Raw genomic sequence first — 130,228 nt, 5'->3', positions numbered from 1 at the left:
AGAATCAACCAATAAAAACATTAAAATCTGCAGAGCACAGGATCTCAGTCAGAATCTCATAGTTAGTGGTAAAACTTCTCAATTCAATACAAACATTACAATGACTGCCAAAAAAACTGGTAGCAACAGTATTGTACAAAAGTCATCAAGTAAATGCTAAAGTAAAGAGCTTAGCACAACATATTTACATACAATAGCATCTCCATTTAAAAATATATTTTTCAAAATTCACAACAGGAATAATAGCATCTCTAATTTAAACACCATTTCAATAAAATTCTTAGTTCCATGAGCGAGAAAAAATAACACATTCTAGAATGATCACTCAAGAGCTAGCCCAGCAATACAGCAATACAAGTAGCTAGACATAACTAACACTTCATATGAGCTAAAAACTACACTCATTTACATATTTAACTCCAATTGGTTTTTAGTTACAAAACTCAAAATGAACATGACAGTAATATACTTATTCTACAAAACTCTGCTAAAGACATGCTAGTGCAATGGCTTTTCTCAGTTAGCATGTTAGTAGAAAACAAGCTAAGTAACTCACCGGAGTACATGATTTTGACAATATTAATACATCTTCAAACTGTTCTTGATAAGCACACACTGTCTTGAAACAAAACAAACTTGAAAAGTAATATCACTCAAAACACTATAGAATTCAGTTTTCGCTCTGGTTAACTCGATGGTATATCACTCTTGCTAGCTTGTGATGGCATCTGACTGGCGCGGTTTCTCACTCACCGCCTGATTGAGCATTCTATGATCTACAATACTATAACGCCCCCAAGGGGAATTACAATATTTTGACTAAAGAAAAACCCAAATTTAACACCAGTGTAAATTGTGGGTTTTCGACACAGTAAAACTTTTGTATGGACAAACACAATTATTATTACTACTATGTTCAAATTAGTTTATTGATAAGAGTTGGAAAAAAGGTGTTCATGCATTGATAAGCACACCAAAGATCGCATTAACGATAATAAAATAGAGAGGGTACGTCTAAACGCCTATTTCACACCATAGCCTGCTTTATTAGCAATAGAACTTTTCCTTCATTTTGATTTCGGCACAAATGAAAAAAATGTGGCACTGACTTGCCCATTGATTGATGTTTCAGCATTGTATACAGTGAGGGAAAAAAGTATTTGATCCCCTGCTGATTTTGTACGTTTGCCCACTGACAAAGAAATGATCAGTCTATAATTTTAATGGTAGGTTTATTTGAACAGTGAGAGACAGAATAACAAAAAAATCCAGAAAAACACATGTCAAAAATGTTATAAATTGATTTGCTTAATGAGGGAAATACATATTTGACCCCCTCTCGAACAGTAAGATTTCTGGCTCCCAGGTGTCTTTTATACAGATAACGAGCTGATATTAGGAGCACACTTTTAAAGTGCTCCTAATCTCAGTTTGTTACCGGTCCACAGAAGCAATCAATCAATCAGATTCCAAACTCTCCACCATGGCCAAGACCAAAGAGCTCTCCAAGGATGTCAGGGACAAGATTGTAGACCTACACAAGGCTGGAATGGGCTACAAGACCATCGTCAAGCAGCTTTGTGAGAAGGTGACAACAGTTGGTGCGATTATTCACAAATGGAAGAAACACAAAAGAACTGTCAATCTCCCTCTGCCTGGGGCTCCATGCAAAATCTCACCTCGTGGAGTTGCAATGATCATGAGAACGGTGACAAATCTGTCCAGAACTACATGGGAGGATCTTGTCAATGATCTCAAGGCAGCTGGGACCATAGTCACCAAGAAAACAATTGGTAACACACTACGCCGTGAAGGACTGAAATCCTGCAGCGCCTGCAAGGTCCCCCTGCTCAAGAAAGCACGTATACATGCCCGTTTGAAGTTTGCCAATGAACATCTGAATGATTCAGAGGACAACTAGGTGAAAGTGTTGTGGTCAGATGAGACCAAAATGGAGCTATTTGGCATCAACTAAACTCGCCGTGTTTGGAGGAGGAATGCTGCCAATGACCTCAAGAATACCATCCCCACCGTCAAACATGGAGGTGGAAACATTATGATTTGGGGGTGTTTTTCTGCTAAGGGGACAGGACAACTTCACCGCATCAAAGGGACGATGGACGGGGCCATGCACCGTCAAATCTTGGGTGAGAATCTCCTTCCCTCAGCCAAGGCATTGAAAATGGGTCGTGGATGGGTATTCCAGCATGACAATGACCCAAAACACACGGCCAAGACAACAAAGGAGTGGCTCAAGAAGAAGCACATTAAGGACCTGGAGAGGCCTAGCCAGTCTCCAGACCTTAATCCCATAGAAAATCTGTAGGAGCTGAAGGTTTAAGTTGCCAAACGTCAGCCTCGAAACTTTAATGACTTGGAGGAGTGGGACAAAATCCCTCCTGAGATGTGTGCAAACCAGGTGGCCAACTACAAGAAACATCTGACCTATGATTGCCAACAAGGGTTTTGCCACCAAGTACTAAGTAATGTTTTGCAGAGGGGTCAAATACTTATTTCCCTCATTAAAATGCAAATCAATTTATAACATTTTTGACATGCATTTTTCTGGATGTTTGTGTTGTTATTCTGTCTCTCACTGTTCAAATAAACCTATCATTAAAATTATAGACGGATCATTTCTTTGTCAGTGGGCAAACGTGCAAAATCAGCAGGGGATCAAATACTTTTCCACCTCACTGTAAATGAAGAGTTCAGTGTTCGTCTAGCCACGTGCGACATATGTATGCACAGTTATCCACCGTCTTACTACGGATGAAGACTGAGCTGGAACGTGAAGCTAAATGAAGCTGGTAAACTTTAGAAAACCCTGAGTAGATCAAGCGGTCTTCATAATAAAAATGTTAAATGTTCTGGTTAATATATTATTTTAAAAGCTAAACAGATGTGTTTTTCTTGGTTGAATCAATTAGACCAGGGCAATTTCAAACTCACAAAAAAAACAAGTTATCAAAATATTTAGGCAAGTTAGCTGTCCAAATTAGTCTTGCTTTGTCGTAGACAAAAAGTGAAACAATGGTTTGAGAAATATTTCAAACAATTCCCTACATTCTGCATGACAATTACTTGTTCTACATATAAATTATCGTTTTAACTGTGGCACAATGCAAACTATGACATCTGTTTATTGTTGATTAATGACAATGGTGTATCGCAGTTTCGTGGCCCACCACAAGGTCCGAGCAAAGCGCCACCCAACCGCTCAAAATTATAAGTCTATCAACAAATGTTGTGCCATGGGGCAGTTTTAAAGCTAATCTCATGCTATGTTACACATTTTGCCATGAACCAGAGAGAAAATTTGCCGTTTTAGAGTTCATGGATACATTGATAGACAACCTCAACTTTTCCGCCCACTAATTTGTCTTAAAATTTACATTTGAACTATATATTTTGATAGACCAAAGTATCCCCAATCACACTGTGTAAAGGAAAAATCGAATTAATTTGTTTAGCATAAAAAGCATTTCATTTTAAACTGTTGAACAATTGTAAAAAGGCCTTTGTTTAATTCTAACATTTGGTTATTCAAATATGTAATACAAATCTCCAAACATATTATTTTGTTTTATAACACACTCCAGGGCTAATTTATTTAGCATTTTGGCATGTTTTTCTAGATTTAGAACATTAAACATTTATAAAGCATACAATCCATCAGCACAGCAAATACTTATTGTTTAAGAGTATGTTGCAGAACAGGGATGAAAATACTTTTTCAGAATAAAAAGATCTTAAGGGGGTTAGAGTTCAGTGACGGAGTTGAGACATTTTTGCCTCAATGTCAAATAAACATTTGTAAAACATGAATTTGAATATCCCCAATAAAAAAAAACACCCAGATCTTTCAGCACTGACAGAGTTAATGTTTTACAGAGTTGACCATTTGAATTTTTCTTCATTCAAGCTGTATACACAGAAGCAATGTTGTTTTTCGACTCTAAAATCTAATTAAATAGAATATGAATGTTGGTTAAAATATTACATCCTGGTGCCTTCTTTGCAAGGCAGTGGAAAACCTCCCTGCCTTTTGTGGTTCTGTGTTTGAAGGGGGGGGTGTACAGAGATGAGTCAGTCACTATTACTACAGAGTGAGGGCATGCAACCTATGAGACTTGAGTAGATTTTTACTTCTGAATTTAATTAGGCTTGCCATAAGTGTTGAATTCTTAATTTGATGTATTTGTAATACAATTACAGACATTATGGGGTTGTGTGTAGGCCAATTAATATCCATGATTACCTGTTTTTTGAATTTAACACTTTTTGGAGAGCTTCAAATTGGGATCCTTTGCTCAGTACAATGGCATTTCCAGGCATACAATGCTTTTGGAAAGTATTCAGACTTTCACTTGTTCCACATTTTTTAGACTTATTCTCGAATGGATTAAAATATTGTTTTTCCTCAATCTACAAACAATACACCATAATGACAAATCAAAATCAGGGGTTTAGAAATGTTTGCAAAAGTATTAAATAAAAAACAGTAATACATTATTTACATAAGTAGTCAGACCCTTTGCTATGAGACTCTGAAATTGAGTTCAGACGCATCCTGTTTCCATTGATCATCCTTGATGTTTCTACAACTTCATTGGAGTCCACCTTGGGTAAATTGAATTGATTGGACATGATTTGGAAAGGCACACACGTCTATATAAAAAAGGTCCCACAGTTGACAGTGCATCTCAGAGGCAAAACCAAGCCATGAGGTCAAAGGAAATGTCCATAGAGCTCCGAGACAGGATTGTCTCGAGGCACAGATCTGGGGAAGGGTACCAAAACATTTCTGCAGCCTTGAAGGTCTCCAAAAACACAGTGACCTCCATCATTCTTAACTGGAAGAAGTTTGGAACCACCAAGACTCTTCCTAGAGCTGGCCGCCTGTCCAAACTGAGCAATCAGGAGAAGGGCCTTGGTCAGGGAGGTGACCAAGAACCCAATGGTCACTGACAGAGCTCCAGAGTTCCTCTGTGTAGAGGGGAGAACCTTCCATTAGTACAACCATCTCTGCAACACTACACCAAATCAGGCCTTTATGGTAGAGTGGTCAGACGGAAGTCATTCCTCAGGAAAAGGCCCATTACAGCCCACTTGGAGTTTGCCAAAAGGCACCTAAAGACTCTCAGACCATGAGAAACAAGATTCTCTGGTCTGTTGAAACAAAGATTAGACTCCTTGGCTTGAATGCCAAGCGTCACATCTGGAAGAAACCTGGCACAATCCCTATGGTGAAGCGTGGTTGTGGGAGCATCATGCTGTGGGGATGTTTTTCAGCAGCAGACAGACTAGTCAGGATTAACAGAAAGCTGTACAGAGAGATCCTTGATGAAAACCTGCTCTAGAGCGCTCAAGACCTCAGACTGGGGCAAAGGTTCACCTTCCAACAGGAACGACCCTAAGCACACAGCCAAGACAATGCAGGAGTGGCTTGAGGACAAGTCTCTGCATGCCCTTAAGTGCCCCAGCCAGAGCCCTGACTTGAACCCGATCAAACATCTCTGGAGAGACCTGAAAATAGCTGTGCAGCAACACTCCCCATCCAACCTGACAGAGCTTTAGAGAATGGGAGAAACTCCCCAAATACAGGTGTGGTAAGCTTGTAGTATCATACCCAAGAAGACTCGAGGGTACATTCGCTGCCAAAAGGTGCTTCAACAAAAGTACAGAGTAAAGGGTCTGAATTATACAACCATTTGTAAATGTGTTTTTGCTTTGTCATTATGTGGTATTGTGTGTAGATTTGTTTTCCCCCAAAATCACTTATCAATTTTAGAATAAGGCTGTAACGTAGTCAAGGGGTCTGAATACTTTCTGAATGCACTGTAGACCCAAAAATAGAATATTATTATTGAAAATATTTTAGAAAATTCCAAAAACAAAATTTCTCTGAAAGTAAATGTTAATCTCAAATAACACAACTATATAAAGTTTCCCTGCAAGACAAGGATTGTCCCGACTATCAAGAATCCCGAGCTAGTTTCCTGCTAGAAAATGTGCAGTTTTAAAGCTAATTTCATGTAATAAAAAACCAAACACCCCCAATGTACATGTCAACACAATTAAGTATTCAAGTATTTTAAGTATCAATTAAGTACATCCACCAGATGTACTGTAAATACATGACCACATATGTACTGTCATGCACAGGCCCAATTAATCAGTCACTTCAAAATGAGAAAATGTAATCTCAGAGTAATCCTTAAATCCTGTCTTGAGCAACAGCTGGACGAAATGTGTTTAACTTGATGGCTTTTAAATTGATGTCATTATTGCATCACTGTGTTGAAAAACAAACATCTGCACTGTGATAGGGGATAACGGTGACGAGATTTAGTTCGGTTTAGTGAGTCATTGTTGCTGTTGGCTGCCAAATTCTTTCAGGATTAAGACCCACCTAAAGATCCCTGTTGAATAAGTGATGTGCAAGCATCTTCACAGCTTTGAGTTACATGGAAACTTATCAAAATATGGGAGAAATATTCATTTATCTGATTAAATTGGGAATTAGGATGCAGTTTATATGAAAACCTTCACACCACATCAACTCTGGTATAAGCAAAAGCTCATAACATTTTCAGCCAATTTATTATTCCAAGTAGTTAAGTTAAAAAGGCTCAAAGATTGCAAGTTAAGGTTTCCATTACACTGCGAAGACAATTCATTGTCATTCCTCATGGACAGTCAGTATGGGCCCTTTTCCAAAGGGATTAAACAAGTATTCTCCCCAAAGCCTATGCATACAACCTCAGAAATCAAAACCCCTTTATGACTAAGAATTATAAAAGCTACTTCTCAAAAACACTACCATGGAAACACCTTCCCAATACATCAACAGATCAGTAGCATTGCATGCTAGCTAAAGTTAGCTATGCTACACTTGTAGTAGCATCCTTGGACATCACATTTCCCCATAGCAATGCTAGATTTTCATTGGGGGGCGCTTGTTTTGCGGGGGGGACCTGGTTATTGGCCGGGTGGGCGGAGTTCGCACTCGATTTACAATTTAGGAGCCCAGTGGCAAACGGCGAACGCCCCACTCCAAACAGATGGGTCAAAAACAAAATTGCAGGTGGTGGAGAACTTCTGATAATTGATCAACAATGAGGAAAATGGCAGTGTCATGGTGCCGTCTGAAAAACTATTCTTCATATTTTGATCAGTCTGAATTTCTCCTCTGTCACGCTTTACTTAGTGATGACATTCACAGCTCCTAGGCTCTACAGTACTCAAATACAACAGCAAACTCCTCCTTTGCCGCTTTCGTGGTTCACCATGAGCTAGCTGTGCAAAACAGGCACACCCATTGAGAACCCTGTCATCGTTAGTGTTGGCTGGACCAATGAGGGTACTCTGTGACAATATATACAGTGTAATCAGGAAGTACTCAGAGCTAGATTTTCCCCCCACATTGTTAAATTACAGTTTATTCTAAAATGTATTAAATTGCCCCCCCCCCCTCTCAATCTACACATACCCCATAATGACAAAGAAAAACAGTTTTAGAAATGTTTGCAAATGTATTACAAATAAAAAAACAAGTATTCAATTGACATAAATATTCTGATCTTTTCCCAGTACTTTGTTGAAGCACCTTTGGCAGCGATTACAGCCTTGAAGTCTTCCTGGATATGACGCTACAAGTCAAGTCCATGCTCTGGTTGGGCTTCTCAATGACATTGAGACTTGTCCTGAAGCCACTCCTGCGTTGTCTTGGCTGTGTGCTTAGGGTCGTTGTTCTGTTGGAAGGTGAACCTTCGCCCCAGTCTGATAACCTGCTCCAGAGCGCTCAGGACTTCATCAAGGATCTCTGTACTTTGCTCTGTTCATCTTTCCCTCCATCTTCACTAGCCTCCCGGTCCCTACCGCTGAAAAACATCCCCACAGCCACCACGCTTCACCGTAGGGATGGTGCCAGGTTTCCTCCAGACGTGACACTTGGCATTCAGGCAAAACAGTTCAATCTTGGTTTCATCAGACCAGAGAAACTTGTTTTTAGGTGCCTTTTGGCAAACTCCAAGAAGGCTGTCATGTGCCTTTTATTGAGTGGCTTTTGGCTGGCCACTAACATAAAGGCCTGATTGGTAGAGTGCTGCAGAGATGGTTGGCCTCATGGAAGGTTCTCCCATCTCCACAGAGGAACTCTGGAGCTCTGTCAAGAGTGACCATCAGGTTCTTGGTCACCTCTCTGGCCAAGGCTACTCAATTTGGCCAGGTAGCCTGCTCTAGGAAGTCTCGGTGATTCCAAATGTCTTCCATTTAAGAATGATGGAGGCCACTGTGTTCTTGGGGACCATCAATGCTGCAGATATTTTTTGTTACCCTTCCCCAGATCTGTTCCTTGAAACAATCCTGTCTGAGCTCTATGGACAATTCCTTTGACCTCATGGCTTGGTTTTTGTTCTGACATGCACTGTCCACTGTGGGAGCTTTATATATACAGGTGTGTGCCTTTCCAAATCATGTCCAATCATTAGAATTTTTCCACAGGTGAACTCTAAATCAAGTTGTATAAACATGAAGGATGATCAATGGAAACAGGATGCACCGGAGCTCAATTTCAAGTCTCACAGCAAAGGGTCTGAATACTTATGTAAATAAGGTATGGTTTTTATTTTTAATAAATACAAATACGCAAAGATTCCTAAAAACCTGTTTTTGAATTGTCATTGTGGGCTAGTGTAGATAGCTGAGGACTTTTTATTTATTTAATCAATTTTAGAATAAGGCTACAACGTAACAAAATGTGGAAAAAGTGAAGGGGTCTGAATACTTTCTGAAGGCACTGTACTGTACCTTTATCCTATTCTGTCAGTTAAATAAATACTGGCTTTTTTACCGCACACAAGGTCAGGTAGGTCAGCCTGGAAAGTCAGGATCCAGTAACAAACTTCTTCCTATTCCGCTGGGGAGAGGGATGGAACCCAACGAATACCATAAACATAAGCAATCATTTTTACACCACTTTATTTATTTATTACAATTAATTAAATTCTCTTTTCTTGAGTGTCGACTACTCCCCTTACCTTTTCCATTTAAAACAAGTCCAGTATGTGACTACTCTTTTTAGAAACTGAAAAGTCCTGAAGAGAGGGGGTAGGGAAGGGGTCTGGGGTGGGTTTTGAGTAAAGAAGGAAGGAGTGATGACTTTCCCAGATGCCTCTACTCCAGGTGAGGAGATGTTCATATTTAATGTGATATTCTGGATTTCCTCTTCTTTCTCCCCTTCTGGTTTTATTCCACACCATTCTCTGCGTCATCTCCTTGCTCTCTGTCCATTAGCAGAGCAGCGTATTTACTGGCTGAGCTGAATTTCTGAAACAAAAAACAAAATAGAGCAGGAGAGATCCTAACATTGCTCACTTGGTCCCACTTTACAATAAAAGTTCTAAATACTTATGCATTTACATGGTACAGTGCAACTACAGGTAACGGATATAACAGTTGTCGTAACATGCTGACCACACAACTCACGTCGCAAAATACATTTAAACATATATGCTATTCAATTATTGCACCCACTGCTCGCGAGCACCAACAAGCGTCTGTGTTGCTAAATTGGAAGTCAGTTCTATTTGTGAAGCTGAACGCTGTACAAGTCCTGCCTCTCCCATCTCCTCATTGGTTTATAGAAGCAGATACCCACATGCCATCTCCTCATTGGTTATACCCACATGGGTGATTGAAAGATGAACCGAGTTCAGTCAGTCGTGGTAATTATGAAAGTTAGATGCCAATCGCAATATAAAGTACAAAGAAGAAAAAGTGTGGGAGGAGAGATGACTAGAAACTATTCTGTTGACCGTTTTATGTGTGGATTTATTGTCGGAGTAGAGGACCTTGTGCATTTCAGGTAAAATAAAAACTCAATGTTTATATCCCAGGACAAATTAGCTTGAAACAGTAAGCTAGCTAAACAGGACAAATTAGCTAGCTAAATTGCAATAAATGTTTAATGCTTTTCAACCTGTCCCCAAATTGATGTAATTGCTTCAGAGTTTGTTTTGATATTTCAACCTATGTTTCGTGATTGCATTTGGTGTGGGGGGGACAAAATCAATTTGCACACAATGGCGCGCGGACGGTTTGGGTACAGTCTTAGAACTTTATCACACTGTGCACCTAAACTGTAATTACACTGTACCTGCCTATGCATTATATGTATGCATAACTCTTTTGTATATAGATATTAGAAAACGTGTCAAAATGTGACCCATGTTTTTCCTGTTATTTGACTTTGCAATAAAAGCCAAGACAGAAGAACAAAAAAGGAAACTGAGGAAAAAGGCTGGCGACGATGAGGGATACTGAAAGGGCGGTTACACGGGCAGTTTCAGTAGAGGACTGAAGCCAATGTGAAGGGATAAATGCGGTAAAGCACTGAAGACTTTCAGTGGAAGATTGATTATTCAGAAACTGAAACTACCCCTGTATCATCCAAACTTTACATGGGAGGTGGGAAGTGTGTGTGGGGGTTTGGGGAAAATACACTATGGGGTGTGTCAAGACCACTTTATGTGGCACCAGAACTCACAAGGGTGGGGGACTCTTCGTATTTCTTTGGCTCTGGTGCAGGTCTTGAGTCTCGGCCTCTTCTTTTAGACTTTCTACAAACAGAATAAAGACCAAGATAAACTTCACTGTCCAGGTCAGGTCAGAGCCTGTGAGTGCACAAACTGGCACTAGCACACTGCTCAACAGTAGGACACCAAATAATTCCAATTGATCCAATATAATCCACTCACAAGTGGATATGCAGGAGAAAACTAATAATATTCACCCTCAATCTCTAGAATAACCTATAAAGGCTGGTTAACAGTTAACACTCCTGTTGGTGACTTAGACTTATGTCCTCAACATGACACATTTCTGTTTAAGGCCCAAACAAGCAATCCTGATTTAACTACTCAACTGTGCTTGTGTGGGGCTAGAACACAAATGTTATAAGTTGGGAATAATGACCAACATCTCTGTGAAAACACCATGAGAACGTATGCAATCTTAACCAGTTCGATCCAGTTTAAAGAAGTGGACAAAAAAACATTTCCACTTGCAACGACACATGCAAGAAAACACCCACATGAACGCACACCTCCAAGTCACAAACCTCTATTTCAGTGGGATTTTTTTTTCATGAGGAAAACCAAGGCGAAATCAGCCAGTACTATTACCAAAGATATTTTGGATCGCCAAGTTAGGCACCTTGCAAGGAAATACTAGAATACTAGTGAAATATTTCTAATCATATGTATTCTTTGCATGGCTAGCCAACAAGCTAGCAAGAATGCTGACTGTTGCTGGCAAGGTAACAAGTGAGCTAGCTGCTCCGAGTGGCGCAATGGTCTAAGCCACTGCATTGCAGAGTGCAAGCTGTACCAGCCACTAGATTCTGGATTCGTGTCCAGGCTCTGTCGCAGCCGGCCGCGACCGGGAGACCCATGGGGAGGCGCACAATTGGGCCAGCATCGTCCGGGTTAGGCCGGCAGGGATGTCCTTGTCCCATCACGCACTAGCGACTCCTGTGGCGGCCCGGGCGCAGTGCACGCTGACAAGGGCGCCAGGTGTACGGTGTTTCCTCCGACACATTGGTGCGGCTGGTTTCCGGGTTAAGTGGGCATTGTGCCAAAAAGCAGTGCGGCTTGGTTGGGTTTCGGAGGACGCACGGCTCTCCACCTTCGCCTCTCCCGAGTCCTACCAATTGGATACCACAAAATTGGGGAGAGAAAAAAAAGGGATAAAAAATAATAATAATTCTCACTAATTAGTCAAAAGCACACAAGGTCCTGGAACAAAACTAGTTTGCTAGCTTGCGATCACAGTCAGCATTTTTATGTTTTCTTACATTTACACTGACATCGCTAACTACTGTTCTGGAGTGTAAGATGGATACAGTGCATAAAATGCCCTCACAGTTCGTGGAGTCCCACACTGGAATTAGCTATCTAAACAAAGTCTAAAAGTGTGAATTTTACTCCCCACAACCATTCACTACAACCCTTACGCGGTTGTTATTTTATCATTAATATTTACATAATACAGTCATGGTAACTTAATGTTCAAAACTTCCAAATGATCATGTTGTGCTTTTGTACTGAAGGCAAGCTAGCCCTTGCTTCTTGTCTCATGCTGTGCAGTCACCTTTGGGAAAGCCATGAGTCGAGGAATAGGCGGTTGCATCCACATTCTCCTCACTGAGAACAGTATTGGGCCCTGGTGAAGGCGCTTCCACTTAGCTAGCAAGCATTTGAGGACCTTTGTTTTGAAGGATAAGGGTAGCAATTGCATTTCTTTTAACTTTCTTCTTTCCCAACAACGGTTGACACACCAACCACAAACCAACCTTTAGAGGTGCCCTGGCTGCAATACCCTGCCTATTCCACTAATGCCACTCATTTTGGGCTGACCTGTCTTCCTCCCTTTGTCGGTCTCTGTTGGCCCCCTCTCCTCGGCCCCGCCCTGCGGCCCGACCTCTCCCCCATGGGGGGCCCCGGTCCAGATGCACACCGTCCACTTTATTCTCGTCTGGAAGGGAGAGCCCAAACAGTGAGGATTGAGGGAGGGGTTTGGGTGACGGGAACTCCACTAAAGGCTACAACTGCATTCCACACAGCCAACAGCCCAGGTTGCGTTCAAGATCATTACATTTGCGCAGTTATACAAAACATCTAGTGTCGATTGGGAGGTTCACAGGTCAAACTTTTGTAATCTTGAATACAACCTGGGCCTGGGGAACCTATTTTCCTTAATAGCCGCAGGGTCTGCTGTTTTTGCTGAATGACAACCGTCACCTGATTAAGAAACTAGAGCCATTAAATACTGCTCTTTACTGCTCTTAATTTCCCATGAGTTACTGTCATATTCATGACAAAATCTGTCAACAGCTTGATAACACCAGGGGTGTGTACACAAGGAACAAACAAGAGAGAACACGTTTTATGGAAAATAGTGTTATTTCTACTGGATTCAGGTCCTTTGGTGCCTTTTAAATACTACCCTGGGAAAGTAGCAGACACTGCACCCGTACAGGACCAAGCGTTCCCCACTTTGCGTTACAACAGGGCTGCCCAGTTTTGTTCCTGCCATCTCCTCTTTCCTGGGTTTTGTTTCAACTGACAATTCAGTAAATTAGAGTGATTCCAAATTATTCAAAGTTACTTCCGTTGTCCCATCTCATCATCCACATTAATTTGAATTTTATTGTGTGTGAGTGAAGTACTGGTGGGCGAGCTTCCACATTGCTTGTCGTCAAACCTCCAGACCAGCTAGCCAATGAAACAAGACAAGAGAACCAACAGGAGAGATTATCCAGGACCAGAATTGGGCAGTGCTACTCTTCAATTCATTTCAGTCAAGACGTGGCCTCCTCGTCCAAATCCACCCAATCGCTCCCATATCCTCTGCTTTAGCTAATCATTAAACACTAGAAGGGTAGAGGAGCTAGAAGGGGAAACAATCACCAATTTATACGGAACAAAAAACTCAAACGCAACATGTAAAGTATTTCATGAGCTGAAATAAGATCCCAGAAATGTTCAATACGCACAAAAAGCTTATTGCGCTCAAATTTTGTGAACACATTTATTTTACATCCCTGTTAGTGAGCATTTCTTTATTGCCAAGTTAATCCATCGACCTGACAGGTGTGGCATATCAAGAAACTGATTAAACCGCATGGCAGCTAGCCTGGTGGTTGGAGTGTTGGACTAGTCAGCGAAAGGTTGCAAGATCGAATCCCCGAGCTGACAAGGTACAAATCTGTCGTTCTGCCCCTGAACGACAGATTCAACTTCTTGGTGACAGGGGGGCAGTATTGAGTAGCTTGGATGAATAAGGTGCCCAGAGTAAACTGTTCGCTATTCTGTCCCAGATTCTAATATATGCATATGATTAGTAGTATTGGATATAAAACACTCTGAAGTTTCTAAAACTGTTTGAATGATGTCTGAGTATAACAGAACTCATATGGCAGGCGAAAACCTGAGAAATCCAACCAGGAAGTGGGAAATCTGAGGTTTGTAGTTTCATTTAAGTGATTGCTTATCCAATATGCTGTGTCTATGGGGGCAGATTGCACTTCCCAAGGCTTCCAGCAGATGTCAACAGTCTTTAGAAAGCTGTTTGAGGCTTCTATTGTGGAAGGGTGTCGAATAAGAGCGGTTTCAACAAGTGGACTAGGCTGAGGCCAATCAGTTGTTTACTGAGCGGTCACGGGGGCGCGCCGTTCCTTCCATTTCCTCTGTAATGAATACGCTATTGTCCGGTTGGAATATTATTGAAGATTTATTATAAAAAGACCCTAAGGATTGATTGTAAACATCATTTGACAGGTTTCTACAAACTAATGGAACTCTTGACGTCTCGTCTGGATTTTGCGCTCGCGCATTGTGCCTTTGGAATAGTGAACTAAACGTGAACAAAACTGAGGTATTTCGACATAAATATGGACGTAATCGAACATTTCTTGTGGAAGTCCTGGGAGTGCATTACGATGAAGATCAGCAAAGGGAAGTCAAGATTTATAATGCTATTTATGACTTTTGTTGACTCCACAATTTGGCGGATAACTGTATGGCTTGCTTTTGTGGCTGAACGCTGTTCTCAGATTATTGAATATTGTGCTTTTGCCATAAAGCTTTTTTGAAATCTGACACAGCAGTTGCATTAAGAACACGTGTATCTTTAATTCTATGTAAAACATGTATCTTTCATCAAAATTTATGATGAGTATTTCTGTTATTTGCAATTTCTCCGGATGTTTGAGGCATTTCTGAACATGGCGCCAATGTAAACTGAGGTTTTTGGATATAAATATGAACTTGATCAAACAAAACATACATGTATTGTGTAACATTGAGTCCTGGGAGTGTCATCTGATGAAGATTTCAAAGGTTAGTGATTCATTTTATCTATATTTCTGCTTTTTGTGACACCTCTCTTTGGTTGGAAAATGGCTGAATGCTTTCTGTGACTAGTTGCAGACCTAACATAATAATATGTTCTGCTTTCGCCAAAAATACTTTTTCAAATCGGACATTGTGGTTGGATTAACGAGAAGTGTATCTTTAAAATGGTGTAAAATACTTGTATGGTTGAGGAATTTTAGTTCTGAGATTTCTGTTTTGAATTTGGCGCCCTGCAATTTCACTGGCTGTTGGTGAGGTGGGACACTAGCGTCCCGAACGATCCCAGAGGTTAACCCACTGTTCCTAGGCCGTCATTGAAAATAGGAATTTGTGACTTGCCTTGTTAAATAAAAATATATAATACACAGGTGCACCTTGAGTTGGGGACAATAAAATACCACTAAAATGTACTGTTTTGTCACAACAGAATCCCACAGATGTTTCAAGTTGAGGGAGAGTGCAATTGTCATGCTGACTGCAGGAATGTCCACCAGAGCTGTTACGAGAATTGAATGTTAATTTCTCTACCATAAGCCTCTTCCATTTGCAAGAATTTGCCAGTACGTCCAACCGGCCTCAACCATGCCAGCCCAAGACTTCCAAATGCGGCTTCTTTCACCTGAGGGATCGTCTGAGGAGAGGGATTTTGATTTGAAATATTACGTTCCCCATTAGCGACAGCTAGTCTTACTGGGGTCTGAAGGGAACGTTGCTGAGGAGTATTTCTGTCTGTAATAAAGCCATTTTTGTGGCTGGGTCTGACTCCCAAGTAGTTGACTTAAGTGGGTGTGCCTCTGCACCTACCCAGTCATATGTTCCTTATATGAACTGTAAGTCAGAGAAAAGGTGCAATTGTTGCATGGTGCGTTTATATTTTTGTTCAGTATATTTTAGAATTGGAACGTGATCAGGGCTCGACATTAACGCTTGTCCCGGACAAGGGTTAAAACTATTTCTTGACAAGAAGTATATAGATTTAAGTTGTTCAAATGGACAATTAAAGAACATCTAAATCAAACAATTGCCCAGATCAGAAATGGATCATCAGAGGCCAACATTGGAATAAAACTCAAATCTATTGTTCATGTATATAAATAAAAAAGCCTACAGAGTGTAGGTGATATGCATATTGGCTACTTTAATGAGACTTAACATAACTATAGGCATGTTTGACAAATATAATATAGGACAATTAACATTAATGTCTAAAGGCTTGATTCTGTCAACATAGCCATTTACTACATTTTGTTACAGCCTTATTTTAAAATGGATTAAAGTTTTTCCCCCTCATCACTACACACAATAACAAAGCATAAACAGGTTTTTAGAAATATTTGCAAATGTTTGCTTTGGCAGCAATTAAAGCCTCAAGTCTTCTTGGGTATGATGCTACAAGTTTGGCACAACTGTATTTGGGGAGTTACTCCCATTCTCCTCTGCAGATCCTCTCAAGCGCTGTCAGGTTAGATGGGGAGCATTGCTGCACAAATTTTCTCAGGTCTCTCCAGAGATGTTCGATCGGTCTTCAAGTCCGGGCTCTGGCTGGGCCACTCAAGGTCATTGAGACTTGTCCCCAAGCCACTCCTGGGTTGTCTTGGCTGTGTGCTTAGGATGGTTGTCCTGTTGGAAGGTGAATATTTGCCCCAGTCTGAGGTCCTGAGCGCTCTGGAGCAGGTTTTCATCAAGGATCTCTGTACTTTGCTCAGTTCATCTTTCCCTCAATCCTGACTAGTCTCCCAGTCCATGCCGCTGAAAAACACACACAAAATGATGCTGCCACCATTATGCGTCACCGTAGGGATGGTGCCAGGTTTCCAGATGTGACGCTTGGCATTCGGGCCAAAGAGTTCAATCTTGGTTTCATCAGAACAGAGAATCTTGTTTCTCATAGTCAGATTCCTTCAGGAAAACTCTAAGCGGGCTGACGTGATTTTTACTGAGGAATGGCGTCCATCTGGCCACTCTACTATAAAGGCCTGATTGGAGAGATGGTTGTCCTTCTGGAATGTTCTCCCATCTCCACAGAGGAACTCTGGAGCGTGCCCCGATTGCTAAGCTTAGCCAGACTGCCAGCTCTAGGAAGTCTTGATGGTTCCAAACTTCTTTGGAAGTGGGTCTGAGCTCTACGGAAAATTCCCTTGACCTTATAGCTTGGTTTTTGCTCTGACAGGCAATGCTTATGTAAATAAGGTGTTTTCTATTTTTAATACATTTGCAAAAATGTTTACACCTGTTTTTGCTTCATCATTATTGGGTGTTGTGTAGATGGAGGAAAAACATGTATTCAATCAATTTTAGAATAAGACTGACATAACAAAATGTGGAAAAAGTGAAGGGGTCTGAATACTTTCCGAATGCACCGTATAACGCACATTTCTATGAGAATTTTGTTGGATCACCAAAAAAAGTTATATTTCAGCTTTAATTTTTTAAAACCTGGAGGTTTATGTAATTTTTATTAAGCATGTCTTAGCTTGCTTTAATCAAAGTAGCCTAGCCTAAGCAAAACAACCACAGAAAGAGGGAATTATTTTAACACTTAATGACATTGTAATGAGCATTTTTCAAAAATCAACGTTTATTTGTCCAGCAGCCAAAGGCATAATCCTAAACGGTGTTTGAATACTCATACTAACCGGGCTAACCGTACTATTTGTGACGTGAATTGCGTATATAGTATGCTTGTTGGTCATAGTGTGGATATAGTTAGTATGCCATAATTTCCCAGATGTCGTACAACTTTTCCCCCAAAAATGAATTATACATGTAGTGGACACTATTTCTGTGCTTTTAGGGTCCATAATGCAATTCTTCAGAAAATGGTGGAAAATATGCAGCTGAAGTCTGACGAGATCAAATACAAATTGCTTTAACTAATTATGACAAATGTTAAGAAAATGTTGAGCAATGTAATTAAGTAATGACATCAAATAAGTTACATGTTATGTTGGCTGACAATTTGTTCGCTACGCTATCCTTACGAACCGTATAGAATTACAGCAGTATGTACCGTTAGGGAACTAGCTAACATACAAACTAGCTAACGTTAGTCGGCTACTACAACATTGAACTTGCTAGGCAGTATATTAACTAACCCAACGTTTATTGACTTAATTATTCACAGCTAAGTGGTATAGTCATCCTGCGTGTCAATGGATATTGTTCATTTTGGCTATCCACTCCGATTTCAGAGCACTCTCGCGCAGAATACCTGATGAATTTACCAATGCTCAACACCCATTGAATACAGCCGGTGTCAGTAAAAGTTGGACTTTTTACATTTTTTAAAATTAAATTGATGCCAGCAGCACAGTTAGTCACCTATGATCTGTATAACATGAACACAGCCTAATCAGCTCTGCTAGGGCGAGTAAAACTGTCAGTGAGGTGTTCTCTCATTTGTGTCTGGAAGTAGCTAGCTAACGTTAGACAGTTCGCTTGGGTGCTTTACTGCCATTGAATGCTTTACTCCAAAGTGTCCAGTGTGAACACCCCGAGAGCGAATCACTGAATTTACAGACAATCTGACAACGCTCTGGATTTACGAACGCCCAGAGCGTACTCCGGCACTCCAGATTGAATTTATGAACACACCCAAAATCGTAACATTTTTAGCTTGTCATTTGTTATGCTAACAAGCTAGCAAGAGCTTGCAGAGCAAAAGCATCCATTTCCAGTAGACAGGCGAAGCACTAGTACACAACTGAAAAGATACCGTTTATTTACAGTATACTAACATGTACTAATAGTATATAGTATGTAGTATATACTCATTAAGTATGCAGTATGTTAGTAAGGGTATTCGAACACAGCTCGTCATTGTCGCAATGCATGCTAGTTGATGCATCTTTAGATCTCCCTTCTAATTTCTAACAGGTATTTTCATCTGTCACCTGAAACCGCTAGGGCATGCAGTGGGCTTTTGATTAGTGTTTTCCCGTTAATAGCATTTTGGAACATTCGTGCATAGACTAAAGCCATGTGCGTATTGTTGAGCTTATAATATGAAGAAATAAAACTAACATTTTAGTGTTAAATCAGCCTCATTGCTTTTTAAATGTTTTAATGTGCTCCCAGAACTGTCCCAGAGAGTTATGAACCGTAGACATATTTATAGAGACGACCTTAATTCTGAGCCGTGGAAGGAATTATTTTATAAAGACAAAAACAATCTGGTTGTGCTTATGTTACAATATTTTATAGGCCACCAAGGCTACGTTTTACTTAGGTAGTCCAATTCTGATATTTTTTCCACCAATTGGTCTTTGGCTAATAAGATCAGCTCTGAAAAATAGATGTTAAAAGATCTGATATGAATGGTAAAAATATCAGAATTGGGCTGCCTGTGTAAACGCAACCCATGAGTGGCGAACAATTGCCTGGCTACCCAGACTCCTTGCTCTGTCTAGATCTGAGAACATCCAACCAGTCACCGAATGTGAATATATTCGTGGCTGTCTGATTGGTCCAGTAACCAATGGGTTGGGCCAGACCCAGAACACACTTGGGCAAAGCGGCGGTTTGAAAATTCGGCATTGATACTGATTGGTTACAGCAGATCCAATAGCTGACACCCCTCGTTAGCGTCACCAGAAACAGCTTCCATGATGGCAGTCTCAGACCAAAGTATGTAGCGAACGACAGAGCAGCAGAATAATTTAATGTACGTTGTCAGGCTATGCCAACCATTCTCCAGGAGAGCCTTAGAGGCAGTGTTGTATTTTGAGACAGGCTTGAATATGCAAAGAAGCCAATTGGTAGTGTAGCCTACATTTTTGTCTGATTCTGTGTTAAATCTTATTGTTGTTGAAACAAGTGACTAGGGCTTTTGGACAAGAAAAATAAATAAATAAATAATAAATAAATATAAATTAATAATTCCTACTTGTCCAAAGGACAAGTGCATATAAAAGTCAATGTCAAGTCCTGGTGATGTTGTAAAATATAATTATCCAGCAGTGATTGAACAGTGAGGGGGTGAATAGAACCCAAAAGTGTCAATCACACTCAGAATCTCTTAGAGTAGGACCGAAAGGCCTAGTCGGTCCCCTCTGGGATTAGATTAGGACAAAGTCTCCATTACTCCTTTGGAAGGAACTACTAATACAACACACAAGCACAAGGTCTTTGCGGTCTCCAAGAGTCTTACCCTTATTCGATCCTCTTTCATTTGTAGAACTCAAGCTGAAAAGAGATGGGACATTCAGACGTTTAACTAACTAGCTTGCAACAAAACCATTCTAAACTACTCTTAGCCACACCTCTAGCGACTAGCAATCCCGTATCCGGGAGCGTAATCATAGCCTCAAGTGCATTACCATAACGCAACTTTTCCTATTCATGAAAATCGCAAATGAAATTAAATAAATATATTCAAACACAAGCTTAGCCTTTTGTTAACAACACTGTCATCTCAGATTTTCAAAATATGCGTTACAGCCAACGCTAGACAAGCATTTGTGTAAGTTTATCATGGCATAATGTTATGCTAGGCTCTGCTGGCATTTTCACGAAAATAAGAAAAGCAACCAAATTAAATAATTTACCTTTGAAGAACTTCAGATGCTTTCACTCAGGAGACTCCCAGTTAGATAGCAAATGTTCCTTTTTTCCAAAAATAATATTTTTGTAGGTGAAACGCCTAACTGTTCATCAGTTTTGGCTGAGAAATCGACCCAAAAAAATACTTCAACTATAAGCCAAACTTTTTTCAAAATTTGCTCCATAATATCGACAGAAACACGGCAAACATTGTTTTAGGATCCATCCTCAAGGTGTTTTTAACATATGTATTCGATAATATATCCGTCGAGGCAGTTGGTTTCTCATAAGAAGCGATTGGAAAAACGGCTACCTTAGTATTTTACGCAAGGTTTTCTAAGGGAGACAACATATATGGTCCCTTACAGCCATTGTTCAAGGGAAATGCCTAAAAAGACATCACAATGCTGTAGACACCTTGGGGAATGCGTGGAATACAGAAGCGCATTCGTAGCTCATTCACAGACATATAAGGAGTCACTGGCATGAGGCGGTTTCAAAAAATGTGGCACTTCCTGATTGGATTTTTATCTGGGTTTCGCCTGTAACATCAGTTCTGTGGCACTCACAGACAATATCTTTGCTGTTTTGGAAACGTCAGAGTGTTTTCTTTCCAAAGCTGTCAATTATATGCATAGTCGAGCATCTTTTCGTGACAAAATATCTTGTTTAAAACGGGAACGTTTTTCATCCAAAAATTAAAATAGCACCCCCTATATCAAAGAGGTTAAAATAGACAGGCTTTTGGTAATGGATGTGACATCAATACGAGACATAATTAGCCACTTCATTATCTAGAGATGCTATACAATATAGAAGACGTATAAGAACATGTTCTGACCTCAGTTTGGGAGGTGCCGTGTCACTGGTAGAGATAGGGGCGCATCCCTTGCCGGACCCGGTACTCAATGCAGGCCGCTTGGCCCAGGCATTATCCTTAGGTGGCGGTGCAGGCATCACCTTGAGGGGCTCCTTGGAGGAGAAGGTGGAAGAGTTGGCAGAAGAGGGGCGAGCCACAGGAGAGGGAGGGTCGTCCTCCTTACCGCTGAATACTTCGTTCTCCACTGAGCGCTCGCTCTCTCTGCGCCGTGAGGCTGTGGTAAAGATGGGATGCTGTGATTTTAGTTTGGTGAAGAGACATACAAAGCAAGACCATACACAGTATTCAAATACAGTTGAAGTTTACATGCACTTAGGTTAGAGTCATTTCAACCACTCCACAAATTTGTTAAACGATAGTTTTGGCAAGTCGGTTAGGACATCTACTTTGTGCATGACAAGTAATTTTTCCAACAATTGTTTTGACAGATTTTTACAAGTGAAATACTCACTGTATCACAATTCCAGTGGGTCAGAAGTTTACATACACTAAGTTGACTGTGCCTTTAAACAGCTTTTAGAAGCTTCTGATAGGCTAATTGACATTATTTGAGTCAATTGGAGGTGTACCTGTGGATGTACTTAAAGAGCCTACCTTCAAACTCTGTGCCTCTTTTGCTTGACATCATGGGAAAATAAAAATAAATCAGCCAAGACCTCAGAAAACAAATTGTAGACCTCTACAAGTCTGGTTCATCCTTGGGAGCAATTTCCTAACGCCTGAAGGTACCACGTTCATCTGTATAGACAATAGTACGCAAGTATAAACACCATGGGACCACGCAGTCATACACTGCTCAGGAAGGAGAAGCGTTCTGTCTCCTAGAGATGAACGTGCTTCGGTGCAAATCAATCCCAGAACAGCAGCAAAGGCCTTTGTGAAGATGCTGGAGTTAAGACACAAAAGTATCTATATCGACAGTAAAACGAGCCCTATATCGACATAACCTGAAAGACCGCTTAGCAAGAAGCCACTGATCCTAAACCGCCATAAAAAAGCTAGACTACAGGTTGCAACTGCACACGGGGACAAAGATGGTACTTTTCCTCTGGTCTGATGAAACGAAAATAGATCCGTTTGGCCATAATGACCATCGTTATGTTTGTAGGAAAAAGGGGGTGGCTTGCAAGCTGAAGAACACCATTCCAACCGTGAAGCACGGGGGTGGCAGCATCATGTTGTGGGGGTGCTTTGCTGCAGGAGGGACTGGTGCACTTCACAAAATAGATAGCATCATGAGGAAAATTATGTGGATATATTGAAGCAACATCTCAAGACATCAGTCAGGAAGTTAAAGCTTGGTCGCAAATGGGTCTTCCAAATGAACAATGACCCCAAGCATACTTTCAAAGTTGTGGCAAAATGGCTTAAGGACAACAAAGTGAAGGTATTGGAGTGGCCATCACAAAGCCCTGACTTCAATCCCATAGAACATTTGTGGGCAGAAGTGAAAAAGCGTGTGCGAGCAAGGAGGCCCTACAGTTACCCGATTCAGTTACACCAGCTCTGTCAGGAGGAAATGGGCCAAAATCCCCCAACTTATTGTGGGAAGCATGTGGAAGGCTACCCAAAATGTTTGACCCAAGTTAAACAATTTAAAGGCAATGCTACCAAATACTTATTGAGTGTACGTAAACTTCTGACCCACTGGGAATATGATGAAAGAAATAAAAGCTCAAATAAATCATTTTCTCTACAATTATTCTGACATTTCCCATTGTTAAAATAAAAGTGGTGATCTAACAAACCTAAGACAGGGAATTTTTACTAGGATTAAATGTTAGGAATTGTGAAAAACTGAGTTTAAATGTATTTGGCTAAGGTGTATGTAAACTTCTGACTTCAACTGTATAGGTGTATACACAGTATGCATATATATGGGTATACACACACACACACAATACACACAGCATATTCACACACACAACCATTCAAAAGTTTGGGTTCACTTAGAAATGTCCTTGTTTTTGAAAGGAAAACACATCTTTTTGTCCATTAAAATAACATCAAATTGCTCAGAAATACAGTGTAGACATTGTTATTGTAGCTGGAAACGGCAGATTTTTTAATGGAATATCAACATTTGCGTACAGAGGACCATTATCAGCAACCATCACTCCTGTGTTCCAATGGCACATTGTGTTAGCTAATCCAAGTTGATCATTTTAAAAAGGCTAATTGATCATTACAAAGCCCTTTTGCAATTATGTTAGCACAGCTGAAAATCTGTTGTAACAAAGCAACAAAACTGGTCTTCTTTAGAATAGTTGAGTATCTGGAGCATCAGCATGTGTGGGTTCGATTACAGGCTCAAAATGGCCAGAAACAAAGACCTTTCTTCTGAAACTCATCAGTCTATCCTTGTTCTGAGAAATGAAGGGTATTCCATGCGAGAAATTGCCAATAAACATAACATCTCGTACAATGCTGTGTACTACTCCCTTCACAGTGCAAACTGGCTCTTATTCAGACATTTGGAACACAAATCATAACATTTAAAACTATATAAATATAATATATACAAAAATACCCAAAATATCAAAAAGTAGTAACAAAGCCAAATAGAAACAAATTGTATATAAATACAAATAAAGAGAATCAAATTACCCTATTGCTAACACAAATAAAACTAAATTGTACAAATCCTATATCACACAAATAGAATAACACACTTAAGAGAACCTGATTATTACACTATTGCACTTCAAACAAGAAAAACTAAAATTGCACAACTAATTGCATTAGTACTATACAAAGTTAGAGGTGCTCTATTTGATAGATTCCCCCGCTCCCCCTACCTCGGGCTTCCAGTGGGGAGACCTTAGGTTAACCTACCCCACCCCCTCCCCATCTCGTACTTCTGAGTGGGAGACCTTCCCAGGCAGTAGCTTGCCTAGCTCACAAACTAGAATCAGGGCGCCCACTCCGACAAGGTTAATTGACCCACATGGTGACATGATATCATTAACGCGACATGCAAATGAGCGATAGAAAATCGTGCAAATATCGCCATTCTGAATAAAAAATAATAATAATTGTGAGGGTGCCCCATGCCGCCTATGCCTAAATCCGCCACTGGTATGTGTAACTTTAACTGACTTATCCAGAAGGGCCCGTACAGATCCAAACGAGACAACGGCAGTTGAGCCATTTGATCATTTTCACCAGAGTTGAGCGTGTCGTTCAGCTTGGTGTTGGCCAATCAGAAGTCATCAAAGCGGCTAATAGGCTAGTCATGGAAATAAAATGACACAAATAAAAATTTGTGAAGGATAGGCAACGAACAAGAGCCAACAGGTAGGCTGCTACTTACAGTGGATTCAGAAAGTACTCAAACCTAGACTTTTTGCACATTTTTTGTGTTAAAGCATGAATTGCAAATGGATACAATTTTGATTTTTGGTCACTGACCTACACACAATACCGCATACCGCATTGTCAAAGTGGAATTAATTAAAAATGAAAAGCTGAAATGTCTTGAGTCAATTAGTATTCAACTCCTTTTATGACAAGCCTAAATAAGTTCAGGAGTAAAAATGTGCTTAACAAATCAAATACGCAATAATAGTATTTAACATGATTTGAATGACTACCTCATCTATGTACCCAACACATACAGATAATTGTAAGGTACCTCAGCCGAGCAGTGAATTTCAAACCCATATTCAACCACAAAGACCAGTGAGGTTTTCCAATGCCTCGCAAAGGGCACCTATTGGAAAATTTAAAAAGCAGACATTGAAAAATATATATTTAATTCCTTTTGAATTCAAGCTGTAACAACAAAATGTGGAATAAGTGAAGGGGTATGAATACTTTCTGAAGGCACTAATATTCTGAATAGAGTTATTTATAACTGTAGGATGAGAAAGCACATGCACTACAGCCTCAATTAGCCTAGCTAGCTAACTAATATTAGCTAGTTTAACTAGCGACTCCCGGTTTGAAGCCGTTAAGACAAGTACTACGTAATCATATTTATTGATAAATAACCAAGCTATGGCAGCTATTAGTCTTCTAAAGTGCAAGTCTACTTGCCGTTTCTCTTCTCCCCCTCCCAATGTCACTCGCTCACAGTACGTCCATTCCCCCTCCTTCTAAAGAGGCTCATCTTCTGTTGCGCTTTATCAGCTCCGGTTAATAAAGTAGCTTTTTTTTTAAAATTTACTTTAGGGTTCTGGATCCAAACAGGTCTATACGGGTTTAGTTGTTCTCAGGTCCAATCGGAAAAGGTTTCTATATTTAAAAATGCTCAATTATGCATATCAGGTCCGGGTGGGAAAGCCCCAGGTCCATTTCGGGACGGGTCCAACTTTTTGGACCAGTGTAGACCTCTATTACCAGTATGCCAATATTTTGCAAAATGGCAAAAATGCCAAAAAGCAGACCAAACTCCCAAACTGCTTTATGTAATATATTGTGCGTTATAGCTTGGGGGAAAAAATAAATATGACTGGATGACAAGACAGTTGTTTGTTTCCAACATTACGGCCATTTTCTTAAATCAGTTAAATCCGCTTCATGTTTTGTTACCTTGCCACAAGGGTTGGGCGAAATTTGTGGAGACCTCTTCTACGATATACTACTCCAAATATGGTGATATCCGATAATCATTTTGTGCCGTTAATGGCAAAATTATTTGAGACTGCCATTTTTGTGCTATTTAACTAAGCAACACAGTTAAGAACAAATTCATATTTACAATGACTGCCCACCAAAAAGGCCTCCTGCGAGGAAGGTGGCTGGGACCCAAAAAATATTAACAATATTATAGTCACATTCTCATTAAATAAATTATTGGTGGCAAAAAAATAAGGCTTAGTTAATTAATTTTGGCTGTATCAATATGTTGAAAATTCTAACTGATAAAACCACAGTTTTGATTTGTAAAATTCAAATAGAGTAATCTTGCACATCACAATATATCATCTTGCATTTTAATTTAGTCACATCAGACCAACCCTACTTGCCACGATACTATTGAGCATTGCGATACTATAACTCAGTATTTGAATTATTCAAGGCTGTCAATAATTTCATACCCCAATGTATCACAGGAGGCTGGTGGCACCTTAGTTGGGGTGGATAGGCTCGTGGTAATGGCTGGAGCGGAATAAGACTAATGGTATTAAATACATGGTTTCCATGTGTTTGGTGCCATTCCATTTGCGCCGTTCTAGCCATTATTATGAGCCGTCCACCGCTCAGCAACCTCCACTGGACTGTATATACTATAGATATGCATTTCCTGAAATACTGCTGAAAAAGAGTGGCTGTTTAAAGGGACCACTAGTCTGAAAACAAATATATACAGTGACAATACATTGAATATTGTGGGTAAAACTTAAACCTGATCATCTAAGAGTGCTTACACCACAAGCGAAGAGACTACAAAGAGAACCGGATTGAACTCAGAAGAAGCTAAATAAGGTTGACTCTCACCTCTCCCTCCAGAGGTACTTCCGGGATGTGATGACTCACTTCCTGTGCGGGACCGCTCAGAAGGTGGCTCCTCATTCCTCCAGCTTGGGTCCCTGAGGACAGAAGAGAAAAGGTTTTGAGTAAATACTTTAAGACGATATGAATAATATCAATAACATGCTGACTAGACCAGGCACGTCCTTGTATGGATCGACAAAAATCAACATGCTCACCAAACGCGATCTGGACACGCATGTTGAAATATCAAAACTAAATCTAAACCAACAATATTAATTTGGGGACAGGTATAAAACACATGAAACATTCATGGACATTTAACGAGCTAGCTTTCTGTTGCTAGCTAATTTGTCCTGGGATATAAACATTGGGTTGTTATTGTACCTGAACAAGGTCATTTTTATCTGGATCTTTGCTAAATTTGAACCCATTTTTGGGTCACACAAAATCATGTGTTCTTTTTTCCAACAACTAATCCACAGATAAAGTTGGTTTCTAGGTTTCCCCTTAAGGTGCATTACCGGCACCAACTGGACGTTAATCTTTCATTCACTCAAGTGGGTATATGCTCCTAAAAACCAATGAGGAGATGGGAGAGGTGGGACTTGAATCACACCAAGCATCAAAAAAAGAACCAAGTTCTATTTTAGCACCTGGCTACGCAGACAGTTGATGCACACAAGAAGTTTGGATGAAATGATTGACGTTATAATGTATGTGTCAATTTATTTTGCAATGCTCACGCAATGCGGCTGGTGTGGTCAGCATGTTAGTTTTAGGAATGACCCACACAAACATGAAAATACACAGTACCAGTCAGAAGTTGACACCAACTCATTCCATGTTTTTTTTACTACTTCCTATATTGTAGAATAATAGCGAAGACATCAAAACTATGAAATAACACATATGGAATCATGTAGTAACCAAAAACGTGTTAAACAAATAAAAATACTTTATATTTGAGATACTTCAAAGTAGCCACCCGTTGCCTTGACAGCTATGCACAATCTTGGCATTCTCTCAACCAGCTTCAAGAAGTAGCCACTTGAAATGCATTTCAATTAACACGTGTGCCTTGCTAAAAGTTCATTTGTGGAATTTCTTTCCTTCTTAATCCGTTTGAGCCAATCAGTTGTGTTGTGACAAGGTAGGGGTGGTATACAGAAGATGGCCTTTGACCAAATAAGGCTAAGTCCATATTATGGCAAGAACAGCTCAAATAAGCAAAGAGAAACAGCAGTCCATCATTACATAAAGGTCAGTCAAAGTGAAACATTTAAATTACTTTGAAAGTTTCTTCAAGTGCAGTTGCAAAAACCATCAAGCGCTATGATGAAACTGGCTATCATGAGGACCGCCACAGGAAAGAAAGACCCAGAGGGACCTCTGCTGCAGAGGATAAGTTCATTAGAGTTAACTGTACATCAGATTGCAGCCCAAATAAATGCTTCACAGAGTTCCAGTAACAGACATCAACATAAACTATTCAGAGGAGACTGCAGCAATTCGACCATGAAGGCCTGATTCACATAAAGAAACGACTACTAAAGGACACCAATAAGAGGAAGACACTTGCTTGGGCCAAGAAACATGAACAATGGACATTAGACCGATAGAAATCTGTCATTTGGTCTGATTAGTAGGAAAACGGATGATCTCCGCATGTGTGGTTCCCACCGTGAAGCATTGAGGTGTGATGGTGCTTTGCTGGTGGCACTGTTAGTGATTTATTTCGAATTCAAGGCACACTTACATAGCACAGCTAAAACAGCATTCTGCAGCGATATGCCATCCCATCTGGTATGCTCTTACATAAATAGATTTGGATTTTTTTTAACACTTTTTGGGTTACTACATGATTCCATGTGTTATTTCATAGTGTTGATGTCTTCACTATTATTCTACAATGTAGAACCCTTGAATAAGTAGGTGCCCAAACTTGACTGATACTGTGTGTGACACACACACACACACACACACACAACAAAAAGAAACGTCCCTTTTTCAGGACCCTGTCTTTCAAAGATAATTTGTAAAAAATTCACAGATCTTCATTGTAAAGGGTTTAAACACTTTACCATGCTTGTTCAATGAACCATAAAGAATTAATGAACATGCACCTGTGGAACGGTCGTTAAGACACTAACAGCTTACAGACGGTAGGCAATTAAGGTCACAGTTATGAAAACATAGGACACTAAAGAGGCCTTTCTACTGACTCTGAAAAACACCAAAAGAAAGATGCCCAGGGTCCCTACTCATCTGCGTGAACGTGCCTTAGGCATGCTGTAAGGAGGCATGAGTACTGCAGATGTGACCAGGGCAATAAATTGCAATGTCCGAACTGAGATGCCTAAGACAGCGATACAGGGAGACAGGATGGACAGCTGATCGTCCTCGCAGTGGCAGACCACGTGTAACACCTACACAGGATCGGTACATCCGAACATCACTCCTGCGGGACAGGTACAGGATGGCATCAACTGCCTGAGTTACACCAGGAACACACAATCCCTCCATCAGTGCTCACACTGTCCGCAATAGGCTGAGAGAGGCTGGACTGAGGGCTTGTAGGCCTGTTGTAAGGCAGGTTCTCACCAGACATCACCGGGCAAACCGTCACTGGACCAGACAAGACTGACAAAAAAGTGCTCTTCACTGATGAATCGCGGTCTTGTATCACCAGGGGTGATGGTCTGATTCGCGTTTATCGGAATGAGCGTTACACAGAAGCCTGTACTCTGTGGAGGGCCTGTCAGGGTCTGGAGCAGTGTGTCAGCATCATCGGACTGAGCTTGTTGTCATTGCAGGCAATCTCAACGCTATGCGTTACAGGGAAGACATCCTCCTTCCTCATGTGGTACCCTTCCTGCAGGCTCATCCTGACATGACCCTCTAGCATGACAATGCCACCAGCAATACTGCTCGTTCTGTGCGTGATTTCCTGTAAGACAGGAATGTCAGTGCTCTGCTATGGCCTGCAAAGAGCCCGGTTCTCAATCCCATTGAGCACGTCTGGGACCTGTTGGATCTGAGGGTGAGGGCTAGGGCCATTCCCCCCAGAAATGTCCAGGAACTTGCAGGTGCCTTGGTGGAAGAGTGGGGTGACATCTCACAGCAAGAACTGGTGCAGTCCATGAGGAGGAGATGCACTGCAGTACTTAATGCAACTGGTGGCCACACCAGACACTGACGGTTACTTTTGATTTTGACCCCCCCCCCCATTCAGGGACACATTATTCCATTTGTTAGTCACATGTCTGTAGAACTTGTTCAGTTTATGTCTCGGTTGATGAATCTTATGTTCATACAAAAATTAAGTTTGCTGAAAATAAACACAGTTGACAGTGAGAGGACGTTTCTTTTTTTGCTGAGTTTATAACACACACAATTCAGGGAAAGGTTGTTTCCAGAGGGCCCATGACCAAATTACCAATAAACAGCTGCTGTAGCTATTACAAAATGTGTAATAATTTAGAGCTGAAAACATTAAATACGGGCACAAAATCTGAGTTATAGTGCTGTTTATGTTGCACCAGATTGCTCTTGCATAGTGTTTTGCTTACCATAAAAATCACTCAAGAACTCTACCAGACTCACGCTCAATTCAGCTCTGCCGCTTCCTGCTATACCCACAACCCCTTACCTGTCTCTGTCGCGAGGTTTCCTATCGAAGCCCTTGGACTGGTCCTCTTCCAGCTGCCTCTGGAGCTTCTCCTCTACCTCCCGCTCCTTAGCCGCTGTGTCCACGGGCTTGGCCGCTCCAAAGATGGAGGCTCGACCAGAGATGCGGGCGGCTGCTGGAGCAGCTGGGGGAGCCCCACCGCTGCCGGCCTGCTGCTCCTCCTTGGCCATGCTGCGCGGCTTCAGGATCAGCTTGGGCCTCTCGGTGGGACCACCTGGTTGTGCGGGGTGGGGAGATACATGGGTTACATTGTCTATATTTAACCTTAATTTGAACCTTGGCATAATCTCCAAGGGAGTCCTGTTCATAGTGAGATGTAATATAGCACTGCTAATTATTTAAAGGGGATCTAGGCAGGGAACCTGAGGGAAGGGTGGTGTCAGTGGAGGTAGCAGGATGGACATGTGGTTACAGGGTTGAATAACACACAGAATAATAAACTGTAATAAATAAAATAGAGAACAATGAGGGTAGTTTACCCTCACCTCTCTCCTCGCGCCCTTCGTCCTGCCTCTCGTACCGGCCCTCCCGGTCTCCGCCGTAGCGATCCCGGGCCCCATAGCGGCTACCACCACCTCCGCCACTCTGATCGTCATCGTCACGGCGGTACCCACTGCCGAAGGCACGTCGCCCTCCGTCATCCCTATCCCTGCGGGAGCCAAAGGCTGTGGTAGAGTAGAGGGAGTACAAGCGCCAAGACTTAGTCGCTTTATCCATACCGCTGTCTAACTGAAATATGAGGGCAACACAGGGAAGCACTTATTCTGTTTAGTTATGGGGTTATATACACAGTACAGTCAAAAGTTTGGACCCTTACTCATTCTACGGATTCTTTATTTTTACTATTTTTTTTTTTTTTATAAAGAACTTCCAGAAAGGAACTTTTAACAAGGCACACCTGTTAATTGAAATGCATTTCAGGTGACTACCTCATGAAGCTGGTTGAGAGAATGCCAAGAGTGTGCAAAGCTGTCATCAAGGCAAAGGGTGGCTACTTTGAAGAATCTCAAATATAATTGGATTTGTTTAACACTTTTTTGGTTACTACATGATTCCATGTCTGTTATTTCATAGTTTTGATGTCTTCACTTTCATTCTACAATGCAGCAAATACAAAATATAGAAAAACCCAGGAATGAGTAGGTGTCCCAACTTTTGACTGGTACTGTACATCTCATGAAGGCACACAAATACACACGTGATGGCTGCTTAAAAAGCTGTTCACAGAAGGAAAAAAAATGGAGCTGCCGTATTTAAGAAACGGCTTGATTTTAGCACAAGCAACCGCAGACAGATTAATGCAACTGCTGGATCTAAAAACTCTGCCACTCCGCAAGTGTCAGGTTGAAAAAAAGGACTCGACTAACGCCAAGCACTCACATTGCAAGTTTGGGGAATAATACTGGAACAATTCACGTGATGTACTATTTTTCATTATCTTTAGGTCGAAAAACGGGAGCTCATGAATCGCACATTATGGCAGGGTCAAAGACATCTGATTTACTGCAAAAAAAATTGACAAAGCGTTGCACTTCAAATCAAATGTTATTTGTCACATGCACATGTGGCACACTGGCACCATGTCACATTTAACCTTTGTTAAAACCTTTGTAAAGGTTAAACCTTACCGTGAAATGCTTACTTTCAAGCCCTTAACCAATAATGCAGTTAAGAAAAATAAGAGTTAGGAGAATATTTACAAAATAAACTAAAGTTTCATTTTTTTTTTAGTAACAATAAAATAATAATGAGGCTATATACAGGGCACACCGGTACCCAGTCAATGTGCAGGAGTACAGGTTTGTCGAGGTAATTTAGTTAATATGTACATGTAGGTAGGGGTAAAGTGACTACGCATAGATAGACAGTGAGTAGCAGTAGCCTATAAAATGCGAATAGTCCAGGAGCCATTTGATTAGCTGTTCAGCTGTCTTATGGCTTGGGGGTTTAAGAAGCCTTTTGGACCTAGACTTTGTGCTCCAGAACTGCTTGCCGTGCGGTAGTAGAGAGAACAGTCTACGATTAGGTTGTTGGAGTCCTTGGAAAATTGTAGGGCCTTCCTCTGACACCACCTGGTATAGAGGTCCTGGATGGCAGGAAGCTTGGCACAGTGATGTACTGGGCTGTACGCACTACCCTGTTTTTGCACCTCGTGGAGTTTGAGAAAGTCTGATTTAACCATTGGGAGTTAGCCAGCTAACTAGCAATTAGCATTAGCGGCTAATACGATCCATTGTAGGCACAACTTTTCCAGAATATTCATGACAAACAAGCGGTTTGCAGACAGTAAGACGCAAACTAATAGACGATCAACGGAAAACAGAAAAACTGACATTACACACGCGAGAGTGGTGTATCACATTTAACAAACCAAAACAGTGAAATAGCATTATAGATGGTAAAGTAAAAAACAAAACCGGTCCTTGCACAGATACCGATACATACAGGGTTCATATAGATTGACTTTTAATTAAGTTTCCATGGCCAACAATTGGCAGTGTCAATGTACGTATAAAAAAAGTAAGCGCAATGTGGTAGACACTGGGAGGCTGCTCTCTGATAACATGTAACATCTCCCGTTTCTTGTTGAGCAAGGCACTTAACCCCGCCCCCAAAAGTAAAATACCTGTTAGGCAACTGTATAAAACATGTGGTCAACCCTGAGCCTGGAGACCTGCTGGGTGCACAGGCTTTTGAATAAGCCCTGCTCGAACACAGAGACAGTTTATCAAGGTCCGATTGAGAAGCTAATTTCTAAAAAATATTTTTGTTAAGAGGGGGACTGGAATAAAAGCCTGTACAGGTGACACACATTAGCTTTCCTGGAGGATGGCTGACCACCCTTGATGTAAAACATTACAACCAAATACGTTTGATGACAAATGAAATAATTCGCTCAATCAATATAGCAAAAGCTCAAATGGCTATAGTAGGTTACAAATATTTTTATTCAGCCCACAAAATATTCAGCCCAAATCAAATGGAAGTATCAAGAAAGTTAAGACACATAATCCAAAAACAAGGCTAGATTTAATATTTTTTTCCTAATGTTTACAAATCTCAAATTATTATTTTGATTAACATGATTCGATTCACAGCGATTGAATCGAATCCCAACTAATACAATGGCAAAGTGAATTGTCAAGAAGAACCATTTAAATGAATCAAAATGGATCGTTCACAAAAGTTAAATCAACCTTGTATGGCCTTATTTGCTAGTGTCAGTAGAATGTTTTTGGGGACAGGACGAAAACATTCATACATGCAAATAATATCTAAACAGTTAACTAGAGGGTACAAAATCGGTTTTGAATTGGCTACCTAGTTAATCTGTTCTCTATTTAAGTGATAATGCCTGAGAAGCCGGTGTCTGGAGGATATATTGGTACGGCTGTTCGGCCCTAGACGAAGTTGTGCCGAAAATCTCCCCCGACAGACTTCTCCCTCCCCTTCACGTGAACGCACTCAATTCTTCAATGCTGCGTCTTGCTTGCTAGTTGAGATTTCTACTCTTCACTCCGTTGTCAGTTTAGCCTACATTTCACTGATCTGAGCAGAAAGCATTTTTTATGTGTGTCCTTCAAGGCAGCTGTCAATGATCGTGTTAGGCTGCGTTTCATTAGACTTTTTATGGTGGTTTGATCGCGGGGGAGGTACTAGTAATGTCTGCAGTTTGGTTATTTGTTTCAAGTGTATTAGTCTATAAATAAATCTTTCCCAAAATTCGTCATCTCTCCCATGTCTTATTCAACTAGTAGCTGTTCTGAAATGTTTATTGCTTGCCTACATTTTACTCCCTCTGCTTAATATAACACACACACATTAATTATTTGTTTTGGTTGCCTATCCTGATGTGAAGTTTGTTCTATAGAAAGTATTTTGCTGGTGGTAACTTGTGGAAAAGACACCGACTGGAATGCAGCTTTAACCAGTCAGTATTCAGGATTAGCCACACCCGCTGTATAACATTTTATAGGCTAGACCTGCTGCTGCAATGTCCAACTGTCTCTCTACTTGAGCAACAGTCCACTCGTCTCGCACTATGCAGGTGATGCGTGAAAACATTGTCATTCCGATCCTGGCTGATAAGTTGATTTTTATTTGATTGATAAATATTTAAAAACTGTGCCTAAATAAATTAACTGAAATTACAATTTCCATTACTTTTTCAAAACCTTTTGGATTGGATGATTTTCCAAAACTTGTCCAGGCCTGGAAAACACCATTTTAAAAGTACATTACTTTTTCTAGGATTTTCATGACTGTACAAACCCTGTATATAGAAAAGTATGGTACAGCACCCAGCCCTAGATTTCACACTATTTTGTGAAATCAGCCAAATATATCCAAATCATATTTTATTAACCATACTTAATAAAAATATAAAAACGCATGAATGGGCTCTGGCAGTGCTCCTCCTGCTCCTCCTTGCACAAAGGTGGAGGGAGTGGTCCTGCTGCTGGGTTGTTGCCCTCCTACGGCCTCCTCCACGTCTCCTGATGTACTGGCCTGTCTTCTGGTAGCGCCTCCATGCTCTGGACACTACGCTGACATAGCAAACCTTCTTGCCACAGCTCGCATTAATGTCCCATCCTGGATGAGCTGCACTACCTGAGCCACTTGTGTGGGTTGTAGACTCCGTCTCATGCTACCACTAGAGTGAAAGCACCGCCAGCATTCAAAAGTGACCAAAACATCTGCCAGGAAGCATAGGAACTGAGAAGTTGTCTGTGGTCACCACCTGCAGAACCACTCCTTTATTGGGGGTGTCTTGCTAATTGCCTATAATTTCCACCTGTTGTCTATTCCATTTGCACAACAGCATGTGAGATTTATTGTCAATCAATCAGTGTTGCTTCCTAAGTGGACAGTTTGATTTCACAGAAGTGTGATTGACTTGGAATTACATTGTGTTGTTTAAGTGTTCCCTTTATTTTTTTGAGCAGTGTATGTAAAGAAAAAAGTATTTAATAATATTTCATTCATTCAGATCTAGGATGTGTTTATTTTTGTGTTCCCTTTATTTTTTTGAGGAGTGTATAATAATCAATAATTTTGCTCTTTATTTAGCCATCTTACATATAAAACCTTATTTGTTAATCAAAAATTGTGAATAACTCACCACAGGTAAATGAGAAGGGTGTGCTTGAAAGGATGCACATAACTCTGCAATGTTGGGTTGTATTGGGGAGAGCATTTTAAATAATTTTCCACACACAGTCTGTGCCTGTATTTCGTTTTCATGCTAGTGAGGGCTGAGAATCCACTCACATGGGTACGTGGTTGCAAAGGGAATCAGTGTCTTAGCAGTGTGACTTGCCAAGGAAAGAAACTGATCGCAGCCCTATCCAGAAATATTTTAGTGGCTTCTGATTAAATGACATTTTCACTAAACCGCTTGTTGCAATTTCGATGAGGCACTCTTGTTCAGATATCAGCAAGTGGACTGGAGGGCGGGCATGAAAGGGATAACGAATCCAGTTGTTTGTGTCGTCTGTTTTGGGAAAGTACCTGCGTAATTGCGCAAAGATGGAAAGACCTGTGTGTTGTCCTTGATAATGCAGACAAAAAAAGAGCTCCAACTTCTTAATCAGTCTCAATTTTGTCCCGCACATTGAATATAGCTGCAGAGAGTCCCTGTAATCCTACATTCAGATGATTCAGGCGAGAAAAAACATCACCCAGACAGGCCAGTCTTGTGAGAAACTAGTCATCATGCAAGCGGTCAGACAAGTGAAAATGACAGCCAGTAAACTAAGCTCATCTCTCAATATTTTTTTTATTTTTTTTTTAAGTGTCAATACTTTGCCTCTTGGTAACCAGCGCACCTCTGTATGTTGTAAAAGCGTTACATGGTCGCTGCCCATATCATTGCATAATGCAGAAAATCCACGAGAGCTCAGGGGCCTTGCTTTAACTTCTTGGTGACAGGGGGCAGTGTTTTCACGTCCGGATGAAATGCATGCCCAAATTCAACTGCCTGCTACTCACCCCCAGAAGACAAGATATGCATATTATTAGTAGATTTGGATAGAAACAATCTGAAGTTTCTTAAAACTGTTTGAATCATGTCTGAGTATAACAGAACTTATTTAGCAGGCGAAACTCCGAGGACAAACATTCAGATTTATTTTGGTTTTTGAGGTCACTCTTTTCAATGGGTTTTCATTGGGAATCCAAATTTCAAAGGGACCTTCTAGCAGTTCCTATCACTTCCACTGGATGTCAGTCTTTAGAAATTGGTTGAGGTTATTCCTTTATGTAATTTAGAAGTACGCCATCTTGAACGAAGGTCACTTGAAGTGTCTTGTTAGATAGAGGCGCGATAGAAAGCTAGCTAGTTTGTTTTCCTCCTGTATTGAACACAGATCATCCAGTCTTCAATTTTATTGATTATTTACGTTAAAAAATACCTAAAGTTGTATTACAAATGTAGTTTGAAATGTTTTGGCAAAGTTTACAGGTAACTTGAGATATTTTGTAGTCACATTGCGCAAGTTGGAACCGGTGCTTCTCTGGCTCAAACGCTCCAAATAAAAGGACATTTTGGATATACATTGACGGAATTAATCGAACAAAAGGACCATTTGTGATGTTTATGGGAGATATTGGAGTGCCAACAAAAGAAGCTCGTCAAAGGTAAGGCATGAATTATATTTTTATTTCTGCGTTGTGTGTCGCGCCTGCTGGGTTGAAATATGCTTCCTCTCTTTGATTACGGAGGTACTATCCTCAGATAATAGCATCGTTTGCTTTCGCGGAAAATACTTTTTGAAATCTGACATGTTGCATCTGTGATTTAATGAAAGTTTGATTTTTATAGTAATTTTAAAAATTTGGCTCTCTGCATTTTCCCTGGCTTTTGGCCAGGTGGGACACTAGCATCCCACATATCCCAGAGAGGTTAACTTCTTGGATATAGGGGGCGCTCTTTTAATTTATGGATAAAAAAACGTGCCCGTTTTAAGCGCAATATTTTGTCACGAAAAGATGCTCGACTATGCATATAATTGGCAGCTTTGGAAAGAAAACACTCTAAGGTTTCCAAAACTGCAAAGATATTATCTGTGAGTGCCACAGAACTCATGCTACAGGCGAAACCAAGATGAAACTTCAACCAGGAAATGGGCAGAATTTTTGAAGCTCTGTTTCCCATTGTCTCCTTATATGGCTGTGAATGCGCCGGGAATGAGCCTACCCTTTCTATCGTTTCTCTAAGGTGTCTGCAGCATTGTGACGTATTTGTAGGCATATCATTGGAAGATTGGCCATAAGAGACTACATTTACCAGGGGTCCGCCCGGTGTCCTTTGTCTAAATTGGTGCGTAATCTACAAGCTGCACGCAGTCATCCAGTGATTAAGAGGAGAGAGGAGGCTTTCAACGAACGATATATCATGAAGAGATATGTGAAAAACACCTTGAGGATTGATTCTAAACAACGTTTACCATGTTTCAGTCGATATTATGGAGTTAATTTGGAAAAAAGTTCGGCGTTTTGAAGACTGAATTTTCGTTTTTTTTGGTAGCCAAACGTGACGCACCAAACGGAGCAATTTCTCCTAAACAAATAATCTTTCAGGAAAAACTGAGCATTTTCTATCTAACTGAGAGTCTCCTCATTGAAAACATCTGAAGTTCTTCAAAGGTAATGATTTTATTTGAATGATTTTCTGGTTTTTGTGAAAATGTTGCCTGCTAATGCTAAATGCTACGCTAGCTGCGCTAGCTGTTACACAAATGCTTGTTTTGCTATGGTTGAGAAGCATATTTTGAAAATCTGAGATGACAGTGTTGTTAACAAAAGGCTAAGCTTGAGAGCTAGCATATTAATTTCATTTCATTTGCGATTTTCATGAATAGTTAACGTTGCGTTATGGTAATGAGCTTGAGGCTGTATTCACGATCCCGGATCCAGGATGGCTCGACGCAAGAAGTTAATGTGATTGGATGTTAATTATTTGACTAGGCTACCTGTATTTGACATTGTGTTGTTATTTTGCTCAACACTAGATGGTTTAATTGTATTTTTGGCAGTAAAACGAGGCTACTCCGGTGAGAGAGAGAAAAACATAACCAAATGTATAGCCCTGTTGGAAAATCTAAATGTGAAGATTTTTTTGAATTTTATATTTTGAAAGGTGAATCACATTTTTATATGGCATACCCCCGAAGGCATTGCACGTATCCCCAGTTTGGGAATACCTGGTCTAGATTGATGACGATCCGTTAATTTTTGAGCAATGGTTTCACCTCCGTTCTCACCTCCCCGGTCGTCATAGCGGTCTCTGCCGCCAAAGCCGCGGTCCCGGTCGCCGAAGCCGCGGTCGTTGTCCCTTCGCAGCCCGTCACGGTCTCCGTAGCGGTCGCGTGACCCTGAGAGGAAACGAAGGAGTTAATGGGACTATGAAAGGGATGCAAATCAAGTAACACAAATGCAAATCAAATCTCTTGAGATCAAGAAACATTAAGAAAAAATGTCAAAAGGATGCAGTTCTTTTCACACAGTGCAAGATAAGAACTGGAACTATGTGGACGGCATAAAACATACCCATGCGTGCTTGACATTTCAAATAAAAAGTGTAGCATGAAAAAAAAAAAAAGTATGAGGTAGCATGACGCTTTGAGACAATGGTAGCAACATTTGAAATGGCAGGGTAGCCTAGTGGTTAGAGCGTTGGACTAGTAACCGGAAGGTTGCAAGTTCAAACCCCCTAGCTGACAAGGTACAAATATGTCGTTCTGCCCCTGAACAGGCAGTTAACCCACTGTTCCTAGGCCGTCATTGAAAATAAGAATTTGTTCTTAACTGACTTGCCTAGTTAAATAAAGGTAAAATAAAATAAAATACTGCTTTGAAAGTTGATAAACTTGTAATTTCACTTCTGAGAAAATTGCCTTTGAATATTTTGGTATCTACACCCATTCAGCATCGTTCACATCCTCTTAAGCTTTAGCCCCACCCACCCCGTTTCGCTCTCGGAGCGTTCATAACGCACACCTGATGCTCTGGCTGATGATTTGTTTACCTCTGGATAACATGGAACAGCCTAACCAGCTCTGCTGGCAACAATTTCATTACGCTTTTTTGCTGACACCGGCCATATTCAATGGGTGTTGTACACTTTTCGGCGTTGTCGAGACCGCAATTTCAGGTGAATTTCTCAACAAAACGTGAACAAGAAAAGGAGGTATTTCGGCTATAAAAATAATCTTTATTGAACAAAATGAACATTTGTTGTTTAACTGGGAGTCTCGTGAGTGAAAACATCCGAAGCTCAAAGGTAAACGATTTAATTTGATTGCTTTTCTGATTTTCGTGACCAAGCTTCCTGCTGCTAGCTGGACATAATGCCATGCTAGGCTATCGATAAACTTACAAATGCTTGTCTTGCTTTGGCTGTAAAGCATAATTTCAAAATCTTAGATAACAGGGTGATTAACAAAAAAGCTGTGTTTCACTATATTTCACTTGTGATTTCATGAATATGAACATTTTCTAGTAAGATTTTTGTTGTCCGTTGTGTTACGCTAATTAGTGTAGTTGATGACAATTCTCCTGGATCCGGGAGGGGTAGTTCTAAGTTAAGACATGAACCTAGCAAGCTAAACAACGTGTAAGATTACACATGTCACGTAATGTTAGCTAATGAGCCAGCCAGCTAACGTTAGCTTGTTAAAACAACAATGAACATAGTGGCACATAAATAATGCCACGTTTGCCCTTAGTTTAAAGATGTAATCTGGAGACAGGTGTTTCTGCCATCTCTTTAGCTATCATACTTTAATTCCACCGATTTCAAAACTCAACCCTCCAGAAAGTGGACACATGTAGCTCCACTACACAATTTTTTTTTAAACCCGCATTCGACAGGATTACCAACACAGACTGTAATAGAAGCCCTCTATATGGCAGACCAATCCAAATTTCTCTCTCGGCATGTCCAGCCCACTCATCTCAGCCAATCATGGCTAGTGGGAAGGTTGCTGGCTTTTTCTGTGGCTTTACCAGAATCGTAATTAACACATTTTATTCATATTTAAAGATGGAATACAAGTTTGTTAAGGCACATGAAAGTTGCCATGTTCCAGAATGTATATCTGCCAAAATAACGCATTTTGATGAAAAAAAATGTTGGTTTTACTCAAATGTCTCTCCTGTGAAGTCGTGACTTGCAACATATGCTTAGTTTCCTGAAACGGGTCACAAAGGACATTAGAAGGTCTGCCCCAGCATCTTTAGCGACACTGTGCCTTCTCTGTCCTTCCTTGGTGAACCCGTCCTTACATGCTTGCAAAAGCTAAGCTGTGAGGTGTTGCCCTCAGAATTTCAGCAGGCTGCTTTAAAAGAAGCTTGCTGAGTGCATTCATATAGTCTATAGATATGTGGCTCTTTTAGCTTAGAGGGAAACGCTTACCAAATGCGGATTCCTCTCTCTTTGGGGGTCCATCGTCGGTGTTTGCAGTGGGCCGGGCCCTCCAGTCATCACTGTCTGTCTTGTCGGGGCCTGCCATGTCTCCCATGCGGCCCATCCGGTCTCGTCCACCCATCTGACCATTGTCTCTCCCCTCTGGCCATTCAAGGTTAGGGATCAAATGATAAAAGCCCACACAGTAAATGCTCCACCCAAATGCTTTATTCGTACACCACAACAGATGAAGTTTGGGCTACAATGGACTTCAGCAGTGTTTTTTAGCCGGGCACTGGTAGGGAAATGTGGAATGTGCATGAATTGACCTCCTGACACATATGGTTTGCAAGATAGATTAAGATTAAGCCAAGTCCTGGACCGAAAAGCATTTTCTATATTTAATTGAAAATACTAAATCGGTGCATCATTAATTCAGAAGGAAGGTCATGGGTTGTGTGTAACTTACCCTTGTCATTGGACTGATCTGCAATATCCACCCGGATCCTGCGGTTTCCCAAGTTCTATTAGGTCAGAGGCAGGAAACAAACTCAGACATGCAAGTCATTACCAGTAATGTGGCCTAAGTGACCAACTAATCTCCTTTCAATAATAGCATGTTCCAGCATCATAGATTGAATACTATTTACCAGTCACTAACAGTTAAATTCCATATATTTGTCTTGAGCACTCAAAGTAATTTCACTAATGATTCATGGAAAGCTCAAAGTAATAAATCAACAGCACATTGTTTATTTTTATCTACAGTTATAGTTGGAAGTTCACATACACCTTAGCCAAATACATTTAAACTCAAGTTTCACAACTCCTGACATTGAATCCTAGTCAAAATTCCCTGTCTTAGGTCAGTTAGGATCACCACTTTAATTTTAAGAATGTGAACATGTCAGAATAATAGTATAGAGAATTATTTATTTCAGCTTTTATTTCTTTCACCACATTCCCAGTGAATCAGAAGTTTACATACACTCAATTAGTATTTGGTAGCGTTGCCTTTAAATTGTTTAACTTGGGTCAAACGTTTTGGGTAGCCTTCCACAAGCTTCCCACAATAAGTCGGGTGACACACACTTTTTCAATTCTGCACAGAACTTTACTATGAGATTGAGGTCAGGGCTTTGTGATGGCCACTCCAATACCATGACTTCATTTTGCCACAACTTTGGAAGTATGCTTGGGGTCATCGTCCATTTGGAAGACCCATTTGCGACCAAGCTTTAAATTCCTGACTGATGTCTTGAGATGTTGCTTCAATATATCCACATCATTTTCCTCCCTCATGATGCCATCTATTTTGTGAAGTGCACCAGTCCCTCCTGCAGCAAAGCACCCCCACAACAAGATGCTGCACCCCTGTGCTTCACGGTTGGGATGGTGTTCTTCAGCTTGCAAGCCTCCCCCTTTTCCTCCAAACATAACGATGGTCATTATGGCCAAACAGTTCTATTTTTGTTTCATCAGACCAGAGGACAAAAAGTACAATATCCCCATGTGCAGTTGCAAACTGTAGTCTGGCTTGTTTTAAATGGAGGTTTTGGAGCAGTGGCTTCTTCCTTGCCGAGTGGCCTTTCACGTTATGTCGATATAGGACTTGTTTGACTGTGGATATAGATACTTTTGTACCCGTTTCCTCCAGCATCTTCACAAGGTCCTTTGCTGTTGTTCTGGGATTGATTTGCACAGTCAACTTAGTGTATGTAAACGTCTGACCCACTGGAATTGTGATACCGTGAATTATAAGTGAAATAATCTGTCTGTAAACAATTATTGGAAAAATTACTTAGGACATCTACTTTGTACATGACACAACTGACTTGCCAAAACTATAGTTTGTTAACAAGACATTTGAGTGGTTGAAAAACAAGTTAATGACGCCAACCTAAGTGTATGTAAACTTTCGACTTCAACTGTATGTCCCTTGAAGTAAACTATAGACAAGTTTGGTTGTTAAGCAACAAAACCTGAGCAACTATGGGGCAAAACAGACGAGCTGGCTTAGATTGTTGACAACATGTAAACTATATTTTGTCTCTTACTGAAAACAAATACATTTGAACAATGAGCACTTTTGTCTCAAATACATCACAGTTGTTGGTTAGTATTGACATGAAATCTGCCATAACAAGACATGGTATCAAGAACAAGATTAAACGAGTCACTTACAATTCCCCACATGGCAGTTTGTCATTGTTGTGGCTATCCAGAATCACAACCCAGAATTCTGCCCCATTGAAGTGTGTGTATGATTTGTGACATTGTCAACTAACCCAAACTATTACCAAAACTGAATGGATGTTGTGATTGATATAATCAAATGTACAGTGGGGCAAAAAAAGTATTTAGTCAGCCACCAATTGGGCAAGTTCTCCCACTTAAAAAGATGAGGCCTGTAATTTTCATCATAGGTACACTTAAACTATGACAGACAAAATGAGAAAAAAAATCCAGAAAATCACATTGTAGGATTTTTTATGAATTTATTTGCAAATTATGGTGGAAAAGTGTTTGATCACCTACAAATAAGCAAGATTTCTGGCTCTCACAGACCTGTAACTTCTACTTTAAGAGGCTCCTCTGTCCTCCATTCGTTACCTGCATTAATGGCACCTGTTTGAACTTGTTATCAGTATAAAAGACACCTGTCCACAACCTAAAACAGTCACACTCCAAACTCCACTATAGCCAAGACCAAAGAGCTGTCAAAGGACACCAGAAACAAAATTGTAGATCTGCACCAGGCTGGGAAGACTGAATCTGCAATAGGTAAGCGGCTTGGTTTGAAGAAATCAACTGTGGGAGCAATTATTAGGAAATGGAAGACATACAAGACCACTGATAATCTCCCTCGATCTGGGGCTCCACAAAAGATCTCACCCCGTGGGGTCAAAATGATAACAAGAACGGTGAGCAAAAATCCCAGAACCACACGGGGGGACCTAGTGAATGACCTGCAGAGAGCTGGGACCAAAGTAACAAAGCCTACCATCAGTAACACACTACGCCGCCAGGGACTCAAATCCTGCAGTGCCAGACGTGTCCCCCTGCTTAAGCCAGTACATGTCCAGGCCCATCTTAAATTTGCTAGAGAGCATTTGGATGATCCAGAAGAAGATTGGGAGAATGCTGAGTTGCATCCAAAGAACACCATACCTACTGTGAAGCATGGGGGTGGAAACATCATGCTTTGGGGCTGTTTTTCTGCAAAGGGACCAGGAGGACTGATCCGTGTAAAGGAAAGAATGAATGGGGCCATGTATCTAGCCAGTCTCCAGATCTCAACCCCATAGAAAATCTTTGGAGGGAGTTGAAAGTCCGTGTTGCCCAGCAACAGCCCCAAAACTTCACTGCTCTAGAGGAGATCTGCATGGAGGAATGGGCCAAAATACCAGCAAGTTCGTGTGAAAACCTTGCGAAGACTTACAGAAAACGTTTGACCTCTGTCATTGCCAACAAAGGGTACTTTTGTTATTGACCAAATACTTATTTTCCACCATAATTTGCAAATAAATTCATTAAAAATCCTACAATGTGATTTTCTGGATTTTTTTTCTCATTTTGTCTGTCATAGTTGAAGTGTACCTATGATGAAAATTACAGGCCTCTCTCATCTTTTTAAGTGGGAGAACTTGCACAATTGGTGGCTGACTAAATACTTTTTTGCCCCACTGTATATGTGATGAATCCTAATTAGAGACAGACATTTGGTTCATCATGCTCATCATTGATCTCATTGTTCCTAGATCAGGGACCTCGAATTAAGACCCTCAATCCTTTCTCTCCTCAGTGTGTTGTTTCTTACCTCCTCGTTGAGAGTCAGCGCCCTCAAGAGGGAGTCCACGTCGTCAAACTCTGCGTAGCCAAAGCCCTTCAGCCTCTCTGGGTTACTGGGCTCCCGTGGCAAGCGCACCGCACTGATCTGAGAACAGAGGGGAGACGTGGACCAGTGAGAAGGTGAGAGAGTGCTGATGGAGAACTGCACTGGTCTGAGGTCAGAAATAAGACAGACGAGTGAATGCGAGAGGAACTCCACGACATAGTCTCAGAAGAGGGGAAATACTGCAGTGACATAAAATGAATGGGTATATTGTTGGTATGGTACAGGTAGAGTCAACGTGCGGGGGCAACGGTGTTCGAGGTAATATGTACCTTGTAGAGTTAGTAAAGTGACTATGCACAGATAACAGAGAAGCAACAGTAGGGGGGGCAAAACAAATAGTGAGGGCAGACATTTGATTAGATGTCCAGGAATCTTATGGCTTGGGTGTAGAAGCTGTTTAGAAACCTCTTCGACCTAGACTTGGTGTTTCAGTACCTGCTTGATGTCTGGTAGCAGAGAGAACAGTCTATGACTAGGATGGCTGGAGTCTGAATTTTAAGGGCCTTCCTCTGACATCGCCTGGTACAGAGGTCCAGGATGGCCGGAAGCCATCACTAACCCCAATGACGTACTGGGCCGCACGCACTACCCTCTGTAGTGCCTTGCGGTCGGAGGCAGAGCAGTTGCCATAACATGAAGTGATTCAACCCTCGATGGCACAGCTGTCAAACTTTTTGAAGATCTGAGGACCATGCCAAATCTTTTCAGTCTCCTGAGGGGAAATAGGTTTTGTCGTGCACACTTCACGACTGTCCTGGTGTGCTTGGACCACGTTAGTTTGTTGGTGATGTGGACGCCAAGGAACATGAAGCTCTCAACCTGCTCTCCTACAGCCCCGTCGATGAGAACGGGGGAATGCTAGGTCCTCTTTTTCCTGTAGTCCACAATCATCTCCTTTGTCTTGATCACATTGAGGGAGAGGTTGTTATCCTTGCACGGCAGTCAGGTCTCTGACCTCCTCCCCATAGGCTGTATCATCGTTGTCTGTGATCACTGTTGTGTCATCGGCAAACTTAATGGAGTTGGAGTCATGCCTGGCTGTGCAGTCATAATAACGATTAAGTCGAATTACACAATTACAGATTCATAAGCTTCCTATTCAATCTGCAGCCTATGGCTGCCTGAATAAATAATTAACTTAGTTTAAAGAACTTATAAGCTTAATGTTAAGTGCTAAGCTTATATCACACGACAATTTATGTTTGTTAATATGTACAGTAGGTGTAATAATCCAATCTATTATCATATGTAGCCTATAACAATGTTGGGAAAATATTTAAATTGGTTCTATATTCAGTTAGCACAGCATGTATGCATTCATATGTTCTCATTTTAGAAGGGATGTTCTCGTGACAGTTTTAACAAAGTTTTTGAAAATCGCAATTCATTATCGCAAGTAAAATATCGGGCCCAATAAATTCACAATTAGATATTTTGTCCAAATCGTGCAGCCCTAGGTATGACCAACATTTTTGCGCCACTTTGTGCATACTGAGCATGACACATATTTTGTCCCCATTTGATAACAGCTGAGAACATACCGCTAGGCCCCGGAAGAAGTCCTTGATAGATTCCTCTGAGACGTCGTAGGGCAGGTTGCCCAGGAAGGCTGTGTAGGGGGGGCTGCGTGGGAGGCGTGAGCGGTCCACATTGGGCTCACGGGCCGACCGTGGCGCTGTGGGCAGGATGTTACGGTCTATTGCGGGGGCCCGGTAACTGTCCTCCCCTGTGTGCCAGGAGGTGGACACTGAGGGAGAGAATGAGGGATTTGTTTTTCCAGAGACAAATGGATTTCAATGGATAGCTGAGACATTACAGAAAAATTGTGTGAAACAACAAGACATGACTCCCAATGGAACATGACAGAGAAGCATGTTAGCTCTTTACAAGACATTTCACAGATCTGAGACATCCTGTACATTGCATTTTGAAACCCTGGAAAGTTTGTTCCTTTGGATGAGCCCCCATATGAATCTTCATCAAGAATCAAGTTGTCCCTCACCATCTCCTTCCAGGTCATCGGTCTCATCAGCCCAGCTGGTGGACTTGGCGTAGCTGGGTTGCGGTGGTGGAGCGTTGCCCCCACTCCCACTGTCCTCTGCGAGGAAGTCAGTGAGGGTCAGAGTCTTCCCCTTCTTATTCCCCTTTTTCTTAGCTGGAAAGGGATAGAGTTGAGACATAAGTGGACTGCATTGAAGTGAAATGAACACAGGTGAACTCTCCAAAAACAAACCCTAATCACTGCCTGCCTTCTGCGTTTTCTCGTCTGAATGGTCTGGATTAGTGTGGTTGTCAGTCCGTTTCTGCTTTTTGAGAACTCCTTGTTGAACCGTCATGTCAAACATTGGCAAGAGGGCAAACAGATCTGGGATCAGGCCAGGTCTGGATGGGTGTAACCAATATGGCTCCAACTGGTGTATTTCTTAAACCTATCCAGAGTATATCCACGTATTTGAAAACCGAAGGGGTAAGGGGACAGGTTTAAGGGTTGTATTGGGACCAGGCATGGGAATAATTGTAATGATTGGGAGTCCCATAAGGTGGCGCACAATTGGTTGGGGTAAGCAGTTATTGTAATAAGAATTTGTTCTTAATTGACTTGCCTAGTTAAAAATGTTGAAAAATTATAATAATAAATTATAATATTTGTAGGATATGGCTTCAAGTCATTACATCAGCCAGTGTCCTCAAAATTGAAGACACACAGCAGGTGGATGGAGAGCTCTTACATAAGATAAAGAGTGTACATTTTGAAGACACTCACTGATGTAATGACATGAAGCCATAGCCCACTACACGCGGTCCATTAAACTTGATGTGTGCCTCCCGAGTGGCGCAGTGGTTTAAGGCGCTAGCTGTGCCACTAGAGATTCTGGGTTCGGGTCCAGGCTCTGTCGCAGCCGGCCACGACGGGGGGCATGGGGCGGCGCACAATTGGCCCAGCATCGTCCGAGTTAGGGGAGGGTTTGACCGGCAGGGATGTCCTTGTCCCCGCACACTAGCAACTCCTGTGGCAGGCTGAGCGCAGTGCACGCCAACACGGCGGCCAGGTGTACGGTGTGTTCCTACAACACATTGGTGAGGCTGGCTTGCGGGTTAAGTGGGCATTGTGTTAAGAAGCATTGCAGCTTGGTTGGGTTGTGTTTCGCCTCTCCCAAGTCCGTACGGGACTTCCAGCGATGAGCCAAGAATATAACTACCAATTGGATACCACAGAATAAATAAAAAAACTACTAGCAGCCCATCCCCTTGTTTCACAAACCACAAAGACACAGTATCCATATGGAGCTAATGGAAATGCTGGATAAACTAAAGTGCATCGTTTTCACATACTGCCATTGACATTCTCTGAAAAAAGGAAAATAGCCAATTGGTTGAGAAAAGGGCTCAAACCGCCCTTCTTGCTGACAGCGGCACACAAACAATTGCTGAATTTGAACCGCTGTTGTGGATCGCTCTGGTCCAGCAGCATTTCAGATAAGGGAGCAACATTGCGCTGACCATGATAAGGAAACAGTGTGTGTCTAATGGGCCTTGATAGTGTGTGTGTGTGGGGCCAGATGAGCCTTGGCACGACTCACCCATTCTAAAACCGGGAGTGGTCTCTATCGCTGAATATTAACCGCCACTAAGTTGCAAAGTTCCAAAACAAACTGGGCATCACAGACAAGTGCTTTTACAACTCAAATTACAAGTAGGTATTAGAGAAGGGCACAACGCAAAATGTCAGTTTCTCCTGTTTGCAGAAACTGAGTTTGATTGTTTTTCAAGGGAAAGGTCACTTCAGAAAGTATTCAGACCCCTTGACTTTTTCCACATGTTGCTGTGTTACAGCCTGATTTTGAAATGGATTAAATTGAGATTTTGTCACTGGCCTAGTACACACAACATCCCATAATGTCAAAGTGGAATTGTTTTTGAAATTATTTACAAATTGAAAATGAAAATCTGAAATGTTTTGAGTCAATAAGTATTCAACCCCTTTGCTATGGCCAGTCTAAATAAGTACAGGAGTAAAACATTGCTTAATTATTCACATAATAAGTTTCAATAATCATGTTTTTTTTTTTTTTTTAAATGACTACGGTCCCTCAGTCGAGCAGTGAATTTCAAACAGATTTAACCACAAAGACCAGGGAAGTTTTCCAACTCTTCACAAAGATGGGTAAAAAAAAAAGCACACATTGATATCCATTTGAGCATGGTGAAGTTATTAATTACACTTTGGATAGTGTACCAATACACCCAGTCACTACAAAGACACAGGCATCCTTCTGAAGGATTTCACCATGAGGCCAATGGTGACTTTAAAAACAGCTAATGAATGTAATTGCAGTGCTAAGAGAAGACTGAGGATGGATCAACAACAATGTAGTTACTCCACAATACTAACCTAATTGACAGAGTGAAAATGAAGCCTGTACAGCTAAAAAAATATATTCCAAAACATGTATCCTGTTTGCAACAAAAAAAGTAATACTGCAGTACCTTACTATGTCCCACTCTCCATATTTTCAAGCATAGTAGTGGCTGCAGCATGTTATGAGTAAGCTTGTAATCATTAAGGACTGGGGTGTTTTTCAGGATGAAAAAAGAAACAGAATTAAGGTAAGCACAGGCAAAATCCTAGACAAACCCCTGGTTCAGTCTGCTTTACCCCAGACACTGGGAGATGAATTCACCTTTCAGCGGGACAATAACCGAAAACACAATGCCAAATATACACTGGAGTTGCTTGCCAAGACGACATTGGATGTTTCTGAGTGGCCGTGTTACAGTTTTGAATAAAATCAATGGCACGACTTGAACATAGCTGTCCAGCTATGATCAACAACCAACTTGACAGCGCTTGAAGAAATTTGAAAATAATAAAATGTGCAAATATTGTACAATTTTGTTGTGCAAAGCTCTTAGACTAACCCAGAAAGACTCACAGCTGTAAATCGCTGCCAAAGGTGATTCTAACATGTATTGACTCAGTGGGAATACTTAGTAAATTAGATATCTGTATTTCATTTTCAATACATTTGCAAAACATGTCCCACTATTATTATGGGGTTTTGTACATAGATGGGCGAGGGAAAAAATATATTTAATACATTTTTAATTCAGGGTGTAACAACAAAATGTGGAATAAGTTCAGGGGTATGACTACTTTCTGAAGGTACATTAGGCATGTGTGAGACGCACTCATCAAAATTTGTTTTTGTGGCCCAGAAATGGTTGACTACTGGTTCTAGGGGTGTCAATGGACCCAGCTCTTCTGATGGAGCAGGTTTGGGCTGTTTATTTTGGTTTGAAGCAGACTGAGAAAAACTTAGGGCTGGCAGCTTAATTGTGAAAATCCCAGCTGTCAGGAAATTCTTTTCACACACTACAGAGCATCACAGCCCATTTATAATTGGCATCTAGTCAGTGGGTCACACACTGTTTACAATGGATGATGGCACCAGTGCAATGAGTAGCAACAAATACAATAAATGCACACTTGAATTGTATTAGTTAGTTATGAGCTTTATCCATCCTGGCAACTAGCTACTGTAGCTTTATTAAATCCTAGCAAACAGCCTACAGGCCTATGTGCAAGGTATTGTATCATTATTATGAATTATCTGAAACCAACTTAAGGATAGTCCCGGTCAGTATTAAATAGAACGTTGCGGCCCCGCCCACCTGTGCAGATAACTTGGTTACCCCATTGGCTCACAGCAAACACTTGACATTTTTCAAATACACTTATCTTGTCTGCTTGTTTTAGTCAATTACAAAAACTACATTTAAATAAAACATTACGTTTCAACACTCCCAAGTGTTCTCACTAATTAGAAAAACATAATATTGTAGGGCTTCCATCATGTCCCTTATCATGATGGCGCTAATGTTAGCAACGAGAGTGCTAACTAGCTACCAACCAGAAAATGAAGCTGACCAACACAGACAGACTGTAAAACTACAAGTAGTGAGTCGACTTACAAACAGACTATACTAAACAAGTCAAACGTCTTACCTGTGATTAAATGTTTTCCACACACACAACCATGTGTAGCCTACTTGGACACCGGATCACCACAATTACCCACCCTTCTACATACACTGAATAGCCTGAAGCAACAGGGCTCTTCACACAGCCTCCATTTCCCAAGTGGGAGCATTGCAAACCGTAGGTCGGGATTTTTGACCTGGTTACACCACAGCAGCTTTTCCCATGTCTTATAATTGTTAAATAAAAATCTACAACAAAGTTTGCTCTTTTACAATGGGGGTTAATGGGGAAAAAATGTCCCCAATTTGTGAGCGTGGTCGAGGGGAATTCCTTCTTATGACATGAATACAGACTCAGTGTATAGCCAGTGAGTCATTCTTGCCAATCAATGTAGTAAGCTAGCTAGCCCCCTTGCCAATGTAGCCATCATGCCAAAGCTAGCTAACTAGTTATACAAATCAATTTAGAACTAGATGGTTCGTAGCTATTTATCAACACAAATTCAGCTCACTAGCTAGTTACTAACCAATATGTAGACCCTTACTGGTTTTAGCGCATATTGATGATAGTATCTTTTGGACGGGGCAGTATTATTAACAGACCCAACGTTCATCCTGAAAGTTCAAACTGTTTTGGAAATGAGGAATGTAGCGATCTATCAGCGATACAAAAAAAAAGTTAAATTACTACACACATCTATAGGGTTAGTGATCCCACACAACCATATCTCCATGTTACAGCGAATTTTTACGGAAAACAGAAGAAAGACAGTCGACTACCTCTGCTAACTAGGTATCTGCGCCAATTCACCTTTAAACAGAACATGTAAGGTCCATGGACTATAAGGAGTAACGTTAGGCTCCTTTAGTCCAATATTGGGCCAGCTACCTACCTATTGTCATTACACCCACTTGCTTATGGCGTCCGCATGCTTCAGTTTGGCTGGCGCCTAGCCAGTGTGCTTGCATACTCCCTTTCTCTTGAAAAACTAGAAAAGTGCCAATAGTACTGTTTGTCCATTTTGAGATGCCGTGGCCAGTATACATTCCTCGAAATATCATTTATCTAAAATAACTCAAGAAAACTGTCAAATCATACGTTTTTGCAGAGGATATCTTAGTCGCACAATTTTACATATAACTAAGATGTTTGGGGCAGTATTTCTCAGTGGAAAAATGTGCATGAAAGCAAGTCGTCTCGTTGAATGACACGAGACACTTCATTGACCAATCACCGAAGGGGCTTAACCTCTTGAATGTAGGGGGCAGTATTTTGATGTTTGGATGAAAAACATACCCAAATGAAACTGCCTATTTCTCAGGCCCAGAATCTAGAATATGCATATAATTGTCAGAATAGGATAGAAAACACTAAAGTTTCCAAAACTGTCAAAATATTGTCTGTGAGTATAACAGAACTGATATCGCAAGCAAAAACCTGAGGAAAATCCAACCAGGAAGTGCTGTTTTTCCTGAAACATCTGTTCCATTGCATGCCTTCCCTCCATTTAAAGGGATATTAACCAGATTCCTTTTCCTATGGCTTCCACGTGGTGTGAACAGTCTTTAGACATAGTTTCAGGCTTTTATTCTGAAAAATGAGCGAGAAAGATCACATTGCGTAATTGAATGGCTGGATGCCAGCAGAGTTTTGCATGCGTGAGCAGCTTGGAGCAGACATTTTCTCTCTCACTCCTATTGAAAAAGCAACGGTCCGGTTGAAATATTAGCGATTATGTTAAAACAACCTGAGGATTGATTATAAAAAACGTTTGACATGTTTTTACGAACTTTACGGATACTATTTGGAATTTTTGTCTTCCCCGTCGTGACCGCTCGAGCCTGTGGATTTCTGAACATAGCGCGCCAACCAAATGGAGGTTTTTGGATAAAAATACATCTTTATGGAACAAAAGGAACATTTATTGTGTAACTGGGAGTCTCGTGAGTGCAAACATCCGAAGATCAAAGGTAAGCGATTCATTTTATTGCTTTTGTGACCAATCTACTTTGCTGCTATCTGTTTGTAATGTTTTGTCTGCTGAGATGTCCTAACATAAACGCTTGGATAGCTTTCGCCGAGAAGCTTTTTTGGAATCTGACACGCCAGGTGGATTAACAACAAGCTACGCTGTGTTTTGCTATATTGCACTTGTGATTTCATGAAAATTTTATATGTTTAGTAATTTAATTTGAATTTGGCAGTCTGCAAAATGATCCCGCTAACGGGATGGGTGTGCCAAGAAGTTAAGACTTCTACTGCCAACTTCGTCTTGTCTCGAGAAAAACATGTTGTGCCCGAACAACTGGAAGAACCTTTGTTTGAACACCAAAACATCACAAAATGTCAAACTGGTCCAAACTGTTTTGGCTGGGAAGCATGCAGGCACCTTTCGTCAGAAAAAGACTGCTGATGGGGAAAACTGCTCGAGTTAAAGTGGAACTGACAGAATTTTAGCAACATTAAATCTTAATCAAATCTGTTTTATATAGACCGCCCAGGAAGACTATGACACCTTTTTTGTAAGCACTTAGATATGGTCATTTTCATAAATTTATAGAATGTTTGGGAATGCGTGTAGTAAGGCATTTCTGAAAACTCGATAGCAATAGAGTTGGAAAACAGCCATGCGTTTGGACAATTAATTGACACTGCAGTAAATAAAAACCAAATTTTTTAAAATCAGTCTTGTCCAGGACCGAAGACTATGCAGACCTGTGCGCCATATCCAATCAGAGCTACAGTAGGCCTATAGGCAAATAAGTCATATGGGCCTGCCATAATTCACTTTGAACTGGACTGTGTGTTTACAGGCAGTAGCAACATCGTGACTTTAGATCATTAGAACACATTTGCCAAAAAATACACCTGAATAGATTTCTGCAAATATGTAAACACCACAGGAGTCCTCTTACATTTGGCAACTTCACAGTCCTATTGAGTAAACAACCATGAAAAAGGTAGGCCCTCTCTCCCTCAGTTGCATATAGCACATCAACAAGAACAACAACTAATGCTAGCCTGAGCGAGATAAGCCAAAATCTAATGAGGGAACATTAGATAAACCCTCTCAAACTTTTTCAGCTAGTTGGCCATCAAAATTGCACTGATAAACGATGGGGAACAGTAGCCTGCTTGTCCTTCTGCAACTTGCCTGCCAATGCCGGAACCCAGCAAGAGCTTGACAGCAGCTAATGGGGATCCATAATAAATACAAATGCATACTTGTCCCAACCCATGTTTTGACAACTGAATGAGAACTTGCCTGCCCGCCCATGTGATCGACGCCAAATACATTTGACAACTAAGAGATATGCTAACTGTGGATAAGTCGCTTCGCTAGATTCAAATGTCTTGCTAGCTAACCAAATGACATCCGCATCTCTAGCTGTAGCCAACGAAAAACGATATGAAGGGGGAAAAGGTTAGTCGTTCTCCCACTCCTCCAATGACATGACATCCTCCCGGCAGCTAAATAGCAAACATTAGGCTCCGCGTTTTTAGCTTGCTAAATAAACAGCTAGCCACATAAATACGCTAGCCCAGGGGTGTCAAACTCAAGCACACGGGCAATATTGAAAAATATATATATATTTGCGGGCCAGACATACTACTTTATTTTACAAAAACTTGCAACCCTAATTGGCCATTGCTTTATTCGAAAAGTGTGGCCATTTATAATGTCCACTTTCAGGATGCTGTATATAGTATTAACATTAAAACAAAAGATAAAGAATATTTGTCCAGCCTCGTCCATGTTAGGCGAAGGTTTGGCTCGTGTAGGCCTTCATTGTAAAATAAGAATGTGTTCTTAACTGACTTGCTTAGTTAAATAAAGGTTAAGGCCTAGTGGCTATGATATAATCAAATATGAAAAAGTTGGAGACGCCACTGATGGTTAGTACGAAAATCTCCCACTGCCAGAATCCCCCCCAATTTCCTTAATTTTTGTGGCTAGAGTCAAATATTTTCTATAGAACAAACTTCCCGTTAGAATAGGTAACCGAAATGAATAATGTGTCTCATATTAAACATAGTGAGAGTACAATGTTGGTCTGCAATAAACATTTCAGAACAACTATGGCTGAATTATTATCCTTACACTTTCAAAAATACTTGTCGAATAAGACATGGGAGAGATGATGCATTTTGGCAAAGAGATTTATTTATAGACTAATACAAATCAGTAGCGGATTTATGTACGGGCGAAATGTGCAGCTTCTTGCCAAGCCCTGGTGCGGGCGGGGACTGGCTGCACCGGGCGCCATACAAACTAGAACCGCCACATACACTTGAAACAAATAGCCAACCCAAAAACTGCAGACAAAAATGCTTTCTGCTACTAAGATCAGTGACATGTAGGCTAAACTAACAACGGAGTTTAGAGCAGAAATCTCAACTAGCAAGCAATCCGCAACAATGAAATACGCGAAATGGGGGGAGAATTCTGGCACAACACCGGAAACTGTCGTACTTCACCCATCGGTTACCAAAAATCATCTCTAATCCGGGGACCCAAATGCACACGTGGGGAATTTATTGGGAATCCCATGCCATTCAACCCAAACCCTACTCCAAGAAATTCGCTTGCGCCTCGAGCAATAGCGTAGATTGTCTGAGAGCACAGTAAATCGTCCACTATCTAACGTTAGACACAGTGTGACCGTTCTTTCAGTAACGTTAGTTGTTTATGTATAACAACGTAACGACCTGCTTTACAATATATAATAAAAGCAAAAGACGACCTCAAAAGTCAACTTGCGACACGTTACATAAAATTTAAAAAACACCGGTGGGACAAAATTATTCAACTTGCAAATCGCTGCCTCCCGTAACCATAGCTAGCTTTAACGTTACGTCCCTTGGCCGGCCAGAGGGTCTTTATCCCTCAGAAACAGTCATTTGATACCATTATACACATAGGACATTGACACGACAAGGTGTAAACACCGGTCAAACAATATGTGCTAGTTGTGCGGAGCTGATACACTCTGAAATTTTCCAACTCGTTCACCCACATAAACCTCACCTGCCGCCGCCATGTTGGAGAGCGAGTTCGTACCAGATTCCCGGATGAAGGCGTCAGAAGTTTATTAACGAGAACGCGCATCTTTGGTTTCGAGCCTCAAATCCCTCCCGCCTTGCCCATGTAATTTATTTTCTATAATAAACTGGGTGGTTCGAGCCCTGAATGCTTATTGACTGACAGCCGTGGTATAACAGACCGTATACCACGAGTATGACAAAACATTTATTTGTACTGCTCTAATTACGTTGGTAACCAGTTTATAATAGCAATAAGGCACCTCGGGGGTTCGTGGTATATGGCCAATATACCATGGCTAAGGGCTGTGTCCAGGCACGCCGCGATGCTTCATGCATAAGAACAGCCCTTAACCGTGGTATATTATACATATATCACACCCCCTCATGCCTTATTGCTTAATTATGAACTGTGTGGTTCAATCCATAAATGCTGATTGGCTGACAGCCGTGGTATATCAGACCATATACCACGGGTATGACAAAACATTTATTTTTACTGCTCTAATTACATTGGTAACCAGTTTATAACAGCAATAACGCACCTCAGGGGTTTGTGGTATGTGGCCAATATACCACGGCTAACGGCTGTATCCAGGCACTCCGCAATGTGTCGTGCTTAAGAACAGCCCTTAGCCATGGTTTATTGGCCATATACCACACTCCCTCATGCCTTATTGCTTAATTAGGCCTATTTTATATTAGAATATTATGTTATAGTTTGTATGCCCACATGGCCAATTATAGGCATCTCAAAGCGGTTTCATACCATTTGGATTTTTTGTTGTTGTTTATAGATAGGCAGGATATGTGTTTTACGTGTTGTTGCATAGGCCTACTATGTCTATTTTTCATTCATTATTAGATCATTTATCCTTCAACCCATTCATTCATTTACTCATTCATTCATTTGATTAATTCATTATAGTACCAACCTGACCAATAAAAACAGTCGCACCTAATGTCAATATTGTGTCTTCTCGTCTCATGATCTCATCTTGTGCTATTGAACTGAAAGTTTGCTGCACTCAAGGATAATTCACTGCAAGCAAAAAATAAGATGATTCACATCTTTATTTTTATAAACTAACCTCAAATAGATCAATATTCTATTGATCTATGGATAACATGGATAACCTAAGGTGGACGTACAGTCATTTCTTCTTAGGTTATCCATGTTGTAGGCTATTGATTCAGTATTTGAGTGACAGCTTGTAGATATATCGATAACGTAACCTACTGACCTTCATAATAGGTAGCATGAACTATGCATTGCACTCTAGTCTTCCTTATGTATTGCCTAATAAAAACTGGATGGGTCGAGCCCTGAATGCTGATTGGCTGACAGCCGTGGTATATCAGGGGCTGTCGTGGCTAAGAACAGCCCTTAGCCGTGGTATATTGGCCATATACCACACCCCCTCGGGCCTTATTGATTAAATATAGCCTAACAGAGTAGCCTACCTATATTCAAGAAATGCACTAGCCTCAATTGCTTCCTAAAGCATTCTGTTCCATAGTAGCCTATTCACAATGAGTCATAATTAATTAATGATTTTCTGTATGTGTTGGGATTAAGTACTTTATTCATACATTTCTTCCCTCATTACTAAACCACACCGTCCTTTGTTTTATGGTGATACGTTTTGCAATAGCCCCTTTCTGTGCACTGAGGTAATTTCTGGACATGTAGTCGTGCACCCCTAGAGACAATGTGTAATACTTGCCAATCAGTTCATCATGGTGCAGTGGAACAAAAAAAAAAAATATGAGAAACAACATGTTAAATGGTAACCATTGTATTTATTGAAGCTTTATGTTTGTTTGAAATGATAACACGATGCTATGCCTATTTGATGGGTTTGACTCCTCCGCGTCTGTGCGTATATCTCTCTCTCTCCATGAAGTTGATAATTGGTCGTCACTTTTTTCCGCCCTCATTCCCTTATGGTTTCAGTTCATCCATAGCGTCTTGAAGCCTGGAATAGAATTAATAGGTATTAAAACACAGTGCATTAATTAATTGACAGGACAGATGATACTGCCATACCTAGTTTTTACTGTAGATGGCAGTAAACCTCCTCACTTCACCCATACTAATTGCTACTCACGTGACCAAAATAATTTTGTGTTTCTCCCATTTCACTTTGTCACAATTTCCAATTTCCAAGTATTTGAATCATGATATGTGTCACCACCACCTTCCCATCATTATTTCCTGTTTCAACTCCTTAGATTTTATTTAAAGTATGCTCTGTGGCCGTTTGGGGTACATGAACTTGAAGCATATCTGACATAAGCATTGAGATGCTAAAATAATAAGCATTTTAATTACTATCAATCCTCAAACCTAAGAAAAGAGTGTGCATCTCAATAATCAAAAGTTTCTTCCTCTCCTTCTCACGTCCTTTCCTTCACCTTCACTAATGTGTAAGGAACTGGATTGGTGGACGAAGCCCCCACCCTATAACAGTCACCTATCCATTTGTCTTTAGATCAGTACAGATGATGGAAACAAACCGAGGAGAGTTAAGACTATTGAGACACACCCCTAGTCATTCAGCCACTCACCTTCATCCACTTGCTTGAAGTCTCTTGAAAGGAAGTGACTTTAGACTATTGAGACATAGCCCTAGTCAACCACTAGCCCCTATTCCCTCATACACTCGCTTGTAGTTTCTTGAAAGGAATCCACTTTAGACTATAGAGACACACCCCTAGTCAGCCTTTAGTCCCTTGTCCACTTACTTGAAGTCTCCCCCATCAAGCAAGCTCCTGTATGTTGCGATCTCGGCCTCCAGCTTCATCTTCATATTGAGCAGTGCCTCATACTCCTGGCCCTGCTGCTGGATGTTGCCCCGCAGGTTTGTCAGCTCGCCCTCCAGACGGATGAGGATAGCATTGTACTTCTCCACCTCCATGTTGGAACGCATCTCTGTGTTACGCAAGGTGTCTTCCAAGGAGGATTTCTGCTGGGAATTACAGGGGAATGTTGGGAATGGTCTTCTAAATTTTGTTGAATGATACTGTGATTATTAGAATGTTGGAATTTGGAGATATGGATGGTATGGCTAAGGTATGGCAGCGGACTTTAAAAGGAGGTCGTACATAGAGGACATGCATGGGTTACTATCAGTTCCATTTCTACTCAGAGGAATTAAGGAATTTAACGGAAATATGTTATCATATTGAAATAATTTTCCTTGCCAAGCTCTGTTGGGATGCCAGCTCGATCTCGAGGGTCTGTAGCTGTCTCTGTAGGTCGCTCATCTCCATCTGGGCCCCCTGCAGGGCCTCTGTGTTCTGGGATACCTGCACCTGTACGTCTGAGATCTATACCACAGCACAGAGGAAGAAATGAAGGTAAGGAGATAGGGATGTAGGGAATAAGGGAAGGAGATAGGGAGGGATGGAAGAAGGTAAGGAGATAGGGAGGGAGGGAAGAAGGGAAGGAGCGAAGCTTAGGGCTCTATTCAATCTGTAATGCTGAAGCGTTACAGATTCCACAATATAAATTGAATGGTAATTTCCGATTGAGTTGACATATGCAGCGTTTACCGTGAATGAAGTCTCCGCTATAAAGTGGGAACATTGCCTTTAAATTTCAATCACGCTTTAAAGCTGAACTTCCGCGATGCGGATTGAATAGAGCCTTTAGTCATCTTGAAAGTTGAATTCATGTTTTGGATTTCAGGATTTTTTGTGTGACTAGACTACCCATACAACAAAACATGTTTTCAATGGAAGGTAAACTTTCAGTGGATAAAACAATGTTATCTTGGCCAGTGGGTGTGGGTTACTCCATTTTAGTTTTAATTGCAGAACAAAAAACAGTAATTATAGGTTTGATGTGGTGTGTAATGATAGTATGATACAAAGATCTTACAAATATGATGGGCTACCTGGTTTTCGTGCCACACTTTGAGGTCCTTTGCGTTATTCAGAGCCATCTTCTCATAGTTGGCCCTCATCTCCTCCATGACCAGACTCAGGTCCTGACCTTTAGGGGCGTCCACGTCCACCTGCACCCCCGACTGGGAGATCTGGGTCCTCATTTCCATCACCTCCTGTTGGAGAGAGGGAAGGGGGAAGGGGAGAGAGAGCAAGAGAGAGGGAGAGATAAACAGAGAAAAAAGGATATAGGCATTCCAATATTAGCTAACTGTGAAACTTGAAATGTTCATAGCTAGTGATAAGGTTAATCTGATATTATCACATTATCATTGTTCTTCATGGAATTGTATTGTTCTTCATTCTATTTCTATTCTCCATAATGAAAATGTTCTATTTCAAATTATTATTTGACATTGACATTCAGTCTCGGTGCTATAATAGCTCACGTTGCTATGGTTCTTCCTAGAATAATTCTTATCTTCAATATTTTCTAATGTAAGGAAAATGTTCTATTTCAAATGATTATTTGATATGGACATTCAATCTCAATGTTATAGCTCACATTGTCATGGTTCTTCCTGAGGAAGATGAGCTCCTCCCTCACGGCCTCGATCTCACTCTCCACATTCATCCTGCCCATGTTGGTGTTATCGATGACCTTCTTCAGCCCGGCGATGTCCGCCTCCACTGACTGACGAATGCTGAACTCAGATTCAAATCTGTGGGCACATGGACACTGTCACTAAACTCTACATTGACATGAAATACCCTGACATTTTGGGTTAAAGGCACAAAATGGCTGCCATGTTTCAGTTTACTAGGGGTAGGATGGATTTGAAGCAAACACTGATCTGAGGTCAATTTGGTATTTTTCTCATCCTTTTGATTACCATTAGAATTTGGGGAGGAAAGTTGATCCTCGATCTGTGTCTGTGAGCAATTACTATCTCCTGAACAGTTCACCAAGGTTATAAGAGCTATGCAGCATAGGGGTTGCATGTAAGAGGTTACATGCACATCAGGCATTCACGTAAAGATGCCAAGATGAAGATTCATTATGAGAGATTAGACTTTCTCTGCCAACTCTGCGTACTGGTACCGGCACAAGACTTCCTCTCTTGTGGGTCTGGCATGTCTTAAACTCTTGAGAGTTTCTCCTTGCTTAATGGCTGACACACCACTAAATTGACTTTATAGTGGCCCATTGGGCACACACTGGTTGAACCAACGTTGTTTCCACATCATTTACATGAAATCATGTTGAACCAACATGGAATAAACGTTGAACTGACATCTGTGCCCAGTGGGGGGGATTTGAGCCAATGAACTTTGTGTGAGAAGCACAATTACAGTATGAAATTGAACAGATCCAATGCTTTTCATGACAGAACAATAACATCTCAAAATAACCCCTGTATTGTATACAAAGTAATGGCACAACCAATGTGCAGTAATATGTCATTTACAGTGGTAAACTCACTTTACTCTGAAGTCATCTGCAGCTAAGCGAGCATTATCAATTTGGAGGACAATACTAGCGTTATCCACTGTCGCATCGAAGACCTATTGGAGAAAAATAGTGTTAATTCCATTGAATATATGACAAAAAGAGATATAATGGACATAACTTCTTATTTATCATGAAATACTAAATATTTTCTGAAACTATTTTTGCATGTGACATAAGCCTGCTATATTATGCTTTACTTTCCTTAACTTTTGAATCCATGTCAGTTATAGAGGAAGGCCTTTCCCCCATTTACTGCTCAATGCAAATAGATATGAACTTGCTTCCCATTCTAACTATAATTTCGTGTGTCATACATAGATGAGCTGGCAATAAAAAATAAGAACTAATATGTTCCATCATTGGATTTGCTGCTCTTCACCAACCTAAAACAGGTGTTTTAAATGTACGCCTCCCAGGGGGGGTGTTATTGAAACCGGAAACTGCAGATTCTGAGTGATTTACAAAATGGGACCAAAACACAACTGAATCTATGGTTACGACCATATAACTCCGACTGCCCCTGAAAAAGAGGAAGCTGTGAACGGAAAAGCAGGACAATGAGTTCCTGTGCTAGGGCTGTCTGTTCTCAGTTTGCATTGTTAGAGGAAACGGGTCAGGCTTCCTGTCTTCCACCCCCAATCTGTGTGTTTGTAACCATGGTATTCTGGTGCGAATCACATAAAAAGGGGAACTCTTGTCGGTTTATGTGTCCGGCAAATGGAACAAGGCTAACATTCATCATAAGGGTGTCGTCATAAACTATAGAGGACTTTGAAATTCTTTTAACAAACGTCAGTTTTTGCAGGGATTCTGAGAGCCCTTGTTGGAATTCTTTGACTGTGCTGTAAAAGCTATAATGGTTATAGAAAAAAAACACACCCACCAGCAATGTGTTCCAAATCTCACAGGGCATTATTTTTGTGTGTTGTCACCCCACATCTGGTTCATACCGCTGGTCCCTCTCACACTACACTATGCCCCAGAGTGGAGACACTGACCCGGGGAGGTCAAAATGCTTTGCAAACACTCTTGGAACTTTGATTATAGGTTTTGTTCAGTTTTCTGATGATGATGATTCATTGCGTCCACTGTATTTGGTGATTCATTTGAGGAACTCTTTGACCGAACTGAGGAGTGAGGGAACTACTGAAGGAGGGGGAGGGAAAGTGGATATCTGACTGGCCTGCCACACCCTCTACAATGATTTATATATACAGTAGATGACTAACAGGGGGCGCTGTTTTGGAAGCCTCCATCTTGGCACTCCCCCACTGTTATAAAAACAATTTTGGAAGCTATAGAAATGCATTTACAAAGGTCTGAATTTGTTTTTGCAATGTGTATTCTATTACCAACACCTTAATACATACCTTTTAATTATTTTATGTGAGCTAAACATAAACATTTCAAATGAAATAATATAAAGATTTAATTTCCTTAAAGTGTGATTTTTTGAAAGTACTAATGTTACTGTCCCCAAAATACTTAAATACATATCATTTTGTCCTTGAAACATTTAAATTAAATACTGTAGAATTCCATTCATTCCTATGGAGGACTGCTTTTCAATATGGCCGGCTGGTGGCTTCAAAGTCTCTCATTGGCCAATACACAGCATCGGCAATCCAGGGTTTAGATACATCATTGACCCTCTATTCAGTTAGTAATTTTGAGAAGCCAGTTGTTCCAATGCAGGGTTCCCCACAGAAATGTTGAAGTCGAAGCAAAAGCAAAGTCAATTGGTAAAAAAATAATTGTCATTATGCTTAAACTCATTCTTGGACGGACATCTTCTCTCATACCATAATGGGTTTTAGTCCAACGAAAAGTTGCAGGACTGGTGACATTACATTCATATTTTGACTTACTGGTTGATCAAATCAACACACTTATCTAAGCAACAAAATACAAAACCACAAATTCCTCAACTTAACCCTTTTCTTACACACATTATTCTTTCTCAACACCCCCATCTCTTGTCTTTATCACTTTTCTAATGATACTGTATTTCATTCACACCCCCACCTTCTTGCGCAGGTCGTCCAGTATGCTGCTGTACTTGCTATAGTCGCGGGCGTCCGGTCCTCCCTTCTCCAGGGCCTCTCGGATCTTGACCTCCAGTTGTCCGTTGGCCTGCTCCAGGTTCCTCACTGTCTCCAGGTAGTTGGCTAGGCGGTCATTCAGGTTCTGCATGGCCCCCTTCTCGTTGCCCATGACGTGACCGCCTCCACCACCGGCTGCCGCAGCGTTGATCAGGCCGCCCATGCCGGCACCCATGCCACCACCAATGCCAGTGCCCATACCACCGCCGCTCACCTTAAAGGAGGATGAGGAGTAGGAGGAAGAGCTGGCTGGGGCACCACTGCGGAGGCCCCCGTAAGATGCGGAGGAGATGCGGGTGCCCTGGCCGCCAGCCCCGCCGTAGGTGCTGGCAGCCCGGTAGGAGGACACGGGCGTGGTGCGTTGGAAGGAGATGTGGTTGTTGGACGGTCTGTAACTCATGACTGCTGATGGAGTAGTCAGAACGAATTAACAAATGGAAGAGAGAGAGGGAGAGAGAGAAAGGGAGAGAAAGGAGCCTCTGAGCTGAGCTACAGAAAGAGTGACGTGGGTAAAGTGAACCGGAGAACTTATACTTCCCCCCCAAACAAACCTCCTCTTTTCTCTCTTTTGCAGGCTGGCCTCCAAGACCCTGCCTACATCCACATCCCCCATCCTCTCTTTCCTACTCTCCTACCGCTTCTCTCATTCCAAACTCTTTTCCCTAGCATTTGCATTTGCCCATTGGACACTGCTCAACTTCTATCTACATGCAACATTTAGCTAATTATGTTAAATTTTACATGCATCTAATGTAAATCACATGTTTGGGACATCTAATAAAAGATAACTTTCTATCTTGTCAATTCAGGTTACAAATTCCTCACACTGCAAAAATAAAATGTGAAACAGAAAAAAAGAATGAAACAAAACACACAAAATGAAGAAAAGAGAGAAAGACTAGAGTTAATGATGAAGAAAACAATTAAAGAGAGCAAGGTTTTATCCTGGGCATGAGATTCGTTGTTTCTTTTCCCCATAAAAGGCATAATTTGGAATGGTTGCTGCATACCCACTGGACAAAAACGTGTTGAATCCACAAGAGGTTGGTGGCACCTTAATTGGGGAGAACGGGTTCATGGTAATGACTGGGGTTCATGGTAATGACTGGGGTTCATGGTAATGGTTTCCAGGTGTTTGATGCCATTCCGTTTGCTCCGTTCCGACCATTATTATGAGCCGTTCTCCCCTCAGCAGCCTCCTGTGGTTGAATCAAAGCTGTTTCCACGTTATTTCAACACAAAAATGACATGTGAATAGCATCCTAGCTAGCACATTTGGTTCCTTGGAAGTTGTGGGAATGTACATTTTTGGTTTACCAATTGTTTCTGGGAACGAAGCCAGAAGTTTCCTGACCGGTAAAATGGAATGTTTTTTCAATGTTCTGAGAATGGAATGAAACATTTTACCTGTTCTGGGAACGTACATTTTTAGGTTGCAGGGAGGTTCTGAGAACATTTTACTATGGTTCCTTTAAAGTTTTCCTGGGAAATTGTATTAATATTCTGAGAATGAAAATGATAGGTTATTTGAAGGTCATTAAATAACGTTAAATAACATTAAATAATATTTCCACAAGAGTTTTAATAACACTGCTTGCTTAGTTCCGATTAACTGTTTTGAACTCCATTCCCAAGAAGTTATCAGAAGGCTGTATGCAAAATAACAATAGGACAACTACACTCTCACCAAGCTCTAAGAAACATATGGTTCTCAGAACGTTATGTGCTAGCTGGGGTTGAATCAAGTGGAAAACTGATTGGATTTGAAAAAAGCCATCAATGTAATGGAATTTTGTCTTTTTTTCAACCAGCTTTTAACCTAAATCCAATGACATGGTAAAATGTTTTGTTGATTTCACATTTAATTCATGTTAGTTGACAACTCAACCAAATGTAAATCAAAACTAGATGTTGAACTGACGTCTGTGCCCAGTGTGTAGTTTCTATGTACTTGATCAGCCAAACCCCCAAATTACTGGATACGGACACGCTTAGCAGCAGGGCTAAAGTAAACTGACTTGCAGAAAGGGAAAGGGGGATACCTAGTCAGTTGTACAACTGAATGCATTCAACTGAAATGTGTCTTCCGCATTTAACCCAACCCCTCTGAATCAGAGAGGTGCGGGTGTAACCGATGTGAAATGGCTAGCTAACTAGCGGGATGCGCGCTAATAGCGTTTCAAATCGTTGACGTCACTCGCTCTGAGACCTTGAAGTAGTTGTTCCTCTTGGCCGCGGCTTTTGTGGAGCGATGGGTAACGATGCTTTGAGGGTGGCTGTTGTCTATGTGTGCAGAGGGTCCCTGGTTCTAGCCCAGGTAGGGGTGAGGAGAGGGACGGAAGCTATACTGTTACATTAATGCCGTTGACCCGGATCACTGGTTGCTGCGGAAAAGGAGGAGGTCAAAAGGATAACCGATGTGAAATGACTAGCGTTGTGCGCGCTAATTGTGTTTCAATCGGTGACTTCACTCTCTCTGAGACCTTGAAGTAGTTGTTCCCCTTGCTCTGTTGTTGATGTATGCAGAGGGTCCCTGGTTCGAGCCCTGGAATGGGCGATGAGAGGGACGGAAGCTATACTGTTACACGGGGGGCTGCCTTAATCGACATCCATGTCATTGGATGTCAAAGAAACAAACACATCAAGAAAAAGTTACTGTGATGATGTGACGTGCACAAAGACGTTGGTAAGCTGATACCATAGTGTCTCTGTCTCTCTCTGTCTTCAGGGATAGGATTGGGAGAAGGGGGTGTGTGGGGGGTGCTCTTGTGTCACATTTGAGTGGTAGAATGCCGGACACTGATTTCACAAAATTCCTTGGTTGTGTAGTTGATATCTTCAAGGTGATACCTTTGAAAAGAATGTTTGCAGATAGCTGTGATAGGCTGAATGATATCTTTTAGTGGTTTGTATCTCATTGATGTTGATTGTGTCACCCGAAAGGTAATAAGGTCACAGAGACAGAAAGAGCCGTTGAGTTTTTCATCCAGTACACAAAAACGCATCTATATCCATTGTTCTTAAGAGAACATACCAGAAAAGCACTGTGAGTGGAAACGTTACCTCTCAAAGGTCAGAAACAACATAGCATGACATAATAGATGAACGGACAGACTTGAAAGATGCAGAATGTAACATTTTACACTGAATCTTGAATCTTGAAGTAGTTTCGCAAGCCAATGATAACCAGTGTTAGAGCAACGACTGGAAGTCTGTGTGTATCGGCTAGCATGCCAAAATCCCGTAGTATTCCTTTAATGCTACGTGCTTTTTTTTCTCACTACAGATATATCATAGACATAATTCAATTAAGGGGTATTTGTTTGTGGAAATGTAACAGAACGCGCCAAATTAAACCCTCTGCCCTTAAGGAGATGGTCTCAAAGTTAATAGGTGGTGGCGTTTATAGCAGTGGAAAATAACAGGTTCCCAACGACCCTCACTTACGACACTACTGTATGTCCTGGCTAGGGCGGATTCACAAAATGGACCCTAGATACAAAATAACAAAACACAGTACCCAGGGGAAGTCGGCTAAAGCCCATACACTTCCCCTTGTTTTCTTTATACTCTGACTCTACCTCACCTTCACGGTTGATCAAGTTTCAAAGCTTCGCCTCTTCATCACAACAGCTCTCATATCATACAGGATGTATCAATGCCCAGTCCTTTCATGCAACGCTTGGGCAGTACACCTCAATTATTTAAAACAGTTTAATTGGCAGAAGAAGAGGAACTTCTCAAGAGAATCAGAGTGACTTATCTCACTACTTCTACGCCATTACAAAATGTTTGAAATGATAGTCCACTTTGAAATGAATGTTTGTCAGTGCAAATCAAATGCACTTCTGAAAGTGCTGTCCAGAAATCCACATTCTACAATTGATTGTATACAGGCCATAGTCTAGCTTTAAATCCATTGGAGCATTAAGCTCAAGAGGAGATTCAGATCCCCCCGCCTCCCCCAACAAACAACAACTAAACATGGCTTCAGCTAAGGCTTGGACAAGGAAGATACAACAGTTTGGTAATGCCAATGGGTTGCAGGCTCGACACAAATATTACGGCACAGGACCAAATACTACATTTGATATTACTTTAATAAACTTCAAGTGCTCAATTCACAAGTGCCGACACAGTGGTGTTTGTGCAGTGGTCATTTTATCTCTCCAAATAATATAGTAAAATAGTTTTTATACTGCAAACTTACTATTACATCTTCTACCAGGTAGATCTACAAAACATATGGCATCGGACGTGAACTTATCTCACTCAACATTTGACCTCTTTTGAACTCATCTGACAAATGTTGATTCCGGAGGGTACAATCACTTCAAACTGCTGCATGTGCAGAAATCCAGGCCTGAGTAGCTCTGGAGACTGTCAGTCCAGGGAGGCCAAGGGAGAGAGGGAAAGAGAGAGAGAGAAAAAAATTGATGAGAAACTTGAGACTCTGACTCATACCAATAACAGCAGGATTCTGGGAAACTCAACAGGAGCTTATGTGCTTCAGGGATTCTGGACAACAGTCAGAGAATGAAAGCTCCCAGCTTGATCTTTCTCGGATGAACTTTTACTTGTTTATTCTCCTCTTCTTCTTTTTTACTCACTTTCCACTCTGTTACCCCTGAACCTGTGAGTGCTTACCTAGCTAAGACAATTACAGTGCTACAACGTTGTGCCAACGTCATATGTCAGTAGGGCACTTACTCACTCAATCCCATGACTTGGAGTTAAGCCAGGGGGAGGAAAAAAAGAGGAGCAAGGGTAAGAAAAGGGAGGGTGGATCTTGATCTCTTTATAGCAAATTAGGAGTTTGAGTCTTAGATAAAGACCTTGGACACCCTGGGACCCTGAACATTATTGAATGTCCTGCTTACATTCTTATATCTGCGTGGGAATTCCAGTTTTACGAGCAAGGTGTGGCCATGTGGGTCTGTGAAGGTCGCTCATCAGACATGAGTGAAATGTGACAGTTGCGGGCCATTTTCTCTCAGAGTTGTCATGTCCATCTTTAGAGTCTTAGTGCCAGTATGTTCCCTTTTTACACATGTCCACAAATACAGTAACACACCACTGAAAATGCATAGTCAGCAACATGGCCTCTTAATTAATATGCTCCTTTTTAACACAGACACGTACATAACAATGAATACACAAACCCTCTACTGAAAATGCAGTCAATCACCACAATAGTCTCTTAAAGGGATAGTTCACCCAAATACACATTTGCATAATGGTTTCCTTCCCCAATAAGCAGTTTATGGGCAACGTATGACATCAATCATGCTTGGATTTGGTTGAACTTTTTAGCATTTGTGGACCAAAACCAATGCAAGTCAATATCTTATATTCATCAACTAGATTCATCCGAGTGTTGATTCTTTGTTGAGCAGATGGTCGGCTGGCCGGAACATATTTACCAATCATTTGTAAACTACAAATTTAACGCAAGAAGCCCAAGTAGATATGTTTGACTAAAACATGATCATTTCAAACCTTGCTTACATTTGTATATGATCACGTGTCTCTTATTATATGTGGGAATATTGGGAACAGATTTCTTATATTAAAATCCCTTGGACCTGATTTCCTTAAATGTCCATAAATGAAAATTAATATTATACTTTTTTTTGCTCAGAAAACTTGGGGAGCCAAATGAAACCACTCCTGGGCCAAATTTGGCCTGTGGGCCGCCAGTTGGGAAACCCTGGCTTACGAGGTAAGGAAACCGATAACTATCCCTTTGACATGTTCCCTGTAGACTTACAGTTCATGAGTCTATACAATTCCACTGAAAATGCATAGTCAGCCTTCACTCGCTTTAGGAACATAGGAATATATAGTAAAAAATACTTTCGAAATATGACAATAAAGGTTATTTGAATGACACCTCTTTTCTATTAGGATCCTTGCATAGGAAAATTAAGAAAGTATTCACGCACACACATTCACACGCCAGGGACTGCAAAATAAAGCTTAGTTAGTTAGTTAGTTCGTTAGTTACTACCTACTTACTTACCTTTATCGAATCCCATTGGGAAAAGGGTCTTGTTTTCCTATTCAACAAGCATGACATTATTGCATTTATGATTTATCACAAGGCAAAAAACAGCACAGTGGTTTACGTACACATTACAGTCCACTCCGAATGAGCACTAGGGGGACCCAGCCTCAAGCCATGCAACTCCAATCCGGCATAACTGAAGAGGGTGTGGCAGTCTAGGTGCAAACGGGCAGGCGTACTTGGACCCATCCAATTGTTTTTATGGGATGCTAAAATCGTTGCCCTAGTGTTGACTAAACTTCAGACACAGATGTAGGTGGCAGGAAGATGCCTGTAGCGGAATTATGCAACCCATATCGCCACGCCCTTAGGATTATTCGGAACAGCAGCCCCATACAACTCGAGGTCAACCTCTCTCTTTCTAAAGAGGGTCTGTTTCTTCTCAGCGGCTAATCGTTGTCTTCTGCCCCTCCAACCCTCACCCACTCATCGCATGTACGTGTTTATCTCAGCACATTCCAATCTTTATGTGTCGCATTTGAAGACCGACGCACACAAACCAAAACATCTCTCGTCTCTGGAGGCTGCGGGTCGAGAGGGTCAGATGTCAAAAGGGTGTCTCTTAAATTACTTCAGGTCTCTGACAATAGATGAGGAACGCAGTGATTTCACCCAGGGGACAAGAGAGATTTTTCTCCCATATATGTCAGTTATTAAGGTCGATAAGATTAGAGAAATACAGCTGTTTTTGTTTGTTTAGTGATGAATGTGTTGAACAATAGGTCATTGGTCACAAATATGGTAATGCTTGAGCCAGATAAGGCTCCAATGGTGTAAGCTCTTCACAGTGCAACTTTGGGACTGTTTACAAATGGAGTTAAAGTTTCCAATACTTGGGATAAACTGAACAATGCTGATTTACTACTCGATCAGATCAGTCAAAATGACTCAAACAAATTAAATGAAAAATTAAATACTATATAATTTCCCCCCAACTGACTTCATTGGGGTGAGTTATTGAGTTCATTGCATGACAGACATTATTTATCTCTTCAACCCAGCAGTTCAATTCTGATAAGCCTTTCCCATGGGTTAACATGTGTTACTTAGCAACAAGCCTGTAAAACACCTACACAGCCACATCCACACACATGCTTCATGTCTGGGTCAACAGTCAGCACAGACTTTTGCTTTCTCCTCAGAACATTTGATATGTTCTTTTGTCATTTACAGCCCCCCTCCCACAAATAATATTTTACTCAAACCACTTCCGGCCATATTGATTTGACACCTTCCAGGTACAGATGTCTGGCCAGTATCTATAAAATGAGTGCTGATCTAGGGTCATATCACACCTGTCCATATAATATTTATTCATTATGATCTAAAAGGCAGTCCGACTCTGGGACACTTTATGAATACGGGTAATTGACTGCTTTTCGTGGTTCAGGGGAAAATGGAGTGTATAGAAGGCCTTGCTTACAAGTGCAGTCTGTCTGTGTAAGATTCCTTGGCTGCTCATTGGTCATATTGAAATATGCCTCTTGATTTTGGGAGAATATTACTCATGGAATATCTTTTGCACTATATACTGTATGTTAGCTCACTAATACAGTTCTGGGTATTAGAAAGTTACTTTTTTCACACGCAAAATGCCTGCTGCAGCAAGGTACATTGTTAATGGTGACAAGCTGTTAATGATGATGTTGAGCACCAAGTTCAACAGCAATCATCTAACAAGAGCCCATTCCCAGAATTGGACTTTGTTTTTGTACAATTCATTAGGAATTTTGAAGAGGTTTTTCATGATGCAAAGAATGCATTCTGCACTGGTCAACTGTATTGAGACTCTAACATAAATACATTATGATACGAATAGTCAGAATATCATTATGATAGCACATAATTCTGCAAATAAAGAAAAGCAGCTCCAATCCCTGTTATGTAAGTTTTGTACTCTCTCAAATTCACTTTGTGCGCTGTAAATGTGTAACATGATTATATTCTATTACCTCCAGCATTCCCCCATTCTGCGCTCCCCTACTGCATGCTAGCCAATCATAATGTCCCTCGGTCCCTCCCCTTTCCAGATAAAAAGAGGGCCAGGGAACAGTGAGCTGCATCTGCACGAGTCTCTCTCTCTCTGCAGCGAATCTCCCAGGCTCTACAGACCACCTACTGTAGCACTTGCTAAAACCTAAGTCATCATGTCCACCAGAGCTGTGAAGAGCACCAGCTACTCTTTGAGGTCCTCCTCTGCAGGCCTGGGGTCTCAAAATTTCAGCAGCAACTCCAGCAACGGCTATGGCGGCGGGGCCAGACAACAGAGCTACAGCGTCCGCAGCTCATATGGGGGTGTTGGCAGCAGCGCCGGGGGTGTGGCAGCAGGTGGCTATAGGGTAGTTGGGGGGTACGTGGCTGGAGGGACTGGGCAAAGAGGGGGCGGGATGGAGTTTGGGTATGCGGGCATGGGTGTTGGCGGTGGTATGGGAATGGGGGGTGGTATGGGGATGGGGGGTGGGAAGATGACATGTGTGGGACCCCCTCCGATCACCGCTATTCAGGTGAACAAGAGCCTGCTGGCCCCCCTGAACCTGGAGATCGACCCCAACATCCAGGTGGTCCGCACCCACGAGAAGGAGCAGATCAAGACCCTCAACAACCGCTTCGTGTCCTTCATCGATAAGGTCAGTTTCTCATGAGTTCCGATCACACCAGAGTCAAATGCATAGTGCATTCCAAGTACTTTCACACACTGGAGCTGAGCTTGACTTAGCTTGTCTTGTACAATGGGGCCAATGGAGTCGTCCTGAAGGTGCAAACCCTGCCCACTCTGCACAGCGGTCAAGCTAAATCTAACTCACCTCAGGTATTTAACAGCATTGAACAGTGAAATACCTGACCCATGTATGGTTTGTATTAACTTGGCCTTTGGGAAGGGGCAGATTCTCTTGTGATTTCGGTTATCTGTTAAGGATTTTTTAAATGTTAGCTATAACCATTGTGTGAAACATTGTGCACAAAACTGAACATACATTGTGAACAAAACTATGGAAATAGATTATATGACTAATTGGGCCCTATTTAGGCATGCAAGAATATGAAATGCAAAATTGGTTATCAACTGAAAACCCTCTTGCCCTGACCCTTTTACTGTAAAAGAAAGAGTGGAAAGATGGGTGGAGACAGAAATAGGGCCAGAGGCACAAGATGAGGTTGGTTGTATGAATACAGAGTTTGTTGTTTGGAAACCCCTTCTAGCATTAGCTACTGACTCTTAAATCCACAAAACGATATGTGGGGACACTTTGTTGTCTGTAGATTCTGTAGGCTACTGTGGATTTTCTTGTTCACAGGATCCTCTCTGCTCAATGTGCCATTGTGGCCCACACACTCAAACAGGACATGGCAGGTTCACTGTCAGAAAAATCAGCCCATTCCTGCATGGCTTATCAACTGTCAACTACAGTGATTACATGCGTCAAGCGTCCCTTATTTGTAAAGAATCAAATAATTCAATTTCTAACTGTCATAAATCAGTCGTAAAAAAATAACTGTCATAAATCAGTCATAAAACATAACTGTCATAAATCAGTTATGTTTACAGCCAGAGTAACATTTGACCACTCCTCGACTCCTCCTCCACACCGTAGCGATACACACCTCCTCTGTTCTCTCCTCCATGCTTGTCTTCGAGTGGAACCACACCCAGGGGGCATGAGGTCAAAAAACACTTGGAACAACATGAATCATATGTGTAACTTTGATTGAGAAAGAGTGCCACATCGTGCTGAAACACGGTACTCTGCTTCAATGACACATTTGTTTGTTGGCCATTCTTTAGTCTATACATACATTCACACTTTTGCTCCATCCATTCATTTATAGTATATGCACATTAATTCATACATTAATTAATCCATCCATTAATTCATTTGTTTGTTTGTGCCTTCCATCCATCCACCCTTCCTTTCTCTCTCACTCGGCCATCCCTTCCTTTCTCTCTCACTCGGCCATCCCTTCCTTTCTCTCTCACTCGGCCATCCCTTCCTTCCTTCATCCTGTCATTCACAAGTTTCAGTCAATGACACTGACCATTTCCCTTTTGTCCCTGCAGGTGCGTTTCCTGGAGCAACAGAACAAGATGCTGGAAACCAAGTGGGGTCTCCTGCAGGCCCAGACCACCACCCGCTCCAACATCGACGCCATGTTTGAGGCCTACATCTCCAACCTGCGCAGACAGCTTGATGGTCTGGGCAACGAGAAGATGAAGCTGGAGGGGGAGGTGAAGAACATGCAGGGCCTGGTTGAGGACTTCAAGAACAAGTGAGTGGGTTTGACATTAAAAGTTAAAGGGGTAGTTCACCAAAATTGGATTATTATTGAACTACTTTCTTCGCTTAAAAGTAGTGTAAGTTGTATAGTTCTATTTAAACCATTTTGACTAGGAGGGACCCACATCTGAGTCTCAAATACAGTGTTATGATTTCATGGAACTTTTCTTTTTGATTGAATTGAATCCTAAATGTTCTTTCACTTTAAGCTTGTCAGCAATGTTTCTTGTTTGATTGACGGGCTTGCTCTATTCTCAGGTATGAGGATGAGATCAACAAGCGTACCGAGTCTGAAAACAACTTTGTTCTCCTCAAGAAGGTCAGTAGACTCGATAATTCTACAAGCCCCTCCCAACATGGATAACTTACAGTGCATTGTTGCTTAACCACAACTTTAAAAAATTGGCTGAAGTAGAAAGTACATGAACCAGGTATGTTCTGCTATGCTTTCTCAGGATGCAGATGCTGCCTACATTGTCAAGACGGAGCTGGAGGCCAAGCTGGACTGTCTTACTGATGAGATTGAATTCCTCAGGACTATCTATGACGCGGTAATGTACCATGTCTATATTGCAATGGGAGTGACTGACAGAAAACATTTGAAAGCCTAGCTCAGAGATCTCCAACAGGTTGATCGCAAGCTACCAGTAGCTACCAGTAGCTACCAGTAGCTCAAAGACCACCCACAATTCTGAAAGTACATGCAATTTTCACGTGTTAATTAATTAATTCATTCATTCATTCATTTCCAGCGTTATTGTTCCTTTCCGCCTGTGTGGTGCGGGTATTTGTCTATCACTCTATGTGTAGCCAGTTGGCTCTTTTTGTTGAACATCGGGAACCGAATCGCATATGTGAAAGACCCGTTCATTTGGCTCCCTGATTAGCATACTTTTACTATTGCTTCATTAGCAGCTATCAGTGGATATGTTACAAAAACATTATTTGAGGATGATAATTCCTCAATGCAGGAACAATATAGTGAGGAGAGAGCCTCATTCAGTTGTCCAATTTTTTTTTGCAGGCCATCTAATAAGTTTGTCAGGTAAAAATGTTTTGAACTCATATTTCACAATCTGACATAATGGTAGGCAATGTTTTAGGCATTAAATTAGAGATTTACTATTTTTTCATGGTTTTAGGTCCATTTCAAAGCATTACTGAACAAAGAGCTGTTTGGGAGCCAAATGAACGTCTCTTTTAGGTGAATCGAGCCAAATGAGCCGGTGCACAGAAAAGACTGAATTCCATCACTAGAGCCAGCTGATGTGATAACTGTCTTGTGCGTTGACAGAAATACTGTTAATGGAAAAGTAGGCTTACCTGGCAGAAGTGTATCGTGAGTAAGTTCGTCATTTGTATCTATTATTTGTTATTTTCTAAGTTTTCCATGAAACGAGCAGCAACAGTACAGAACCATCACTAGACAAACACATTAGATGGCACACTAGATGCACAATTAAAGGGCCAGATGAGCAATTAATGGGGAATTACACTCAAAAATACATTTAAAAAAAGTTTATTTAAGCAAATGACATTGACATTTACTCAGAACATTCAATTTCAGTGTTTCTCTATAAACAATTGTAATTTTAAGAGTTAAAAATCCCCAAAAATCTAAAACTAGGAAAAATATAAAACAACATTTTGCAAAGAAATCACTGACTTCATAGTGTTTTTTTGTTAGCCATCATTTTACCAGGTATATTGACAGAAAACATAGTGTACTACTTTCTCTTGTACACTAAGGACCCGGGAGTTGCTTAGGAGAGGAGAAGAGAAGAATGTGACTATTTGAAAGCGAGAAAAACATGTGTAGCTTGCGACATCGTAGAAAAGGTTGGAGACCCCTGGCCTAAGCCTATGCTGTAGATTCCACTGGATTTTGAATACCTTGTGTGAAGAGTAGATGCTTTCTGAAATCTAAAGGCTTCTCTCCATCCTCTCTTGGTTCTTCAGGAGCTGCGTGAGCTGCAGGGCCAGATCAAGGACACCTCTGTTGTGGTGGAGATGGACAACAGCCGTAACCTGGACATGGACTCCATCGTGGCTGAAGTGCGCGCTCAGTACGAGGACATTGCCAACCGCAGCAGAGCTGAGGCCGAGACCTGGTACACGCAGAAAGTAAGTCCCTTCTCCCGTGAGACCCGTGAGACCCCTGAAACCGTTCTCGCCATCGTGACCTTTCCGAGATTCAATACTGGCTATGCTCCAATGTCCATACTAACATATCACTGAGAATGGATGCCCAATGCCTAAACGGTATGCTAGTGTGGATAGGAGTGGAGGCTGTTGAGGGGAGGACGGCTTATAATAATGGCTGGAATGGAGTCAATGGAATGTCTCAGGTATCCACACTGCTAGCTAGAGGCTAGCATTGATGGATGACTTCACTGTTATGTCTCTATATTTTGGCTGATGACAGTAAACATGATTTTGTCTCTGTAACAGTATGAACAGATGCAGGTGTCAGCCACCAACTATGAGGACAATCTGAAAAACACCAAGGTAGAGATCGCAGATATCAACCGCAAAATCATGAGATATCAGTCTGAAATTGACAAGATGAAGGGTCAGGTGAGTGCCACATTACGTCTCTCAGTAAATATGTATCTCAGTGTATTTTTATATAACACCATTGGTGTGCCTAGACTGTCTCTCCTATTCAGTTGTACGGTAACCAACATCTACCAATAGGAACATGCATAAAAACATTGTTTGCCTGAAAACAGCGCGGCCACCTGGAGAACCAGATTGCTGAGGCCGAGGAGCGTGGTGAGCTGGTGGTGAAGGACGCCAGGCTTCGCATTAACGACCTCGAGGTGGCCCTGCAGAGAGCCAAGCAGGATATGACCATGCAAGTACGCCAGTACCAGGAGCTGTTGAACGTCAAACTGGCCCTGGATATTGAGATCGCCACCTACAGGAAGCTGCTGGAAGGAGAGGAGAGCAGGTACGAGACTTGAGGCCATGTTCTTATTGATTAGTCACAGGAAGTAAGGAGGAAAGCATTCAGGCATGAAACTCTAAGATTAGGAGAATTTGATGATGACCAATGAGTTAATTTGCTCACTGAACATATCCCTCTCCTCTCCTCTCCCCAGGCTGGTGAATGGAATCAAGTCGGTCAACATCTCCAAACAGTCTTCTTGTAAGTGAATGCCCTTACATACCACCGCTATGCTGTTTCACCTGTTGCTTATTACTTATTAATGTGCATCACAGAAGGTTTGTGGCACCTTAATTGGGGAGGACAGACTTGTGATAATGGCTCATGATATGGGTGTCCATAAGAGTCAATAAGAGGATTGAGTGGAAGGGTATCAAATACATTAAACACAGTAAAAGTATTTATCTTCAACACGTAATCTGTAGATTCTATTCGATTAGATAGATTGAAATTGTACGTTAAACATCACAGCATAGTTGAAAGATATGTGTTGTGTAGAAACACGAAGTGGGTGGCCAGCAGAGATAGATGGGCTGAGGGAAGCTGAGGGTTGGTATGTGGAATTGGAGACAAGTGGGAGTGGAGTTGCTGTGTGTGAGAGAGAAAATGATGGGGAAAAAAGATAAAGGGGGAAAAAAGTCTAAATAAAAAATAATAAAAGTACATTTGAATGAAACTAAGTGGCAGTGTTTTTACAACTAATGCCGGTTTGCCTGAGGCTGATGCCGTGCAGGTGTTTGTACACATGCATATACACACACTCTCATTCAAATAAACACATACAAGAACACAAGTATATACAGTTGGCATTGCTGTTTTAAATGTATTATTATATTTGTATAAATGTATTTGTATATTTCTATAAATGTATTATTATTATTATTATTTTTGCATAGTTGTTTGCTGTTTTCTTCTGTCTTCTCCTTTTTTCTCTTTAGTTCATTCGCTTGGTTGTTGGTGCATTGGGGGGGTTCTTGGGGGTGGGGAATGGAATGAATTGTATTATAACTTTTTTTCTCTTCGGGGGGCTGTGGGAGGGGTCTCGAATTGTTGAGGGACAGCTATTGCGGAACTGTGGGGGGATCTTGGAGGGTTCGGGTTTCACAAGATTGTGATCATGGAAAAGGAAACCATGACATATATGTTATATCACTATCATGCACACGCACCCTCACACATAAGGATGGCTCTGTTGCGGAAAGACTGATACATGTTTGGTAGTGTCTTGATGCCGTATTGTTTGTCCTTCATGTTCTAATACCTTAATGTTACCGCTTCCTTGTGTTTTTTGTAATAAATAATCATTTAAAAAAATCTATAATAATGAATAAAAATAATAAAAATACATTAAACACATGTACATTGTACATAAATAACACAAATCCATGTATACTCCAATAACCCGACATGTTAATTTCCACTTCTAGCAACGAACTACAACTCTTACCCCCTGGAAAGCAGTCGCACCACCAGCTATGTCAGCGGCTCAACGGGGGGATACAAGGTCAGCAGCACCAGCTACGGCAGCAGCACTTACGTCAGTGGCCATGAGAGCCACCATATAGGCAGCAGCTTCGACCTGCCTGGCAGCATCACCTTGGTAGGCACTACCAGCAGAGATGTGGATACCAGCATCAGCCTGGGAGGCGCCAAAGGCACCAGCAGAGACATGGATGTCAGTATCAGCCTGGGAGGCAGCAACAGCCTGGCTACTAGCAGAGACATGGATGCCAGCGTCAGTGTCAATAGCAGTTCCACTGTCACCAACAACAAATCCCAGACCACCTTAGTCAAGACCGATGATGCCGAGGTGACCTCGAATGTGGCTTCTGATGCGGCGTCCAACCATGCCGAGGAACAGGCGGCTGAGAGCGACAAATGAGGAGATTTCGTCATCGCGGGCGACCGCGTAATTAGCATACTGTGGATCTATCTGTCGCAGATATATGCTTCTCCAACCTACCTTTCACCCTTCCACTAGTTTCACTTTTCTAGCCAGGTTATTAGTGTATTTACCTGCTGAACAGAACAGTGACATATCAAACAGGCTACATATATCCACCTGGAATCACAGGCAGTCTAACTGTATCCTCAGTCTAACTGTATCCTCAGTCTAACTGTAACTTTTCCTACCCACAAAGGGTTTGTTTTCAAATGGTAAATGTGAAAGGTTGGGGGTAAGATTTCCCCTAAAAGGCCCCTGAAAGTTGACCCCTAGTGTCCATCCGAGTCACCAGCAGGTGTCATTGTGGCACATGTTTCTCTCTCTGCTTGCTCTGAGACCCATTAAAGTACTTGGAGAAAAAAACAACCTCTTTATGTGCTGTGACATATTTATTCTATGAGTGTCCATAAGAGTCATTTTATAGGTGGATGCTGTTATCCTCACGCACACCAAAAGGGACAATTTCATGAAATGTGTCCATGTCATTCAACAGCATTTTCATAGTATGGAATGAAGATTCCATAGTTGTCAATGGAGATGGGGAAAAGATCAAAACACGAAAACGGACACGTTTGTATAAGAGATCAGAATGATAGACAGAGGTTTATAATAACAAGGAGCATAGCATAGCAGAGTGCAGCTGCAAAAATGCAGAAGGTGATCAAGCCATCAGTCTTGATAGACAGGTACTGGCCTGAAGCATGTCACTCTCCAACCTCCACTTGTGCAATCAACCAAACACATTCTAACCACACCCTCCATAGACACACGCGACAACACAAATCCATCAGAAAGACACGCGCGCACACACAGGCGCTTGCATGAGATCAAACACACACGAACACAACATGTAAATTGTTGGTCATGAGCTGGAATAAAAGATCCCAGAAATTACCCATACGCACAAATAAAGCTTATTTCTCTCAAATGTTGCACATACATTTGTTTACATCCCTGTTAGTGAGCATTTCTCCTTTGTCAAGATAATCCACCTGACAGGTGTGGCACATCAAGAAGATGATAAAACTGCATGGTCATTACACAGGTGCACCTTGTGCAGAGGACAATAAAAGGCCACTCTAAAATGTACAGTTTTGTCACACAACACGATGCCACAGATGTCTCAAGTTTTGAGGGAGTGTGCAATTTGCATGCTAACTGCAGGAATGTCCACCAGAGCTGGTGCCAAATAATTTAATGTTAATTTCTGTACCATAAGCTGCCTCCAATGTCATTTTAGAGAATTTGGCAATACGTCCAACCGGCCACACAACTGCAGACCACGTGTTTCCACGCTAGCCCAGGATATCCACATCTGGCTTCTTCACCAGCAGGATTGTCTGAGACCAGCCACCGGGACAACTGTGGGTTTGCACAACTGAAGAATTTCTGCACAAAATGTCAGAAACCATCTCAGGGAAGCTCATCAGCCTGCTCGTTGTCCTCACCAGGGTCTTGACCTGACTGCAGTTCGACGCCGTAACCGACTTCAGTGGGTAAATGCTCAACTTCGATGGCCACTGGCACGCTGGAAAAGTGTGCTCTTCACAGATGAATCCTGGTTTCAACTGTACCAGGCAGATAGCAGACACAGTGTATGGCGTTGTGTGGGTTAGCGGTTTGCTGATGTCAACATTGTGAACAACGTGCCCAATGGTGACGGGGGGTTATGGTATGGGCAGGCATAAACTACGGACAATGAACATAATTGCATTTTATTGATGGCAATTTGAATGCACAGAGATACCGTGATGAGATCCTGAGGCCCGTTGACGTGCCTTTCGTCCGCCGCCATCACCTCATGTTTCAGCATGATAATGCACGGCCCCATGTCGCAAGGATTTGTACACAAATCCTGGAAGCTGAACATGTCCCAGTTTGTCCATGCATGCATACTCACCAGTTTGGCCGGGCGGCCAGCTCTAGGAAGAGTCTTGGTGGTTCCAGACTTCTTCCATTTAAACATGATAGAGGCCACTGTTCTTAGGGACCGTCAATGCTGCAGAAATATTTTGGTATCCTTCCCCAGATCTGTGCCTCGACACAATCCGGTCTCGGAGCTCTACAGATAATTCCTTTGACCTCATGGCTTGGATTTTACTATGACATGCACTGTCAACTGTGGACCTTATTTAGACATGTGTGTGTCTTTCCAAATCATGTCCAATCAATTGAATTTACCATAGGTGGACTCTAATCAAGTTGTAGAAAAATCTCAAGGATGATCAATAGAAACAGGAAGCACCTGAAGTCAGTTTCGAGTCTCATAGCAAAGGGTCTGAATAGTTATGTAAAGAAGTTATTTTGTTTATTTTTAATACATTTGCTAACACTTCTAAAAACCTGTTTTTGCTTTGTCAATATAGGGTATTGTGTGTAGATTGATGATAATGTATTTTTTAGATACATTTTAGATGAAGGTCTCTCTCTCTCTCTCTCTCTCTCTCTCTCTCTCTCTCTCTCTCTCTCTCTCTCTCTCTCTTAACATTGAAAATGTGTCATCATGTACTGTCAGAGTGAGTTAAGCACAACCAACAATTGCGCTCATTAGTACACTGGATCCACAGTTCATTCTGCAGCCTCTGACAAGCCCAAACTGGGCCTGCATTTGACATTTCATGTGACTTAGCAGTGGGAGAAACCAGAGAGACCAATTAATGCATAATGATGAGTCCTGCAGTACCTAGTATTGTCATCTTTATAATGCTAAATGTTATAAGGTCATGCATTCCTGACGACTTGTCAAATGTCAATGAACGCCACAGTTTGCCTGCGTTTTTTTTTCTCACGACATTTGTGTGTATTCCACAGATTTCTTTTTTTGTTATTACTCGAAACAAGAAATATTTCAACACTGCACAACTTGCTTTGCGATGTACTTAAGGGCTTATTGGATTCCTCTAACTCAACTAGAAACTGTCATAAATCATGCACTTGTAGTATGCCAATGGAATAGTCCATTTCTGTTTGAGTTGCGTTTGCCACAATGTTTGCAAACAATGTATATTTTAATTTTATTGCAAACAAAGTGATGATAGTTTAATTGTAAAATCAATATGTAGGATTTTGTGTTAAGCACATACACAATGGATTTGATGTGTTTTAGGGTGGAGGGGGGCACAGGTTACACAAGAGGTGTTTAGGGCAGTGGGGAACAGGTATGTGCCTACAAAAAGTGAGTGGTATCACTAAAGCTGGGGGGGGGCAGGACCGAATTTGGGAAACCCAGCTCCAGAGTACAACATATACAGTACTCCGTTTTACCTTCATTCAATACTCATTTCAGGTCAGTAAAGTTATATATGATTTACTGTGCACTGTGCACTGTGCACTGTGGCCTTTAGCACATGCAGACCATAAAACCGCAGTGAATGTTGAAAGTACGCATTTAGAAAATGTTATGGCATACTGTACAATTCATGGCATACTGTACAATTCATGCAGGTAGAGGTGAAGGACAGGGTTAGTTCTCACTACAGAATCTTGCATCCTTCTCAGAACACATTGTTCCAGAAGATTCACAGTTGATCCCCCTCTTCCATTGCGCTTTGAGAAGGACGAGAGGAGAGGGCGCGAGCAATCAAGGAACGTCAATTGAAGAACCACTCGATGACCACGACATTCAAATTGCAATTTGTGTATTCGACGTGGACCATCCTCCAAGCCGCATGCACGCACTAACTCACTTTAAACCTCCAGGCTCTCAGCTGGCTATACCAGTTCACCAGTTATCGACTGTGTAACAGGCCCTAGGATGACAATGGGCATACTAGGGCCTGGAGAATAGGCTCCCTACATACAAGGGGAGCTGTCTCTTAGTCCATAATAGGTGGACTAAGTATCACTAATTGCAATTTGTGTAGAGATCATAAAAGACGTGTACTAACTCACTTTAAACCTTCCGTTCAATTTCCTTGCCAACTTCTTTTTGTCCTGCAGCCAACTAACTCGTTCATAAATCTACGCCTCGTCTCAACTTGTGCGCCAATCATTTTAGCATTTCCACTTAACTAACAACTGCGTGTGGCGGTCTACTAAAGTCATTGAGTTACACAAGGAGCAAGACATATGTACAAGGCCATTAAATTGTAAATCTTGTTTAACAGCTTTATTTTAAAGCATAATATGACATACTGCTGGTAATTCACTGGCAAGTTGACTTGTATCATCATAGCTCTTTCGATGCCTCAGGACTCAACATGAATCATACAATGACAACTACTTTTTACAACTTTGTAGGCTGCTTGCTGTCTTTTTTTCCCCATCATGCCTTGTGGCTGTAGTAACAAGTTTGCATTCTTCCCCATGAGTCCACTGACATATGACAGAACACAATCGGCTGAGCCTTTGGAAAAAAATATGTATTTTACATAAGCTGTTGGATGCTTGGCAGAGGTGTGTCTCATTCCAACAGTGTGGGAAACGAAACGAGCAGGTCTTTTGACTGCTTCTACCTGATGACCTTGTCAAAACGTCTTGCAGGCATTAGTTAGCACCATGCTATCATTATGACTATGAGTTAACTTGTAACCATCAAAGCTAATACTAACGTGTACCTCAGAAATGCATAGCCAAAGGTCTATTACAATTCTCAGCATGTATCCCATGTGCAGGGGTTGAATGACCTAATAGAAACACCTGTCTAAACTCAGGCCCTATTGCTGAGTTGCTTTTACAATACTCAGCTTATGTACAATATAGTTATCTTTCAAGGATCGAGGCAGGGTCCTTCACTTAGCAAGCTGGTGATCAGGTGAGAGGTGACAAGGTTTTCATTAAGTGTGGAATCAGATAAAAGATAATCGGAGGGAGGCGTACGTTGGCCGAATGAACAAAGGATAGGCTGGTTGTTTTCCTTTTCTCTTGGTTCTTGACATTGTTGAACGTCTCGTCTACACCATAGTCCGTTTGATCGCCATATGTCAGGGTATCAAATCAGTGATTTTGAGTTGTAGAGATCAGCGCTTTCCATTACGTTGTGAGTCTTCCATTTCAGATGTATGCCATTTGGGTTTCTGCAGTGGCCCTGCAAATGAAATCAAAGGGAATTATGTTCAATGGGGCCGGAGTTGAGATTAGGTTGCTAGGTCGATGCTTTTGCGTTATTCTCAGTAATTTTTTTGTCACTGCATGATGTGGTCCTTTGCAAATCCCACACATTGAAACAAAACAATCTGATTTAAAAGCAACATGTAGCACCAACACATAATGCACAAGTGATAAAAACACTTTCTGCAGGGGTATCAATGGAAAACACATTCGTTTTGACATCGATTGAAGGGTAAAGTTTGGCCTTCGCCTAAAGCATGGCCCAAAAGCATGGATGGTCAGACAGACTACAGTACGTAACTTGTCCTAAGAGGATTGAACTGACGTCCCTGCATAACCCACCTTGACTCAGTTGTCTAAGTGAACTGGTTCAGCCTGTTAGCTGGCTGGTCCAGTTCACTTTGACAGCTAGTTCAAGAGCATGTTTTCTTTGGTGTAACAGGCCCCAGGTTCACTACATGCAAGGGGAGCTATCCCTTACTCCACAATAGGTGTGTCATTTTAGTTGGATTGAGGGAGCTAGACCTCTGCAAGCAGATCTGTGGAAGGCTTCACGGAACATGGGTCAACACTGTTCTTCTCACCAACTCCTCTCTTTCTACGGTTTTGCAAGTTTCCCTCCCTGGAGCATGAAATGCATTTGGTTGGGTCTCTGTTCTTAGGGTTAAAACAAAAGCGAGTATAAAAGAATTCAACATACAAGTGTCTCATCACGAAATATGTTTGAACAGCTCTGTTTCTCTCTGTGCAACTCCATCCGCCCCAAGTGTCAACAAACAAGGCCTAGGTTGAGGGCAAGGCTAACAAGCAGCTGTGGCCATACCCTATATCCTGCCTATCGTGTTGATAAGGAGGACATGAAAGACATTTCCCCCGCCCTCATCATCCCATTTCACAACCATCTCCATCTCCTAAACAGACCAAGGCACACGTAAAGCATCTGATAACAACCAGACTGTGAGATAAGGTTTATGGCATTCTTTGCCCATTACAATGCGGTTGTCATCCGTCTTGTCTCTTCAATTATATTATACAACATCTATGCATTGCTCTTATACAAAATACTGTACATATCTATCAGTGTGTATGTGGGAGCCTTCCAGATGCCCGAAACTGTATTCTTGTTACAGATGTCAAGTCAAGCTTTTTTTATGTTGACCTCTGTGCCCTTTTCATTCATGTTGTTACAATGCATATGCTTCCCAAACAAGTGCCAGATGTCAAAATATTACAAGATGTGCTTGGACATGTCAAGTCTTTGGCAAATTCACTCAGACAAGAGATGAATCTGATTGTTTGCAGCCCATCGCTTGCCTCCCTTGCAAGCGTTATCATATCGATCTGCCCCACACAACTGGAGCATGCAGAGTATCTGAGTGTCAGTCACACACATCTCCCACGCCTGCCCCCCCGAGAGGATTGTGAGAGTGCGTGTCCAGTATAGTACCTGCTGCACATACAGTGCAAAAGAGTAAGATATGTTTATGTACTGTACTGTACTGTACTGTAAATTTCAGCAGTATTTTTTGTTTTTTCAAACTCTTGTTGAAGCAATGGTTCCCAAGCTAACAACAAATGTTCCCACAACTTGAGAGAACGTTCCCTTAAGAATGGACTCTACCCACACACTCTTACACTGACATCCCAACACACACATACATTGCATGTGCACAAATGCATACTGATGCCACACACACCATGCTGCTACTGTCTACTATCTATCCTGTTGCTTAGTCACTTTTGCCCATATCGCAGCTACACGGCTGCCTCAATTACGTCGTAACTACAACAATTTTGGTACAGGCTATTCCTAAATTAGTGCCAAAACCGATTTGAGAAAGGCAAAGGTACTTTTGATTCATAGAAGATTCACCGGTCGCAAACTGTTAACATATCAAGTTACATGTTAGCAAGTATTGCTGTATTCATTCACACATTATATTACCTGCTTGCTAGTCTTGTTGCATTTATTGTCATGTCTGCAAATATTTTTTGCAACTACAAAACTGATTATACAGGCACATTGCATATTTTACATGCTTGTACACGTATGACATTCATTTACCTTCATTAATCAGGTAGTTGATGGGCTTAGCACCAGTTACAAAGGGTAATGTTATAACGGTTTTCTGGTGAAAGAGAGGCGGACCAAAATGCAGCGTGGTTAGTTTTGTACATCTTTAATAAAGATGAAAATACAACAATCTACAAAACAAGAAACGTGAAAAAACCGAAACAGTCCTATCTGGTGCCACCAACACAAAGACAGGAACAATCACCCACAAAACCCAACCCTAAATATGGTTCCCAATCAGAGACAATGACTAACACCTGCCTCTGATTGAGAACCATATCAGGCCAAACATAGAAATAGACAAACCAGACACACAACATAGAATGCCCACCCAGCTCACGTCCTGACCAACACTAAAACAAGGAAAACACACAAGAACGATGGTCAGAACGTGACAGTATCCCCCCCCCCCAAGGTGCGGACTCCGACCGCACAACCTAAACCTATAGGGGAGGGTCTGGGTGGGCATCTGTCCGCGGTGGCGGCTCTGGCGCTGGACGTGGACCCCACTCCATAATTGTCTTAGTCCACCTCCTTAGCGTCCCTTGAGTGGCGACCCTCGCCGCTGACCTTGGCCTAGGAACCCTAACAACGGGCCCCACTGGACTGAGGGGAAGCTCGGGACTGAGAAGAAGCTCAGGCAGGTTGATGGATCTGGCAGATCCTGGCTGGCTGGTGGTTCTGGCAGATCCTGGCTGACTGGTGGTTCCGACAGATCCTGGCTGACTGGCAGTTCTGGCAGATCCTGGCTGACTGGCAGTTCTGGCAGATCCTGGCTGACTGGCAGATCCTGGTTGAATGGCGGATCCTGGCAGACTGGCGGATCCTGGCTGACTGACGGCTCCGGCAGATCCTGGCTGACTGGCAGTTCTGGCAGATCCTGGCTGACTGGCAGTTCTGGCAGATCCCGGCTGACTGGCAGTTCTGGCAGATCCTGGCTGACTGGCGGATCCTGGAAGACTGGCGGATCTGACGGATCCTGGCAGACTGGCGGATCTGACGCAGACTGGTGGATCTGACGGATCCTGGCAGACTGGCGGATCTGACAGATCCTGGCAGACTGGCGGATCGTGGCAGACTGGCGGATCTGACGGATCCTGGCGGCTCTGGCGGCTCCTGGCTGACTGGCGGCACTGGCGGCTCCTGGCTGACTGGCTCCTGGCTGACCAGACACACAACATAGAATGCCCACCCAGCTCACGTCCTGACCAACACTAAAACAAGGAAAACACACAAGAACGATGGTCAGAACGTGACAGTATCCCCCCCAAGGTGCGGACTCCGACCACACAACCTAAACCTATAGGGGAGGGTCTGGGTGGGCATCTGTCCGCGGTGGCGGCTCTGGCGCTGGACGTGGACCCCACTCCATAATTGTCTTAGTCCACCTCCTTAGCGTCCCTTGAGTGGCGACCCTCGCCGCTGACCTTGGCCTAGGAACCCTAACAACGGGCCCCACTGGACTGAGGGGAAGCTCGGGACTGAGAAGAAGCTCAGGCAGGTTGATGGATCTGGCAGATCCTGGCTGGCTGGTGGTTCTGGCAGATCCTGGCTGACTGGCAGTTCTGGCAGATCCTGGCTGACTGGCAGTTCTGGCAGATCCTGGCTGACTGGCGGATCCTGGTTGAATGGCGGATCCTGGCAGACTGGCGGATCCTGGCTGACTGGTGGTTCCGACAGATCCTGGCTGACTGGCAGTTCTGGCAGATCCTGGCTGACTGGCAGTTCTGGCAGATCCTGGCTGACTGGCGGATCCTGGTTGAATGGCGGATCCTGGCAGACTGGCGGATCCTGGCGGATCCTGGCTGACTGACGGCTCCGGCAGATCCTGGCTGACTGGCAGTTCTGGCAGATCCTGGCTGACTGGCAGTTCTGGCAGATCCTGGCTGACTGGCGGATCCTGGCAGACTGGCGGATCTGACGGATCCTGGCAGACTGGCGGATCTGACGGATCCTGGCAGACTGGTGGATCTGACGGATCCTGGCAGACTGGCGGATCTGACAGATCCTGGTAGACTGGCGGATCGTGGCAGACTGGCGGATCTGACGGATCCTGGCGGCTCTGGCGGCTCCTGGCTGACTGGCGGCACTGGCGGCTCCTGGCTGACTGGCAGCACTGGCGGCTCCTGGCTGACTGGCGGCACTGGCGGCTCCTGGCTGACTGGCGGCACTGGCGGCTCCTGGCAGACTGGCGGCACTGGAGGCTCCTGGCAGACTGCCGGCACTGGCGGCTCCTGGCAGACTGGCGGTACTGGCAGCTCCTGGCAGACTGCCGGCACTGGCGGCTCCTGGCAGACTGGCGGCACTGGCGGCTCCTGGCAGACTGGCGGCACTGGTGGCTCCTGGCAAACTGGCGGCACTGGTGGCTCCTGGCAGACTGGCGGCACTGGCTGCTCCTTGCAGACTGGCGGCACTGGCGGCTCCTTGCAGACTGGCGGCACTGGCGGTGCTGGGCAGACTGGCGGCACTGGCGGCGTTGGGCAGACTGGCGGCACTGGCGGCGCTGGGCAGACGGGTGGCTCAGGCGGCGCTGGGCAGACGGGTGGCTCAGGCGACGCTGGGCAGACTGGCGACTCTGATGGCGCTGTGCAGACGTGAAGCTCCGGCAACGCTGGAGAGGAAAGCTCTGGCAGCGCTGGACTGAGGAGCTCTGGCGCTTCTGAAATGAGGGGCTCTGGCGCCTCTGGAATGAGGGGCGGGAGCTCTGGCAGCGCCGGACAGGCGGGAGACTCCGGCTGCGCTGGAGAGGAGGAAGGCTCTAGCAGCGCTGGACTGAGGAGCTCTGGCGCCTCTGGAATGAAGGGCTCTGGCGCCTCTGGCAGCGCCGGACAGGTGAAGCGCACTATAGGCCTGGTGCGTGGTGCTGGCACTGGTGGTACTGGGCCGAGGACACGCACAGGAAGCCTGGTGCGGGGAGCTGCCACCGGAGGGCTGGTGCGTGGAGGTGGTACTAGATAGACCAGACCGTGCAGGCGCACTGGAGCTCTTGAGCACCGAGCCTGCCCAACCTTACCCGGTTGAATGCTCCTGGTCGCCCTGCCAGTGCGGCGAGGTGGAATAGCCCGCACTGGGCTATGCAGGCGAACCGGGGACACCGTGCGCAAGGCTGGTGCCATGTAAGCCAGCCCAAGGAGACGCACTGGAGACCAGATGCGTAGAGCCGGCTTCATGACACTTGGCTCGATGCTTACTCTAGCCCGGCTGATACTGGTATGTGCCGCACCGGGCTATGCACCCGCACTGGAGACACCGTGCGCTCCACAGCATAACACGGTGCCTGCCCGGTCTCTCTAGCCCCTCCTGTAAGCACAGAAAGTTGGCGCAGGTCTCCTATCTGGTGTCGCCATACTCCCTGTGTGCCGCCCCCAATATATTTTTGGGGCTGACTCAACATAGAATGCTCACCCAGCTCACGTCCTGACCAACACTAAAACAAGGAAAACACACAAGAACGATGGTCAGAACGTGACAAATGTGTAAAGAAACGATTACATTTTTTTTGGAGAACATATCTTTGGGACCATCAGGCAACGTCCTAAAAACTTCTTTAAGGACGTCCCCAGAACAAGCTGGGAACTAAACATCCGGGGGACCATGACACAATGTTTCAAAAGTCCTTTGACACAGGAATGTTCTTGCAACAGTCCAATGAAATGTGTCATTAATATAATAGAACAGTAATACGTTCATTAATACAATATATCTGAGCTTTTTTGCAGGTGCATGGTAACAGTTGAATAAAATGAGAAAAAAATACGAATCCCGCACACTTGATAGTAACCGCTGCTTTTTAATAAGCTTTACGTATCGGCCTCATGGCCTTCGTCAAAGGCTCTGACGAAGGCCACGAGGCCGATACGCAATAGCTTATTAAAGAGCAGTGGGCGGGTTTCTTCTTTTTTTCTCGGCTAAATTCAGGTTGACATTAAGGGAATCTTTTCCTAACCCTCATCAAACTGGACACGTCAATGTTCTTTCAATGTTTCCACGAAACCTGTCTAGAACATTAATATCTTTTAATTTTTTTTGGCAACCATGTTCTGTGTATGTTTGGTGGGATGTTGATGGAGTGATCTTATAACCCTCGGAAAACTGGACTCATTCATGTTCTTGCAACGTCCCATGAAAGGTGTCTAGAACATTATTATGGGATATTCTGCGACCATGGTAACCTTGTTCTGGGTAAGTTCTGTTTGACATCAAGGGAATGTTCTTCTAACTATAGGGTCAAAACCTGCTAAAAATGTTCTCCGAATGTTTTTGCTAACATAGAATGTTCCCCTAACAAATGGAAAATGGGACACTCAAACATGAAGGGAACATTACGGGGAAAATTACAAAAACATTCTCTCTCACGGGCTAAAGAAGAAGAAAAACTGTCGACTGGGGTCTGCCCAACCAGACTGTTGTCAACACAGGAAAACAAACCAGCATTGTGTTTTTCCATTACATTGCGGAAATTAAAGCTGGCCACGGTTAAGTTACTCTGGTCCATTGCATGTATGTATTCAATCAAACACAAACTTTTCTGTGTCACTGTCACATTCATTCTTTACTCCCTGGCTTAGACTCTGGCACAATAAGGGCACACCCTGACCTGGTTAAGGGCACTCCCAGCAGTCTCCACTCACTGAGGTTAATCATTTTTCACTCTCCCTTCCCACTGCCAGTCAACTACCCACATGGGGCTTTGTGTCTCTGTGCCAATAGGGCTATTAAGGGTGGGGATGTGTGTAAGGGATGGTGTAACTATGCAGTGCAGACACACACACACACACACACACACACACACACACACACACACACACACACACACACACACACACACACACACACACACACACAGGCACGCACACACTCAGACAGACAGGGAGGGGGACCTCCATATAAGGAGTCAGTACATGAATGAGACATTATCTCAGTGAGTACTGGAATGACTGGATTTATAGCTTTGGAAACACAGACATAGACAGAGTTGCGAGGGGAGAAAAACAACAAATGGTTTCTCTGACAACTCTCACTGTGTGTGTGTGTATGTGTTAGAGAGAGAGAGAGAGAGAGGGGCGGAGCACAGTAAGCTATCTTTATGCCAAGAAAAGGTTTTAGACTCTGTTTTTTACCTGAACTCAATAGCACAGTCCGACATATTTGAAATGCAATTTAAATACATTTATATTTGAGTTGTTTTGTTGTGTTCAAAACACTTTGCCATAGTTTCCTTGCTAATTAAGACCAGGACAAACAAACCGTGAGAGTACACATGCAGTGCAATGCTATCAACAATATGCTTAAGCATCATAAAATGGACCCTAGTTTCATAATTACACGAGTAGTTAAAGCCATATTTGTCTGTTGGCTATAGACGTGAATGACATACAGTATTGGCTATATGGCCATAAAACCTTGTCTATGGGGCTGGAGTGTAACGTCTGTTGCATGCTTCCCAGTCGAAACAGTTTGCACATATGTTCTGATGGACATTTTGTGAAGTTTTTGTCCGTTATTGGTGTTCGGCAGTTGTTTTTTTGTTGTCAGTGATTGGTCAACAATACTGTTCTTAGTAGGTGTGGGAACTATGGATGGAATTCTTCAATTAAGTCTTTGTTGTCATTCAACGAGAGATGACTCATTTTCATGCAAATTTTTTCACTTGAGAAATACTCTACCGAACATCTTAGTTAGATGTAAAATTACAGATTTCTTGAGTAATCTTAGATTAATTCGGATTATTTTGAGGAAATGTACACTGAGTGTACAAAACATTAGGAACACCTGCTCTTTCAGTGACAGACTGGATCCAGGTGAAACGATGATCCCTTATTGATGCATTTCAATCAGTGTAGATGAAGGGGTCGATGAAGGGGAGGAGAAGCAATGGAGTTAACACGGGCCAGTGTCCATGTGGAACGCTTTCAAAACCTTGTAGAGTCCACGCCCCAACCAATTGAGGCTGTTTGAGGGCAAAAGAGGTTGCAACTAAATATTAGTAAGGTGTTCCTAATGTTTTGTATGCTCAGTGGTTATGTTGTTGCTTTGTTGTCTTAAGAGGGACAAGCATTAATACAAAAAATGTTGTTGGCGAAAGTCTTTTAAGGGAGTATTGCAAGACACAGACGTTTGCTTCGCCTTGCCGGGTTCGGCTAGGAGCAAACCGAACCTAGTATGTGGGCGCCTTTACAGACAGCTGCGGCCAAAGGTTGCGCCACGCCAGTGGGAGGGGAAGACTTCTCATAATAATGACTGGAATGGAGTGGATGGAAGGGCATCACACACATGGAAACCAAGTGTTTGATGTATGTTATACCGTTCCACTCATTCCGTTCCAGCCATTAACACAAGCCTGCACCTCCTGTGTGCCACACAGACTGCAAGAGTGTCATGTGCTCATAGTGGTTGCTAGGCACTGCAAAGCTATGGCAACAACAACAAGTGGAGTCCAGATGCCAAAAGTCATAACACACTGTGGGAACTGAAACGGGGCTAGTCTGAAAACAGGAAACACTTTCAGCCTCTCTGATTAAAGTCTGGCAGAAGTGGGGCATTGTCCCAATACCAAAATAATTAGATATTCAAAATATTTTTGTTCTAGTGTTCAGATTTAAATAAATATCATGAACATGTACCACGCTGCGCTTTGGTCCACTCCTTCTTCATCAGATGAGCGTTACACACATTCAGTTCTTCAACCCATGGTAATGTTGGAAGATTAGTGTACATAGAATTATAATAGGGGAAATAGTGTACAATAGTAGGCTATAACCTCATCTATTGCCTGCACTAACCTTGGAACTGTGTGATGACATGGCCAAGCATTGCGTTCAAACTGAATGTTCTGCACTCCGCTCCATAACGATTTAATTAGCCTACATGTCTTTTTTTAATATGATCAACTGTTCCTAATGATCCTCAGAAACAACCACACGGCTGCGACGGCGTTTAAAGAGGAAGTAAATATGCGTAAACAAAAAAATGGAATTAAAAGGAATGATAATGTAGGCCACAGGTGTCACTCATTTCATGGATGGCCGAGTGGCTGTGGGTTACTGCTCCTCTACACTATGATTCTGTGTGCATCCATTAGTATGGTGACTCTTGCTGCTACAAACTGTAATGTACTTGTCGACTGGCTTGTTCTATGTGTGTGTTGTAAATTTCTTTCACATGCTGCTCACTGCGCAGTAAGTGCGGGTTCTCTGCTAATTACCCTGCAGGTTTTTTTCTTGTTCTTTCCCTTGCAGAGTGCAAGAGTATGGTGGTGGGCTTTCCACTACTTTGAGACATTAACTTTGGAGCTCCTTAATAACCTCTTGGTGTTAGGGGGCAGTATTTTCATTTTTGGAGAAAAAAAACGTTCCTGTTTTAAACGGGATATTTTGTCAGGAAAAGATGCCAAAATATGCATATAATTGACAGCTTTGGATAAAAAACACTCTAACGTTTCCAAAACTTTAAAGATATTGTCTGTGAGTATAACAGAACTGATGTTGCAGGCGAAAGCCTGAGAAAAATCCAATCCGGAAGTGCCCCAGGTTTTGAAAGCGCTGCGTTCCAATGACTCCCTATTCAGCTGTGAATGTACCATCAACGAGCTTACGCTTTCTACGTATTCCCCAAGGTGTCTACAACATTGTGACGTAGTTTTACGCATTTCTAATGAATAGCCATAGGCGGCCACATTGCGTAAGTGGTCACATGGTGGCTCCGAGATAGATTCTCGCGTAAAATACAGAGGTAGCCATTATTCCAATCGGTCCTAGTGAAAAATAAATTGCCCGAAGGATATATTATCAAATAGATATTAGAAAAACACCTTGAGGATGGATTCTAAACAACGTTTGCCATGTTTCTGTCGATATTATGGAGCTAATTTGGAATATTTTTCGGGCGTTGTGGTGACCGCAATTTCCGGGCGATTTCTCAGCCAAACGTGAAGAACCAACAGAGCTATTTCGCCTACAAAAATAATATTTTGGGAAAAAATTAGCTTTGGCTGTCTACCTGGGAGTCTCGTGAGTGAAAACATCCGAAGTTCATCAAAAGTAAACGATTTAATTTGATTGCTTTTCTGATTTCCGTGACAAGTTTGCCTGCTGCTAGCAAGGCATAATGCTATGCTAGGCTATGATAAACTTACACAAATGCTTGTCTAGCGTTGGCTGTAAAGCATATTTTGAAAATCTGAGATGACAGGGTGATTAACAAAAGGCTAAGCTGTGTTCCAATATATTTCACTTATGATTTTCATGAATAGGAATATTTTCTAGGAAGATTTATGTCCGTTGCATTATGCTAATTAGTGTCAGATGATGATAACGGTCCCGTTCACGGGATGGGGTGTCACTACAGGTTTTAACAGAGATACTCCATCATATAGTGCGGAATTTACTGCTTGGATATTAAACCGGCTAGGTAATATTGCAGTTGGCACAAAAGAAGAAAACATCTCAATTCCTCAGATACTGTGTCCCCTTTGACATGTGATAAACAACCACTGTCACATATATACGTACATGTCGTTTCATGTCTGTCGCCAGTTGTCCTGACCCCTCTCCCCTCTGACTGAGAGATACTGCAAACAGGTTTTAAATGCCCAGCGTGCTTTCATGTAATCGAGGGGATCATCAACGCAATTGTAAAAGTGTGGCAAAGGATCTAGTCTTCCTTATGTCCCGGTTATTTCTACAGTATGTACATTTAGTGCAGAGCATCGCTTTATTACGGATAGACCTCTCCCCATCTTTACAACCACTGAATCTATATGTTTGACCATGACAGTTAACAATCTAAGGTAACACCAAGTAAAGTCTAGAACTTAGGGAATGATTGTACCAAATACAATTACTGGCCAACCATTCCAAAACAGACTGCAACTCTTTGTTAAGGTTTTCAGTGACTTCATTAGCTGTGGTTGCTGATGCATATATGATTGAATCATCAGCATACATGGACACACATGCTTTGTTTAATGCCAGTAGCAGGTCATTGGTAAAAATATAAAAGAGTAGAGGGCCTAGAGAGCTGCCCTGTGGTACACCATACATGTTTGCCATTGGAGACGCTTCCATTAAATAAAACCCTCTGATTTCTATTAGATAGATAGTTCTGAATCCACAACATGACAGATGTTGTTATAGTCAATGATTTCAAAGGCTGCACTGAAATCTAACAGTACAGCTCCCAAAATCTTATTATCAATTTCAGTCATTTGTGTCAGTGCAGTAGATGTTGAGTGCCCTTCTCTATAAGCATGCTAAAAGTCTGTTGTTAATCTGTTTACAGAGAAATAGCATTTTTTTTGATCAGGCACCATTTTTTCCAACAATTTGCTAAGAGCTGAAAGCTAGCTGATAGGTCTGCTGTTAGAACCAGTAAAGGCCGCTTTATCAATCTTGGGTAGCAGAATGACTTTGGTTTCCCTCCAGGCCTGAGGACAAAAACTTTCCTCTAGCCTCAGATAAAAGATGTGAGAGATAGTAGTGGCTATAGAGTCAGCTACCATCCTAAGTAGCTTTCCATCTAAGTTATCAATGCCAGGAGGTTTGTCGTTATTGGTCAATATCAATTTTTTTCCACCTCCCCCACACCAGCTTTACAAAATTGAACTTACTATGCTTTTCTTTCATTATTTGTTTTTTATGCTTGAGTACAATGGCTCACTGTTCAATGTTGGCATTTCCTGCATAAGTTTTCCCACTTAGTCAATTAAATAATAATTAAAATAATTGGCAATATCAAATGGTTTTCTGATGAATAAGCAATCTGATTCGATGAAAGATGGAGTTGAATTTGTCTTTCTTCCCATAATTTCTTTTAAAGTACACACATTTTAAAAATAATTCTTTATATCATTGATCTTGGCTTCAGAATACAGTTTCTTCTTATTTTTGTTGAGTTTAGTCACATAATTTCTCAATTTGCAGTAAGTCAGCCAGTCAGATGTGAAGCCAGACTTATTAGCCACTCCTTTTGTCCCATCTCTTTCAGCCATACAGATGTTAAATTCCTCATCAATCCATAAAGCCTTAACAGTTCTAATAGTCAGTTTCTTCACAGGTGCGTGTTTATCAATAATTGGAAGAATCAATTTCATAAATCCCTCAAGTGCAGTGTCTGGATGTTCCTTACTAATCACATCAGACCAACAAATATGTGTAACATCATCCACATAAGAGTCACAGCTAAATCTTTTTTATGATCTATTATTTTATTTTATGCACAGTTCTTTGGAACTTTAGCTTTCCTGGATATAGCCACTATATTGTGATCACTGCATCCAATGGGTACAGATACAGCTTAGGACAAAGTTATATTATTTTTGTAAAAATGTGATCAATACATGTGGTGTTTGTAAACACCCTGGTAGGTTGATTAATAACCTGAATCAGACTACAGGCACTGGTTGCAGTGAGAAGCTTCCTCTTGAGGGGACAGCTTGAGAAAAAACAGTCAATATGCAGGTCCCCAAGAAAGTAGACGTCTCTAGTTACATCATATACACTATCAAGCATTTCACACATATTATTTTGATACTGACTATTAGCACACCCCAAAAGAAAAGGCTTTAAATGTGCCAAGTGAACCTGTAACCAAAACAGTTCCATAGCACTTGACATAAAATATTCTCTAGGGATTACAGGGTTATGGCTCTGAATATATACAGCAACCCCTGCCCATAAGCATGTGTATCTTCTATAGATGTTATGTCCTTGTAATGCAACTGCTGTATCATCAAATGATTTACCAAAACAAGGCACAGCAATGGCTACTATATGAATGTTATCTGATGTTAGCAAGTTTTATTCTTTATTTATTCTTTATCCTGGGTAGTTTATTAGCGATAGACATAATATGGAAAAGAGCAAACAAAGCAAGAGAAAAAATATGCATCCAGCAGTCCATTTATCAGTTGGTGTGTGTAAGTGTGTGGGTGGGTGTGTCCTCCGGGTTTGAAGTTACAAACCCATAGGCTTGGCTCTCTCATCCCTTCCAGGTTTCTGGGAGGGAGAGTGGACAATGAGCCTGTCATAGCAGATGTAAGCAATGTCCCCATGCGCTTTGGCAGCTTTCATGGCTGGGATAAGTTCCTCTTCTGGCGCACAGGTTCAGGATAGTTCTCGTTGAGGAAGATATACGTTCCTCTCAAGTTCTTGGCTCTTCCTAGAACTATTACCTCTGCAATTCCGTCCACAACAATGTTGTTCTGGCTTGATTGTTCCACGAGACTTACAGATTGCTGTCATCTTCCCGTTATCATGTATAAATTCATTGAGATGACCCAGGAGGAACTGCAAACTGTTCTTCAGGTCCTGGACCTCTCTGGTCATGTCGTCTATTCTTTTATTAGTTGACTCCACAGAACACTTGAAGCTGTTTTCTTGTTGTTGTTACAACTATTTGTAGAACTATTTTTGTTTGTTTAAAAGGTCCTTCACTTGTGATCGAGAGACCCAACTGTCCTCAACGGTAATTCCACCGGCTTTGGTCTTTGTCATGGTAACAAGGTCGGTTACACTGTTACTCCTTGCAGTTCCAGACAGGGCAGGTGGCAGGGAAGATTGGAAACAACAACAACAAACAGCAGGGATCTAGACAGTCAATAATTCACTGTCCTAGCCACAATGGCTAACCGCTTCATGGGCTGCGCTCAAGCCCTCAAGAAAACACCTCTAGGGTTCTAGGCAGCTAGCAGCTACACTACGCCAAGCAGCTCCTCAGACCCGTCCTTGGTCGGCAGGATCAATGGACAAATAGTGGCTTTCCCAGCAAAGGATGCCAACCGCGTCGTGGGATCCAAACTCAAAAGGTAGCTAGCTATTAACCAAACTTTTTTAATAGACTTCCAAAACAACAAACCCGAGCTCTCCCTCGTTTCGTGTTCAACAGGAGTAGTTTGTTTGTTAAATTGTGTGTGAGTGCTGAGATCAAAAATGTGCATCCTTTTGGGTGCCCAGGGCCAGGATTGGGAAACACTGCACTAAATCTATATATAAATAACAGGGATGTAAGGAAGATGAGACTACTTTGCCTCACCTTTTACAATTTGATTGAGGATTCCAGTCGATAATATAGCCTTTAGCTGCACTAAAGCTATACATTCCATGTAATTCCCTAGTTAACTGTTGTAGCATCTGCAGCTGTGGGTGGATTATATACATATTTATGTTAATCTTGACATGAATATAGTCAAAATCAGGGTATTTGACAGAGAACCTTTTATGGAAAAAGTGCGAGAAAGATGCACTCATCAAGATGGTTGGTTTCAGTAATGGTTAGGTCATGTGAGGGATCTCTGAGAAGGGCTGAAATGAGAGAAGATTCCAGGACATGACTGGACTGAGGTTGGACTCGTGCAACCAAGCTGTCGAGGACTGAACTTGTTTTTCAAAAGACCCATTTAGCAACAACAACAAAAAGATCCAGGATATGAAACAACACACACCAACACACTTCTCCGCTTGTGTAAATCAGGGCACTGCCATTCCATACACATGTTCCAAAATACTGAAAAATCTGACCGAATGATTATTGATGTTTAGCTACATTTACAATGGTCTAACCATTTGTCCCTTTCAACTTGCATTGAGAGTATCTTGCAATATCTAAATAAAAATCCTTGCTTGAACACTGGGAACACCAGCCTGCTACACCTGCAAAGACATTTGTAGACAATGACACAAACACATAGCCATACATATGCAGGTGTAAAAACACACTTCCAGAAGGCACTTGTGTATATGTATGCACCGCAACTACACACCTCGCCTGACCTTCTCACAGTGTCACATTAGGGATGAGTCACATGATAATACCACAGCGATAAGGTGTGTGAGCACACAAAGCATGCCTAATTTATTCCAACCACAAAGATAGCAGACATGATACCAGCATGGCATTGGTGGGCACTAATGTTCACACATGCACGAACAACACACACACACACACACACACACACACACACACACACACACACACACACACACACACACACACACACACACACACACACACACACACACACAGTTGTTTTTACATATTGTCACACCAAACCCTTCCATAGAACTGCACTTGCAATGGAATTTGTAGATCGCTTGCCAGAACCATTTTCAAGTTTCCACCTTCTGCTGCATATTGCCAAGCTTATACTCAGGATAGCCATAGATTGGAGTGTAGTTCAACAGCATTCCCTCTGTCTATCATAGCTTGTGCTATCATGGTGCTGAGTGAAACATTTGACTTGCATTTGACTTGGGTGAAGTGCGAGGGTGTGTACCTTTACAGGTGGTGTCAGTATGACTCCCACAGTGCAGCCAGTTCACAAAACGCCCCCGCAGATACACACCCACAAACATAAGGGAAATGCCAAAGCAAACTCAGAGGGGTGTGTTGAAAGTACAAGGGTTCAAACACTCTTTGTTGGCTTTGTTGGCTTTTAATATCCATTGTCAATGAATGGTGTGATTTATTTTCATTCAGATCAAGTACTTGTTGACTTTATTGTACTATATTGTTGGTTAAGTTGAGGTTTGCAGGCTGAGGACAACCCACTGTACTCACAATGGGTCTGGCACTACCCCAAGATGTAGCCATTGTAATTGTGAAATTTGTTTTTGCTAAATCAGTTTTGCTAAACAGGAAAGCAGTCTTATTCGGTAATACATACAGATATAGCAAATTGCAGTTGGTGTGGCCTTTCCCTGTAATCCAGAGAACTCTAAATCAATGTGGCAATCTTGCCTTCTGATGATGCTGCTGATTATTATCATTTTTCTGATCCAATTGCCAATGAGTTAGGGAGTTGTTTCTGCACAGGGCAAGAGTAATTGGAGTGTTTTGGGCCACTGTATTTGTTCATCTTGGTCTTGGGGACACACAGGGTGTGTTCCAGTGGGGAACGAACACATTTGATTCCACTGAAACCACTGTCCTTTGGTCTGATGGTTTCAACCGCCATGTCTTTGTGAGATGCAGAGTAGGTGAACGGATGATCTCTGCATGTGTGATTCCCACAGTGAAGCATGGAGGAGGAGGTTTGATGGTGTAGGGGTGATTTGCTGGTGAGACGGTCTGTGAATTACACACTTAACTAGCATGGCTACCACAGCATTCTGTAGCGATAAACCATCCCATCTGGTTTGTGGGACTACCATTTGTTTTTCCAACAGGACACTGAACCAAAACACACCTCCAGCCTGTGTAAGGGCTATTTGACCAAGAAATATGGGCTTCTAACCAACAGTGCTATTTTGTTTTTCACATTGTTTGTAACTTATTTTGTACATAATGTTGCTGCTATTGTCTCTTATGACCGAAAAGAGCTACTGGACATCAGAACAGTGACTACCCCTCCTTGAACTGGACAAAGGATTTTTATCTTACGAGTCGGACCAGAGGGATTTACTCCAGACACCAGAGAAGGCCCTCATCCCAGTCATTCGCAGGAGAAAGAAATGCAGGTATGGCGGAAGGAGGTCAGGGTGCCTTTTGAGGATACTGCGGCGAGCGGCTAATCTGCCTTTACCATCGGTATTATTGGACAAACATACAATCGTTGGATAATAAAATGGACAAACTACAAGCACGTATATCCTAGCAACGGGACATATTTTATGTTTCACCGAGTCAGGGCTGAACGACGACATGAATACCATACAGCCGGTGCGTGATACAGGATAGAACAGCAGCCTCTGGTAAGACAAGGGGTGGCAGTCTGTGTATATTTGTAAACAACAGCTGGTGCACGATATCTAAGAAAGTCTTCCTCAGGCGAGCAAAACCTCGAGACTATCTCATGACATGCTGTAGACCACACTATCTACCAAGAGAGTTTTCATCTATTATCTTCGTAGCCACCTATTTATCACCACAAACCGATGCTGTCACTAAGACCGCACTCAATGAGCTGTATACGGCCATAAGCAAACAGGAAAACGCTCATCCAGAAGGGGAGCTCCTAGTGGCCGGGGCCTTTAATGCAGGGAAACTTGAATCTGTTTTACCTGATTTCTACCAGCGAGTTAGATGTGCAACCAGAAAAAAAAACTTGTTCAAAGCTCGCCCTCCATTTGGCAAATCTGATCATAATACTATCCTTTATTTGAGTTTACAAGCAAAAACTAAAGCAGGAAACACCAGTGACTCGGTCAATAAAAAAGTGGTCAGATGAAGCAGCTACAGGACTGTTTTGCTAGCACAGAATGGAATATGTTCAGGGATTTTTCTGATGGCATTGAGGAGTACATCACATCAGTCACTGGCTTCATCAATAAGTACATCAATGACGTTGTTCCCACAGTGACAGTACATACATACCATAACAAGAAGCCATGGATTACTGGCAACTTCCGCACTGAGCTAAAGGGCAGAGCTGCCGCATTCAAGGATCAGGACTCTAACCCGGAAGCTTATAAGAAATCCCTCTATGCCCTCTGACGAACCATCAAACAGGCAAAGCATCAATACAGGACTAAGATTGAATCGTACTACACCAGCTCCGACGCTCGTCGGATGTGGCAGGGCTTGCAATCTATTTCAGACTATAAAGGGAAGCAGATGAGCTAAATAACTTCTTTGCTCACTTTGTGGAAAGTAACACTGAAGCATGCAAGAGAGCAATCGCTGTTCCAGATGACTGTGTGATCACGCTCTCCGGAGCCGATGTGAGTAAGACCTTTAAACAGGTCAACATTCACAAGGCCACAGGGCCAGACGGATTACCAGGACTTGAACTCCAGGCATGCGCTGACCAACCATCTCCCTGTCTGAGTCTGTAATACCAACATGTTTCAAGCAGACCACCATAGTCCCTGTGCTCAAGAACACTAAGGTAAACTGCCTAAATGAGTACCGACCTGTAGTACTCATGTCTGTAGCCATGAAATGCTTTGAAAGGCTGGTAATGGCTCACATCAACACCATTATCCCAGAAACCCTAGACCCACTCCAATTTGCATACCTCCCATACTTCTCTCTATTGCACTCCACACTTCTCTTTCACACCTGTACAAAAGGAACACCTATGTGAGAATGCTATTCATTGACTACAGCTCAGCGTTCAACACCATAGTGCCCTCTAAGCTCACCACTAAGCTAAGGACCCTAGGACTAAACACCTCCCTCTGCAACTGGATCCTGGACTTCCTGACGGGCCGCCCCAGGTGGTAAGGGTAGGTAACAACACATCTACCACACTGATCCTCAACACGGGGGACCTCAGGGGTGCGTAATCAGTCCCCTTCTGTACTCCCTGTTCACTCATGACTGCATTACCAGCATGACTTCAACACCATCATTAAGTTTGCCGATGACAACAGAGGTAGGCCTGCTCACCGACAACGACGAGACAGTCTATAGGGAGGAGGTGAGAGACCTGGCTGTGTGGTGCCAGGACAACAACCCTCCCTCAATGTGATCAAGAAATAGGAGATGATTGTGGACTACAGGAAAAGGAGGACCGAGCACGCCCCCATTCCCATCGATGGGGCTGTAGTGGAGCAGGTTGAGAGCTTCAAGTTCCTTGGTGTCCACATCACCAACAAACTAACATGGTCCAAATACACCAAGACAGACGTGAGGAGGGCACAACAAAACCTATTCCCCATCAGGAGACTGAAAAGACTCGCAATGGGTCCTCAGATCCCAAGAAAGTTCTACTGCTGCAACATTGAGAGCATCCTGACTTGTTGCATCACTGCATTACTGCCAGATGCTGGAGGAAAGAGGTAAAAAATTATCTACATCCACAGTAAAACGAGTCCTATATCGACATAACCTGAAAGGCCGCTCAGCAAGGAAGAAGCCACTGCTCCAAAATCGCCATAAAAAAAGCCAGACTACTGTTTGCAACTGCACATAGGGACGGAGATCGTACTTTTTGGAGAAATGTCCTCTGGTCTGATGAAACATAAATAGAACTGTTTGGCCACAATGACCATCATTATGTTTGGAGAAAAAGGGGTACGCTTGCAAGCCGAAGGACACCATCCCAACCGTGAAGCACGGGGGTGGCTGCATCATGTTGTGGGGGTGCTTTGCTACACAAGGGACTGTTGCACTTCACAAAATAGATGGCATCATGAGGCAGGGAAATGATGTGGATATATTGAAGCAAAATCTCAAGACATCAGTCAGGAAGTTAAAGCTTGGTTGCAAATGGGTCTTCCAAATGGACAATGACCCCAAGCATACTTCCAAAATTGTGGCAAAATCGCTTAAGGACAACAAAGTCAAGGTATTGGAGTGGCCATCACAAAGCCCTGACCTCAGTCCCATAGAAAATTTGTGGGCAGAACAAAAAAAGCGTGTGCGAGCAAGGAGGCCTACAAACCTGACTCAGTTACACCAGCTCTGTCAGGGGGGATGGGCCAGAATTCACCCAATTTATTGTGGGAAGCATGTGGAAGGCAACCCAAAATGTTTGACCCAAGTTAAACAATTTAAAGGCAATGCTACCAAATACTAATTGAGTGTATGTAAACTTCTGACCCACTGGGAATGTGATGAAATAAATAAATCATTCTCTCTGCTATTATTCTGAAATGTCACATTCTTAAAATGAAGTGGTGATCCTAACTGACCTAAAACAGGGCATTTTTTACTGGGATTAAATGTCAGGAATTGTGAAAAACTGAGTTTAAATGTATTTGACAAAGGTGTATGTAAACTTCAACTGTATAGCGTTTCGCAACAAAACCCCAATTTAATACACAATTAAAATCTATGAATAAAACATTTGAGAACAGTAATGTTTTTCACAAACAAGAAGGTACTCATGAGGAGTAATTTCTGATGAAAAGAAATTGGTGTAAAACTTTTCACATACTTTATCAGTCCCACTGTCACGGTATTATTGCACCTAAAAACACAATAAATTCACAGTAATGTTTTAACGTCCCAAAATATTCAATGAGTGATTCAAAATGATAAATTATTTTAAAAAATGATAAATCATTCATATTAAGCCAGTCTGACAGTCTTGTCATGCAAATACGTTGTTTGTGATGTTTTGTGCATGCTGTTTCAGGATTTGGTTACTGTAGTTTTACGTTGCAATCTATGATATCTCTTTAAGTCTCTTTTACACCTCATCTGGGAATACCTCAACAGTGGCACTACCAAAAGCAAAATGAGTCTCTCACTGCTAGCCTTTTCCACACTCTGCTATGTAAAAACTGGCTGGGGGAAGCTGATCGTGTTTGATATGCACCTTGTGGTCTAGCTATTGGCACATAGAGTATGCCAGGAGTGAACACATTATGGTGTGAATGGAACAGGTATAGTACAAGTTTCTGCCTGTCTGTTTCTCTGAATGTCAGTAACCCCACAATCATTTCCTGACCTTTTCTGAATGATGGTGTTCAGCCTCAATTATGGTGCCTAAGTACCTTCCTGAGCAGATTTAAATGTCAATACTGTAGGTCAAAAATGGGGTGCAGTCCATTGACCAAATGGTACAGTCCATGACATCTACTGTTTTGATGACAGTGTACAATGGATAATCTACCTATTTATTGTTATGTGTCCATTGTTTTTACTATATGCAAAAAATGAATTGCCACTCGAGGATAATAAATACTCCACTCCACGTTGGCACATGGGCTACCCTATATGCTTGCTTGACAGTAACCTCTCTTACTGGTGGCTACACACCAGAGTGAGTGACGGGGAGAGAACAGTCTTCAAATCAGCTACCATCATTCCTCACCTCCGCAACACCCTGACCACACTTGTCTACAGACAGTATAGTCATGCAAGCCAGCCAAGGCATGTTCATTATATGAGTGACTGAAAGGGAAAGTTACAGCAGGCAAATCGGCGTCTTGGAAGAGTTCAAAGTAATGTGATAGTAATACGGCAAATTCGGAAATGATTCAGACCCCTTTACTTTTTATACATTTTGTTACGTTACAGCCTTATTCCAAACTGAATGAGGTAAAACATGTTACTCATCAATCTACACACAATACCACAAAAAACAGGTTTTTAGCCATTTCTGCAAATGTCTTAAAATAAAAACAAGAATACCTAATTTACACAAGTATCCAGACCCGTTGCTATGATACTCAAAATTGAGCTCAGATGCATCCTGTTTTCGTTGAACATCTTTGAGATGTTTCTACAACTTCATTGGATTCCACCTGTGGTTAATTCAAATGATTGGACATGATTTGGAAAGGCACACACATGTCTATATAAGGTCCCACAGTTGACAGTGCATGTCAGAGCAAAAACAAAGCAATGAGGTCGAAGGATTTGTACGCAGAGCTCCAAGACAGGATTGTGTTGAGGCACAGATCTGGGGAAGGGTACCGAAACATTTCTGCAGCATTGAAAATCCCCAACAACACAGTCGACTCTATCATTCTTAAATGGAAGTAGTTTGGAACCATCAACACTCTTTCTAGAGCTGGCCGCCTGGCCAAACTGAGCAATCGGGGGAAAAGGGCCTCAGTCAGAAAGATGACCAAGAACCCGATGGTCACTCTGACAGAGCTCCAGAGTTCCTCTGTGGAGATGGGAGAACCTTCCAGAAGGACAACCATATCTGTAGCACTCCACCAATCAGGTCTTTATGATAGGGTGGCTAGATGAAAGTCACTCCTTAGTAAAAGGCAGATTACAGCCCGATTGGTGTTTGCGAAAAGGAACTTAAAGGACTCAGACCATGAGGAACAAGATTCTCTGGTCTGATGAAACCAAGATTGAACTCTTTGGCCTGAATCCCAAGTGTCAAACCTTTTCCCAACTTACAACTCCTATATCAAGAAAAATACCCCAAAAATAATAAATACAAGTAACAAATAATTAAAGAGCAGCAGTAAAATAAAAATGGCGAGGCTATATGCAGGGAGTACCGGTACAGAGTCAATGTGCGGTGGCACCAGTTAGTTGAGGTAATTCAGTTAATATGTACATTTGCACTTTTCGCACCAAAGTATGTTCATCTCTAGGAGACAGAACGCGTCTCCTTCCTGAGCGGTATGGCGGCTGTGTGGTCCCATGGCGTTTATACTTGCCTACTATTGTTTGTGCAGATGAACGTGGTACCTTCAGACGTTTGGAAAGCTTCTAAAGCCATGACATAATTTTATGGAATTTTCCAAGCTGTTTAAAGGCACAATCAGCTTAGTTTATGTAAACTTCTGACCCACTGTAATTGTGATACAGTGAGTTATAAGTGAAATAATCTGTCTGTAAACAATTGTTGGAAAAATGTATTGTGTCATGCACAAAGTAGATGTCCTAACCGACTTTCCAAAACTATAGTTTGTTAACAATACATTTGTGGAGTGGTTGAAAAACGAGTTTTAATGACTCTAACCTAAATGTATGTAAACTTCAGACTTCAACTGTATATCCATTTTTTAGCTTGATTGGAATATTTGTTACCTGTATATTTGACTGTGATATGTGGTTGTCTCACCTAGCTATCTTAAGATGAATGCACTAATTGTAAGTCGCTGGATAAGAGCATCTGATAAATGACTAAAATGTCAAATGTAAGTATTTTACAAACAGATGTCAAATGACTAATTATTATTTTATTTTTATCTTGATGTCACAAATGTGTCATTTGACTGGGTAAAATCTAGCAGTAGTACTTATTTCTCTGAGAGTGAGCGGGATATATAGCGTTTTTCAACAAAACATGATTATTTGTCTCTCTGAAATGAAACCATCAAGTGATAGATTTTAAACAAATATATTGTCTGTCATTGAACAACCCCATGCACCAATGCATTGTTGTTACATTGTCTAGATAGAAGGAACCTGCAAGCAAGCATTTCGTCATATACAGTGCGCATTCCGTACATACGACTAATGGCTTTTCTAAGTTCTTTAAACAATAAAAGCTCAAATAGATATATAGCGTTTTGGAATGAAACCCTTCATGCTCTATTTTTTATCTATCCTGATTGCCTAGTCACTTTCACACTGACCAACATGTGACTGGAGGTTGGTGACACATTAATTGGGGAGAACAGGGTTGTGGTAATGACTGGGGTGGAATCAGTGGAATGGTATCAAATATATCAAACACATGGTTTCCAGGTGTTTGATGCCATTCCATTCGCTCCATTCTGGCCATTATCAGCAGCCTTCGGTATATGTACATATTACCTCAATTACCTCGTACCCCTGCACATTGACTCAGTACTCAATACTCCTTGTATGTAGTCCCGTTATTGTTATTTTATTGTGCTACTATTTCCTTTGACATTTTTTTGCTAATCTTTCGTACTTTTTTAACTCCGCATTGTTGGGAAAGGGTTCGTAAAGTAAACATTTCACATTAAAGTCTACACTTGTTGTATTTGGCGCATGTGACAAACATTTCATTTATTCATTTGATTTGACATAGCTTTTAGTTTGCCATGTAGCATTAGCATTTAAACAAAGAGTGCCGCTGGCAATCAATCGTTCAGTACTGTCACACCAAAGAGCGACACCTGCAAAGGCAATAGTCATCGCAAAGATTGATATTTGAAACTAGGATTGGTTATTTCTTAATTAGTGACAAAGAATGAGCAAGCTAGTGAGAAGTGCAGAGAGAAGATGAGGTCGGATGAGGAGGATAACATTTCAAAACGAAGGAGGGTAGAGAAAATGAGATTATTGTAAAAATGAATGGATAAAAAGAGTGCTTTTCTCCCTTAAGGGACTCAATCACTCATTCACTCTCACTGTTCCAAAGGGAGGCTTGTGTGTGCTCGTGTTTTTGGCAAGCGCCCCTGTTTTCATTCAATCTTCTTTTTGGCAGGCATATTTTCTCTTTATTAAGCTCTCATGGATTTCATAATAGATATTGTTTTCTTGTTGAACTTTACTTCTGTTTGGGAAGAGCCGAGAGCCGAGATTCACTAATGATAGGTCTATGTATCCAACACACCAAAGCAAAACTAAAGCAAGTCAGGACACGGACACTACTTTTCTTTTCTCTTCCTATTGGTGGTGCATGGTGGCCTAAGACGCTTTGGTCTCCACAATAATTCATACACAATTCACACATATCTATTATAGGCCTACATGCAGGCACACATAGGGTATACCCATACAAACAGTAGACACACCCACCCATTGTACAAGACACACAGACATTTACTCTTATATATGGCTTTATTACAGTATAACACACTGCCCTTAGGGACAACACTTGAATTCCATTCTTAGATTTCCTGAAAGGCCAAGTCCATCTCTGTCTTGACCTGCCGAAACTCACCCTCACACCCTCTCCTCTGTGTGTGTCATTGGGCTAGAAAATCCCAGACTCCAGAGCATAGCTCTGACTGACTGCAATTACAGGATCACCACAACAGACAGAAACCACACATAGATTTATGAGCATGACTTAATCTTTTTCTCTTTATTTTGCTCTTACCTCCCATATCTCTTACTCTATTTCCTTCTTTCTTTCCACATCTTACTGTCTTTCTCTCTCTTTTGACCTCCTTTTTGCTTCCTTTCTACACTTATTATCTCTGTGTCACTCAGGCTTTTATTATTTCCCTTTCTTTTTCTATTGCGCTCTCTTTTTATGAGCATTTCCCTCCCCTTACTGTATGTAGCCCTGGAGGTAAATACTTCTACCCGCGAGGCTTGTCAGACTGTTACGATATATATACATTGTGATATACAGTACATCCATTACAACACTCCTTCTTTTGTTTTCTCTATACTATAGCTCTGATTCCTGCATACATTGAGAAATAAATGAGTGTGTGTGTGTGTGTGTGTGTGTGTAATGTACATTTATGTTTATACCATTGCATTGTTGAATAGTTTTTCGGATTGTCTTGAAGGTTATTCGAGAGCATGCATTATTTAATTGATGATGCCAGAGAAACCTGTGTTTGGAGGATATCTTGGCAAGGTGTAGTTAGGGCGTTATATTTGCATGGTTGAATTCAATGGCTATAGTTCATTCTTCCATGTTCTATGTTTGAGCTGCTTCTCAAATAAAATCAAATGTATTTATAAAGCCCTTCTTACATCAGCTGATATCTCAAAGAGCTGTACAGATCCCCAGCCTAAAACCCCAAACAGCAGCAATGCAGGTGTAGAAGCATGGTGGCTAGGACAAACTCCCTAGAAAGGCCACAACCTAGGAAGAAACCTAGAGAGGAACCAGGCTATGAGGGGTGGCAGTTCTTTTCTGGCTGTACCGGTTGGAGATTATAACAGAACATGACCAAGATGTTCAAATGTTCATAGATGACCAGCAGTGTCAAATAATAATAATCACAGTGGTTGTCGAGGGGGCAACAGGTCAGCACCTCAGGAGTAATTGTCAGTTGGCTTTTCATAGCCGATCATTTCAGAGTATCTCTACCGCTCCTGCTGTCTCTAGAGAGTTGAAAACAGCAGGTCTGGGGCAGGTAGCACGTCCAGTGAAAAGGTCAGGGTTCCGTAGCCTTAGGCAGAACAGTTGAAACTGGAGCAGCAGCATGGCCAGGTGGACTGGGGACAGCAAGGAGTCATCAGGCCAGGTAGTCCTGAGGCATGGTCCTAGGGCTCAGGTCCTCCGAGAGAGAGAAAGAAAGAAAGAAAAAGAGAGAGAATTAGAGAGAGCATACTTAAATTCACACAGGACACCAGATAAGACAGGAGAAATACTCCAGATATAACAGACTGACCCTAGCCCCCTGACACAAACTACTGCAGCATAAATACTTCTGAAAGTAAAAGTCAAATTGAAAACATTATTGGCATTGTTAAATTAGATTTTCATAATGGCAAGCTAGGCTTGATGGCTTGTTTAGTTACCACAGCAATGACTGTAGCTATCTTGTAAAATTGCTCGTTACTTCAGTGGATGTTGAACACATTTCAACCGGCAAATGAGCGCATTGCTAGTGACAAATGTGTTAAATTATAGCCATGGAATGAAAGGGATAATCAACTAGGGCCTCTGTGCGTTCTCTAGAAAATAATGCAACGCCGTGGAATGTCAATTCCACTCCGCTAGCACATCATGGAACACACCTTCCATGCCTACGTCGTTCATTCTTTTCCATGGAATGCATAGGCCCTCGTTGACTATCCCTTACGTAATGCATGAATGCTTTTTGTATGGTGAAGTTGTGTGAGATATGTGCTGTATCGTTGTGATTCATTCATGCATACACTAGTTTGAATATTTCTATAAACCTATGTCATGCTGTCAGAGAGGCATGAATACATATGTGTTTAGGTGTGTGAAAGAGAGATTTACAACTCGAAATGGAGCGAGTCAGCGAGAGAAAGTGGAGGAGAGCTTGATAGACAGATAAAGTGCGAGACCGCATACAACCGTGTTGGGACAGGTTGATGAGTCAGAGCTCACTCACACATTCACTCACAGTAAATGATCAGTAAATGATGTCACTTTTACTATAAGAGGTCCTACAGGCCGTAAAGAGTCAGGAACGTGGCATACATCACTGGCCCTGTTGTAATGTTTCTATCATATGTCTACAATGCACTTGAAATGCAGTTTGGTTTGATTGAATATGTCTTGATTTCAAATTCAATCAATCAATCAATCAATCAATCAATCAACCTAAGGAAGGGGTCAGGAGTCGCACAACACACCTTCTATGAGATATTACCCATGCATCAACATCTGTTGCCAAGAAGAGCCCGGCCAATATCTGGCCAACATTGCTATGAGACAAGGTTTGCAGACAGTTTCTCACACACATTCACGAAAATTCAAGAGGCAGAGCTAAAAATTCCTCTCCCTGAAAGTAGGTGTACAACATTACTGTATGTTGAAAATAAAGTGTACCGTTTCCAATTGCCATAGGAGTACAGTATACTGGAAATCACATCACTGGCATCAACTGTCATTAAAATCATCCACTGGGTGTTGTGCCAGTTGGCATAATCGAAGCGAGTAAGTGATTATACTACTGGAAGAGGTTGTAATATACGTAATTCATTCATGTGCAAGACTGTACTCCCCGGAGTGTGAACTTGGCTACGCTGTAGACATGTAGAAACTATAATATATGCATATGCCCTAAGCAAATCCTTCTGTGCCACCCTTCACAAGCCTATTTTACTCCCCCTAAGGCTCTACATCAGTATACTCATAGTATAACAGTTTGTGTCAGAGACTAGGGCAGTTTTGTATAGTGACTGAAAATAACAAGAACATGCACATAGGCTTTACATGTGGTTTGGGTCAATCAAATGAGCCACTCTGCTGCAGGTCCGATGAACACTGGATATGTGTGTCTGTGTATGTGTATGCATATGGGTGTGTGTTGTGGTTGTACAGTAGGCTTGCCTTTTCCGATAGGCTATTTTTATTTACGTTTTGTAGACACATGAACATGTCTGCCATACATATTGAAGACAAACGGTAGTGACACGACAGTAAATTATCTCCAAGTAACCACATTTTAGTGCATTTCTCCTCATTCACTTTCTCGGAGCTCTGTGAGATAGTGCACTTGTCTTCTCTTGAAGAGACCTCTCGTAACATGCAATGAATCCCAAAGGTTAAAAGACTCACCCTCCTTGTATACTCACCCCCCTCCCCCACAACTTCCTCTCTCAACCCTTTTCGCCAGAAGCAGGGTGTGTCAGGGCTGATCTCCTCTCAATCCTTTTTGACCAGTCTGACAGGACAGGCCACTCCTGCCAGCCACAGCCTCAAGGGAACCAAGGGAGAGGGAGGAGGAGGGAAAGGGAGAGAAGTGCAGGTAAAAGTGGGTATGTTCCAGGTGAATGCTCCTCCCCTCGGCTCTAGAGTAGGATAAAACCGCTGTGGTGCCAGACAGATCGTCACTTGAGGGACTTGACTCTCCTTTTGAAGCCTCCTTGTCCTCTGTCCTACTTCTGTCGCTCTCTACCCCTCTCAATTTTTCGAGAATTCCAGGCTTGTAAAGAAGAGTCAACACTCCCCTAAAGTTTCAACGATGAGCTTCAGCAGGACAAGCTACACCAGCAGCGGCGGCGGCATGGGCGGCAGCATAGGCGGCGGCACCACCAGCATTCGCAGGAGCTTCACCAGCCAGTCTATGATTGCCCCCGGCTCCACCAGGATGAGCAGCGGATCCGTCCGTCGTTCCGGTGCCGGATTCGGTGGTGGCATGGGCATGGGCGGGGGCATGGGCGGGGGCAGCGGCGGCGGCTTCAGCTACAGCAGCAGCAGCGCAGGTGGCTACGGTGGCGGTCTCGGCGCTGGATTCGGTGGTGGTATGGGTGGCGGATACCCCATCACAGCTGTCACAACCAACCAGAGCCTGCTGGCCCCCCTGAACCTGGAGATCGACCCCAACATCCAGGTGGTCCGCACCCACGAGAAGGAGCAGATCAAGACCCTCAACAACCGCTTCGCCTCCTTCATCGATAAGGTCAGTTCCTGTTAACTCTATATGACTCCAGCTCGCCTGCACTTCAAACACTGAGCATTCACATCGACATTGATTGCATGCTATTTTACTATATATTCTGTAATGAGCCAGATAAGTACCAGTACACATTTCCATTGACTTTCTCATGCACTGTATGTATTCTTAAAGAAAGTGAGCTTAAAGCCTGTATTAAAGCAGAATGATATTATACTGCTTTGCTTCTGTAGAGCTATACTATTTGCAGGCTTCCATGTCAAACTCTAACCAAATAGATATTTGACATTGACTACAGGGACACTGTGCAATGATCAGAATCAATGGAGTAAACCAGAAAGGCAACAAATACAAGCCTTTGTTCTCACCTCACATATTAGCATCCTAATATAACAGGATTTCCTGGCTGTATATAGCTAAGAAAAGACGATCTCAATATGCAGGAATGTTTATTTTTCTGTTGGCTAAGCCCTTATGTCACAACTCCCCTTGTGAGCTCAATAATCTTACACTCTGGTTCAAAGAAAGAGAGAGGTAGGACACCAGGGCAGCTATGAATCTTATCTCTAATGCTGAATCCGTCAATGAATTTCGACCTTTGGGATTCTCTTATAATCTGTGCAAAAGCTGTTTCTGACTGCCCCTGTGTTTAACTTTCACAAAAGTTATTAAAGGTCTCTACCCAGGAGTTGATAGCCCGTCCTGTGACTGTAGCGGTCTCTTTGGCTGCTATCTAAACAAGGGTGGAGACCCATCTCTTATCCATGACTCACCCGATCTCATACCTGTGGGGTGTGGTCGTGTGGACCTTTCTACAGAGTGCCCACAGTCCAAAGTCTATGCCTGTCCCCGTTGTCATGGGAGATGAGCATGTCGAGTGCAGTTGCAGTACAGTAAATCAACTTTCCCTTTTGTCTTTTCCAATGAAAGATGAACTCCATGTTTACACCAGTCTCTAGGTATTTCCACCTGCACACCCCCCTATATGCCTTACTTGAGGTAGAGAATAAAATACACCCCCTTAATTGGCAGAGAGTCAACTCTCACAAGCAAGGCAAAGAACAATGTAAACACCTCTGTAAAGCCTTCAAAGCTGCTTTTGTCTTCTGTGGTTTATCTGCCACACCTAGTTTTTCTTATGGCTTGAATGAATGTGTGGCCTTCACAGTGAAACAGAGCGAAAAGGAGATGACTCATAACTATGAGAGATAGGTAAAACATTTCAAAGCCATACACACACAGTGAGTCTGTCCTAGGCAGAGAAAGTTTGGATATGCTTTGGCATGCCGATAAACTCTCTTTTACTTGCCTATCTTTTGTTCTGAGAGTGAACAATGAGAGCTAAACATCTCAGGGCAGTTTATCGATGGGATCAGGTTTCGTCTTGCCTCCCAGGATGTAGGCTTCTCAGCCTGGGTGTATACATGTAGATTGCCATATGTCATCATCGGTTAAATTAACAAGGTCTTGGACACTGACCGGCTGTTCAAGCCCAACCCTGTGATGCTATTTACACAGCTATGCAGGTACTGGTGTGGCTTTTATTGCAAGTCTGCTACAAGGTTGACTTCAGCTAAGTTATGTTTTTGCCACACCATTGGAGCCCAATTCGTTCTACTCCCTTTTAAAAATTGACAGAACTGATTCATTATTTTCATTACCAAGTCTACTCAGGCTGACAATTGAATTTGAATTTTGAGGCTATAAAGCCTTATTCATGGGCCATCCATCACCCATCCTTATTCATTAATGAACACGCATCCATTTATTCACTCACTCACTGACCATGTCCCTTTTGTCCCTGCAGGTGCGTTTCCTGGAGCAGCAGAACAAGATGCTGGAGACCAAGTGGAGCCTCCTGCAGGACCAGACCACCACCCGCTCCAACATCGACGCCATGTTTGAGGCCTACATCTCCAACCTGCGCAGACAGCTTGATGGTCTGGGCAACGAGAAGATGAAGCTGGAGGGGGAGCTGAAGAACATGCAGGGCCTGGTTGAGGACTTCAAGAACAAGTAGGTGTCGATATGTCGGCGGTGCTTCAAAAGTAGCCATATTAGTATAAGCAATAACTTATGTTTAACCTCAGTGTAAGAAGCCACCCAGAGTGATGACTTTGCATGAAATATTGCCCTTTGCTTTGTCATCAGGTATGAAGATGAAATCAACAAACGTGCCTCAGTGGAGAACGAGTTTGTCCTGCTGAAGAAGGTGTGCAGGATATAACATGATGTCTTGTCATAACTCATATCAGAGTTAGAACCCATATCAATTCCATTCCATTAATTCCTCTCTCTCTCTCTCTCTCTCTCTCTCTCTCTCTCTCTCTCTCTCTCTCTCTCTCTCTCACACACACACTCTCGCTCTCTCTAGGATGTTGATGGTGCCTACATGAACAAGGTGGAGCTGGAGGCCAAGGTTGACGCTCTTCAGGATGAGATCAACTTCCTCAGGGCCGTCTACGAGGCGGTACGAACCATTCATTAACATTTTCAACATTCATTAACATTTTCAACATTCATTAACTTTTTCACATTTACCATGCAACACATAAGTCTTCCATATCTGAATCTTGGAGAGCTTCAACACTACATGATAGTCAGTGAATCAGATGTTGGCTCTATCCTCTCTTGGTTCTTCAGGAGCTGCATGAGCTGCAGGGCCAGATCAAGGACACCTCTGTTGTAGTGGAGATGGACAACAGCCGTAACCTGGACATGGACTCCATCGTCGCTGAAGTGCGCGCCCAGTACGAGGACATCGCCAACCGCAGCAGAGCTGAGGCCGAGACCTGGTACAAGCAGAAGGTAAGCAGAGTTTGAACATGAACAGAGTTTACCAGGACAATTTTGGCCAAAATAAGCTGAATTGCTGTGAGTGCTTCCGCAATCTTCACCTCCCTCATTTAAATGTTCTTACATTTCTTCCTCACTTTTCTCAGTATGAGGAGATGCAGAGCTCTGCTGGACAGTATGGTGAGGACCTCCGCTCAACCAAGGCTGAGATTGCTGAGATAAACCGCATGATTTCTCGTCTCCAGAATGAGATTGAGTCTGTCAAGGGACAGGTGAGGGTGCCAGCTAATTTCAGAACCTCTTTTATGAGGATTGTCCATAAATAGCTGATGTCCAAGCAAGATGGTTCATAGCGCTAGCGAATTACCATTAGCTGCTAATCCATGCTTCTACAGTGGATACAGGCTAATGCTAATGAGCATTGCTAATAGCCGAGGTTAATGCTAATGCACCATTCTCTTTTTCCACAGAGGGCCAACCTTGAGGCTCAGATCGCTGAGGCAGAGGAGCGCGGTGAGATGGCGGTGAAGGACGCCAAGCTCCGCATCAAGGACCTGGAGGATGCCCTCCAGAGAGCCAAGCAGGACATGGCCCGCCAGGTGCGTGAGTACCAGGAGCTGATGAACGTCAAGCTGGCCCTGGACATTGAAATTGCCACCTACAGGAAGCTGCTGGAAGGAGAGGAAAGCAGGTGAGTTAAAGCTGGATAGTTGAGACATTAGCCTCTTAGCTTAGCATGTTATGAATGACAGTTAGCATATTTGATCAACTTTCCATCCAAACTTCAATAACATTGGACTTATCTATTTACAGAATATCCTCCGGTGGTGCGTCTGCAACAATCCATGTGCAGCAGACCTCTGGCGGCAGTAAGTACCATTTGATTTCATTTCTAACTGTGTCACCTAGTTCAGATCATTTTACGTTATGCTGAGGAATACACATGGACTTTGCCATGCATCATTGAAACCGAAATATCCTCTAGCTTTACAGCCGATTAAACTGATCCCACTCTATCTCTCTGTACCCAGACTACTCCGCCGGAAGCTCAGGTGGATTCGGCTATGGCGGCGGCAGCGGAAGCTACGGCGGCGGCAGCTTTGGCGGCAGCAGCAGCTTTGGCGGCGGCAGCAGCTTTGGCGGCGGCAGCAGCTTTGGAAGCGGCGGAGGTGCCACCATCACCAAGTCTGTGACATCCACCAGCTCCAGCAGACGTTTCTAGAGACCTTCAACTCTGTACCAATCCACGGTGGTACGCAGTACTCTTAGACACAGCAATATGCCTGTTGAGTTAAAAGTGATGGGGGAATGTCTAGCGAACCTGATGATTTGCAATGAGATTGATGACATGTATTTACGTTTCTTTTTCAATCCCTCCCAGGACAGAGAGATAAGAATATGGACATTGAATTATACTGCCTTGACAGTGATTCGCTGGAAAACAATGAATGTATCAACGTGTTCATCCAGGATCAATAGCTGTTCTCCCCTCATTCACATGCACTCTTCACCATGTTTAACAAGGCCTACATTCCTATCTTTCTGCACTGACGAATAAGGAATAGGAAGAAAAAAAGAGAAAAAAAAGAGTAAACTCTTGAGGAAAAAGTTTAAACCAGCTATAAAGAAAGCTTGCTCGGGATCCTCCTTGTATCTTTGTCAGCTTGTATGTTGCATCTAAATGCATCAGTGGTTGTTGGGCATATTGTTCTAGCGTCACACTCGTAGGCGGCAGTGCCATGGACATAATCAATCAACTATGGACACTTGCTGATTTGGCAGCTGAACGGAGAAAACACTCCCACCCTTGTGGGAATACCCTCATATTTCTTTAAGGTGATTTATGAATGATATGAAAGCGATTATGTCATGTGTTCTCGTAAACAGAAATAGGCCTCGTTACGAACACATGACCTGTCTCTTTCATAGTGTACTGAAGTAGCCATACAGAAGAGCCTGTAGTCAATCTTCACTCGCATAACTCTAAAGGAAATACATTGTTGTCAGAGGTTTACATTTTAGAGAGGTTTCCTGTAAATAGTTTTCTTCTGTGCTTGGTTTAGCTTTTTATGACCATTGGAATGAAACGATGTTGCGACCAGATTTATTTGTCAAAGTTTTCTCAACAACCTACATAATTTGTGTCAATTGACTTTTTAACATAAAAAAAATAACAAATTAAATGAATCTGAGATCTATAATCACTGCCTGCTGTCTCTTACATTTATTTTAATTTTTGTTGTCTTTTTTCTGAATTGTGTGGGCTTCACATACATCTCTGGCACCATCTAGCACATCCTTTGATCAAATGAAACTACAATGTTGAGCACTTTGGAATTTCAGAGTATTCAACCACATTAAACTGATAACTGATTATTCGTATGAATAAAGTACTGATCATTTGCCGAATACAACAAGCTCTCAAAAACCCAGTTAGTTACCGGTCATTGTCTTATGAAGGGACACATCAAACACATAATTAAAGGCAACATCCAAAGTTAAGACCCACTGTTTTATCTCACGTTCATTTCCTACACAACAATTGAGTTTGATTGAACTATTTATGACTTCCTGTCCTCCTCAAGACAGTCTTATTAGATTGCATTACAGAAGCATAATCACAGACATACTGTAGTAGTGGTTCCTCATGCTACTAGAACAAAAAAAGACCACGATTTTCACAACATTTAATCCATAGAAGGACCTGTTGAAGGAAAGATTGTTGACATATATTTGACACAAAAGATCATTGGGAAATAATTCATTGAAGTTAGAATATTCTATGACACTTTGGCCTAACCCAGGCCTCCTTTAAGACTCCATGTTTCATCTGTAGGTGCTATAAAGCAATTGTTGGTGTGAAGCTTCTCCCCTTGCTCTGTAATATGAGTAGTATTTTGATTTCAATAACACATTTCTCACATAAATGTATAAATATTGAAAAATGTAAATGTGCATATTGAAAAGATCACATTTTTGATTGAGCTAAGTATTCTATTTATTGTTGAACATAATATGCTCTACAGACATATCAACATTCAAGAGTGGGATCTCTGCTACTTTTAAAGTGATGATCCAATTTGTAAGCATCACCAACACAGTGAATGTGAAAATGTATAAAAAATGGTCGCCCTCTGTGTTGGTGCTTTGCAGGATGTCCAAGGAGGGCTGTGATTGGCTACATTGCCTACCAAGCCAATTTCTCTGTATAAAATGGGCCATAACGTTACAACTAGCAGAGAACCCACTTTGGAACATTAATAAGTTCGTGGAGTAATTTGAGTGAAAATCCCCAAAATCATGGTATTTTTTTGTTTTAGTTTTGTGAGGAAACACCTATAGGGCAAATGACAAATGTCACCCTACTCCCCACTGGGCACAGACGTAAATTAAGTGTTTATTCCGCGTTGGTTCAACATAATTTCACTGAAATGACATGGAAACAACATTGATTCAACCAGTGTGTGCCCAGTGGGCTGTGCACAACTTCTTCACCAGAGCCACATGACTGGTAGAAAGTAGGACACTACCTTATATAAAAGGTTTAGGGTGACGTTTCAGACAGGCCCATACGTTTTATTTAATTGTAAATACACAAAAAGTTTACTGCATAGGGATTGTATGGAGATTTTCGGGCGGGGCTTCCTGCATGTTTCTAGACACTCTCTCCATTCCTGGTGAGGCCTCTGGGTCAGCTGTGGACACCCCTTGAGAAGTGACAGCATTTGCTGTCTCCCCCTTCTGGACACGATAGACACACATATACACTAATATGGCTGCTCCAGATACGGTTGTGAGGAGAGCCGTGATGATGAGTCCAACATTTGGTTTGTACCATTCTGTTGAAAGTGAACGGAGAACACAAGAGTTACTGTGAAATCTGAGCATTGGGTATGGAGTGTAAGATAATTCAGACAATCGCTATGCAAGCAGATTGCACTGTACCAATCGGTTACAGTACAGAGTAGGGGAGAGGCAGACATACTGTGAATACCTATACAAGAGATGGAGTTGCTTTTAGTTAAGCGAGAAAACATAGGTACTCACTGCTCACGAAGATCCTCACTGAGGACACAGTCTGTTCAGACCCTCTAATTCTACAGGCATACTCTCCTGATAAGACAGGCGCATGAAGCATGGTCCTCATCTCCTCTCCTGAGGCGATTTGCACGTTGTCGATTGTGTTAATGTACGAATCTATGGAGACCCTCGTCAAGTCCATGAAAAGCTGAGTAAAATGACGAGAAGAAACATCACAAATTGAGTTGTTGTTGACGTTATACAGTACTTGCATACCACCAGTACTCTGCCCTACAAAGGCAAACATGCAGTAACTACACTTTTGGTCAAAATGTAGGTAAGACTGAAATCAGGCTTTATAGTATGTGTTTTATCGTGTGACAAAGTGTCCTGGTTCAATTCCGTTCAGTTTCAGAGAACATGGAGTGTGAAATATGCAGTAACTGCAAAATCCAAGTAAAAACCAAGGCAAACAGCAGTAACAGAAGTTACTGCACTTTGGCTTTGTTCAATTATGTTTTGACAGCATTTACCAACTCTGCCATACACAGGCAAAGTGCAGTAACTATGCAAACAGTGAAACTGAGAAAAATGGCTATAACGTTTATTTGCTGTCCAGCCAATATGGTGTAGATAAGTAATAATGCACTTTTGTATTATCTTATTATAAAGGGATTTTTTTATGCATAGAAATCATGACAACTGATTTGACCTACGACCCCTATGTCAAATAAATGACCATACAAAGTCAAACAGAAAAACAACAAGAAAGTTGGATACACACATTTAGATTGTAGATATTGCACAAAGTCAAAAATATGTTTGAGGTATAATTATTCTGCATGATGAAAATAGTCCTTACCTTTTGACAAAAAAATGGTTGTGAGGGTTACTACAATACAACATTCAAAACATGAAAAGATAACTACATAAAACCATTAAATACAGTTGGAATGTGCACTGAACAAACATATAAATGCAACATGTAAAGTGTTGTCCCATTGTTTCATGAGCTGAAATAAAATATCACCGAAATGTGCATAAATGTGTTACCATCCCTGTTAGTGAACATTTGTTCTTTGCCAAGATACTCCATCCACCTGACAGGTGTGGCCCATCAAAAAGTTGAACCTGTTGAGGATCTTGAGTCCCAATTGGGAACCGGCCCTCCCGCCGTCAGCTGGAATGTGGCGCATGGAACGCAAAAAATATTCTTAAAAATATTTAACCTCCACACATTAACAAGTCCAATAGCTCAAATGAAAGATAAACAACTTGTTTATCTAGCCAGCAAGTCAGATTTCTAAAATGTTTTACGGCGAGCTTGTTTATCTACCCAGCAAGTCAGATTTCATGTTTTACGGCGACCATATTTATGTCAAACCACCACCGAAGACACACCGAACACACAGCTAATTTCCATAGCCAAATTGAACAAAATATGCAATCACCAAACGCAGGATTAAATGAAAAATAATTTCACTAACCTTTTGAAATCTTCATCAGATGACAGTAATATAACATGTTACACAGTACATTTATGTTTTTTTCAATAATATGCTATATATATCCATAAATCTCTGTTTACAATGACACATTGTTCAGAAAATGCTACTCAAATGTCCGGAGAAATGCGATAGCTCCGGCAGATGCCGTCAGCTAACAAGGAATACACATTATAAACTTTGACTAAATATGCATGTTCTACATATATATAGAAAGATACACTTCTTCTAAATGCAATCGCTGTGTTACATTTATTTTTAACGTTACAGATTTCGTTCACTATGTAATAATATGAGACGGCGCTCAGAAATTTGCATTATGGCTCCTCTACTTCGGAGTCCACAGAAACCCATAATAAACACATAAATATTCCCTTACCTTTGCTGTTCTTCCATCAGAAGACGTGGAAGGGTTTATACTTACCAAAAACAGCTTTAGTTTGGAAGTCTGTGTCTTTCGGTGATCAAACAAGACATATTCCGGTTGAAATGCGGCCAAAAAGTCGAGTGGATGCACATCAAAACGTCGAAATTACATATTATATGTCGACTAAACTTGTCAAACTATGTTCAGAACACAGCGTTAGCATGTTATCTAGGTTCACAGCAATCCTGAGGACGATCAGAAACACACGCGTCGTTTAATCAATCTTGGAAGAAAGACATCACCCGAGCAGAGCGCGCATGAGAGTAACCTGTTTTTTCGTGTGACCGAAAGGTTTCGGCCGCCAAAACTCTCGTGAGCGCGCAATTCTCACAATGAGAAGCCCCATTGAAAGCAGACATCGCGCTGAAGACATAGAAACTGTTCCCAGGACTGTAGGTGCTTGGGAAGGGTGGGGGCGATGACGTCAAAGTTGGGCCAACTTTTATGATGACAAGAGAGAGTTTGGGAGAATTAGTGCCCTGAGAGTTCTGCTTTACAAAGAGACATAATTTAAACGGTTTTAGAAGCTTTAGAGTGTTTTCTATTCAATAATAATTTTTATATGCATATATTAGCAATTTTTGACAGATTTTTTTTCTGTTTACTATGGGCACGCAATTCCTCCAAAGGGGGCAGTAATCAGCCCTATCTTTAACAGCATGATCATTAAATAGGTGCACCTTGTGCTGGGACAATAAAATGCCACTCTCTGATGTGCAGTCACACAACGCCACAGATGTATTCAAGTTGACGGAGCGTGCAATTGGCATGCAAACTGCAGGAATTTCCACCAGAGCTGTTGTCAGAGAATGCAATGTTCTCTAACATAAGCCGCCTTATGTAATTATATAGGATTTTGCAGTACGTCCAACCGGCCTCACAACCACAGAACACATGTATGGAGTTGTGTGGGCGAGCTGTTTGCTGATGTCAAAGTTGTGAACAGAGTGCCCCATGGTTGCGGTGGGGTTATGGTATGGGCAGGCATAAGCTACGGACAACAAACACAATTGCAGTTTATCGATAGCAATTTGAATGCACAGAGATACCGTGATGAGATCCTGAGGCCTATTTTCGCCATCAACTCATGTTTCAGCATGATAATGCACCTCCCCATGTCGCAAGGATCTGTACACAATTCCTGGAAGCTGAAAATGGCCCAGATAATTCATGGCCTGCATACTCGCCAGACTTGTCACCCATTTAGCATATTTGGAATGGTCTGGATCAACTTGAAGGACAGCTTGTTCCAGTTCCCGCCAATGTCCAGAAAACTTTGCACAACCATTGAAGATGAGTGGGACAACATTCCACAGGCCATAATCAACAGCCTGATCAACTCTATGAGAAGGAGATGTCGCGCCGCTTGAGACAAATGGTGGTCACAACCAGATACTGACTGGTTACTGGTCACACCAGATACACCAGATACTGACGCCCCTGCCAATTTATCAAGGTATTTGGGACCAACAGATGAATATCTGCATTCCCAGTCATGTGAAATCCATACATTAGGGCCTATTGAATTCATTTCAATTGACTGATTTCCTTATATGAACTGAATCTCAGTAAAATCATTGATATTGTTGCATGTTGTGTTTATATTTTTGTTCAGTAAAGTTAGACCTCTCAAACGGTTTCCATCAAACAGAAAAATACAGTTAGATTGTAGATACTGCACTTTGCCTTTGCATTACCCATATAGTTGTTTATCGGTGGGTCCTCTGCGGGACTAACATAGGCTAATGCGATTAGCTTGAGGTTGTAAGTAACAAGAAAATTTCATAGGACATAGACATATCTGATATTGGCAGAAAGTTTAAATTCTTGTTAATCTAATGGCACTGTCCAATTTACAGTAGCTATTACAGTGAAAGAATAATTATTTTTTATTTTTTAACTAGTCAAGTCAGTTAAGAACAAATTCTTATTTTCAATGACGGCCTAGGAACAGTGGGTTAACTGCCTTGTTCAGGTGGCAGAATGACAGATTTCTACCTTGTCAGCTCAGGGATTCAATCTTGCAACCTTTCGGTTACTAGTCCAATGCTCTAACCACTAGGCTACCTGACGCAATACCATGATATTGTTTGAGGAGAGTGCACAATTTTGAACATGAAAAGTTATTAATAAACCAATTAGGCACATTTGGGCAGTCTTGACACAATTTTTTTACAGAAATGCAATGGTTCATTGGATCAGTCTAAAACTTTGCACATACAATGATGTTATCTAGTGGCCAAAATCTAAATTACAGCTGGGCTGGAATAATACATGATTGCCTTTCTCTTGCATCCATCCAAAGATGGTACAAAAAAAAAGCATTTGTTTTTTTATTTTTATTATCTTTTACCAGATCTATTGTGTTATATTCTCCTACATTCCTTTCACATTTCCACAAACTTCAAAGTGTTTCCTTTAAAATGGTACCAAGAATATGCATATCCTTGCTTCAGGGCCTGAGTTCAATCATCAAGTTTGCGGACGACACAACAGTGGTAGGCTTGATTACCAACAACGACGAGACGGCCTACAGGGAGGAGGTGAGGGCCCTCGGAGTGTGGTGTCAGGAAAATAACCTCACACTCAACGTCAACAAAACTAAGGAGATGATTGTGGACTTCAGGAAACAGCAGAGGGAACACCCCCCTTTCCACATCGATGGAACAGTAGTGGAGAGGGTAGCAAGTTTTAAGTTCCTCGGCATACACATCACAGACAAACTGAATTGGTCCACTCACACAGACAGCATCGTGAGGAAGGCGCAGCAGCGCCTCTTCAACCTCAGGAGGCTGAAGAAATTCGGCTTGTCACCAAAAGCACTCACAAACTTCTACAGATGCACAATCGAGAGCATCCTGGCGGGCTGTATCACCGCCTGGTATGGCAACTGCACCGCCCTCAACCGTAAGGCTCTCCAGAGGGTAGTGAGGTCTGCACAACGCATCACTGGGGGCAAACTACCTGCCCTCCAGGACACCTACACCACCCGATGCTACAGGAAGGCCATAAAGATCATCAAGGACATCAACCACCCGAGCCACTGCCTGTTCACCCCGCTGTCATCCAGAAGGCGAGGTCAGTACAGGTGCATCAAAGCTGGGACCGAGAGACTGAAAAACAGCTTCTATCTCAAGGCCATCAGACTGTTAAACAGCCACCACTAACATTGAGTGGCTACTGCCAACACACTGTCAATGACACTGACTCTACTCCAGCCACTTTAATAATGGGAATTGATGGGAAATGATGTAAATATATCACTAGCCACTTTAAACAATGCTACCTTATATAATGTTACTTACCCTTACCCTAAAAAAAATTTAAAGCCATTTTTCTCAGTTTCACTGTTAGCGTAGTTACTAGTATTATAGGGAGCTACAGTGTTACCTTTTCCGTACCAAACCAAGGGGCATTGAACATGCAGGACAATTCCAACGAGTGCTCATCACTGATGTCGACTCTCGATACCTCTCTGTAGCCTGTGACTGAGATCTTAGTAGTTGGCAGAGCATCTACAGGCAGAGGAAGAGGATTAGAAAAAGAATCCAGACCAAAAAAATAATCATTCATACAAGATATAAAAATGAACAACTCTTCAAAATACAAGTATCTGGTCAAAACAGTGTCACAAAACATTAGGTAACGCCTTTACAGAGTGTTACCCAATCCTGGGGACCCAAAGGGGTGAATTTATTTTTCATAACCAACATTAAAACACCTGATTCAATTTATCAAAAGCTTGATGAGCAGTTTTTAAGTTGAATCCGCTAAGTTTGTGGTGGGCTATAAACAAACATGTGCAGACCTTTGGATCCCCAGGACCAGGATTGGGAAAAACCCTGTACTGATGGCAATTTAACAACCAACAACCTGTTAAAGAGTTGTACAGAATTAAACCAACTAACATAACTTGATGAAGAATGCACTCTCTCCCACCTGAGCAAACCATTTTCACCCCCTTCCTTGAGTTACAAAGGGGCTGCACCTCATCAATCTGACACTCCCTGAGTCGTCCCTCGCTTCCTCTGCACAATATGGAACCGATGGAGAAGTCAACCTTATGGTTGTAGTCTTGCTTCGTCGAGACGGAAGATAGTGTCCCACAGCCCAGCTCTCGACAAACCACGATACCCATTGCCCGGTTCCAGCTTTCTATCTGTTGGCACACAGGGCCCCAGCTGCCTCTGACCTGCACCTCCAGTTGTCCCAGGCACTTGGAGCCCTGATACTGGGGCACAAGACGGAGAGGCGCCTCCTCTGCGAGAAGCGGGGTGGAGAGTCAGAGGACATATTACATATTCAACAAGTGACTTTTTAGTTAGTAATTTGAATCTGGTCATATACAGTATAACAAATAAAGAAGGAAAGTCACACAGTCATATACTGAATACTCACATAAAATGTACTGGTAAACCGGCGTTTCGGCACGCATTGACTTCTTGAAGAGGGCACTGAGTGCCGAAACGTTTGTTTACCCAGTAAATTGTTGTGAACATACAGTACATGACCGTGTGACTTTCCTTCGTCATTAAATTGCTGGGAGAATATACAGGTGTCGACTTTCTTTCATGTTTTTATCAAGTTTACTCTCCCTTAGTTAGCACCTCTAGCAACAGTTTTTGGTTGGGCGTCAGCTCATGCTTTTTACTGGACGCTGGTCAGTGCCTGCAGACTGCCAACACATTATATTACAGTACAACACAGCATTATTGCTGTAGGCCTATTGACTATTAACTCTTCCTGAGCTCATACACCAACCTGCAATAGCTGGGAGGGAACTGGAAGGAGGAGAGAGGTAAATATGCTGGTTGAAGTCCACAATCTCTAGTCTGCAGACACCCTCGAAATTTTCTGTGCTGTCCACTAGCCACCTGGTCAGTGTGATGGAATCGTGGCTGTCAAGAAGGGCCGCTGACCCCATAAACTTAAAGATCTCGTTTCCCACAGTAACAGGCAGCTGTCTGTAGTAAAGGGCCAGGGTTCTGTTGGGGAAGCGGGTGGTAGTTTGGCAGCTGATGGTGTAGTTTCCTCCGATGGGTATGAAGGCGGGCACCACCAAAATTGGCCCTGGAAGAGAGGCTATTCGAGTGTCGAAGACAGATGGAAAGATATAAGAGTCAGAGAGATAGGACAGTGAATGTCATACATTTATTGATGGACAGTTCTCTTTAAGTCTTCCTCTCTTGGCTATTTGTTCCTTTGTAGATTTCAGTAATCGTAATGACTCAGGGATCGATTCAAGCCTTATTGCGACGACTCGTAATGGCCACTTGATTGACAGCTGATCTCTCGTTAAACCATCAATACAAGGTAAATATCACCCGCACAGCTGATCTCAATTGCAACCATTATCCGCCACCAATTTAACGCCCCATGAAGGCGCTTGCAGACGGGCGGCGGTAAATGGCAATTGAACCGTGAGAAAATCTGCCTAATGTGTGTAGAGACCAGCGGTCCTGGTTGTTGTCAGCTCGAATGCTGTCATTAAAACATTGTTTGATTGGTTGATGAATTCTGCTCTTTGGTCAACCATGTGCGGCGGCTGCTCAAGACTTCAGCTAATTTCATTTTTTGGCGCCTTGAGCCCCGAGCCAACGGCGCCACTCACGGGTGCGAGCACCATGAACTGTGCCGCTTGCAAAACTACTTGCGTTTTGGCTGCCTGCCTTCCTACCCCCACTAAGTCTATGAGACCTTCGCAAGTTACCGCGGCCCGCCTGTAAGCGCCTTTATCAAATCAAATTTTATTGGTCACATACACATGGTTAGCAGATGTTAATGCGAGTGTAGCGAAATGCTTATCAGGGATGGAGGTGCAGTGGGGCAAAAAAGTATTTAGTCAGCCACCAATTGTGCAAGTTCTCCCATTTAAAAAGATGTGAGAGGCCTGTAATTTTCATCATAGGTACACTTCAACTATGACAGACAAAATGAGAAAAAAATCCAGAAAATCACATTGTAGGATTTTTTTATGAATGTATTTGCAAATTATGGTGGAAAAATAAGTATTTGGTCAAAAACAAAAGTTTATCTCAATACTTTGTTATATAGCCTTTGTTGGCAATGACAGAGGCAATGACAGAGGTCAAACGTTTTCTGTAAGTCTTAACAAGGTTTCCACACAATGTTGCTGGTATTTTGGCCCATTCCTCCATGCCTCTAGAGCAGTGATGTTTTGGGGCTGTTGCAGGGCAACACGGACTTTCAACTCCATCCAAAGATTTTCTATGAGGTTGAGATCTGGAGACTGGCTAGGCCACTCCAGGACCTTGAAATGCTTCTTACGAAGCCACTCCTTCGTTTCCCGGGCGGTGTGTTTGGGATCATTGTCATGCTGAAAGACCCAGCCACGTTTCATCTTCAATGCCCTTGCTGATGGAAGGAGGTTTTCACTCAAAATCTCATGATACATGGCCCCATTCATTCTTTCCTTTATACGGAGCAGTCGTCCTGGTCCCTTTGCAGAAAAACAGCCAAAAAGCATGATGTTTCCACCCCCATGCTTCACAGTAGGTATGGTGTTCTTTGGATGCAACTCAGCATTCTTTGTCTTCCAAACACGACGAGTTGAGTTTTTACCAAAAAGTCTATTTTGGTTTCATCTGACCATATGACATTCTCCCAATCTTCTTCTGGATCATCCAAATGCTCTCTAGCAAACTTCAGACGGGCCTGGACATGTACTGGCTTAAGCAGGGGGAAACGTCTGGCACTGCAGGATTTGAGTCCCTGGCAGCGTAGTGTGTTACTGATGGTAGGCTTTGTTACTTTGGTCCCAGCTCTCTGCAGGTCATTCACTAGGTCCCCCCGTGTGGTTCTGGGATTTTTGCTCACCGTTCTTGTGATCATTTTGACCCCACGAGGTGAGATCTTGCGTGGAGCCCCAGATCGAGGGAGATTATCAGTGGTTTTGTATGTCTTCCATTTCCTAATACTTGCTCCCACAGTTGATTTCTTCAAACCAAGCTGCTTACCTGTTGCAGATTCAGTCTTCCCAGCCTGGTGCAGGTCTACAATTTTGTTTCTGGTGTCCTTTGACAGCTCTTTGGTCTTGGCCATAGTGGAGTTTGGAGTGTGACTGTTAGAGGTTGTGGACAGGTGTATTTTATACTGATAACAAGTTCAAACAGGTGCCATTAATACAGGTAATGAGTGGAGGACAGAGGAGCCTCTTAAAGAAGAAGTTACAGGTCTGTGAGAGCCAGAAATCTTGCTTGTTTGTAGGTGACCAAATACTTATTTTCCACCATAATTTGCAAATAAATTCATTAAAAATCCTACAATGTGATTTTCTGAATTCTTTTTCTCATTTTGTCTGTCATAGTTGAAGTGTACCTATGATGAAAATTACAGGCCTCTCTCATCTTTTTAAGTGGGAGAACTTGCACAATTGGTGGCTGACTAAATACTTTTTTGCCCCACTGTAAGACCCAAGTGCAGAATGTGTGAAGTAACAATGTTTATTGTAACCACAGGGGCAGGCAAACGACAGGTCAAGGCAGACAGAGGACGATAATCTAGAGCAGAGGCACAAGACGGCAGGTACAAGACGGCAGGCAGGCTCAGGGTCAGGTCAGGCAGAGGTCAGTAATCCAGAGGCGGAGCAAAGGTACAGGATGGCAGGAAGGCTCAGAGGCAGGCAGTGGTCAGGCGGGCGGGAACAGGGTGAGGACTGGCAAATGTCAAAAACCAGGAGGACGAGAAAAGAGAGACTAGGGCCAACCAGGAGCTGAGACAAGATGCTGGTAGGCTTGAACAAACAAGATGAACTGGCAACAGACAGACAGAAAACACAGGTATAAATACACAGGAGATAATGGGGAAGATGGGCGACACCTGGAGGGGGGTGGAGACAAGCACAAAGACAGGTGAAACAGATCAGGGCGTGACAGCCTTAACATGGATGTCTTTTTATCTTTCATCAGAGACACTGGATATAATGTCGAGAAGCTTGTGTCTCTGCCCTGACAATAGGGTTTGTTGTCCACAGAGTGGAACGGCGGGCTGTCAAGCCCTCGCCTATTCCTCTCTTTGCATTGGTGGATACCTCTCGTTATTTTAATAATTTTTTGAATAATCAATGGATGTTGACGTCAACCGCCTGTATTCAATGGAGAGTGAGATGCTATGCTAGCCTCATGAATATGCATAGACCGCCTCGAATGCCGATATAAAGTGCTTTTTCTCAAAGTTACCGGGATGTCACGTGCATCACACTCACCGACCAGTTTATTACGCACACCACCCCGTTCACGATAATGGAGCTCTCCTACAGAAAGTGAGACATGTGGCCATGGCTTGCTATATAAAGCAGACTGACAAGCGTCAAGGCATTCAGTTACAGTTAGAAAGGGCAAAACAAGTGAGCAAGAATCGTGCAAGCTAATGGGCGGGCAACAAAAAGACAAATAATGGTGCAGTGCAACAGTGGCGTGCATAACGGCATCTCGGAACACACAACTCGTCGATCTTTGACGCTAATGGGCTATTGCAGCAGACGACCACACCGAGTTCCACAACTGTCAGCTATAAAAAAGAAGGGGCTCCAGTGGGCACATGATCACCAACACTGGACATTTGAGGAGTGGAAAGAGTTCAGTTTACTTGAGTGGCCTGCGCAGTCCCCATAGCGGGGTCCGACCCAGTACCAAATGGTTGTACCTAATAAACTGTCCGGTGAGTGCATATCAGTACACTCGTAAGAACCTAAGCATTACAAAACTTCTACGAGATCAAATAAGCCTCACATATCAAAACAGCAATACATTTTCGTCTTGACTAAATTCGACATTCTCTCATTGTCCCCCATACAAAAACTCCTCACTAGCTTAATAATGAGTGATCTGCTTAACATGTACAGCTTTTGGGCAGCGTAAACTCTCTTGCTTCACCTCTTCCTCTGTCTTTTAGTCCTGATTGCAACCAACATTTTTCAAGACGATTTTGCCCTCTGCTAAGTATTGTCATCGGACTATTTTAATCTTTATATTTGAGCGGACTTAGGGCGACTTCAATGATGGCAGTCTTAGACTAAAGTATGTAGCGAATGACAGAGCAGCGGAAGAATAATGTGAGTCCTCAGGCTAGGTTATTTTAGCTCAGAACGTAATCTCCGTTAGTAGCGTGTTAAGAAATCCAGCGGTAATTTGTAGGTGAGCATTAAATTCTGTGTCTTTGTTGCAATGCTGCCATAATAATTATCTGTAAGGCCTGTAAGGTTTTACTGATTCCATTTGAACCCCTTTTACTCCCCAATTTCGATCTCGTCTCATCGCTGCAACTCCCCAACGGGCTCGGGAGGCGAAGGTCGAGTCATATGCGTCCTCCGAAACATAACACGCCAAACCGCGCTTCTTTAATACCCGCCCCGCTTAACACGGAAGCCAGCTGCACTAATGTGTTGGAGGAAACACCATTCAACTGACGACCGCGAGGCTCGCAAACAAATAATGCACAACTAATCCTGAAACTAAAATAC

At 42.2% G+C, this 130,228-nt stretch overlaps 5 protein-coding genes across 14 annotated transcripts in view; 2 read left to right on the top strand and 3 right to left on the bottom strand.

Moving 5' to 3' along the window:
• Positions 1–8,636: 8,636 nt before the first annotated feature.
• LOC112267818 (eukaryotic translation initiation factor 4B) lies at positions 8,637–55,898 on the bottom strand. Of its 9 annotated transcripts, XR_006079236.1 has the most exons (16): positions 55,788–55,898; positions 46,778–46,930; positions 46,317–46,522; positions 44,698–44,814; positions 41,347–41,401; positions 40,887–41,039; positions 38,722–38,844; positions 30,949–31,134; positions 30,431–30,683; positions 26,785–26,876; positions 21,304–21,556; positions 20,071–20,105; positions 12,423–12,540; positions 10,553–10,625; positions 9,045–9,333; positions 8,637–8,923 (listed from the first exon to the last, which is right to left on the bottom strand). XR_006079236.1 is itself a non-coding variant. In XM_042300411.1 (15 exons), the coding sequence occupies exons 1-15, from the start codon at positions 55,798–55,800 to the stop codon at positions 9,253–9,255; spliced, it is 1,911 nt and encodes a 636-aa protein (XP_042156345.1). In that variant the 5' UTR covers positions 55,801–55,898; the 3' UTR covers positions 8,969–9,252. The 9 variants fall into 9 exon arrangements, 8 of the variants coding, with proteins under 8 accessions (XP_042156345.1, XP_042156348.1, XP_042156351.1 ...); XM_042300411.1 differs by lacking the exon at positions 8,637–8,923 and having other exon boundaries at positions 8,969–9,333; XM_042300414.1 differs by lacking the exon at positions 8,637–8,923 and having other exon boundaries at positions 8,969–9,333; positions 30,955–31,134.
• A 1,686-nt stretch (positions 55,899–57,584) lies between these two features.
• Positions 57,585–63,827, bottom strand: krt18b (keratin 18b). Its single transcript, XM_024372763.2, has 7 exons — positions 63,231–63,827; positions 61,176–61,258; positions 60,258–60,414; positions 59,704–59,868; positions 59,009–59,134; positions 58,550–58,770; positions 57,585–57,780 (listed from the first exon to the last, which is right to left on the bottom strand). Exons 1-7 carry the CDS (start codon positions 63,705–63,707, stop codon positions 57,747–57,749), a joined length of 1,263 nt encoding a protein of 420 aa, XP_024228531.1. The 5' UTR covers positions 63,708–63,827; the 3' UTR covers positions 57,585–57,746.
• Positions 63,828–71,405: 7,578 nt separating this feature from the next.
• On the top strand, positions 71,406–78,909 carry LOC112214190 (keratin, type II cytoskeletal 8-like). The gene is made up of 9 exons (XM_024372774.2): positions 71,406–72,001; positions 73,432–73,640; positions 73,907–73,967; positions 74,104–74,199; positions 75,608–75,772; positions 76,100–76,225; positions 76,381–76,601; positions 76,753–76,799; positions 78,026–78,909. Exons 1-9 carry the CDS (start codon positions 71,522–71,524, stop codon positions 78,478–78,480), a joined length of 1,860 nt encoding a protein of 619 aa, XP_024228542.1. The 5' UTR covers positions 71,406–71,521; the 3' UTR covers positions 78,481–78,909.
• A 32,516-nt stretch (positions 78,910–111,425) lies between these two features.
• Positions 111,426–116,996, top strand: LOC112214205 (intermediate filament protein ON3). Of its 2 annotated transcripts, XM_024372807.2 has the most exons (10): positions 111,426–112,005; positions 113,807–114,015; positions 114,151–114,211; positions 114,374–114,469; positions 114,643–114,807; positions 114,942–115,067; positions 115,266–115,486; positions 115,609–115,664; positions 115,827–116,047; positions 116,177–116,996. In XM_024372807.2, the coding sequence occupies exons 1-9, from the start codon at positions 111,568–111,570 to the stop codon at positions 116,015–116,017; spliced, it is 1,563 nt and encodes a 520-aa protein (XP_024228575.2). In that variant the 5' UTR covers positions 111,426–111,567; the 3' UTR covers positions 116,018–116,047; positions 116,177–116,996. The 2 variants fall into 2 exon arrangements, with proteins under 2 accessions (XP_024228575.2, XP_024228567.2); XM_024372799.2 differs by having other exon boundaries at positions 115,827–116,996.
• si:dkey-195m11.11 overlaps positions 116,321–130,228 on the bottom strand; it is an 18,133-nt gene continuing 4,225 nt past the window's right edge. Inside the window, exons 4-8 of the mRNA XM_024372785.2 lie at positions 125,509–125,829; positions 124,687–125,007; positions 124,138–124,262; positions 118,843–119,023; positions 116,321–118,634 (exon numbers count right to left, since the gene is read on the bottom strand). Coding sequence (XP_024228553.1) covers positions 118,399–118,634; positions 118,843–119,023; positions 124,138–124,262; positions 124,687–125,007; positions 125,509–125,829 — 1,184 coding nt within the window. The 3' untranslated portion in view covers positions 116,321–118,398. The remainder of the gene's footprint in view (positions 118,635–118,842; positions 119,024–124,137; positions 124,263–124,686; positions 125,008–125,508; positions 125,830–130,228) is intronic.

Source organism: Oncorhynchus tshawytscha, linkage group LG02, assembly GCF_018296145.1.
Source record: "Oncorhynchus tshawytscha isolate Ot180627B linkage group LG02, Otsh_v2.0, whole genome shotgun sequence".
NCBI lineage: Eukaryota > Metazoa > Chordata > Actinopteri > Salmoniformes > Salmonidae > Oncorhynchus > Oncorhynchus tshawytscha.
Note: the sequence above shows the minus strand (reverse complement) of the source record. Positions and strands in the feature narration are given on the sequence as shown.

Coding starts and splice junctions, on each gene's coding strand:
- LOC112214205 (XM_024372807.2), top strand. CDS start 111,568: ATGAGCTTCAGCAGGACAAGCTACACCAGCAGCGGCGGCGGCATGGGC. Junction 114,808..114,941: donor AGACCTGGTACAAGCAGAAG/GTAAGCAGAGTT, acceptor CACTTTTCTCAG/TATGAGGAGATGCAGAGCTC. Junction 115,487..115,608: donor CTGGAAGGAGAGGAAAGCAG/GTGAGTTAAAGC, acceptor ATCTATTTACAG/AATATCCTCCGGTGGTGCGT.
- krt18b (XM_024372763.2), bottom strand. CDS start 63,707: ATGAGTTACAGACCGTCCAACAACCACATCTCCTTCCAACGCACCACG. Junction 59,869..60,257: donor TCAGGAAGAACCATGACAAT/GTGAGCTATAAC, acceptor TCTCTCCAACAG/GAGGTGATGGAAATGAGGAC. Junction 59,135..59,703: donor AAGTGTGGCACGAAAACCAG/GTAGCCCATCAT, acceptor GCTGTGGTATAG/ATCTCAGACGTACAGGTGCA.
- LOC112214190 (XM_024372774.2), top strand. CDS start 71,522: ATGTCCACCAGAGCTGTGAAGAGCACCAGCTACTCTTTGAGGTCCTCC. Junction 72,002..73,431: donor TCGTGTCCTTCATCGATAAG/GTCAGTTTCTCA, acceptor TTGTCCCTGCAG/GTGCGTTTCCTGGAGCAACA. Junction 73,641..73,906: donor GTTGAGGACTTCAAGAACAA/GTGAGTGGGTTT, acceptor CTCTATTCTCAG/GTATGAGGATGAGATCAACA.
- LOC112267818 (XM_042300411.1), bottom strand. Junction 12,541..20,070: donor TGAAAGAGGATCGAATAAGG/GTAAGACTCTTG, acceptor TCTCCCTTCCAG/ACGAGAATAAAGTGGACGGT. Junction 9,334..10,552: donor ACGAAGAGTCCCCCACCCTT/GTGAGTTCTGGT, acceptor TTTTTGTTTCAG/AAATTCAGCTCAGCCAGTAA.